General features: G+C 40.4%; 2 protein-coding genes across 11 annotated transcripts in view; one reads left to right on the forward strand and one right to left on the reverse strand.

Moving 5' to 3' along the window:
* Positions 1 to 6,401: 6,401 nt before the first annotated feature.
* Positions 6,402 to 65,881, reverse strand: METTL16 (methyltransferase 16, RNA N6-adenosine). 9 transcript variants are annotated; one of them, XM_027130649.1, is made up of 10 exons: positions 65,760 to 65,881; positions 60,404 to 60,531; positions 47,208 to 47,407; positions 42,330 to 42,470; positions 40,530 to 40,645; positions 38,591 to 38,733; positions 25,418 to 25,487; positions 24,242 to 24,331; positions 13,446 to 13,619; positions 6,402 to 12,931 (listed from the first exon to the last, which is right to left on the reverse strand). In XM_027130649.1, the coding sequence occupies exons 2-10, from the start codon at positions 60,529 to 60,531 to the stop codon at positions 12,308 to 12,310; spliced, it is 1,686 nt and encodes a 561-aa protein (XP_026986450.1). In that variant the 5' UTR covers positions 65,760 to 65,881; the 3' UTR covers positions 6,402 to 12,307. The 9 variants fall into 9 exon arrangements, with proteins under 9 accessions (XP_026986450.1, XP_026986451.1, XP_026986452.1 ...); XM_027130650.1 differs by lacking the exon at positions 65,760 to 65,881 and adding an exon at positions 57,023 to 57,093 and having other exon boundaries at positions 60,404 to 60,511; XM_027130651.1 differs by lacking the exon at positions 65,760 to 65,881 and adding an exon at positions 57,023 to 57,090 and having other exon boundaries at positions 60,404 to 60,506.
* Positions 65,882 to 133,042: 67,161 nt separating this feature from the next.
* Positions 133,043 to 144,179, forward strand: part of PAFAH1B1 (platelet activating factor acetylhydrolase 1b regulatory subunit 1) — a 73,795-nt gene continuing 62,658 nt past the window's right edge. The window contains exon 1 of one of the 2 annotated variants that reach the window (XM_027130660.1): positions 133,043 to 133,420. The gene's annotated coding sequence lies outside the window, so the exon portion shown is untranslated. Of the gene's footprint in view, positions 133,421 to 133,595; positions 134,250 to 144,179 lie in introns of those variants that run through there. The other variant, XM_027130661.1, reaches the window with a different exon arrangement.

Raw genomic sequence — 144,179 nt, forward strand, 5'->3', positions numbered from 1 at the left:
CCCAATGCCCGCAAGCCTAAGGCCCCTGGATCTTGGCCCCAGATTCCTTTCTTTGCTAATCAGTTCTAATTAGAGTGGGACAGTGCCAGTTGCGTTCAGGACCTTGTGGCCTGGGCTTCACCATCATACAAAGCCAGAAAGCAAACCTTTATGAGGTTGGCTAAGTGGCAGATCAATCCATCCCATTCTATCCCCACTTTGCCGTTAGGGGGGTACAGTCCTATCTGGGGAACTAGAGGAGAGCTAGACACATATAAAAGGTGTACAAATGATGCTTGCTGGCTTTGTGCCTTTCCTTTGAGGTCATAATGCATGCCAGGGAAAGAAAATTTGCACAGATTCTGGAAATCAAGAACCTAGTGAACAGGAGGAAGGGGGTTGTTTGCCAGAACCAGTCTACAGGGGCCTCTGATCTTTGCACACTTAATGCCCCACCATCTGTAGCTGAGCAGAGAGGGGCCATTACACACAAATGACAGGGTGACACTGGCTTTATGATGAAGCTGGAAAGCAACAGGGGATCAGAGCAGTAACTAACAGCCAAGTTCTTCTTTGCAGGATGAATGCTTTTCTCCTTGGAAGGCTAGATCTGTGCTGGTCCCAACATTGCTTCCTTTAAGGTGTCTGATACCTGCTGTGTGTGTGTATATGTGTGTGTGTATACACACACACACATAAACAGTCTAATATATATGTAAGTGACTTGAGATAATGTTGCTGACCAAGTTCTCATTTTGTTAGGGGTCAGCACTGTACCATTTTGCCCAGTGGCCCAGGATGCTCAGAGAGCGACCTCCAGCTGTACCCTTCTGCCTTCCTCAAGTGGTCATGGCACTCGTACAGCCCTGAAGTCTCTTCTAGAGGCTGAAGTCCAATTTTTCTGACTCGTCAGGGACCAGCTCTGTCACATCACAAAGGCACCCCTCTGAAAAGTAGTGCTCTGAAGACAGCTTTTCCTTCAGGGGTGGGGAAGCAGGAGATAAAAGTGGGGTGAACACAGAATTCAAATGCCAACCTCTCCCTTGTCCCCAATAACCCATCTGCTCCAGAGCTTAGTGGAGATGCTCGTTATTTAAAACAAACAGCCTTCCTGGCTTCACATGATCATCTGTTTATTTGGGTCATGTGGGGACAGCAGCCAGGGTATGTTAGGCAAAAAGCAAGGGTTTAGAAAGGAGGCTTTTCCTGGGCCTGTTGCTGCCAACAGGAGCCTGAAAATGACCAGAGTTTCTCATGAACCAAGGTTATTCTTGTTGGGGAATGGACTGTGGGGATGGGAGACAGATACCTATTAGGTGGCAAGGGGGAGGATAAAGGAGAGGAGTGAATAGGAGGGCTGTTGCATTTTAGCCGGCTTCCGGTTGCAAGGGGGTGGAGCTCAGGTAGAAGCTGGCCATTTATTCAGTCAAGGGAAAGTCTTTTTGATGTTTCAGCAGAAAGGTTAGCATGTTTGGGGAATAATCCAAAGCCCAGCCATTTCCAAAAAGTTGTTCCTAAAGTTTCTTTATGGCTTCTAGTGCTTAGTACCTTTGGGGAGGGAGGAAACCTGGCCCATCCATCATTGTGTAATTCTCATGGGAGGATTTTCTATTTCCACTCTTCCTCCTCAAGTCTTTTGTACCCCAAGGCCCAGTTCAACCCCCTGAATGTTTTGTTTTTGGTTTTTTTTGGCATCATGGCTTGTGAGATCTTAGTTCCCCGAACAGGGATCAAACCTCGGCCCACAGCAGTGAAAGTGCTGAGTCCTAACCACTGGACCACCAGGGAGTTCCCAACCCCCTCAGTTGTTTAATATGCTGAGCTAGTGACATTCCCTAATGAGGCTGTCTCCGATCCCCCCACCATTCACCCCAACAAAACTCTACATATATACATAACCCTAAGAGCTATGCAGATCAATTCCCTGACCCTCCAAAACATAAAAATAATAAGATGAAGGAAAGAGTGTGAAGCCATAGTACAAGTATACCAGATCCCAAATGTCCTAACCCTGTAGGCCTGACTTCTCAAATTATGCAAGTTGTCTTGGAGAGCTTTTCACCTATTATAGTTAAAACAAGACCAAAGGGAGAAAGCTGAGAGATGAAGAGGGAAAGACAGAAGACTAGTACACCCAGGGACACAGTACAACAGTACACGACGTTCTTTTCACAAATATTTACTGTGTGCCTAACATGTGCCAGACACTGGGCTATCTTCATAGCCAAGGCCAGGGGAACTTTGGTAAGCCAGAGTGGGGTAAAAGATCACAGAGCTGAACTCAATTCCACAGCGATACCCGGAAAAGGTAAAGCTTTGCTCTCTCCCACCATGCTGGATGTAGCACAAGAGATCAGAGGACTATATAAAGATCTGTAAGGAAGGGTACTGATATACTCTTTTCACTGAAGTCTTCACCCACCTTCCTCTACTCCTGGTGAGTTGTCAAAGGACCTCTCCTGAACCTATGAAACTGATACAGTCAAGTCCAGCCTTCCCGTTCACCTACTTCCTCTTCATTGGCTCACACAATGTCAGAACTGGAAGAGTTTCAATCACCTAGACCCATCTCCCAAGAGGTGTTTTATCCAAGGTCACAAAGCTGCTTAGTGTTAGCTGGGATGAGAAGTGGCCTGGTTCTCTTTGGAGTGTGTGGGACAGCTCAGCCTGGGAGGAGGGTCCAGGGTCCTTGAAAACCTCACAGAAATGGCTGATGATGGGGAGCTGGCTGAAGACAGAAATACTCATTGACTTTGCTTAGTGGTGCCCGATAAACAAGCTTAGCAGGTGACTGAGAAGGCAAGGAAAGAGAATCAAACTTAGGATCCAGGGACTCAGAGGACACTGTACTGCCTCAGGCCACTCTGAGGAATGAAGATCAGGCCCAGGTAGACAGCCATTCTTCACTGGCGCTTATGTCTGGCTTGAAAAGGTGACTGGGGGAAAGGGGCAGATTTTTATCCAGGCAACCGCCCTGGGTGTGGATACTGAGTAGTAAGGAAAGAAATGCAGTTCAGAAGCAAAAAGGGAGGAGACACACACTCTGAGCTTTTCTGAGAAACCAAGGCGGCTAGCAAGCAAGCAGTACAGCTAGAGAGATGGGGTCCATGGATGACTTGGGAAGGAGGAAGCTGATCAAAGGGGAAAGGCACAAGGGAAAGGATGAGGACTTCAGTTACTCCTTTGAAGACAAACAAGAGGTGGCTTTATGAGAGTAAGTTAATTCAGGTCATGGGAGTGAGACTGGGCAAAGTTATTAGTAGAGGGAGGCGGAGTCTTGCAATCAGAGTCAAGAGCCAGCTGGATCAGTGGGGGTGGTGGATGTCAAAAGACAGGGAAGGCCCCTCCCAGGGCAGAGGGGCTGGAATGCAATCAGTGCCCCACACAAAGGACTCTGGTCCTCGGTCACAGCCAATCCAAGCTCACACGTAAAAGCAAGCCTGCAGATCAAGTCTTTAAAACTCAAGATATCAGCTACCTGCGCTAGTGACTGATGCTCTCTCAGAAGAGTACGTAGGGCCTGGACCAGTGGCCTCTTACTGGCTGGACTGCCTCCATCCAGGGCTCAGCTCCATGCCCACAACCAGATTTCTTACCAAGGGACCGGGGCCCATTGGGAGAGTCTATACTGGGCAGTGCTGGGGACACTCTAGGACTCTCGAGGAACCACATTCCAGCCAGTGCCTCTCCTCCCACTTCCAGGCTGGGGGCTGGGACAGTACATACCCCTGTTCCCGAGCCCCCAGCCCCCAGCCCACTTGAGTCCCTGTTCCCATCACAGACACCTCACACAGCAGTGCTAGAGTTCACCAGTCATCTCTCTGAAGAGTTTACTCTGTGATAAGTCTGAACCATTCACTAAACACAATTAATTCCTTATAACTTACAACACACACCAACATAAATGCAAGTGTTAAATGTAAAAAATAATGTCAAAAAGAGCCATAATAAAATACAGGCAAACATTTTTCCGCTCCAAGGGTGGTGAAAGAGGTTTCTACCCATAAAGGCAAACAAAGAAAATATAAAGGAACAGTTTTGGCAGATGTGATTATATAAGCCCTCTAAAAGCTCCTTGACTGTAAAAACAAAATAATTATCACCCACCATAAACAAGAACAAAAGGTAAATGACAAAATGGAGGGAAATATTGTTGGCAAGATGTGCCCTTGCAATTTCAATAACAAAAAGAATACTTGGATAGAAAAGTGAACGTAGAACATAATTTAAAATTCACAAAACAATAAATATATGAAGTAACATAATATATATATGAAAATGTTTGGCCTTGCAATACCATGATAAAATTAAAACAGTGAAAATATTCTTTATCAGTTGATAAAGGACTTTTTAAAACTGGCCTTCTAGTGCTATCAAATGTGTGGTAAAAACAGACACTTGTGGAAATGTAAAGTAGCACAACTTTTTCAGTGAACAAATTGGCAATATATATGGAAAGCCTTTAAAAGAGCATTATCCCTTCTGCTTCAGTAATCCTTACATAAATTTATCCTAAAGCAATAAGAAAACACATAAACACTTCTGTACAAACATATTCACTAAGCATTATTTACAGAAGTGAAAACCAGAAAACCTGAATTTCCAACAAGGAACAACTGGTTTCGTGAAGTGATGCTCACAATACGGCACGTGAAGAAAACCGGGTTGTTAATAAACGAAAATGTTAACAGTGGTTGTTTTTGGGCAGTGCAATTACCGGTAATTTTTATTTTCACAAGTTTTCCCACACATGGATTAATTTTATAATCAGAAAAAGGTTATCACAATATATTGCTAAATGAAAACGTTTATAAAATAGTAACACAGAACGTGACTCCACATTTGCTGTTTAAAAATATATATGCCTATAAAAATACTAAGATAACAAAATGTAAAATAACTCCATTTGAGTAGTGGAATTATAAACTTTTATTATTTTCTAAAGTTCTTACAATGAAAACATTACTTTCGTAAAATGAAATTATGTTAAAGGGGAAAAGTTCTCCCGTGCTTCCTCAGGAAGGGCCTCATACCTAGTTTTTCTTTCTGTTTCTTCACCCCCTCCCCCTAACGCATCTAAACCTGCTCTTTGTGCTGCTTAGCCCTGAAACCTCCCAAAGACAGTTCAGGCTTCCCTCACAGTCCAGGTGAGAGGTGTGGAACAGCACTAAGGCACTGGCACCAGGGCTGGAGAGGCTGGGCTGGATTCCGGGGCTCTTTCGAAGGTGGTGAGGAGAGGGAGACGCGGAGATTTCTAACGTGGACGGCTGGGTGCGTGGTGGCCGAGAACACAGGAGAGAAGCAGGGGCAGACAAGCTGAGTTTGCACAGCCACAGACCCGGGGAAGGTGTCCACTGGGTGGCTAGCTACGTGGGTGTTGGAAGTTGAGGAAAGGCCTAGACTTGGGCGTGATGAATGTAAGAGTGAGCAGGACTGAAGTCACGGAGTGGACACGGTCAGCCACAAGTGAGAGAAAAAAGCGAGGCCCATGGATAGAATCTTTGGGATTCTCCCTTTAAGAGGTGAGGAGAACTCTTAAAATGGGAGGGTAGGCAGCAACCAGACTTCAGTAGCTGAAATAAAGAGTGAGGAAAGTGGAGGCAGCAAACATGTAGACACTTCTACCACTTGGTGGTAGAAGAGGCCACAAACTGGTGGTCTACCAGGTCTCTATAAAATACTGAATTCGCTGTTAGGGTTTACATATTTCTCCTAAATCTGGATTTCTGGATTTCCTCAAGAAAGAAGAGGAAGACCCAACAACCCTGGGCAGCCATTTCTGCATGGCAATAACAACCGGAATTGAAAAAAAGCTACTTCATAGCAGGAGTACTCCATTAGTGGGAGCTCCAGCCCTTCTCGCCTGGCCCCTGGTATAGAAGATGAGGAAATACTTCCCTTTGTGAATGAAAGTCCTCATTAGTGCTCATCTAGACTTCGCTGAAATAGAGGCCAGCGTTTGACCCATAAGCCCCACATTTGGCCCCCGAAGGCAGATCCTGGGACAAACATACGTGAATTAGGGATCCTGACCAGACTGCGAATGCCCATTTCCCAGCAAGAGACACCGTATCAAAAGCCTCTGGAGGGCTTCCCTGGTGGCACAGTGGTTAAGAATCCGCCTGCCAATGCAGGGGACACGGGTTCGAGCCCTGGTCTGGGAAGATCCCACATGCTGCAGAGCAACTAAGCCCGTGCACCACAACTACTGAGCCTGCGCTCTAGAGCCTCTGAGCCACAACTACTGAAGCCCGCATACCTAGAGCCTGTGCTCCGCAACAAGAGAAGCCACCACAAGGAGAAGCCTGCGCACCTCAACGAAGAGTAGCCCCCGCTCTCCACAACTAGAGAAAGACCGCGAGCAGCAACGAAGACCCAACTCAGCCAAAAATATATAAATAAAATAAATTTTTTAAAAAAACAAAAAAGCAAAAGAGAACAAAACCCAAGAGCGCCTGGAATTACAAACGTAGGGGAGCAAGCCCGCTCTCACCCACTGCCCCAGGCTCAGCGGCGCTCCCTGGGCAGCCTTCTTTTGGGCAGAAGCAGCACAGGCTTCCCTGCATGGCTGCCAGGGCCCGCCCCCAGCTGGGGACTTCCCGGCTCTGCTCCCAGACGCTCAGCCACACTCCCTGAATGGGCCCACCCGATGGTAGGCAGCCTTTCCTTCTCTCCAGATTTACACAGTCCATTCCTCTACCTGGGGAAGAAGACTTGCTATTTTTATAACAATTGTTACCTTCTCCAGCAAGATCAGAAAATACGTCAGTTTTGCATTCTGTAAGTGAAATATTTGATGCTGCCTAAAAAAAAAAAAAAACTTTCTTCTGTTATTATACAATTACATATTGTCAAAAGAGTCGTTACCTAATTATCGGTTATTTTACGTTGATTCTGATGCAACATGTGCTTGCATTAGACATTTTATTTTGTGGTTTTGCTATCTACTTAATTATCTGTACTACTGCCAAATACAAAATTCTATAAAGATTTGGTAGCATAAGTTAAGAACTAATTATAAGCAATTTCACTTATTACATCTTGTTCACTGATCATAGGCTGGAAAATTACCTTCAAATGCTACATTGTGAAGGTGGGTAAGAGATGCTTTTCTATTCCCTGTGTCATATAATTGAAGTCTCCTTCCCTAGAGATGGGTCAAATAAGCCCAGAAGTCTATTTCCACCCTCAGTGTAGCACTTGTTATGAATCTTGAGATTTGGTATGAAATCTCAGTCTCTTATCTCTGGACCTGAGTTCAAGTCCCACCTCTGTGACTTAGCTCTGTGAACAACCTTAGGGCAAGTCACTTAAGTTCTCTGAGCTGCCACTTCTTTAACTGATCACACAGGGACTCCATACTTCTTTGAAGGGTTACTAAGTCAGACAATTTACATAGAGGACGGACAATAAGTACTGGTTCCCTGTTCATCCTCCCAGTACACAGGAGCTTGGATTTTGCTCTCAGTCAGAGAGTGGCAGTCTACACCCGCAGTTATACACTTGAGGTCTCAGCCTTTTCACCTGAGTCTCCTGGTAGAAGATTTTCTGACCAGAGATTGAAAACTCAAAGGAGACTAAAAAGAGGTGAGCAAGTTGAGACGCCTACTCTTTGTTCATGGACTCTCCCAGGTGCTTTAGTATTTTTCTCACTTAACTGCTGCTACAACTCTGGGAAGCAAGAATTCTTCAACGTTTGTATGAGGAATCCAAGCTTTAGTGAGAATGACTGACCCTGTAAGTAGAACTGGAAAGCAGACCCAGGTCTGATGAACTGTGAAGGCTGTGCTCTTCTCTGTTTTCCGCTCCCCTGCACTTTCTGGTCCACTCCGTCTTATCTCCGTTCCCTGGCTCCTAATAAGCACCTGTGGTCCCTCACTTCCCTGAAGAGAGCCGGAGCCCCCCATGTCTCTGCTGGGGCTGAGAGAGGCAGAGAGGCTGCACCTCAAAGGGCATGCAGAGCTGCAAGGCCTTCAGTCACAACACAGTCCCCTGGGGTAAAAGCAAAGCCTCCGAAAGGCAGCATTAGCTGTTCCAACCAGCAATTGAAAAACATAAACCGCTGTTTTAGTCATTTGGGTGAGTCACAGCAGAGGATCTGAATGTCTTTACAGAGCAGAGCAGGAACTCTCTGGTATGTGTGTGAGGCCCTGCTGCTCGTGGGTGAGCCTCACGCAGGGCTTTCTAATACTGTACTGGCACGAGCACCAAGAGGTTTGTACTTGGGAGCATTAGGAAGTTCAAGACCATCAATGCCCTGCTCCAAGAGGCAGAGGCCAATCCATTCTCACCAGTAAAGCCTCTTCTGGGTTTTCCTGGGGTTAGTGCCCATTCAGCAAACTGATTCTCCTGAGCATTAACTTCTCCAAAAAAGTTGTGGTCACATCCCTTTCCCAGGGCACCTCCTGGCTGGCTGTAAAACTGCTGCACCTTTGAGACCTTCCTTCTCTCAGAGGGTTCCTTAGTTTCCCAAACTGGACCTTCTTCCTCCTCATGTACAGGTCTGTTGCATGGCCACCTAGGACATCTGTTCCTCCTCGGCCATAAAAATAAGGGCAGATGGAGTTTCCCCTTGAGCCCACACAGACCCAGGGTTAGTGACAGACATGTTCCACACAGAGACACCTCTTGTGGAAAAGAAGGCCCAGCTAACCTGTATAATATACCTAACACAGAACCAACTGTGACAATGTTTTATGTAAATAACACAGCACATGCATGCTCTCCAGCAGCCAGATAAACCAAAACAAGAATTAAAAGACAAAAGAAGATTGAAAGCAGCTTCTTTCTTAAGGCTCTCTATATTACTCTTCCTGCAACATAAAGCTTTTGAAAAGTTACTATTTAAAATCACTAAACATCCCCCTCTGGTACCCCCATTAACTAGAGACCAATAAAAAGTTGATCCAAGGGACTGACCCAACCTGGATATATTTTAGAGTAGCAGGACAAGTCAACTGGTACCATAAAGAAACATTAAAAGGTTGAAAGCTTATGCCCAGACTGCAGGGTGGTGGGGTTTTCTTTATTTCTACTTTTATCTCTCTAATTTTTTTATGTTAAAATATACTTGCTTCCATAAAAATGTTTATCTGAGTAGCAACTGGATATTTCAAGACAATACCAAGGACACTATTTTATCCACTGCACAGTGAAGTTGATAAAAGGGCCAAATACGCCCCCATGTGGCTACAGAGGAAAATGCCTCGGTTTAAGTAAGAAGGAGGGGCTTACAGAAGGCCTCGAATTTTCTACAGGCCTTTGCATCTTTTTCACACCCTGCAGTTTTATTACTTGTCAGAGCTTAGAAGTTGCTGTGCTCACATGGTAAGCTTTGATTTCTATCAAGAGAAGAGAGGTTTCATGTTTTTAAAAATATATACTAAAGTTTTAAGTAATCCACATGCACCCTTAAGATCAGCTGAAACTCTAACACAGAGACACTAACCCTACTAGGACAAGCAGCGATGCTCTGGCGTGTGAATACCTGGGCAACGATGTGGGGTGAAGGGACCAAACTGCTGGAAGCAAAGCAGATTCCAAAGAACAAAAGCAGCTTATTCCCCTCCTTGGAAAACAAGTTCAGCTTCTGTTCCCACTTTGGTTATCAAGAGATCAGAAGCCAATGCAAGGGACCAGAATAGAATTTAAGATAATACCACAAAGATCGTATTCCACACCAATCCATCAACATGAACTTGACCTCTAGACACTTCGGCAAGTATCACTCAACATTATGATACCTGGGTCAATAACCTATTTCTTCTAAAAAAATTCCTCTTCCCCATATCAGAGGTGTAGGCTACCACATATCACACGCGTTGTAAGTATATGCGTAAGTGAAAGAATTTTTAGATGTTTTTTCAAAAGCTTCAATGTTCTCTCATTAAATAGAAATAGCTATTCAGAGAAGGAAACGAAGACACACAAATGCAAAAATGGCACTCACAGCTCTGGCACTGGAAGCTTCTGTTGTCACATACTTTTTAAATTCTAAGAGCATTACCTTAACACCTACAAAACGTCCTCCATGACACCAGGCCTTAAACCTGGGGCACCAAACACATATAGACACAAGACACATCTCCTGGGCCTGCAGGTCCACAGAGGATTCTTTGGAGACCTCTAAGTATCAGACTTAAACAAAGGCTAATACTGCACCTGAAGCACAGTCTGAACAGGCGAGGAGCATAAATAATGCACTCCTGTGACAACATGGAAAAATACAAGACATCAGATGAGAAAAGAGCATAATATAAAACTGCAGCATGAACACAACCAAAGTTGAACCCACACACTCACACACCCCATCTACAGAAAGAGATTAGAGACTAGAAGGAAACACTGAGATACCAATAGTGGCTGTGCTTCAGAAGGTTGAGACTAGGGGTGATTTTGAAGCTGTTTTCTCCTTTCATCTTTCCAGATCTTTAATAATGAGCATACACTACTCTTTTATAGTGAAACAAACAAGCAAATACTTAATGATCACTTATCGAGTGAATGGTTGTCATCTAACTCACTTATCCTAAAATTTTATGAAGATATAAACTAGGTTTGGGTCCAGCATATGATTCCAATGTGTCCTAAGAGGTAAGCAGAGCAGGATGGTGTGGGTGAGTACAGGAGATGAGCACAGGAATCTAGGGCCCTGCAATGAATCTTGGCTCTGTGGGACCCTGGGTGTTGGTTTCCTTATCCTGTCAAAGAAGAAGCTGGACTAGCATAGTGGTTCCTAATCCTCAGTGAGTTACTAATTGCTCTCTCTAAGTCAGGGACCCTTCTCTCCAGAAGAAAACCCCAAATATGTCCAGAGCTTTCGGAAATAATCCAGGTGGCTATGGGTTCTCCAGAGGTTCACGGACCAGGTTAAGAACACTGGTTGGTTAATATGTTCTCTTCTGCAGCTCTGTCTCCACGGCCATAGGGAGGTATAATATGGTCCTATTTCCATTTCCTGTATCTTTGCTGAGGGACTGGTCTAGCTGCTGCTAAAGTATGCCAAGGTCACCAGTTTTCTGCCCCAACCAATGTCACCTTTTAAAAGTGTGGCTTAACTACGCAGTCTTCTTCGCAGATAGCAAGGAGCTCTGGCACCATACTCAGAAATTTCAGGCTAAATAGAACCCTAGGCTGCTGGTGTAAAATCAAGCCATGAAAAGTCAAGCACAGCAGAGGATGACTGAGACACCAAGAGAATAAAAGAGAGACTCCTTTTCCAGAGACATTCCTGCCAAGCCCTGACACTACAATTAGAAACATGTTTTAAGAACATGGTTACCTCGGCCTTAGAATTCTCCAATGGTAACAGGTAAACAAAGAAGGGATTACAAGGGAACCCCAAAAAACCGTCTTTGATCAGCAACAACTTATCTGCCAATAGATGAGACTTTCTTAAGCAACTTACTACATATAACTATCTTACTCCATTTTTATTTCTATCATCAATCACCTATCCATTCAAAGCCAAGAAAATATTTTCCCCAACCCCAGGATTCAAACAGGATTGACAGTTTTCAATTGTGAATACTCTTATATTAGCTCCACTTCAAATGTCGAAACAAATTAAAAAATATCACACACCAGTAAAACTGCTACAAAATAGTACTTTAAACAGGTTGGAGGTAGGGGTATGGCTTCATTCTGCTGTATCTCAGTCACATCTGGCAGTTTTGATTCCCTAATTCTGTTTCTGAAATAACCAACATCAAAACAGACAAGAGTCAGGAATATGCCGATGTTTCCGACGTTTCCAGGCGCTTCCTGATTGGCCCTTCTTCCTGGCATTACTGAGCTTTCTCTCCCTGACTCTCCCGCCACCTACCATTAGGCCAGTTCCCTTCTCAGGACTGACACAGGGGTCACCAACTATATGTACCCAAAGTCTTCAGTCTTGAAGGTGACTTTAGAAGAAGGTACAGGGCTATCTGGTATACCACCTCCACCAGGGGGTTGAGAAAGTAACCCCTTCTCAGGAAGCAACCAGGGGTGACAGAGTGTGATGCTCTGTAAGTTCTGACCAGGATCAGACTGCAAAAATAATCCTTTTGGCCTCAGAAAACCAGTCTAAAGCTAAGGTGATCAGCTTAAGTCAGGTTTAAATCCCTTGTGAGTTTACTGATGGCTTTTTGTTGATGCAAATAATCACAATTCTTCCTCTGAACTACCATACTACAGGGCCCTGTTAACTTAAAAAAAAAGGGAGGGGGATGTTTAAAATGGATTAATTTGTTTCAGATAATTCCAGCAGGCCAATGGTGGGATTCAGCTTGCCACCCCACAGGCCACACTCCAAAGCAAGCTGCTTTACTGTGCAAGGAGTTTGGAGTTAACTAGCAACAAGCCTGAAAATTTGGTTACGTATATAAGTACAAAGCTGGTTCATCAAATCCCTGTTCTGGCCCTCAACCCAATGCATTTCAACTAAGGCATCATCTACCTCCTTCTTAACGTTTATCAAACACTTGAATAGGTAACATCCAGCCACTCTTTGGAGATGGTTCCCTTTTTCAGATACTGGGTTGCTGAATTGCTCAGAAGCCTCTTGGTCCTGGGCTCCATTACTGGAGCCTTTACAACTTTCCCAAACCTCCATCTCTCCCTTTTCCTCACTCCTTTCATCCTCCATGGGTTCTGGGTTTTCCTCCTGGGAAAGCGAGTCCTGGTTTGGGCCATGGCCCTCCACAGTAGCAGACTCGCCTTCCTGTAGAGCAGGCCCACACAGAGCACTCTCCTGGGGACCCTGAGCCAAGTCTTGGTTCTTGCCAGACTCTTTAGCGGGGGACCTTTTCTCTTCCAAGGCTTGGATGACGTTCTTGGGAGCTCGGGGAACTTCTCTCAGTTGTCTCACTCGGTCCCTTTTCTTCCTCCTTAAGTGAATCCAGGAGTTTTCTATGGCTGTTAGGAAAAGGCTAATTTCCTCCTTTCCACAGGGAACTCGTTTATGCTGGACCTGTTCGGAGGAAAAACAGAATTTTATAGGAAATCACTTTTCCCCTCTGAAAACTCCTTAGAACTTTCTTTTTTAAAAAAGAAAAGAGGGCTTCCCTGGTGGCACAGTGGTTAAGAATCTGCCTGCCAATGCGGGGGACACGGGTTTGAGCCCTGGTCCAGGAAGGTCCCACATGCCGTGGAGCAACTAAGCCCGTGCGCCACAACTGCTGAGCCTGTGCTCTAGAGCCCAACGAGCCACAACTACTGAGCCTGCGTGCCACAACTACTGAAGTCCGCACACCTAGAGCCCATGCTCCGCAACAAGAGAAGCCACTGTAATGAGAAGTCCGCACACCGCAGCAAAGAGTAGGCCCTGCTTCCCGCAACTAGAAAGAGCCCCGCGCACAGCAATGAAGACCGAACGCAGCCAAAGATAAATAAACTTTTTAAAAAATTAAAAAACAGAAGAAAAAATAAAAGGAAAAAGAGAAATTATTATAAGTACTTCTTCAATGTGCTTATTAACCAGGTACCTTCAGATCGGTGAGAATTTTTTCAATCCATGTTGTCACAACTACTATGCCTTCCACTGTCTCAGAGCCCAAAGACGATGCTTTGAGGGATAATTCTTTCATCACAGATTCCAATACTACAAACGTAATGGGTTTCCTTGGCTTCTCTAATTTTCTTCGCTTACTTGGTGGTGACTGAAAGAAAAAGAAGGCATGGGAGAAGAGGGAAGGTTATCCAAATAACTAAATCTCATGCCTTATAATGAATTCAGCTTGGGAAATATCCATGACCTCTGCTACCAATCACAGAGCACTAAAAACACAAAGGCGTTTGCATCTTTATTTTTAATACTCAAAACAACCCTGCAAAATGGGTTTATCATCTCCCCATTTTACAGAAGGGAAAAACTAAGATACAGAGAGCCTATGTAATCAGCTCCAGGTCGCAGAGTTAGTATTTGTCAAGTTAGGATTTGAACCCCAAAGCCAGGTCTTTTCTGCCATACCATGCTGCCTGTGTTCTGGCTATCAGTACGTAACTCCTCCACTTACTAAAGGTCCTTAATCTACCTGTTGTGCCCAAAACAGGCCTGTGCAAGTATAATTTCATGGCACCTCAAGGACCCCAAGGGCATTGTGTTATTTTCTATAAAGAAATGCATGGCTTAAAATCACCACCTTGTAGCCTGAGTTTATACTTGCCAAGGCTTGAAAGAAAGCAGCTGGTGAGCCACAGTTTGTGAGATCACATGCTAGGAATGACCAGGGCCATCAGAATTACATCGGCGGAAAAGGACACTGAATCTTGGTTAACATTAGGGCCAAGCCAGTGGCTAGCTAAGCACTGCCTCTCAGCTGGGGAGAGGGGACACCAGTACCGAAGAGAACAGCGGATTTGAAAGCTGGTTCCACATAACTCAAGGTTGTCGTCTTTCTTTAAATTTCAAGCTTGGAAAGTGATTTACACTCTAACCACTAGAGGGACTCAAGTTCCATTTTAAAAACCAAGTGACACTGCTGTATTTAAAGTTTATTTCTTTAAAGTAAAAACTTGCTAAATTTTTTTAAATGACTCAGCTAAGACCAGATGTATTATGGATACTTTAAGAGACAGACTTGTAGACAACTTTTATCAAAACTTAAAAAAAATTAAGCTAATTCTAAGGTTAAATGGGTCAAAATGAGCAGGATTATAAGAAGGCTCAAAAAAAGAAAACACCTAGTCAGCTTTGAAGATCTTCTCCTAAAGAAAGGCCTCTGATAATTGTGCTGCTAACTCCAATTCTGCCTGGAAACAGTGACAGAGCACGTCCATATACACACATAGTCAGGTCCAGTTACTGGGTGAGGCCTTATAGGAACTAACCAGCTACTCCCTACCCCACACATACACAACAAAATATCCAGTTTATTCTATGCTAGAAAACTTTTAGATGGTATTTCTTAGAAACAATCTACATTTTCTCTTTATACCAGATATTAACCAATAAAGAATGGAAATTAAAGAACAATAGAAAACAAGCTTAGAAGAAAAGGACCAAAAACAAAGGGTGTGTGTATGAGTCAGAAACCTGCCCTTGAGAAATGAATGGTGGACTCTAAGCCCTGAGTCTGAACTTGCTCAGTGAATGTTTCAGACAAGATGAGACAAATTCATGTTGACATTAAGATAGTAGTATTGTTATTACTCAATCACCCAGCATAAGAAACATAATTTCTACAATTACGGACAGCCTAACACTTTGCACTAAGGAGCTTAAGATATGATTATTAAGCTGGGGGTGAAAAAAGATGGTGGTGTTGTAGGAGGAGGATGGGGGAGAAGAATCAGATTCCCTTTCCACTTCCTGACATCCAAAGGCTGTTAACATGGTAAGGTCACCGTCACAGGGCCATCCCTGACAGCACACCAAAGGTCATCTACAAATATGGCTAAAAGGATAACGCCCCATCTCTCTTCTGACAGAGGTGGTAATCATTTGTGCTCACAAATTCCAACCAGCAAAGTGAAGATATTGCTGTGTTTCTCATTTCCTGCACTATTCTTCTCCAAAAGTAAGAATGGACTCATCATCATTTCTAGAACTAAAGGAGAAAAATGCATCCTCACCAAACTTAACAAGAGCTCTATCAAGGATCCACTTTACAAGTTCCAAGGGAGTCAGAAACAACAAAGCAGTTTATTGCCCTCTTACACCAGTACTAAAATGAAACCTCCTCTATCTCATATATTGCTCCTTTACCTTGCATCCTGGCTCCAGTGTTCCATATACAATGGTCAATCAACAAATCTGGTATTTCTGAAGATTTTTAGTGAATTGTTTTAATACACACACATATTCTCAGGATTGTTTTAGTTTTACTCTACTATAGAAACTAGGTAGGCACTCAAAGAGACAGATAATTTATACTTTAGAAATTCTCAAAGTTTTTAAATGATTAGAGATTAACTTAAGCCTGGCTTACAGCAATCATTCCTCTCCCTTTCTCGTTCGTACTGTAAATTCTTAGTAGGCAGGGCCAGAGTAAAATACAGGAGCAGGTCTTAAAGAAATTAATAGTTAAATTCAACCCCACAGGTTCAACAGCAGGTAACTGTATATATACCCTGTTACAACACCAGTAAATAGAAGCTATCTGTTTTTCCCCAACTGAGATGATCTTAATTTGCCAATATGCTTTTAAATCTCAAACCACAAATATTTTCAATGAAGAGTTCTACACTCAAACTGTCATAATATAGTTTAGAAGACAAAGTAACATAAATAATTCAACATTTTAAAGCATAAATTTAAAAATCAATAATTTACAATGGTTAATTCAGTTTAGTGCAAAGAATCAGAAGGTGAATTTACAACTGGTTTTGGATTAGAAGATGAACTACTGTATTACCCAGCTGAAATTACAATGTGAAAGAAGTTTGGTGGGGAGCTGTAAATCCCGCAGGGGATACAGGTTTTGTATTGCTTGAACTGCAAGGATTCAATGAATAAAAATCAACGGGGAGGAGCGTCAAGTGTTACTATACTGAAACCATAAATTGGACAAAAACAGTTCTTAAATTTTTAAAATATGCTTTACTTAGCAGAGCTGTCTTTAAATTTCTTAAATCATCACTCTTATATTAATTTCTAGATCTCAGTGGTACAATTAGTCAGGAGACTTTCAAATTAGGTGTAACCTGACGCAATCCCGTGTAGCATCTGCTATGCTGCTGAAGCTCTGCTGTTAACTACAGCTAAGGCAGAAACTCCCAATGAAGCCACAGGCTGCATGAAAGCTTTAAGAGCTCCCTCATATCTGCAGGAAAAGGGAGTCATTCACTAAGATCTGCTGAGCAAGAAGCCACAGCCTCCTCGTTTAGACAAAGCAGCTTCTAGAATGGTCTGGAGGGGAAAGGAGTGCTCTTGGCTACTGCACTTGGGTCCTCCCTGCTCTACCATACTCTGAATGGCTACTGCCCCAGGTCCTCCAGGAACAAGCAGAATGTCTGTAAGCTGCTATTCAGCACAGGCTGTCATTTATGGAGAAACAAAGCCAAGCAGCCAACACTGACACCTGGCTGGAATACACACAGGAGGTGCGCTGGGAAGGACAGTCAGACCATCTTGCCTTATTCAAATGTGTATCAGCTCTGCTGCCATGAAGTGGACAAAATATTTTGTTGTCTAAAAGTGCGGCTTCCTTATTAACAGCCCAGGGGCATTTCTGTTGTTACCTAATCTGCCAGGTTACTGTTTCTAAAATGTCCCTGTAATCATTCCTAGATATATTCAAAAACAATAAAAAGTAAAAAATCAAGGGGAAGAAAAGTTTATGTAGAATGCTACCTATCTAAGAAGGGGTGGCTATAACTACATGTGTATTTCTTTATATTAAAACAACCAAACAAAAAACAATGGAAGGATAAATTATAAAATCGTTTAAATAGTAATCCAAGGAGAAGAGGGATTGATTGGGGTGAAAGAGACAACAGAAAGAAGCTAGACTTCTAACTATATCCTTTTCAATATTTGATTTTGAAACCATGGGTAAATATCTTTTACAATTACAAAACAAAATTAAATAGTACAAAAAGAGGCAATCCCTAAAAATATAAAGTAGAATGAAACAAATGAACGTAACTGTGTACGGACTGGTGGCATAAACCCACAAAAAGGAAACATTCCAAATGACTTTAAAATCCATCATGAGACAGTACCCAAGGACAAAAGAATGAAAAAAAAAAAAGCTATTTTCACAAATCATTTGGTGATGTTAACTTTGAGACTGCCGTGGTATATCATGGGCCAAAACAAATGAGTAATTAATTATGGTCAAGGACTGAGATTTTTGGCATGGAATTTTTGAACAGGAGATATAGACAATTGGTGAAGTTAAGTAGAAACTAAATAGAAAGTCGGAACTAGGATGTATTTTATCTTTAAAAACAAAATCGAAAAATAGTTGCTGCCAGCTCTGGGGAAGAAAAAAAAACGTATTTTTGGGGGGGGCAACCTGTCATACTAGACAGCAAGGGAGCTACTACCCAAGACTCTAGTATGATAAGACGACTCAGCATCCAACTTGAATAAACACTCCATGGTTAAAGATGGGACATAATCTGTGCATCAATAAAGATAATAAGTGTAACAGACTGAAAAATACTGAAAGTGTAAATCCATGAGTTCATAATAGTCTAAAAACAAAACGTAAACCACCCTCTTTGGTCACTTCTGGGAGATGCTAGGGAACCACTAACTCATTATTCTTAAAACTGAAAAGTAAAGCAAAATAATCAAGCATTTATCCTGCCTTTACCAGATGAACTGTACCTCAACGTAACCAAATAGTTGATATGGGGAAGTTTCTCTTTATAAGTACTTTAGCAATGAAGAAGGAATAATAGAATCGGAATATCAACATTCTGCAACGCTAAATGAATTAATGGATCCAGGCAATGATCATCAATGACTGCTCACATTGTAAGAAGACAAAAGCAAACATTATGTGCCTCCTGATGGAAGTTCTGAAGCATACCACACACCACCTAGAAAGCAGTCTCTCCCCCACCCCCCATCAAAACTGTACAATATCTGATCATGCCTCTGGCTCTAACTGCCAATTTATAGGAAAGACAGGGTCTGAGGAACATATTAACACCACGGAGATGCACTCAGAAAAATCCAGATATAAAAAACTCTATAGGACAAATATCCCATTTTCTTTAACAAATTACAAGGGAGTGGGTGACAGAAGGGGGAAAGAGGGGGTGGACAACCATACTAAAAGCAATTCAAAGGATATATCTATCAACTGCAACACATAAAACTTAGTAAGACTCTAGTTTGACAAACTTTAAAACATCTGAGACAGTAAGAAAAATTTGATCAACTATACAGCCAACATGAAGGAATTATAAATTATTGTGGTTATGTTTTTTTTTTAAAGAATCTTTACCTTTTACAGATAAATATGAAAATGGTTATGGATAATATACTGTCTGAGATTTGCTTCAGAATCGTCAGGGCAGGGGGAAGGAGTATATGGAATACAGATGAAACAAGAATAGCCATGAGCTGTCAACAGTCAACGTAGGTGATTGATAGGTAAACACTAGGTGTCTTCCTAGACTGTCAATCGACTCAATATTAAAATTATTTAACTTCAAAAACTAAAAACAAAGATATATATTATGGAATACAATACAAAATTCAAATGCATATTAAAGAGAAAAGAAGAGACTTCAAGAGTACAGAGTGCTTCCTGGGAAATTCTTTATTGTCACCTTGATGCCCAGGGATTTGTCAGAAAACATTTCCTCCTATAGCTGATACTTCAGTGGAAAAGTCTGAGAATCACTGTACCACATCATTTATTCCTTCATTTTCATTTATTTAATAATTATTATTTGAGGACCAGACACTATACTAGGTTGATGCCATGTAGAAGACACAATATGGACAAAGAGTGAACACAGGAGCAGGATCCCAATATCAATTTAGGAAGAGTGAGGGCAAACTTCACAGGTGGCAGTATCTGAACTAACTTCATAGATGAGAGTCTGATGGTCAGAGAGGAATCTCCTGGAGAGGGATCAGAGAGCAGAAGCTCAACATTACTGGGGCATCAAATATGGAGGTGGGTGAGAAGGAATGGTGGGGAATGACAATACAATATATTTTACTGAGCATTTACTATATACCAGGCACTGTGTTAATTATATTTAATCCTCAAAACCCTATGTGGTAGGTACTATTATTACCCCCATCTTATAGATGAGGAAACTGAAACTTAGAAAAGTAACCTGCTCAACATAAAGCTAGACAGGGCCCAGCACACAAAAGGCTTTTTCTATACACTATGCAATAGTTTTGGTGTTATCCACCATGCCACAGTTAAACAGAATACCAATACAAACTACTAGGTCACAAGGAAGTTCATGCAGAATACAAATGACTGAAAGAGATTAAGTCCAGAGAGATTTCTATGGGCTGCATGGTTAAGAAGGCTTTATGCAGAAGCTGGAATTGAGCTGGGCTGCAGTGGAGGGAAGTTCACAGGAAGGATCAGAGAAAGGGCTGTGAGCAAAGGCTGTACAAAGTCAGTTATGACTCTGGCATCGTGAAAAGACTGTGGAACTTCTAATATCGTAGAAGACAGTACAGTCAGGAAAACAGGGAGCAATTAGGATGGAAGCGAAAGTCAAAGACAGATTTGGGAGGCCCAAGGAGCCACTGAGGAGCTATACATTCTTTGAATGGTGAGTTTAGGATGAATCCAAGTGACTGTTACATGGTAGGCTGTTGGGATGGCCTATAAGCAAGGTGATGAAGGGTTGCCTAAGTAGGTTAATACATGGCTAGGCTGGAATAAAAGGCAGTCCTCTGGCAGTACAGTGAGTAGGAGCTTAGGCTGTGAAATCAGACTAATCTGGGTTCCAACCTGACTTTTTAGAGCCTCCAATTTCCTCATCTAGGAAGTGGGGATAATACCACATATTTGACTTGTCAGGTTTAAATAAAATAACATAATGCGTGTGAAGCATTCACATCACAATTTGAAGCACTATATCCACTGCTTTAAATCTACTATACCTATTAACGTCCTGCTTGCAATGCTGCTCCTTAGTAGAAGTCCTACATCATTCCTTTTAACATTCAACAAATACTTACCAAGCACCAACTATGAGTCAGACACTGACAATTCCTCCTCCGTGAAGTCCTCTCACACTAGCCCAGCCTGAACCATTTCCTTTTCTGAACGCCCTAATTCCACACCATTCTGGTCCCTACCATTCATTTCATTACTTACTCATATATAAAATTTTGTATCAATACTTCACATGTTCTTCTCTCCCATAAAACTGATCATCATAAGGTACAGAAAATGGTATCTTATTTCTTCGGTATTATCACAATGAACATCACACTTAATAAGAAAAGGAATTAAGAGGAGGAGCCTTAGCTTTGGTTTTGTTCAAGAGCTCAGCTCCCTAACCATCACATCTGTTTTACAGCATAATATACAGTCTGGTAGAGTACTGGTTTTCTAACCATGTCTTAAAAGCAGAATCCTTTCAATAAATAAAATTAATACATAATACTGACAAAAGCAGATCAGCTCTGGTTAAAATGAGAGACAGACCTGAAGTACGAGCCTTACATCTGCCCCCAACTGTCATCCCCTGGGCACCAACACGGAATCCCTCCTCTACCTAGAATTAGTTTGAGAACCTGTGGAATAGTAAGTGGAGCACTATCAGAGGACCCCCACTCTGACACTAACAAGGTTACATAATTAATTTGACCCCTTCCCTCCATTTGTTCTCCAAAAAGTCCTCTAGTTATTACTCCCTAGACAGGAAAGACCCAGGCTCAAAGGAAATGTCTTGAACCCAGGGAGGTCATTTTTTAAAACCAGAGTTCCTGGGCAATGCTCAGACCAAGAGTGCACAATTTACTATGGCTACATTATTTTCTCTTTTTCTTTTAACAAGTGTCAAACTTCTGAAAGCAAAGCAAAGCAAACCTAAAATAATGCCTTGAGCAATTAGAGGAGAAGCTCGGACAAAGAGGCATTATAAGTGGCTTGTTAAAATTCTGTAAAGAACCGTCCTTACAATATGTTTCCTTATATTTGTCATCAGTCAAAAATGAATGTACAAAGTTCTATCAACACTAGGACTCGTCTTTTTGCTGTTAAAATAAATCCAGACAAGAGCAATGGGCTTAGTGTGGGCACCTGAATCAGAAGTGAATTGGAATTTTTCAGCATTCAGCACCAACAGAAACGAGTCAGTAGGCCCAAGATAAGTGAAAACAGAAGTTGCCATAGTAACTTGCACACTTACCCTAAAAAGGCGGGAGTGGGGGTGGGATGCGGAAGTAGGTCAATACTTCTGCTTAACTAGCTCTAGTCCTTGGCTTCCTCTCCTCACCTAAAGCAGCATATCCTCCTCCCTCCCCACCACCGGCAGGAGCAAGGGGAGGAAATGAGGTGACCATTTCAGAAAGCAAGGAGTGGCTCTCGAGAGGTCCAGGTAGAGGGAAGGTGAACCAAGAGGACAGTCCACTAAAAACGTCCCGAGTGCCTTGGGACTACCCCTGGGAAAGCAGATGCTGATCAAGGGCACCAGTGCTAAGAAACTGTTGCTGGGTTACCACAAATCAGAAATTGCCATTTCCCCTGCAGCAGTTTAAGTGTACCTAATGGAACACTTGGGAGTGCATTATTAACAACTTTGGGTTGGGGGTAGTCGTGGGGAGGGATGAGTACTCTGGCATGGGAGAAACCTGAAGCCCTTAGCAAGGGGCATCCTTTGATGGCTGAAACTATGAACAGGGCTCAAGGACGGCCTAAAAGACAGGGAGGGAGGGAGCAAATAAAGTAAGCTGATTTTGCTACACAGAAATATAGTACTCTTTGATACTCTGATCTGAAATAGCTACTAATCCAAGAGGGCAAGGGTGACGCTGGTCCCTGAGATGGCCTGAAGAGTGCCAGAGCTCATTATCAGCTCTTCTGCCTGTGGTACCAACAAGTGCAGAAAGCAGGTTAAACAGGAAGCATTTGGAAACAGGTGCAGTTCCATTTTCCTGCAGCTGTTAGTGTCTGCACAGGGATAAGCTAGGACATTACTAATGATTTTAACCATTTGGTGGGAAAGCCCTAGTGTTCTAGAAGACAACAGAAAGGATAATCCCTCAGGGAGGTCAAAAAAGCAGAACCAAAAAAAAAAAAAAAAAAGCAGAACCATCTTTTTTAACCAGTGAGAATTTCAAACACAAACCTCTAGATACCCTACTGCATGGCACAGAGGCAAGTCTAGGCTTCCATCAGGCAGGCCAATCAGACTTGACTGGGAAACTTATTTCAATCCAGCAGCACACCTAGCTGCAGAGCACAGGAAGGAAAGGCTGTTTCAAATCTGAGCTCACGTATTCAGAAACATCTGCAAATCATCCCCTTGTACTTCTGCACATGTCTCTACTCCTCTGCCCTATGGGAGAAGGAAAGAGCCTCATAGACACAGCAACATTTAAGAGAGGCTCTGGAGACCAAGCGTGGCCAAGACCTTGGGAGAGGAGCACCCAGAACAAGCCTGTGGTGTGGACAGGGGATTAGAGACGGCAAGGACCAGGTACTAGGCCTCCGTAAACACTGTGGGAAGAAGCAGCCCACGCTGAGCAACGTGTGCATGAACATTAAGGCGGACAGCTCCAGGCAACAGTAAGTCAATCATTCTTCCAAGGGAAATGTGAGAACAAACAGATGCTATTCTATTACCACCTCTTAGCACGGCCCAGAAAAATTGTTCGGTCTAACTAGTTCAGAACCGTTTTTCTTTTGCATATAGCAACACAGAGGGCAAAGAGAATTTTGTGGAACAAATCATGTTTTAAAACGTTCTATTACGGAAGAATGTTCAAGCTCAAGCACATGCAAAGTAGACAAAATAGGGTAATGAACTATCACCCAGCTTCAAAACTCATTAGTATTCCAGGGCTAACCTTAAAGCCGAGACAGAACCCTTCATTGGAATGATCTCTAAGTTTTACACACCAAAAGCCTGCAACCCCAAATGGTAATTTCTACATCCACCAGGAACCCCAGGAGATAGCTACTCTAGGAAAACAGCAGTGTTAATAGAAAATAAACAGACTTCAATTTCAGTGCTTGAGGAATATCTAACAAAATAATCATACCCACAAAGTTTTTGTACCTGAATTTTTTAATTCCTAAAAGATGCATTTCCAACTCATTTATGTCTGCTGAGTAAGCATCAATGAGGTGCACAAACTCACAGAGAAAGGTTCCACAGTCACCACAGTCAGGTTTCCAGGACTATGCCTGGTTTACAACCACTTTCCATTCTTTTTTTTTTTTCTCCAGCTTCATTGAGGTACAAATGGCATGTATCATTGTGTAAGTTTAAGGTGTACAACTGTGATGATTTGTTGCACAAATATTGTGAAATGACTACCAAATAAGATTAGTTAACACCTCAATCACCTCACATAATTACTTTTTTGTGGTGAGAATGCAAGATCTATTCTGTTCGCAACTTTAAGGTATATAATACAGTATTGCTAACTATAGTCACCATGCCGTACATTAGATCCTAAGAACTTATTCATCTTACAACTGGAAGTATATCCTTTGACCAACATCTCCTCATTTCCCCATTGCAGCCCCTCCACTTTCCATTCTGACATAAGTAAGCATTTGGGGCAAACTTCAGGAAAACAGGACAGTACAGATTTAGTTCATTTATGACCTACTAAAACCCACCATGTGCTGGAATTCAGAGAAGCTAAAGGAAGGTCTCTACTTACTGGTACTGTTACATCATCATAAAAACTCCAAGCCAAAGCCCACCTCATTGTCCGACCTTGGCAGAATTCAGTGTAGGTGACTTTAGGAACCTGAAACCAGCAAACACAGCATCTCATCATTCTAGTAATTCTACTATGTTTCTGGCTCCTGCCTCATGTTAAATTATATGTTGGTCGTACTTTTTATCAGTTAACAAACACTACCATCCCCAAACAGTTATGCACAGCTGCCTAATAATCAATGAATAAATTACCTCTCGACAAAGTTGTGGGCTTTCTTCCTGCCATAAAACACGAGAGAATTTATAGCTCTGGCCTGAAGGTCCAATATATGAAACACTCAAAACACAGTCCTTCAGAGAACCACTGGTAAAATGATTCAAATGTTCTTTTGTTTTCTTTTGTTTAGGAAAGAGAGCCTCTAAGGCCTAGCTAGACACAGCTATGTAGTCTCCCTTTTGTCTACCAGATTTTAGGAAAGAAAACAGAACTACTTTCTAGCTGTTACAATCTTAACAAAGAAAAGGTGTTGTGGGGAAAGTAGGATGAGTAGAATGTCAGAAAGAAAACTGAAATCAGAAACTTGGTTCTACCGCTGAACCCACATCTGACCCCCTTCTCTGAAAAGTCATCCTGCTCCTGCCTATTCACGCCCAAACACCATCAACTGGGAGGGGAGTTGGGGAAGTATGTATTTGTCACCTGCTTTTCAAAACAAAAGCAAGGGGCTGAACTTGTGTGGGTCACACCATAGTGGGGTGAAGATCGCACACCGGACTTAAAATTGTTCTGGTTTCAGCTGTTCGTTGATAACTAGACGTGTGAACTAGACGTGTGACCTGGAACAAGCCCCTTAGCTTCAGTTTCTGCAGTTATAATGGAGTCAGATGTGGGGTCAGTGGCAGGCAGACACCAGGTTTTTCGATGTCTGGTTTCTCTCTGACATTCTACTCATCCTGTTTTCTCCATCTTTTCTTATTGGTCAAAGGCGGCCTTATTTTAATAATTTATAAACAGTTCCCTTTAGCCCCCAAATTACAACATTAAAAAATAAACAAGCAAAAATAAAACAAACAAAAAACACATTTAGAGCTTCTAGATATAAAGGAAAGTTCTATCTATACTCCAAGTACCATCAAAAGTGGATACACCAAAATAGTAAAGACAAAGCCTTACCCCTTGTATTCGAAGTTCTTCCTTCAGAGGAGCCAGGCTGCATTTCTTTCCCAGCATACAGCTATACCACCTGTAGGGGGTGGGAAATCAGGCAAGTCAAACACTGTTTATGTGGTTACACATTTTTACATTAGCATTACTCAAGTGAAAAAGATAAGAGTAGCAAACAAATATTGAGTTAAGTTACAAATGACAATAACAAGAATTGTATCAATAGCCCAAAGCAACTTAAACAAAAAGCCACTTAGCCTTTCCAATGATTTTAGGGCTGTATGTATGTGGAAAGACAGTAAGAGAGAGAGGTCTCACCTGCAATGCTCAGAATGAAGATCATTTAGCTTTGGGACAGAAATTAGTTAATAAACAACAGAAAAAACATGCCTACACACACCCCCCACCATATTAAGAGAAATTGTAAAATCTAGCATGAACCTGTATTTTGAGATGCACTCACTTGCAAATAACTTAAGAATATATATTGCATTAAAGTTTCAACAGAACATGAAATCAATTTCTTCTATAGCAAATACAAATCCAGAAGAGGGAGTATGAAGATGGAGTGAACCGGTTAAAAGGTAAAAGGACATACTTTATTTCTTCTGATTATTCTAAAAAGTTTGCAAAGTATAAAATTTATACAGGACTTCTGCTTCAGCATATGAAGGATTAACTAGTAAGGAAATTGCCCTTCCACCATAAACTAGGAAACTGGACAAAATATATGAAACAATTTTTCAGACACTGGACAACGGCAGTGAAGACCTATGAGCTCAGAGAGAAAAACAAGGTGAGCCCTATAACTGCCAGAGTTTACTGCCTAAAGGAAATCCCCAAGCTGCAAAGCAGGGAAAGGAAACTAAAACAGAACCCAATAATCTTGCTGAATTGATGAGACAGAGACTGGAGTTCAGAGAGGCTGAGGTAGTAAGAATTTGAAGAGCAAAATATAAGAGGAAGGAGCCGCATACGGAGAGAATTCTGGGCATCTGCAGAGGAGGTCACTGGAATATTCTGCAGAATGATCTACATGTGTGGGGTGGAGGCTAGGGAAAGAACTCTCAGAAAGCAGTAAGCTGAACAATTCCTGGATTTCAGACATCTGGGACTAGTTTGTGGATCTACTAGCCAGAGCAGAAAGACCCTGTTAATAAAAGGGGCATCTATTAGAGTCCTGGAAAGGATACTGCTTTGTAATGGGGCTACAGCCTATTCTATATCTACCCTAATAAAGCTTAAAAGCAAGATTTGAAAGGATCCAACTGATCACAAGTAACTGAAGTAAGCATCAAAACAAAGTTTAACACCCTTTAAAAGAATAGAATGAAACGCAGCACCCCCAAACATAAGATATGCAATGTCCAGCATCCAGTCAAAAACTACCAGACATTGAAAGAAGCAGGAGGGCTTCCCTGGTGGCACAGTGGTGAAGAATCCACCTGCCAATGCAGGGGACACGGATTCGAGCCCTGGTCTGGGAAGATCCCATGTGCCGCAGAGCAACTAAGCCCGTGTGCCACAACTACTGAAGCCCGTGAGCCTAGAGCCCACGGTCTGCAACAAGAGAAGCCACCACGATGAGAAGCCCACGCACCGCAATGAGAAGCCTACGCACCGCAATGAAGAGAAGCTCCTGCTCGCCGCAACTAGAGAAAGCCCGCGCGTAGCAACAAGGACCCAATGCAGCCAAAAATAATAAATAAATAAAATAAAAAATAAAAAAAGCAGGAAAATGACTCACAACCAGGATTTAAAAATCAATCATTAGAAACAGACCAAGAAATAAGAGAGATGATGGAATTAGATGAGGACATCAAAACAGCTATTAGAAATATGCTCCATAACAAAACATGGACATGATGAAGAGCAAGAGGGAAGATATAAAAACTAACCAAATGTAACTTCTAGACATGAAAATTATAATATCTAAAATAAAAAATTCACAGATGGGATTAACAGCATATTAGACCCTGCAAAAGAAAAGATGTGTGAACTTGAAGACACAGCAAAACAACTACCTGAAATAAAGCACACAGGGGGAAAAAAAAAGAGAAAAAGACCAAAAAAATAAAACGCAGCACCAGTGACCAATGGGACAATATCAAGCAGTACACATAACTGGGGTTTCAGAAAAGGGGCAAAAGGAGGACAAAAATATTTGAAAAAAAAGGTCAAAAATTTTCCAAAACTGATAAAAACTATAAACACATATACAAGAAGTTCAATGAACTCCACACAGAAGAAACATAAAGAAAACCATACTATATATTTAAAACAGATAGCCAACAAGGACCTACTGTATAGCACAAGGGAACTCTGCTCAATTCTCTGCAATAACCTAAATGGGAAAAGAGTTTGAAAAAGAATAGATATATGTATAACTGAATCACGTCGCTGTACACCTGAAACTAACACAACATTGTTAATCAACTCTACTCCAATATAAAATAAAAATTAAAACAAAAAACATACTAAGGCACCTTATAATCAAATTACAGAAAATTAGAGATAAAAAGAAAATCTTAAAAGCAGGGAGAGGGTAGAGACACTTTTTGTTCAAAAGAATAAAGATAAATATTTAATATCAGACTTCTCATCAGAAATAATGCAAGCCAGCGCTTCTCTGGTGGCACAGTGGTTAAGAGTCTGCCTGCCAATGCAGGGGGCCCAGATTCAATCCCTGTTCAGGGAACTAGATCCCACATGCATGCTGCAACTAAGGAGCCCAAGTGCCGCAACTAAAGAGCCGGTGAGCCGCAACTAAGGAGCCCGCCTGCCTCAACTAAGACCCAGCTCAACCAAATAAATAAATACATTTTTTTTAAATGTTGATTTAAAAAAAAAGGAAAACAACCAGAATACAATACCCAGGAACTGTGGGACAACTACAAAAGGTATAAAATATGTGTAATGGAAATCTAGAAGGAAAAGAAAGAGAAAAGAACCGAAGAATCTGAAACAATGACTGAGAATTTCCCCCAAATTAATGTCAGACACAAACCACAGATCCAGGAAGCTAAGAGAACACTGAGCAGAAAAAATGCCCAGAAAACTACACCTAGGCGTGTGATTTTTAAAACACAGAAAATCAAAAAGATAAAGAAAAAATCCTCAAAGAAGCTAGAAAAAGATACACCTTACCTATTGATAAGAATTACATCCAACTTGTCTTAAGAAACCAAGCAAGCAAGAAGAGAGAGGAGTGAAATACTTATCTCAGACACGGCTGACTTCAAACCAAGGCAAGTTATCAGGAATAATTACACAATGCTAAAGATGACAATCTTTCAAGAAGACTTAACAATCCTTAATGTGTTTGTACCTAACAACAGAGCATCAAACTACATAAGGCAAAAACTGATAGAGCTGCTGGAGAAATGGATGAATCCTCTACTAGAGATGGAAACTTCAACAACCCTCTGTCAGAATGGACAGATCCAGCTGGCAGAAAATCAGTAAAGACATAGTTGAACTCACAGCACCATCAATCAACTGGCTCTAATTGACATCTATTAACTATTCATCCAACAACAGCAGAATACACATTCTTCTCAAGCTCACATGGAATATTCACCAAGACAGACCGTGTTCTGGGCCGTAAAATACATCTTAACAAATTTTAAAGAATAAAACTCATACAACATCTGCTCTTACACCATAGGGAATTAAACTTGAAATCAGTAACAGAAAGAGAGCTGGAAAATCCCCAAATACTTGGATATTAAACAATACATTTCTAAATAACACATGGGTCAAAGAAGAAATCTCAAGAGAAATTAAGCAATATTTAAAAAAATATATTTATTTCTTTTTGGCTGCATTGGGTCTTCGTTGCTGCGTGCGGGCTTTTCGCTAGTTGTGGCGAGTGGGGGCTACTCTTTGTTGAGGTGCGCGGGCTTCTCATTGCGGTGGCTTCTCTTGCTGCAGAGCACGGGCTCTAGGCGTGTGGGCTTCAGTAGCTGTGGCACCCAAGCTCAGCAGTTGTGGCTCGTGGGCTCTAGAGCACAGGCTCAGTAGTTGTGGCACGTGGGTTTAGTTGCTCCACGGCATGTGGGATCTTCCCAGGCCAGGGTTTGAACCCATGTCCCCTGCATTGGCAGGCGGATTCTCTTTTTTTTTTTTTTTAACATCTTTATTGGAGTATAATTGCTTTACAATGGTGTGTTAGTTTCTGCTTTATAACAAAGTGAATCAGTTATACATATACATATGTTCCCATATCTCTTCCCTCTTGCGTCTCCCTCCCTCCCACCCTCCCTATCCCACCCCTCTAGGTGGTCACAAAGCACCGAGCTGATCTCCCTGTGCTATGTGGCTGCTTCCCACTAGCTATCTATTTTACGTTTGGTAGTGTATGTATGTCCATGCCACTCTCTCACTTTGTCACAGCTTACCCTTCCCCCTCCCCATATCCTCAAGTCCATTCTCTAGTAGGTCTGTGTCTTTATTCCCATCTTGCCCCTAGGTTCTTCATGACCTTTTTTTTTTTTCTTAGATTCCATATATATGTGTTAGCATATGGTATTTCTTTTCCTCTTTCTGACTTACTTCACTCTGTATGACAGATTCTAGGTCCATCCACCTCACTACAAATAACTCATTTCGTTTCTTTTTATGGCTGAGTAACATTCCATTGTATATATGTGCCACATCTTCTTTACCCATTCACTTGCTGATGGACACTTAGGTTGCTTCCATGTCCTGGATACTGTAAATAGAGCTGCAATGAACACTGGGGTACATGACTCTTTTTTTTTTTTTGCAGTACGCGGGCCTCTCACTGCTGTGGCCTCTCCCGTTGCAGAGCACAGGCTCCGGACGCGCAAGCTCAGTGGCCATGGCTCACGGACCCAGCCACTCCGCGGCATGTGGGATCCTCCCGGACCAGGGCACGAATCCACGTCCCCTGCATCGGCAGGCAGACTCTCAACCACTGCGCCACCAGGGAAGCCCAAGGAAACTTTTTTTTTTTTTTTTTTGCGGTACACGAGCCTCCCACCATCGCGGCCTCTCCCGTTGTGGGGCACAGACTCCGGATGCGCGGGCCCAGCCGCTCTGCAGCATGCGGGATCCCCCCAGACCGGGGCACGAACCCGCGTCCGCTAGCATTGGCAGGCGGACCCTCAACCACTGCGCCACCAAGGGAACTTTTTTACAGTGATGGAAATGTTCTATATCTTGATTGTGGTGGTGGTAATGTACACATTTGTCAAAATGCATCAAATCATACACTTAAATTGGAGAATGTAACTGTATGCAAGTTATATACCTCAATAGAACTGGTTTAAATATATAAATTTCTAAATAATGATATACCTTATATCTTCAAATATACATAAAGAATAGTTAACAATACAGTAATGTTTTGCATATTTCTTTCTGTATAACATAGCTTAGTTATACTAGCAATACATAATCTGTATCCTGCTTTTTTCACCAAGCATCATAATTACTCCTGTCATTTGAAATTCATCTAACTGCATATTAGTTTTAAAGAGAAATTTCAGATTAAGGGGCTATACATTCAATATGTATTTGTCTGTATGCAAAATAGCTACGATGAAGGTGAATTTTTTTTTTTTTTTTTTTGCAGTACGCGGGCCCCTCACTGCCACGGCCCCTCCCTTTGCGGAGCACAGGCTCCGGACATGCAGGCTCAGCGGCCATGGCTCACAGGCCCAGCCGCTCCGCAGCATGTGGGATCCTCCCGGACCGGGGCACGAACCCATGTCCCCTGCATCGGCAGGTGGACTCTCAACCACTGTGCCACCAGGGAAGCCCCTGAAGGTGAATTTTAAAGTGACAAAAACTGTAAGTGAATTTAAGAGCCTCTAAAATCACATGCTAAGTTAAAACTACAAAAATTTTCCGTTTTTATAAGTTGGACTGGCAATTTTATATGGTTCAACCTAATACATTAAATAATACAGATGAAAATCTTATTAATTATAAAAGTATGACAAATACTATTATACTGCTTTAGAAGTAGTGTGCATTAACCAATATTTTATTTGTTTTTATTGTTTGTGGGTTCAACAACGGATGAGAATCCTTATTTTTGTTTAATCAATCCTTTTTCTGATTTGAAATAAATAATTGTCCTACCTAAATTACTTTAAACAAACCTGGGTAAATTTACTCAGCGCATAATCTATTTCATTTGGCGGCTTTACAAGGTTTGGAAGAAAAAGAATATGCTCCCTTTAAGAAGGCAGTGGAGAAATCATTAACCAGGAATTAAAAGCCTTTGGTATGTTAGGAACAAGATGAAGGATAAGAAATTAAGAGCAATTAGTGCTCACAAAGTAACAGTATAAAATAGGTTAATTAACACCTTTCTTTTAAAATTAGCATTCCTGAACAGATTTTTTAAAAATTTTTTTCATTGAAATATAGTTGATTTACAATGTGTTAATTTCTGCTGTACAGCAAAGTGACTCAGTTATACACATACAGACATTCTTTTTTATATTCTTTTCCATTATGGTTTATCCCAGGATACTGAATATAGTTCCCTGTACTATACAGTAGGACCTTGTTGTTTATCCATTCTATATGTAATAGTTTTCACCTACTAACTTCAAACTCCCACTTCATCCCTCCATCATCCCCTCTCCCCCTTCGCAACCAAAAGTCTGTTCTCTATGTCAGTGAGTCTGTTTCTGTTTCGTAGATAGGTTCATTTGTGCCATATTTTAGATTCCACATATAAGTGATACCATATGGTATTTGTCTTTCTCTCTCTGACTTCTTCACTTAGTATGATAATCTGCAGTTGCATCCATGTCCTGAACAGATTAGATCAGAGTCACCAGAAGCCAAGAAAAGGCCCAGAACAGAGACAAAAGAAAGATGCTACAAATTTCCTCAGGAAATGAAGGGAAGCAAATATTTAAATAACTCAGGCTTGTAATATGTCATTGGTACTTAACATGGGCTTGGCAGAGTTCATTTCTTTTAACTCTTACTGTAAGCTAAATAGTATATCGTGAATCTTTTCTGTTTTTTTTTCTTTTTTTTTTTTTTGGCCACACGGCTTGCAGGATCGTAGTTCCCCAACCAGGGATTGAACCCACGCCCTTGATGGTGAAAGCGCAGAGTCCTAACCACTGGACCACCAGGGAATTCCTTATCTTTTAAGATTGAATCTCATCAATATAGCAACTGTTTTCTGCAAGTTATATTTCTTATAGAAAAAGCAGAAGTAATTGCGTGTATTAAGAACTGTTTTAGCTTCACTTTAAAAAAAAAATGCCTACTGAGGGACTTCCCTCGTGGTCCAGTGGTAAAGAATCCACCTTCCAATGCAGGGGACACAGATTCAATCCCTGGTCAGGGAACTAAGATCCCACGTGCCACGGGGCAACTAAGCCCGTGCGCCACAACTACTGAGCTCGCATGCCTCAGCTAGAGCCCACGTGCCGCAAACTACAGAGCCCACTCGCCCTAGAGCCCGCGCGCCACAACTAGATAAAAGCCCACGCACCACAACGAAAGATCCCGCAGGCCTCAACGAAGATCCTGTGTGCCGCAGGCAACTAAGACCTGACGCAGCCAGAAAAAAAAAAAAACCTACCCATTAGATCCTAGCTACTCTCAACAGGCATCTTGTGACAACTAATCAAAACGCATGTAGAAAAAAAAATGAAAAGGAAGATCAGTTACCCAAGAGATTTTGAACCCATTATACTATTTTAATGATGAAAGTAGCACTCCACTCATTACAGCATTTAGTAATTCCTTAGAGACAGCAGGTTTCAAGAAAAATTATTTTGAAATTATTTCAAACGTATAGAAATTGCAAGGTTAGTACAAATGATTCCAGTACACTCTTCACCCAGATTCCCTGTACTTTGCCCCATTTGCTTCCTCTGTTTTTTTCTAAACCATTTGAGAGTTAGCTACAGACATCATCATGCCCCTAATGTTAAATATTTTGACATGTACATTTTTAAAAACAAGGACAAAAAAATAAAAAATATAAACAAGGACATTCTCTTTTATAACCACAGAACAATGATCAAATTGAGAAAACTGAACACTCATATGATACTATTATCTGGAATACAGTCCATACTCAAATTTCACCAATTATCCCAATAACGTCCTTCAGGTCAATTTTCTCCCCTGATGCAAGATCCAATCTAGGATCATGCATTTCATTTACGTGTCAAGTCTCTTTAGTCTCTTTCAATCTGGAACAGTTCTGTGGTCGTTTTTTACTTTCACGACCTTAATATTTTTGAAAAATTGTCTTACAAAACCCCTCAAGTTGGTTTCTCTGAAATTTCCTCATAGATTCAGGTAAAACATTTTGGGCATGAAGAGCACAGAGGTGCTACGTGTCCTTCTAGGTGACCCCTGACCCCCATCAGGAGGTGATCACCTGGTCAAGGTGGTATCCCTCAGTCTCTCCACTATAAAGTTACCATATATCCCTTTGTAACTGAAATACTTTTTACAAATACAAAATACAAATACAAATACAAATACAAAATACTTTGTAACTGGGGAAATACTTTGAAACTATGAAAATATCCTGTTCCTCTTCAAACTTTCCATTGTTGATTCCTCCATGAATCAATTATTACTATAATGATTGCAAAATAGTCATTTTTCTAATTTTATTATTCCTTCTACATTTATTAGCTGGCATTCTAGAGGAGCTTTTCCTCTATCCCCTTTGTATTTTATTTGCTTACTTTATTCAGTGGGTTATAATCCATTATTGTCATTATTCATTCTGAGCTTATATTGACCTATATTGTTCTTTTAACAATGTGGGAGATGGCTCCTATGTTCTTTTAACATTTAATACCATAAAAGGTATTATCCCAACCTTACAGACAAGGAAAATGAAGTGGCTTACCCTTTTATAAAGGTAAGTCAAAGTTTGTTGTAGAACTGGACAGTCTTTCAGCTGGAAAGTTAACTAAAAGCTCAGTTATAAAATTTACAATTGTTCCTTTTTGGTTTTTTTAAATTTTATTTTTGGCTATGTTGGGTCTTTGTTGCCGCACGCGGGCTTTCTCTAGTTGCAGTGAGCGGGGGCTACTCTTCATTGCTGTGCCCAGGCTTGCAGAGCACAGGCTCTAGGCATACAGGCTTCAGTATTTGTGGCTCGCAGGCTCTAGAGCGCAGGCTCGGTGGTTGTGGTGCACGGGCTTAGTTACTCCGCGGCATGTGGGATCCTCCTAGACCAGGGCTCGAACCAGTGTCCCCTGCATTAGCAGGCAGATTCTTAACCACTGTGCCACCAGGGAAGCCCTACAATTGTTCCTTGCAACCATCACTTACAGCACCCCATAACTATGCTAGCACCTAGTTTTAAGAAAAAAACAGAAAAGGAGGGGGACTTTGCATTAAAGTAAAATAACAGAGTACTCTTAACATTTCCTTTCAACACAGTAGACCATAGCATTTAAATCTACTGGATTCCTAAAATGGTCAAGAGTTTAAAAGATCCTATTTACTATTCATTATTATTTTTAATTACATCAAATACATATTCATTCAATTCTATGACTACCCTATGAGGTATGAGGAAGCTATTATTATCTCACTTTACCAATGAGAAAAAATTTAAAAGATAAGTCAAAGAGGGACTTCCCTGGCAGTCCATTGGTTAAGACTTCACCTTCCAATGCAGTGGGTGTGGGTTCGATCCCCTGGTCGGGGAGCTAAGATCCCACATGCCTCCTGGCCAGAAAACCAAAACATAAAACAGAAGCGATATTGAAATAAATTCAATAAAGACTTTAAAAATGGTCCACATCAAAAAAAAAAAAGTCAAAGAATCACATTTCAAAAGGCCTAGATTGTTTAATTTATTATCCATCACCAGATATGTGGATTTTACCCAGAACCAAGAAGTCTCCACCATCTGGCAGTGGGTAAGGAATGGAAAGGAAAAAGCAAAAACAGGGAGTAAAACCAGTATTAAGTTGGAACTTGGTAAATCTGGTTCCTGGAAAAATCACAGAATCACTGCCATAAAGGGCATCAGCTATACACCTAATAACCAATGACAAGTGTAAAATCCAGGCCATAAGGGGTTTGATAAAGTCTGCTAATGTATTTAGAAGGTTAGGTGAGTGAGTCTCTAAAAAAAGAAAATGCTATTAGGACAAGCACTTGTAAATCTTCATCAACAGTAGAAAGGCCATCTAATAATGTCATATGTCAATTATACCTCAACAATAAAGAAAAGAAAAAAGAAAAGAAAAGGAGTAGAAAAGAAAAGGCTGTGTACTTAGAAGTCTAACTGCAGTCTGGGCTACAGAGGCTACACAGAATGGTGGAAAGAGCACTGGACCAGAATTAGGAGATCTGGGTCCCAAATTTCTAATCTGTACAACTAAGAGGTTGGATAACTTTCTCTCTCAAGGGCCTCCCAGCTGCAAAATTCCTTAAGATACAAAACTGCACTTGCTGCTGAGCGTGACTTAGGCAAGGCATGAATCATAACAGGGAGGTGAGGCATCTGGAGTGCCATCACTAAGATCAGTCCAACAAATTTAACTTATTTCACTCCATAATGTTACAAATTTGGCTTAATTTCTGCATTTCTTCAGGAACAAGAAGGGGGATAAGAAGCAGATGGTGGGGTTTAAATACTTGTTTTCAATCCCTTATTTTTCATAGCTTCAAAATATGCAGTTTCCACAGCACTTTAAAATTTGAGAGTTGCATAGTGGTATAAACATTATGTCAACTACAAAAATATGCAGGACATGAACTGGTAACATATACAAATGAAAGTCACCAAAGTATAACATGAAATTGTAAACAATATTTGTGAGCAAAACTCTTTCAAAAAACATTGCTCTATTTTCTCTTCAATGAAAATCACTTCATTCTTCCTTTCTTCCTTTTATCTTCCCTCTCAACCTGCCTGAGTCCTAACAGAGCAGACAAGACTGCTGAACCCTTTCTTTGTATGAATCGTAACTGGGTAACTTTTCCTATACGTGACACCAACCTTGAAATGGTTGACTCTTCAGAGACATGATGGGCTCTAGCAATTTACCCTTCCCAGCAAACGTTCACCTTTCATTCAATTTGTGGGCTGCCATAGAGCCAGGTACAGGCGTACTTGGAACGTATTGACCAATTTCTTCTCTCTTAGAATGGTGTTCATTTAAAACATATTTTTTGTAGTTCAAATGGAACTTTGGCAATAATAGAAACTTACTGATTAATAGGCTCCTAAAAACAACCTTCCCCATTTTGTTGAACGACTCCAGTTCCCTCAAAAGCTGACAGATACTGAAATGGCCACATGGCCCTGGTTACCTACTGTCATGAGTCTCAGTGCTCTGTTGCTTTAAGTTTACTTTACTTACTCAGACTCTTCTCAATGCTCAGTATAACTTAAGGCTCTTTCTTCCTCACACCCTAATGTGTTTTTTTTTTTAATTGGGGTATAGTTGCTTTACAATGTTGTGTTAGTTTCTGCTGTACAGTGGAGTGAATCAGCCATATGTATACATATGTCCCCTCTTTTTTGGATTTCCTTCCCATTTAGGTCACCTCAGAGCATTAAGTGAAGTTCCCTGTGCTATACAGCAGGTTCTCATTAGTTATCTATTTTATACATATTAGTGTATATGTGTCGATCCTAATCTCCTAATTCACTCCACCCCTCTCTTCCCCCCTTGGTGTCCATACATTTGTTCTCTATGTCTGTGTCTCTATTTCTGCCTTGCAAACAGGTTCATCTGCACCATTTTTCGTTGAAGAAATCAATTTAAGGCAAAAATTTATTAACCTTTGGCTTTAATATTGTGTAAATTTTCTGAGGCAGATCATCCAAGAATCCAGTTGCTTTCCATATTTAAATAAACTCACATTTAACAAATCAGGATATTTGCTGATTTTGGAACTGGCCTACTAAAATAAGCGGCTTTAAACACGTATAAATCCAAAAGGGGGGGAAAAAAAAGGCTTCCCTACTTAGCAATTCCAGTTCTGGGTATTCACCCAGAATAATTCGAAGCAGGGTCTTAAGAAATATTTGTACATCCACGTTCCTAGCCACGTTATCCACAATAGCCAAAACGTGGAAGTAACCCAAGTGTCCACCAACAGATAAACGGATAAACAAAATGTAGTATATACATACAATGTAATATTAATATTATGCAGCCCTAGAAAGGAAGGAAATTCTGAAACATGCTATAACGTGGATGAATACTGAGGACTTGACGCTAAGGGAAAGAAGCCAGTCATAAAGGGACAAATATGATTCCACTTACATAAGGTACCTCAAATAGTCAAATTCACAGAGATGGAAAGAAGAATGGTGGTTGCCAGGGGTTATGGGAAGAGAGGGAATGGGGACTAGTTGTTTAATGGGTACAGAGTTTTAGTTTTACAAGAAGAAAGAGTTCTGGAGGTTAGCTGCACAACAATATGAATGTACTTAATGCTACTGAACTGTACACTTTAAAAATGGTTAAGATGGTAAATTTTATGTTATGCATATTTTACCACAATTTTTAAAAATTCTTCTCTATGTCACAAAGCTAAATCCTAGGGTTGAAAGCCCTTCTAGTCTGAACTACCACATTATCCATCATTTTACCGACACTCGGCAGGGTGAGAAGTCAAGTGAGACAAATAGCTCTTTCTGAGTACCTTATGCTGCTTAATGACAGGTGTGTTGTCCGAAATAATTAGCTTTTAAAAAGGAATAGCCTTAACTCTCCTCTGGAGCTGGTTAGTGACTTCAGTTTCCCTTCATGAAGTTCTTGACAGCTCAATGTCCTCACATCTGTCATCGTTTGAGAGACTGATTCCAAGAACATAAATTGCTTCAAGGACTAGGCAACAAATTTATTCTGGTTCATGGGGCAGATCTGAACCCATCTGTTTTCTAATCAAAAGCCATATTTGAACCAGTTTTGTTCCATCACAGGACCATACTAATGGGAGCAACACAATAACATGGTATCTTCCTCCTTTCTATCCATGCACTGTAGATGATTACAGGAAACACAAATCAATTAAAGGCATGAGAGCATCCTCAGAAACAAGGTCTTTGCAGACCGTAGGACCTTCTACCTTTTCAGGTTTTATCTGTTTATTCTTCAGACCACAGTGATTTTGTTTCCTCTCATTGACATGGTTTCTTCCTGAATTACATAGTCGATAATACTCTTATTACCAACTTACCTTAATCTTTTTTGAAGCTGTAAACTGTCATGGATGATCCTTTTAACAAACTCTAATTCGCCTCCTTCTGCCATGATCTCTGTGATCCCTCCTGTATTTACTGAGCTAGGTGGGGGTCTTCGAGGGTTTCGAGAGTTTACTCCCTGAACAACACAACAACAACAACAACAAACCCTGGTGAAAAACCTTTACACCTTAAGGCCAGCTCTTTGACTGTAACCTAGTTTTACACAAGAATGCTTAGACATAATTTCCGTTTCCAGGTATCATGCTAGATTTGGGATTTAAAAATCGTATAATCTTGGCATTTGAAACAATGGCATTCATGCAAATACTCCCTCCCAGGGTCTTTACCTTCCATCTTTGTGATTAAACATACTAACATTTTACCTTTTTTTTTTTTTTTTTTTTGCGGTACGCGGGCCTCTCACTGCTGTGGCCTCTCCCGTTGCGGAGCGCAGGCTCAGCGGCCATGGCTCAAAGGCCCAGCCGCTCCGCGGCATGTGGGATCTTCCCGGACCGGGGCACGAACCCGTGTCCCCCACATTGGCAGGCAAACTCTCAACCACTGTGCCACCAGGGAAGCCCCATTTTACCTTTTTATCTAGCCAATTCTGTCACTTTTTCTTTATGTTTTCTCTCTTGGTATCATACACTGAAAATATTCCAACCAAAGATTATATAAATATTTTTTTGTTTTCTTCTAGTATTTTATGGTGTCACTTTTTTTTTTTTTTTGCAGTACGCGGGCCTCTCACTGTTGTGGCCTCTCCCATTGCGGAGCACAGGCTCCGGACACACAGGCTCAGCGGCCATGGCTCACAGGCCTAGCCACTCCACGGCATGTGGGATCCTCCCGGACCGGGGCACGAACCCGCGTCCCCTGCATCAGCAGGCGGACTCTCAACCACTGTGCCACCAGGGAAGCCCATGTATCTCAACATTTTTTAAAAGAAATGTACACCAGGATGTGGCTATTTTATCAATAGTTCTCAAATTTATCTGCACTGAAGGCTAAAATTTAGATTTCTTAAATCCTGCTTCACTTCATGTTCCAATCTAGAATGTTGGTATTGCTAATAAATTTCTGTCCACTTCCCCTCCCTGCCCGCAACCAAATTTAATCCATCTGGAATTTATTTTGTTATGAGGTATGTAAATGGTACTTAAGAGTATCTGAGTGATTCTAAAAACAATTTATTCTCTCAAAGTTTTAAGCATACACACCCCCTCGTTTCCTTCTGATTAATATTATTCACTTTCTATTAATTCTTCTCTAGATGAAGGAAAACTTAGGTTAAATCAATAATATTTTATTGATTTTTAATAGGTTAGTTTTCTTAGCCAATGCATCTCTTTCCATATTCATAAGCAAATATATTTTATTTCATGAAATGAATATATTCATTTCAAGTTGGAAAGACTAAATAAGACATTTGCTTGCTATCAAATGACAGCTGGCAGTAAAAACAGTGACCCTCTCCTTAAGCCAATAAGCCCAATGCAGTAGAGTAGACTGTAACCTAAGTTGGTCCAATCAGAAGAAATCCAAATGTTAAATGGTTTGGCGAAGAAAAGAGCTCTCTTCTCACCCTCTCCCACTCCCCAAATATTACTCTGCCACAAGTAAACCAGCCTGAGAACAAAAACAACCAAGGGCCCGATAAGAGCCAAGGGGAACCTGAAAAAACAGAGTCTCAGCCTTGATATTATTATGAACTCCTCGATCAAACTGTTCCTGAAGTCCATGCTATTGCTGGATTTCTCAGATATGTAAACCAATAAACTTTCTTGTTAAGTCAATCTGAATTGGGTTTTCAGGTGTTTGATACCAGAAGCATCCTAACTGATACAGCTTCCAAAATAAAAGTTGCTCTTATCTTACAACAAGGAAAACTTAACTAAATATTCCACTACTTTAAAGCAGAAGATATCTTACCTTGGCTTCCAACTGATTGGCAAAAAAGGGAGGGTTGCACATGCAAAAGTCATAGATTATCTCAGATTCTTCTTTAAGAGCATCCATCAGGAGCGTCTTCTGTGGTACTTTTACCACTAGGAGAAAAAACAGAGACTGTTAACTACGATTACGACTGTGGTCGTTTTCAAATATGTCCACAAATTCTTTGCTACTAGTTCCTTCAAGAAGTAGAGTTCGATTTCCCGCTCCTTGAGTGTAGCTTCACTCAATGACTCGCTTTTACTGAAGAGAATGTGATGAGCGTGATAGGGTATCACTTCTGACGCTAGGTCATAAAAAGCAATCCGGCTTCCTCCTTGCCTTATCTCTTAAACTACTTGCTCTAGGAGAGGCCAGCTGACACGCTGTAATGATGCTCAAGTAGCCCTGAGGAGAGATCCACATGGCAATGAACTAAAGCTTGCTGCCAAAAGCAATGTAAGTGAGCCATCTGGAAAGCACATCTCTACCCCCAGGCTTTCAGAGGGCAGCCTCATGAAAGACTCTGAACCAGAACCACCCAGCTAGGCCACACCCAAACTCCTGACCCACAGGAACCACGAGATTATTAATAAATGTTTATTGTTTAATAACCATGTCTCCGCCAGATTTTGGAGTAATGCCGTCAGATTTTGGAGTAATTTGTAACACAGGAATGGATAACTAAAAAACTCATTAATAATATACTAATATCTCCCCTTGCGATATGTTTAACACTAGTAAGAAAAGCCTATTTCTTCCAAAGAGAGATATAAAGTCTCTTTAATGACAAAAAACTAAAACAAAAACAAAAAACCCAGCCCTTTATATATATACAATAAGCACAGACGTAAAAATTAACTAAGCATTAAGGAGATTTGACTATTTGTAGCACAGTTCCATGTACTAAAATAAAAAAGACAGCATAGTTTAATCAAAAGCAGGATTTTCTTCCTTTTAAAAATCTTGGTGACTAGGTTACTTTATACACAATTGATTCTCATCTTTGGTGGTAGCTGTGTTCTATAGTCACCACGAACACTGAATTAGTGAATACTGAACCACTAGCTCCTAAGAGAAATACATGATTAGGTAAGTTTGAGCCTCTGGTCCCAACATTTTCATCAACCGATCAATACATATCCTTACTCATTCATCAACATTGAACTCATGGCCGACAGTACTATAACATGTCTGAACGAAACTTATCTGGCACATGTATTTTCTCTGTAAGGCACATCATGGCCTTCTTGCACTTAGGTACGCTAGGCAGTACTTAAGCACTGTTTTAGGGGACATTATAAACAGCAACATCACCAATAAAAGCACAAAACTGCAAAAAAAAAAAGAAAAAGTGGTACTAAACAGACCATGAAAAGGACACTTGTTTACAGTATGAGAGCTGAAACAAGACAGCAGGGCATTGCCTTGTCCAACTTCAGCTGGGAACATGCATGCTGGGTGACTCAAATTTTTTGCTGCTTTGCACGTGTCTGTGAATGATCACAAAAGTACCATGAGTATTGATGTGGAGGCTAAAAATAGCCCCTAGTAGGCACACTTTAGCAAGTAGGCAAATTCACAAACACAGAATTCACAAATTATGAGGATCGACTGTATTTACTCTGTTTCCTTCTGAGTTAATTCTGGTAACAAAGGAGCAAACCAAATTACAATGTACCAGATTGTTTTAAATTACCAAAGTTTGTATATTAAAGCAGAAGACAATGAGATGTGTTAAATTAGAAAGACAGGTTAATAAACAAAGCTTGAAAGGAGTATTTATTCTACAGAGCTAACCTTTTATAAGATCCGATAAGTTATTCTGTTCCACATTCTTCTTTGCATAGTTGAAGCACATGTCATCTACTTCTGTTGCAAGGAAATACCAGCCATTTAAGGTTGTTCCAAGTAAAGGATAGATGCAGGATGCCCCAGTACCTAGTACGGTAGGAATTCAAAACACATTGCACACACCTGAGAGGAAGGTGAGCCCAACAAGCAAAAACACCATTCTTAACTTCTTAGAATTTCTTACAGCCTTAACAGCTTAAACCACAAGCTGGTACTGATTACACACATACTGTGGCTACTGGCTTCATGTATGTTAGTCTTAACTCATAATTAGATTCAAATTTCCTAGAGGGTAGAAACCTTGCTGTCTTCTTTGTATGCTGTATGTAAAATGAAGTTTGCATAATTGGCTGGTGATCAAGAAATACATGACTGACTAACTGAAAATTGTCAAAGCAATTTAATTTACTTTATAAAAAGTCTTCATTTTAAATCTCTCCCAAACTTGATTTTCTTGAAAGAAATCAGTGTTATTTGTTAAAACACCACAGTAATATCTTAAAATAGATCAATGTATACATCCCATTCTACAAAAGCAGAAAAAAATACATAGGGTATAAAATTTTTATAATATTAAACCACCCAATTCCCCTCATATCTATCTGTAAGTTGTTACCTGAAGGAAACCAGAAGTTAAACAAAACGAAAAAAACCTAAAACTAAAGAGAGGATTCATTTCTTAGATGTGGAGACATGGAAAAACATTTGATCCAGATCCAAAACATCAGTCATTGGCTTGCCCCACCATAGTTTCAAGGGAGACATTCAAAGGCAAATGGTCCAGGCAAAAATCTCTCTGACAGCTAGGGTTTGGTTCTAAACTTGCATGTAGAACCTCTAACCATAGACTGGACAAGTATACGTTTGAGTATATACTAACCACAAATAATTGCTTTTACAACCTTTAACTGATCTTGGCCAATAAGATCCTAAAGAGCACACTCAAGAGAAGAAAAGCTGGTATTCTTGGAGGCCCACAGTAGCCAGCCCATACTAGCCATTCCACGCCCACTTTCCACTGACCACATCATGGTGCCAGTCTAGCCTTCTAAGGATTTGGCAGGAAGAGCTGGAGGCCAGAGACACTCCTAATCCAGAGGAAAGCCAGTCTCATCTTACTGCTTCCTCATTAAGTACTCAGAACAGACTAGTAAAAGACATGACAACAAGTGATAGCCAGAACATTTAAGCTCTAACAGTCACAGTGATTGCTACACTCCCTATCATGTTCACCTAACAGCATCCTGGCCCTGATGCTACTGGGCAAACATCTCCTTGGGGATGTGGGAGGTGGTGCAGGAAGGAGTGGTAAAGGGTACTCAAGCTCCTCTCAGAGTTCACAATTATTTAGCCCCTGCTAGCCACTCAGAATAAGGAAATTAAGGAAATTTAAGTAGCACTTCCAGCTCTGTAGAAAAAAAAATCCAAACCAGATCCCAAGCCCTTGATTCTCATACAACTACCTCTCTCTTCGTACTTCAATTTCATTTAAAAGGAAAAAGAAAAAAGGACACCTTCCCTCAGCTGCCCTAATATCAGGTGCCAAGAGGGTAATAAACGCAGGTAAAAGACCTGTCCTTCGCCAAAAAAAATCAGGTTTCTCAATTCTTAAGACCAGAAGACTTGCATTCTAACATCCTGATCCCCTCTGAAAGGTGAATGACATTTTAAAAAATATTTATTTATTTATTTTTGGCTGTGCTGGGTCTTTGTTACCGCACGCGGGCCATCTCTAGTTGCAGCGAGCAGGGGCTACTCTTCATTGCGGTGTGCAGGCTTCTCATTGCGGTGGCTTCTCTTGTTGCGGAGCACGGGCTCTAGGCACGTGGGCTTCAGTAGTTGCAGCACGTGGGCTCAGTAGTTGTGGCTTGCGGGCTCTAGAGCGCAGGGTCAGTAGTTGTGGTGCACAGGCTTAGTTACTCCACGGCATGTGGGATCTTCCTGGACCACGGCTCGAACCCGTGTCCCCTGCATTGGCAGGCGGATTCTTAACCACTGTGCCACCAGGGAAGCCCATGAATGACATTTTTAAATGGGTAATAATCCTTGTAATGATAAATAAAAATGAAAAGTTTATAACCATAGTATTAGAGCAAACTAATGGAGTCTGGGGGAAGAATTTATATAAAACCCTAATTAGAATGAATGTGATTTCAGCAAGAGTGCCCCTTGTGAAGAGCTAAAATCCATTAACCTCCTATATCCCCAAGTGTTATTTTAGAGGGTTTGGGGCATAATTAAAATAAATTAGTACTAAATAGGCTCTCAAGCTTTTAAAGCTTTTTATAACCCATCAGCCAATCTTCTGCCATGAACATAAAAGAAAAAAAACTTTTGTTAAACCCCATTATTTTTACATAGTGCTTAGTTCATATTGGATGTTCAGAATTTTGAATGTTGAAAGAATGATGTATTTATACATCAACATTCAACAAATCATTTACTGAACACCTACTGTGTGCCAGAAACTTTGCTAGGCTTTTGGATATTATAGTAAGCAAAAAAGTAATAGGCTCTGTACTTTGTAATCTAGTGGCAGAGAAAGACATTAATCAATCAGACAAGTGAATGTGTAGTTTAAAACTAAAAAAAATGCCATGAAGGAAAAAACATGGTTTTCTAAAGCTCATATTCAAGGAACCTATCTTATGCTGGAAGGTCAGAGAAGGTTTTCTTGAGAAAATAAGGCTTGAGTTGACAACTACAGTACAAATAAGAATTAATGAGGTGAAGGTGGGAAGTTCCAGGCAGAAGGAACAACATGTACAAAGGCCTGGAATCATGATATCTTATTAGAACAAGTGCCAAAAACAAAAAAGAGAAGAATATAAGATGAGGCTTAGAGGGACTTCCCTGGTGGCGTAGTGGTTAAGAATCCGCCTGCGGGGACTTCCCTGGTGGCACAGTGGTTGAGAGTCTGCCTGCTAATGCAGGGGACACAGGTTCGCGCCTTGGTCTGGGAGGATCCCACATGCTGCGGAGCAACTAGGCCCGTGAGCCACAACTACTGAACCTGAGCTCTACAGCCCGTGCGCCACAACTATTGAGACTGCGTGCCACAACTACTAAAGCCCACGCACCTAGAGCCCATGTTCTGCAACAAGAGAAGCCACCACAACGAGAAGCCCATGCACCACAACAAAGAGTAGCCCCTGCTCGCCGCAACTAGAGAAAGCCTGTGCGCAGCAATGAAGACCCAATGCAGCCAAAAATAAATAATTAAAATAAATAAATTTATTAAAAAAGAGAAATCTATGAGGCTTAGAGAAACCTACAGAGAGACCTAGAGGGCAGGAATCAGACAATGAAAATTCTAATAGGCCTAATAAAGGTTTCAGGTGTTTATCACAGAAGCAATAGGAAGCCATTAAAGTGGTAAAGATGTGCTCAGATATGGTTTATACATACTTTCTGGAGAATGGAATGGAGGGGCAACAGAGTGGACAAGAACAGAATAGTTGAGAAGCTATTCTGTAGACAGGGAGAAATGATGGTGACTTGGACTGGGATGGTGGCAGCTGAGAAGGAGAAAAATAGACAATTTAAGAAATATTTAAGAGAGAAAAACAGGAAACGGTGATAGACATTGTTAGTGAGAATGGAGAGAAGTCAATATCAAGGACGACAAGATTAGGAAGAAAGAATATGAGTTTGGTCTTGGATGTCACGAAGTCTGAGAAGTTTTTGAGATATCCAAGTTTCTCATATATTTGGGACTAGAGTTCAAGAAAAGTAATCTGAGTTGGAGGAATAAACAGTTTGTAGGTTATCTGCATGGAAGCAGAAAATAAAGTCATAGATATGGATGAAATTGCCTAGAGGTAGAGTGCTGAATAAGAAAAGGGTTGAAGACTGAGCTTTAGGGATTCTCAACATTTAATACAAGAAAGTAAGCCTGAAAAGGGGAGAAGAGTGACTAGAAACGAAAACAGAAAACCAGAGGAGTCTGGTGTCATGGAAGAAAATGGAGGAGAGTGCATAAAGGAGAAAGGAGGGGGTCAATAAATGCTGCTGAAAAGCTCATGTACGATGAGCACTGAAAACACACACAAATGCTGAACATTTACTACTATCTAGAAACTGTGTTTCCTATTAACTATGTTTAGAAATAGGGTCCACAGTTTTTAACTTAATTCTTCACACTTTCTATAAAGGATTAGTAAAGGCCAAAAGATTAACAAATTTCAAACCCTATCAAATGAAAATACTGGCTATGACAAAACATATAATGCATTTATAATCGCAAAACATACCATGGCTTCATTTCCTTCTGCTTCTCTACTTACATTCCCAAATGAATCAAACAGGACAGTCTTCCCCATTGCAGAAGATTACAATTAAGAGAACATCTTCTTTTAACTCGATGTCTTTTTTCTTCCCTTTAATTTTGGATTAAATACTCGCTATAAATAATCACCTAAGAGATTCCTAAAAGTATTCAGTCCCACATGATCTTTTATTAAGTGACCATCACCACAAAATCCCAATATAGGGACTACTGTACTAACACCAAATAATTCAGAGTAAAAATAATGCCCAACTGACACAGACATCAACGTGCTAATCTGAAAAGCTAAGAAAACAAGGGCCTCACTTTCATTCTGCACTTCTCTTACCCCCTTGCTCCATCTGGTGCTGACAATCCCTTCTCTTCTCAAGAGAAAGTGACAGCAGAAAAGCCTAGGTATCCCAAATAAGAACAGTGATATCTGTAGCCAGCTTCCTTCACACAACGAATACCCAGAAGTTTTCAAAGAATTTGCAAAGACCTCGCAAAATTTATAAAACTTATATTTAGCCAAAACATAATTGAAAACCATGTACCTATGTCAATTCCTCTTCGGAGAGTACTTTTGTCAGAGTCCTGATGACCGATCAGATCTTCTACCCAATGAATATAGTTGAGTCTCAAGGGAACTGTGGGAATTAGTCTCTCCAGTGGAATATCAATAGAAAGTCCAAAATCTTCTCTTAGGAGAGTACAAGTCAGAGCTCTGACTGCTTCAGGGTCTTTAAAATTAAGACTGAGGGGTGGAGAAAAAGAAGTAAAACTGATTAGTAAGACTCACTGCGCTCTACAAGCTTTAATGCAACCAGGTAGGACCAAACACCCACCTGTTTCTTAAGAGATCACACATATAAATAGTTACGTAGCACATTCAGTGCAGTGGCATACACATATGGGCGTTTAACAGTCACAGTATGTGAAAGACAGCATAAATTTCCACCAAAAATACTGCATCTTCATACATGAAGCACAGAGGACAAGAGTACCTCTGTTCCAATTCCTGCCTAATTGTCTCCTTACTTAGTTATGTGACTTTGGACAAGTTATTTAGCCTCTATGAGACCGTTTCCTCAGCTGTAAAATGGGGATAATAATACCTATATGTAGAGTTGCTGTGAGATCATCTGTGAAAAGTACTAGCATAATGCCTACTACATAGTAACTGTTTTACAAGTGCTGGCTATTTTTACTATTATCAAATAACATAATTTGATGGTAGCATTCTTTGAAAATCATACTTAAAAGTGGAAAGGAAGCAGTATAAAATGTGTAATAATGAAAACAGGTTAACATACTTAAATATAACAAATACTACAAGCACCAAATTTTTAAATGTGACTATTTTTAGCAGGTTTCCTGAGGAATAATTTACATACTATAAATTCACCTGTAAGTACACAATAGTTTTTCGTATATTCCCAGAGTTGTGCAACCATCACCACAATCCAATTTTAGAACACTTCTATCACCCCCAAAAAGAAACCTCGTGCCCATCTGCAAGTCATTCCTCATTTCCACCCTCAGCTCTACGCAACCACTAATGTACTTTCTGTCTCCAGAGATTTGCCTTTTGTGAACATCTCATACAAATGAATCATATAATATGTGATCTCTGCATCTGGATTCTTTCACTTAGCATAATATTTGTGAGGTTCATCCATGGTGTAGCATGTGTCAGTACTTCATTTTTTTTTTTTTTTTTTTCGGTACGCGGGCCTGTTGTGGCCTCTCCCATTGCGGAGCACAGGCTCCGGACGCACAGGCTCAGCGGCCATGGCTCATGGGCCCAGTCGCTCCACGGCACGTGGGATCTTCCCAGACCGGGGCACGCACCCGTGTCCCCTGCATCGGCAGGCGGACTCTCAACCACTGCGCCACCAGGGAAGCCCGATAGTCAATTTTTACACATGGAACGAAATTCACATCTGAGTACCACACTAAAGCGTTCAAACAAGTTCACATTCTTTATTCTATAGTGGTAGCCCAATCTATTACTAAGCTTCATTGCTAGACGCACAAAAGGAATATAATCAATTCTGATGTCTATGTTCAAAGCCTTAAAACCTGAAATGTGAAATTTCAGAATTTTTCTATCAAAGAAACTTAATAACGTAGATACCTTATAAAATAAACGATGAGCAGTGTCATCTAAGAGCAGTACCTATTTACAGCTTTGTTAACCTAAAATTTCTGAATGTTATTTTGCACTGACATTTTGAATAAAATTGTGAAATTCAGGAATTGCAAACTCAAATATTTACAACATACTACTCAAAATGCCAGTCCCTGACAAGATACAGAACTTGTGCCAGAACGTAAATCAACACACTGAGAGTCATAACCAAAGACATGTCTGCTGAACTAAGCGTGTGGCACAAGGTCCTCGCCTCTGTGGACAGTAATAAATGGTTTGTGGCCGAGCGGGCAGACCAATGGCCACACTTCCGGTAGCACTATGCCAGATGACACAAGTGACCATTTCAAAGGGGATGGTCACTACTCAGTTCTAGGTAATTAATGTCAAGTGGGTTTGCTGGCCCAGTTCTGCTAGATCTCTAAAATTTCCAAATGAAACCAGCAACCCATATTTTTATATGAAATTTCTATGATTCTTAAAATATATGTGGACAATAAATAACTGCAAGCCCTATATAATTCACAGGCCGACAGGTGGCAACCTCTATCGTAAATAACAGAATTATAAAGAAAGTTGGGGTACTTGGCTACTCCACACTTCTAAAGAAGTATAAAAGTGTTTCACTCTCTTTGGGCACTACTTTGCTCAACTGAGTTATATGGAATAGGTTAGAATTTTTAAGAGGTTGTGATTGCTGGCGTTCATTCCTTTACTCATTCAACAGGTATTACATGTCAGCTACATGCCAGGCATTGTGCAAAATGCTGGAGATATTGTAGTAAAAGCAAATACAGACATAATCTCTCCCTTCATGAAGCTGACAGTCTGGTAGAGGGTAGGTATTAATTTAAGAATCATTCGAATATATGTAAAATTGTCACTGTGATGAATGCTATAAAAGATAGATACGAGGTGCTAGGAAACCTACATAATAAGTGGGACTGCCTTAGGAATGTCAGAGAAGGCTTCCCTGAGGACTGAAATAAAAACTAACAAAGAACAGGGGGAAGGGAACATGGTATTCTATGGTCCTAGGTAAAGAGAAGAGCAAGTACAAAGACCCTGAGGCAGGAGACTTCATGGGGCATACTGAGAAACAGCTGTTTCTAACAACTGTGTCTAAAATGCAGATAGCAATGTAAGCATGCATGGTTTAAAATGAGGCTGGAGAGGAAGATAGAGGCCAGATTATATAGGACCTTATAATTAGGGTAACCATATAATTTTATCAATTAATTCGGGACACTTCTGAAAGTGAAAGTATCACACCAGGATAATTATAATCTATGTTAAGGATTTATGTCTGGTATGGAATAAGGATGGACCAAGTGGAAGCAGAGACACCAATGAGAAAGCTACTGCTGTCATCTGAGTTAAGAAGCTGGACAAAGGTGGCAGTGGCAAAGACAGGGAAAAGTGAAAGGAATTTAGAGACATTTAGGAGGGAAAATTGACAAGATCCGTTGATGGACTGATATGTGAGGTGAGGGAGGATGCGTTTACAGACATCTCCTAGGGCTCTGGCTTGTTCAACAAGATAGACAGTGCCATTCACTGAAATTGGGAACTCAGGCAGAGAACCATTTTTGAGGAGAAATATCATAAATTTGAGCTGTATTTGAGATATCCAAGTAGAGATATTGAGTAAGTATGATCTCTAGGTATAGAGCCCAGAAAATCTGGAAAAAGAGATTTGGAAATCTGGAAAAAATGTATAAGTGATTTGCAAACAAACAAATGAGGGCCTGGCACAGATGAGAGTGTGTCTAAGGAGAAAACACAAAGTGAGAGGAAAAGACAACTTAACACTAAGCCTCAAAGAATCCTTTAATGGTTGTACTTACAATCATTACAGAGGAAGCTACACCAGGAGACAGGGTGGAAGAAGGAAAACCAGGAGAGTGTGATGTGGTGCCAAGGAGCCCAAGGGAAGAGGGTGTCCGTGAAGGGTAAGAGTGTCAGTTACCCCAGTGCTTCTCAGGAGTCAACTGGAAATTGAAACTGGATTTAGTGATGTGAGACCACGGAGACCTTTTCAGGAGCTGCTTTCGTAGTGGTAGAATTCAGAATCCACCCTGGAATGTGCTAAAGATTAAGTATGGTATGAAAAAATGGAGACAGTAAAAATAGATAATTCTTCAAGAAGCTGAGTTATGCAAGGGAGAGATGGGGCAGAAGTGGTAGGGTTGACGGAGAGGTTTCTTTACTAATTTTTTAATGGAAGATTTAAACACGTTTAAAAGTCAATGGAGGGCTTCCCTGGTGGCGCAGTGGTTGAGAGTCCGCCTGCCGATGCAGGGGACACGGGTTCGTGCCCCGGTCCGGGAAGATCCCACATGCCGCGGAGCGGCTGGGCCCGTGAGCCATGGCCGCTGAGCCTGCACGTCCGGAGCCTGTGCTCCGCAACAGGAGAGGCCACAACAGTGTGGGGCCCGCGTAACGCAAAAAAAAAAAAAAAAAAAAAAGTCAATGGAAAGTCACAAAGGCCACATATTATGATTCAATTTACATGAAATATCCAAAACATGCAAAGCTGTAGAGACAGAAAGCGGATGAGTGGTTTCCAGGGGTTGATGAGACACAGCAGGGGGGAGTGACTGCTTAATGGGTATAGGGTTTCTTTTGGGGTAATGAAAATGTTCTGGAATTAGATAGTGGTGATACTTGCACAACCTTGTGAACATACTAAGAACAACTGAATTGTACACTTTAAAATGGTGATTTTATGATATATGAGTTGTATCTAAATTTTTTAATAAGTCAAAAAGAAGAAACTAGTTGACAGACATTAAATATTTAACTAAAGGAATACTGGACTATGTAAGGTTCTTGAGATGGGGGAGGGTATGGAATCCAAAGTACAGATGGAGAATTTAATTGAATTCGAGTATCATACTACTACTACTACTACTACTACTACTACTACTAATTAATAATAATAATAGGTTGTCAAACAGAACCAAAAGCCAAACCTATGGTGTTTTGTGTTTTCCACCAACTCATACCTACCCACAACTGAGTTTAAGGATTTTTTGTTTTTTAACTTTATCACACCTATGGTCAAATAAGCAATGAGATAGTAGTATCATATAAAAATAAAGATCCTGGAACAGTTGTAAATGACCATTACTGTTAGCCCTATATTAGCCAAAGAACCCAAAATCCTACATGCAAAATAGTAAGAAACTACCTTGATCAATCAAGTTGGTCTCTTAAATGTGGATTGCTATGCTAGCTAAAGAGCAAATGACAGGGAAGAAAAACTTAGTCATCCAAACACTTCTTTGCTCTTTCCAATTACAGTTAAGAGTACTCCAGTTTTTCTAGCTAAGCCCAGTGACTTGCCCTAAATTCAGTGAAACTCAAAAAAAAAAAAAAAAAAAGAAGTCCAAGAGTATGGGAAACAGTTAAATATATTTAAGTTTTGCATTACAGAAAATTTAGGAACAATCTAAAAGTAGTCATTAGGGAGTTGACTGAATAAGCTATACCACATCCACACAAGAGAATACTCTGCAGTCAGGAAAAGGAGTAAGACTGGGCTGATTCACACGGTCTTGTATGAAGAGGGTTCCTTGAAAAATTAACAGCAACAACAACAAAAAACTCCCACAAGTTTGGGTAAAAGCATATATGTACATTATGATCACATTCTTGTAAAAATAAAAACAAGACAAAAAAGACCCTATATGTGAACATGCAGAGAAAACAATCTGGAAGGGTCAGAACCACCTCTGGATGTGGAAATTCTCATATTTTTGTATTATCTGAACACATGTTACATAATACCTTCATAACAACAATAAGTGTTTTATAACTATATGGAAAATGCTATGTCAAGTGTGGGTAAAAAAAAGTCCTTTGATTGTACCTATAGCAAAATTACAACCACAAAAATTACTATATATGCATAAGGACAGGGCTTAGAAAGGAACACAAGTAATTTGATCTCTGGGGTGGAAGAACTGTGACCTTTTTTCTTTTACGTATGCAACATTCCCATTATAAATGTAGGTAGGAAGGATATATTTCTATAATTTTCCCATTAAGGACTCTATAAATGTTTGTAGAATAATAAAAAAAAAAAACACTTCCTTTTTCAAAAAAGGAAAACAGATCCTTGGTTCCAGAGTACTTGTTTTCCATGAAAGGGGGCCAATTCTGTTGGAGACCAAACCAGCATATTTCCCACAATGACAGCAATCCCCAAAAGACAGTAGTGCAGCTTGAGCATTGATTACATGGCTTCACGAAACATTTGGAGCAAGAGAAACAGCGATATAATTAATATATTTTCTTAGTGCCTTCAAACAGAGTTGTTTATATAAACAATTCTCACTATTTTAAAAAATGTGCTTACTTTGATGGAATAGAGCATACAACTCATTACTAAGGAACTACATCCTAATCACCAAAAAGTATAAGACATCGAGCAGAAGCTAGTCTAATTGAAGAAAATACACAAAAATCAATGAAGAGCTGATTCTTAGACTTTGTTATTAGCAAAATGAGTGTTTGTTTTCATACTTTTAAGAAAATACAGACACTAATCTGAGGGTTGGAGATCTTTTTGTAGGACAAAAGTGAAGTCATCTGACTTCACTAGTTAAATATCTAGGTCACTTTAGCACCCTGGGACATTCAAAATTCCTGAACACAGGCAAGATCTTTTTTCATTTTCATTTCTGAGAGCACAGAGAGGCACAGGGACTAAAATTAGCTCTCACGTGGAAATTAGCAATTTATACCATCAGTCTTTGTTGTTTGTTTAACACATCCAGCTTCGTAAAACAAAACAGCCTATTGTCAACAGGCTCAGGTCTGATTTCCCCATGATGACTCTTGCTCTGCTATTGATGAATACAGTATTACCATTATTAGATGGAGTTTGGAAAGATACATTCTGTAACCATGGTTAAAGAAACAATCATTCTAATACTGTAGAGGCTGAACCTTATGTAACAATAAAGGCTGAAGCCTCCCCACCCTACTCCAACATTGGTTTCTATTCATTAGATCTTCACTGAGGTGCTAAAAATGGTACAGTCACAAACTATGACACAGCCCTTCAATGCCAGGTCTTTGATTTAAAAACAAATCAGTTAAGTGTCATACTCTATTCAAACTGAACTGACAGGGCTCAAGTAAATTGCAGGATGTTCCTATGGGGCTGGTTTCTGTGAAAAAGCACAAACTAAAATTTAATTGAAACAGTCAGATATGATTACAACAAAGCAGTGAGGGATGCAGGGAAGAGAGAGAGAGAAAAGAGAGAGAGAGAGAGAGAGATCACACCAGCAATCCTCAGTACCTTATCAAGTGTACCAGGCTTAATAACAGTATCTATCCTTTACTAAGTGTCTACAATGTGTCAGTCACTTTGCACACATCATTGCTAACCTTTATGACAATCATCCAAAGTATGTCCTTTTATCCCTCCTTTTTAGATGAGGAAATTCAGTCTCAGTAAAGCTAAGAAAATTATCTAAAACCTCACAGCTGGTAAGTGGCACTCTCAAGACTGGTCCTTAGGATGATTCACTCAGAAGTGCCCCTCTTTCCATATCACACCCTGCTTCCCTTAAGAGAGCACTTAAGGGCTGAGCAAATAAATGACACTTCAATCCATCTCAGGTCTAATGTTCTGCCTGGTATTCCTTTTCCATCATTACCTGGGTTTACATTTTGACCATTCTTTTTCACATATCTTCTTGAGTTAAATAAAAAGCCACTATAAAAATAAAGAACATTCTACTGACGCATATAATCATCAACAACTCTTACCTAAGTAAGCAACAAGGAGGATGATGTCCAGGAGCAGGTAGGTTGTTTACATTAAAAAAAAAAGTACATATCTTCTCTTCTTCCTCTATCATAGATCGCTTCTAAATATGCTGTACTACCAACCATAGGGAAGCTCATACTGCTCCCATTATTAAAGAAGAGGAGCTCTCCTCAAGCTTGCCTCATCCTCTTGCCATCCCTTCACAGACAAATTTGCTTTTCCTTGCAAGAAATTTAAAAATTACTTTTGCCTATCACAAAACCACCACTTTGAACATCAAGTTCATAACTTTTAGTCCTTTTCTATGCACAGCATATCAGCACAGATATTTTGGTTTCAGTCTGAAACAAAATGATGATGTTTTATAATCTGCAACACCCATTCCATAGGCTACGTGGTATTCCACTGTATGGAACTGCACTGTAAGAACCTACAATTTTGGAAATTTAAATTATTTCCAATTTTCCTTGTTACAAACAGCCTTGGGATAAACATCCTCAAACATACATTATTTCATTTAAGTATGCTTTTAGAACTTTCAAAGCTGCAATTCTACCAGCATTTTATCACTATGCCTATTTGACTACATTTTTGCCATTGATGGATACTGCATATTTTTTCTTTGCTAATTTGGTCCATTTGTCTTTCTTCGTTTGTAAATTGCCTGTTTTTATCCTTAACCTATATATTAAGGTTTTTTTCCTTTTTCTTATTGTCTTCTAAGAGTTCTTTATATTAAGGGAGCTAAATATTTATACTGTGTTGTCACCTTTTACTATTTCCTGATATGTAAAAGTTTTTACTTCTTAGGTAGTTGAATCCATAAAATTTCCTTTATGAATTCTACCCTTGGAGTTTACTCAGAAAGACCATCCCTACACCGAAAGTTAAACAGTTCACCTATATATTTTTTTCTAGTACTTCAATAGAATAAATATATTGAAATCATCAAACCATCAGGAATTTATTTTGCATAATATATAGGAAAGGGAATCTAATGCACTTTCCCCACAGCTGTTCCAATGCATCTATTAAAAATCCATTGGTGTCTGCCTCCACCCTTAACAACCTGAAATGTCCTTATTCTATGTTACAGTCTTTACATGGTGGGGTGGTATCTTACTTAGGAGTCAGCTTCCAAAGTAAGCATATAAAGTGAAAATCCAAGAGAACACTGAAAAAGCTCTTTAATCATTCATAGCACTGTAAGATATTCACATTATGAGAAACACACAGGAGTCAAGACTGATCAAGAAAGGAAGATTCACCCTGTCCACTCTACACTCCCACTCTATACTCCCTCTGGGAGGTATACTACTGAGTAGAAAGCAGGCTGGAATCACCCTATTTAATGTGCACATGCTGTTGAGACTTGAATGCCACTTTGTGCCAGACAACTGATGGCCCATTCTTGTGGCACTACTGGGCTAATGTTTTAATTACTCGAACTTCACAATATATTTAAATACCCATCTGGGAAAGTTTACACCCCTTCACCTTGCCATCACCCACTTATAACATTTGTTTTGAGTACCTTTTCTTTGAACAGAAGAAACATTATGTCGGTTTCTCTCCCAAAAACCTTAGAAGGATTTTGATTTGGGGAAGAATCGACATATTAACTATACTGAGCCTCCCCATCCAGAAACACACGGTGTCTCTAGATTCACTGTCTCCCCTAGACCCCTGAGGGTAATTCTATTGCTTTACCCACATAGATCTTAACATATTTCTTTGCCAAGTTTCTGCCTATTCCTCTTTGTTATTGTGGATGGGATCTTTTATTGCAACTATATTTTCCAACTAATATCTGGAAACCTATCAATTTTCTATTTATTTATATACATTTTAAAATATTTATATGTATGTTTTATTCAGCAATCATCTGAATATTTTTAGGTAATTCTCAAATGTTTTTTCAGGTAGACAATAATCAAGCCATCTGTAAAATTGTAATTCTTTTTCCTTCTAATCTTAACTCTAAATAAATAAGGGAAGCAACAGACTGAGCCAGAGAGTTCCAACTCAGTCACTTCTTAGCGTTATAAGCCTGTGCAAGCTATTTAAAAAGAATGTGTGGGACTTCCCTGGAGGTCCAGTGGTTAAGACTCTGTGCTTCAAACGCAGGGGGCGCAAATTTGATCCCTAGTTGCGAAACCAAGATCCCACGTGCTGCGTAGCAGCCAAAAAATAAAGGAAATAATAAAATAATGCAGTATCAATTAAAAAAAAAAGAATGTGCATTTATAGATTAAAAGTTCAAAACATATCACTAAATCAAATTCATTGATTATATTATTTAGGCTCTCTATCAGCAGTACTTAACCTTTTTTGGGTCAACTACTCTTAAAACTGAAGTTCAAATTATAGGTTAAAGCTTTAAACCCTATCTCCCCAAGAAAAAGAACATACACAAAGAGTATTTTTACCTAATTGTCTTTGAAGCATTCATTGATCCTCTGAAAGTCCCTGAGGCCATTGTTCTGTTTATTTTTCTCTACTTGGTTGGAAAGACAAAGAAAAAATGTCTCTGAATTATATCAAACACTTTTTAAAAGCCATTTCTTATGTTACATTTTTCAACATGCTAAAAGTCTTTATTTAAGTCTTCATTGAACGTTATTTCTTTTGTCAATACAAACTAGTCTTCTTTTTCTAATTTGAGGTTTTTTCTACCTTCTATCTTACTTTTTTTTAATTTGGAGGGAACTCTCATTTGTTTAGTATATTTTTGCCCATCCCTTTATTTTTTATTTATCTGCAATTTTGTTTTAGGTATGCCATCTGTAAATGGCATACAGTTAGATTTTATAGAAGAATTATTCTCATGCATTTAACAAATATTTATTGAATGTCTATTACTTGTCAGACACCCTTAAGCCATTCAGATATGTTTTAATAACAGATCTGTTTGGTCTGCTCTGACTGATTTTTCTTAAAATATATAAATCTTAAGCCATCTTAAAAATCCTAACCATCCTAAAAATCTTCCTCTGGTTCCTCAAAGTCTGAGCAATCAAGTCCATTCTACTTTGCATGAGCTAAGAGCTATGAAAGGCTCTTTGTGACCTGTTCTTTGTTTTCCTTTCAGTCTCATCTCCTAGTATTCCCTAAGCTGTTATTCTATACCCACTTCATCCCCATCTACATGCAGTTCTGCAAACTTACCAGGCCTTTCAAAAAATTCTGTTCTCTATACTTGGAACTCTTTCCCCCCTTCTATTCATCTTTCAGTATTCAAAGACCCAAGGCCTTCACTAATACCACTCCCACACCACTGCTGTGTCCTTCTCTTCTGACTTCCATTTTCAACTGCACATAGACTTCTCAGATTCAATATGCCCCAAACTGAAAATATATCATCTCTCCCCCAACCAGCTCATTCCCCCTTGTTCCTTACTGCAGAAATGGCACTACCACCTAATCTCTTGCTAAGTTGGAATACCAAGCACCATACTTGGTTCATACTTAATTTCTACTGTGTCCTGCTAATTATATTCATGAATTTCTCTCAAATTCATCCAGTGATCTCTGTCCTTCCCCCCTCTACCTAGTTAGGCCACCAATATGTCTAATGTAGATTACTAAAACCATTTCCCACTTACTTGCCTATACTTTCAGTCTTAATTCCCCCTGCAATCCATCTTCTACTATGCTCCTAGAATACACCTGTCACCTGTCTAAACACAATTCTGAATGTTATTTCCCTGCTTTAAAACTTTAGTGCATAAAACTGGGGATGAGTAATTCTTTTTTTTTTTGCGGTACGCGGGCCTCTCACTGTTGTGGCCTCTCCCGTTGCGGAGCACAGGCTCCGGACGCGCATGCTCAGTGGCCATGGCTCACAGCCTAGCTGCTCCGGGGCATGTGGGATCTTCCCGGACCGGGGCACAAACCCGTGTCCCCTGCATCGGCAGGCAAACTCTCAACCACTGTGCCACCAGGGAAGCCCGGGATGAGTAATTCTGAAGACACAAGAACTCTCTGTACATGTCCCTAAGATAAATTCCAAACTCCTCACTGGCCCTTATAAAGTACTGCAAGCATCATCCTCCCAGCCTCATCTTCTGTCATTTGTCCACCACACCCTAGGCATGCTCAACTTTTCCAGTCCCCCACTACTCCGTGCTCTTTGCACACGCTACTCCCTCTGCCTGTAACACTCTTCTTTCTACCTGGCTAACTCAGACTCATTCTTCAGAACACAACTAAGACACTGTATCTGTTTCAAATCATTCTCTAAATCCCAAAGCTGGGGTCAGGTCTCCCTTCTGTGTGATTCCACTGTATACTCCACAGGTTCTGCCACACTGAAAGGCTAACTGCTTGTTTGTTTGTCCATTTCCTCCACTAGTGCGTTTACTCCAAATATGGCAGTGACTAAGTCTTGCTTGTTTATTATGGCTCTCCCGGAACTTAGAGCAAAATGGTTAATCAACAGATATTTGTTAAATAATTAAGTACAAAAATAAGTGTAGAGAGGAAACAAAGAATAACAAAACTGTATCTGCTCTAAAGTTACTAGGATAAATAACATCCACATACATAACTATGAAACAAAGATTTAAGAAAAATGGTAGAGATGATCTAAACAAAGAGAAACACCAATTCTGTATCTCTGGGGTGATCTCCAAAGTAAGGTGCCAAAGATGAACCTTTAGAGTATGCAAAGAAAATATTAGAACTCTTATTTAAATATATTTTTAATTTCCAGTTTGAAGTATGTTTTCTAATGTGTTTAATATAGTAACATGGTAAGTAACACAAGCATTCATATATGGAGCTGTGCTCAACTTTTTACTGAGTGGAATAGACAATAAAGCTTGGAAATCACAGTTCTAGGGCATTTGACTTAACCTTTGTGTATTGGTGGGGGTCACAAATCTCTCTGAGAATCTGGTGAAAACCAAGGATTATCTCCCAGAAAAATGAATGTAAATAAATATGTATTATATATATATTTTTTAAGTTTTAGGATTTCTAGAGTAACTTGGCCCCCAGGTTAAGTCCTGGCCTAGGGCCTCCAGTTCTACAAGTCTGCCAGGAGGAAGGATGAGGTCAGCAAAATGCCTCAAGCCCTCTGATCCTATTATTCCCAACCTTCCCAGTGCTCCACAAATCCTGCTCTTCCTCCTTCCCACAGGTGAAGCACCACATTTTCCCAAGGCAGGCTTGAAATTTCCAATCCCCTCTGTAACTCACATAGAGTTTAGGATGGCAGTCAAAGATCTCCTTCTCAAGGGTATAACACAAACATCAGTTCCTACCATACCACTATCATAATCCTTGCCATTTCCTGAAGCGTCATACTATTATTTTCTTAATTTTTAATAATTAACTTTTAAACTTAAATTTAGTGACATTCTATGTAATAATGAAGTGAAATCAGTTTTGATATCCTGGTTATTATTTTCCTACCTCACATCAAAATAAACACACCTTAAAATAAGGACTTTAGACCCTCACCAGTCACCAAGTTTTAGAGTACAATCCTAAGGTTTCTGCAGGCACTCTGGGATCTCTGTTGGGTAAGCAATAATTTGGACATCAAGAAATTTTATTTTGGTTTTTGGTTTTTTTAGCCAGAAGGAAACTTAAAAGCATTTGGTCCAATCTTCTGATTTTATACGTTAAAATGCTAAAACCGAGAGAGGTTAAGTGATTTGTCCAAGGTCAGATGAGAAGTTTAAGGAAATGTCTAGAATTAGTATTCAGGTCTACTATCAGTCCAGTACGCTTTCCACTATGCTGTGTCCATTCAAATTACACTAGAATAATACTGTATCAAGAATTCTTCATCTGTTACCTACCTCACTCTTCCATTCAGATTTATCTGAACATGCTGCTGAAAATCTGGATATTTGGAAGCCAGATATGCAAAGTCAGGAGGTTTGTCCTTGTATCTATTTCTTGCATGCATTGATTTACTCAGAGCCATCTTTAAAAAGAAAAAAAGGGTGGGGGGGGGATCGCATATTTAGTTAAAAAAAGTCAACAGGAAAAGCTGTGGTTGCCAAGTCAACAGCTACAGCCAATACATCTTTGCCAACCAAGTGAGAAAAAAGAAGTTATATTTTGAAAATATGCAACAACAAATAAGCACATGAAAAGATGCTCAACATCAGTCATTACGGAAATGCAAGTCAAAACCACAATAAGATATTACTTCATACCCATTAGGATGGCTATTATAAAAGAAAGAAAGAAAGAAAGGAAAGAAAGGAAAGAAAGGAAAGAAAGAAAGAAAGAAAAAAAGAAAGAAAGAAAGAAAATAACAAGTATTGGCAAGTATGTAAAGAAACTGGAGCCCTCAGGCATTGCAGGTGGGAATGAAGATGGTATGACTGCTGTGGAAAAGTTTGGTGGCTCTTTAAAAAGTTAAACATTACCATATGACCCAGCAATTCCACTCCTAGGTATAGATCCAAAAGAACTGAAAGCAGAGATTCAAACAGATACTTACAATGTTCACAGCAGCATTATTCACAATAGTCAAAAGGCAGAAGCAACCCCAAGTGTCCACAAGCAGATAAATAAACAAAATGTGGGATATATATACAATGGAATATCATTCAGCCCTAAAAAGGGATGAAATTCTGACACATGCTACAACATGTATGAACCTTAAAAACATTATGCTAAGGGAAATAAGCCACACACTAAAGCACAAATACTATATTATTCCACTTATACGAAGTGCCAACAATAGGCAAATTCATACAGACAGAGAGTAAACAAGAAGTTAGTAGAGGTTGGGAGGAGGGTAGAATGGTGAATTACTGTTTAATGGTACATGGCTTCTGTTTAGGATGATGAAAAACTTCTGGAAATGGACAGTAGTGATGGTTGCACAACACTGTGAATATACCTAAAGCCACCGAATGGTATACTTAAAAATGGTTAAAATTTTAAATGTTATATGTATTTTACCACAATTTTTAAAAATGTATGCAACATATGATGAATCTTTTTCTTTTAAACCAAGGGAAGAAAATTGGAAACTATTCCTTTAAATGCATCAAAGTGACAGAAGGCAACATAATCTACAGCCAAGAATATTGGAGTCAGAGGTTAGCTTTTACAGTGGTCTTGCATGGATTGACTCTTTGGTAGTGCACCATAAAGTCACTAAAGTTTCAAAAAACATCTTTTTTTTTTAACTTCCTGATTTCAAACTCTACCAAAAAAATCCTCTATTCCAACTTCTTTTATAAATTTCAGTCTTGTCATTTCCAGGTAGCTAAAACCAAATGAAAACAAACATAGCAATTTTGTTTTCCTCAAGAATACACAGAGGAAAAAAGTGAACACATTTATAGCAAGAAATAAAAACCGGAAAAATCCCATTGCAGTGGTTGAGTAAATCTCTAAGCAGTTGGTAATTTAAAAAATATTTTAGTGTGTATCTCTGGATGGTAGGTGATTTTTATTTTCTTCTTTATATCATTCTGCATTTTCCATTTTTTTCATAATGCACATTCATCTAAATGGTATTGTGTAAGTCAGAATCCTAAGAGTCACCTGATAGTTCTCTATCCCTCTCGTATTCCAAGAAATCAAGCTATGTGGATTTTACCAGCTAAATACCTCTCAAATCCATCTATTTTTCCCTATGTCCACCAATAGCAGCCCAGTACAAGTTGCCTAGACTGCTACAACAGCCTCTTTTTTTAAAAAATTTATTTATTTTATTTATTTTTGGCTGCACTGCCTGTTCATTGCTGCACGTGGGCTTTCTCTAGGTGCGGCGAGCGGGGGCTACTCTTCATTGCGGTGCGCAGGCTTCTCATTGCGGTGGCTTCTCTTGTTGTGGAGCACGGGCGCTAGAGCACGTGGGCTTCAGTAGTTGTGGCACACGGGCTCAGCAGTTGTGGCTCATGGGCTCTAGAGCACAGGCTCAGTAGTTGTGGTGCACAGGCTTAGTTGCTCCGCGGCATGTGGGATCTTCCCGGACCAGGGCTCAAACCCGTGTCCCTTGCATTGGCAGGTGGATTCTTAACCACTGCACCACCAGGGAAGCCCAGACAGCCTCTTATTTGGTCTCCATGACCCCACGCTTTTTCTCTCCATTCCTTTTTCCACCTTGCAGTGATCATTTCTAAACGTAAATTTCACTGTGTCCTCCTCCCATGCCCACTTGCTCAAAACTTTACATTACTTCAGCATACATATAAGACCCAGCATGGTGTGGCCTTACCTATTTTTTCACCATCAGCTTAAGTCTCACCCATTGCTCTTCTTTCTTTCCCTCCACTCCGGCAATAGGGTCTTTACCCAGGTTACTCCTTTTGTCTATAATGTTCTTTCCTCCCCCTCTTCACCTGATGAATTCCTACTCATCCTTACTACCACAGTTCAAGCATTTCTTCTTCAGGAAGGTCTTTCCTTCCCTAATCTCCCCAGTTCAGTCATATCCGCTATTGTAAAGTCTCTTAGCAGTAAGTACCGTTCCTTTGCAGGCTTTGTTAGAGATGTAACTTTACATGGTAATAAATATGTTAATACTCGGAAGGTTTTTGACAGCTTTCCACACTGGAAGTTTAACAACCATGTCCAAAAGAGAATTATCGAGATGTTCCAAATCATGCACATAACTGCCCACCAGACTACTCACTTGAAAGGCTCAAAAGTACTTCATGCACAACATGTCCAAAATTAAATCATTTCTACCCACCGTAAACTGGTCCTCTTCTAATCTTCACTATTTTGCTGAATGATACCACTATCTTCCTTGTGGCACAAAAGCGAGAAACCTTTAGAACCTTTTCCACCCTGCCTCCCTCATTCCAAACACACCATGTCCTGAATATTCTCTATCTCCTAATTATTTCTTGACCCTATCCATTTTTCGCCCATCATAACTCCATATCTTTAGGCCACAGACCATAATCATCTCTTTCTTGGATGACTACAATAGCCTCTAACTGATGTCTCTCTGACCACTCTGTTTTTTGGCTGTGTTGGGTCTTTGTTGCTGCACGTGGGCTTTATCTAGTTGTGGTGAGTGGGGGCCACTCTTCGTTGTGGTGCGCGGGCTTCTCATTGCAGTGGCTTCTCTTCTTGCGGAGCTCAGGCTCTAGGCACACGGACTTCAGTAGTTGTGGCTTACGGGCTCTAGAGCGCAGGCTCGATAGTTGTGGCGCACGGGGTTAGTTGCCCCGCGGCATGTGGGATCTTCCCGGACCAGGGCTCGAACCCATGTCCCCTGCATTGGCAGGCGGATTCTTAACCACTGCGCCACCAGGGAAGCCCTCTCTAACCACTCTTGCCCCAGCAATCCACTTCACCCCAGCAACAACATCCCCCTCCTCCTGCCCCAATACAAAACTGAACATTCCTTGGTAAATCCCTTCAGTGCCTTCCTAAAGCTCTTAGGCTGATAAAGTCCAAAATAATTAACAAGGCACACATAATCTACCCCTCCAAACTCATTTGTTGCCACTTTCTCCTCCCTGTTCAGAGTGTCATGCGTGTACCCTGATGTCAGTGCACACACATAACACTCTGAACACACATGGACAAATTAAATTACAAATATGATAGATTCATTTCCTTCATTATTCAACCCTTCTGGTCAGAACAGATGCACAATGAGTCAATAAAGCCACTTCTCTGCTAACCAAGCTCCCAATCCAGGCGATGGGTTCTTAGCTAAATCTATCCCATTCCTCAGAGTTTAACTGAGTATCAGCACTTACCTGGCATCAGCATTGTCACTCCCCACTTCTCTCTAACCTAATCTACTTTTCTCTTCCTGGCTCACTCTGCCCTAGCCACATTGGCCTCCTTGCTGTTTCTCTAGCAAGTCTGGCACACTCCTATCTCACGGCTTTTGTACTTGCTGTCTGGTCTGCATAAACTGTTATTCCCTCAGAAATACATACATACAAGGTACCCTCACACCTTATTCAGATCTTTGATCAAACGTCTCTTACTCATTGAAGCCTTTCCTGAGTACCTCCGTTTAAATAACCAGTGAGTGGGGCTTCCCTGGTGGCGCAGTGGTTGGGAGTGCGCCTGCTGATGCAGGGGACGCGAGTTCGTGCCCCGGTCCGGGAGGATCCCACATGCCGCGGAGCAGCTGGGCCCGTGGGCCATGGCCGCTGGGCCTGCGTGTCCGGAGCCTGTGCTCCGCAGCGGGAGAGGCCACAGCGGTGAGAGGCCCGCATACCGCAAAAAAATAAAAAATAAAAAAAATAAATAAGCAGTGAGTGAACACACTCCTTGTCTCACTTAGTAGCTTCAGTCTTCTACATAAAACTTACCCATCTGACATTCCATGTATTTTTTTTAAAATCTGCCCTGCCAGTAAGCTTCATGAGGGAAAATATTTTGTCTATCTTATTATTCACTGCGATATCCCAGAGCCTAAAGTAGGCCCTGGAGAGCAGGCACGCAATAAGTGTTTTTTGATTGAAAGCACGATGGAACTCTTTACACTGTCCAGGACACTGAAACACAGCACCCTCATTCTTGATAAGCAGTCCCCATCTTAAAGTCTCTCAAAGGCTCAGGCCTAGGGCTGGACCTTTTTCTTCCGGTTACCCGAGTCTGTCCAGAAAGCCAAAGTAGTAGACCTTCACTTAAGCTTCCACTTCGACTTTCTTTTATCTTTCCCATCTCCACGTTCCTGTTTCCTTGGTTTCTCCTGACCCTTAATAATCCTCTTCAACTACCATGTGTCTTAATACATAAGTCTGTAAAATAATCTAAATTCCACTTTCAGAACTTTAAATTCCTTCTGCACAGATCCCTACCACTTCAATCCTAATCTCCGTTTTCTCTCGTCTCCTTCCCTCATAAATCCGACTTTTTCCACTAGTTCGACCACTGCCAGCTCTCCATCTCTTCCACTCCTTCCACGCCTTCATATTACCCCCTCAGACTATCTTCCCGCCTCAGTTTTGGATCTCTGTAAACCTCCTCCGCCCCGCCGGTCTTTCCTACTTCAGCACCAGTCGCCACTCCATTTGCCAACTCCTCCTACCCACCCCAACACACATATACCCCCGCACGCGCACGCAAATGTACACACACATCATCCGGTCTCTCTCCCTAGACCCCGAAACCAACACCTCACAGGCCCAGAACAGGAGAATGTGGAACCTAGGTGATACACAGGTTAAGTGAACTCGCACCCCGCGTGAGAGATATTAAGTGACTCACCTCTGAGGTCTAAGTTGCTTCCAGACGACTAGTCTAGTGTGGGCCTCTACAACCCCAGAGTCTTAAGCCACGAGCAGCCCGAAGATCCTAGAAACGCAAATGTTACGCTGTCAGTGCGCCGCCATCTTGGGCCTCCATTCAGCCTCGTGATTGGACGAGCCATTCTCGCGCGACCTACAGCAGATTCTGGAGAAAGAAGAAACTGTCGCGAGATCTGGACTTCGCGGCTCCTTCAGTCAGAGGGAGGGGGCGTGGTAGCAAGCAGAGTCCTTTGGGTTAGGACGCCTAGTTTTAAATCTGCTAGGGATATTGTTTTTTAAAAATGTAGATTAAAAAAAAATATGTAGCCTTCTGTGCCCCACTCCAGATTTACTAAATCACATTCTCTGGGTTTGGGCGAAGAATATAAGGATGGCTGCGCGGGGAAGGGGGGGAGGGGTGTTTTTGGATTACACGGCGGCAATTACCGTTTATTCTGCAATAGGTCTCTCCTCGTGCGATGTCTCACTTGATCATCACAGATAAACCTGTGAGGTGAGGAAGGGTAGTCTCATTTACAGAGAAAGAACTGGGGATCAGAAATATGAAGTCGTTTGTTCAATATCTTACATCCAGATGACATCAAATCCACGTATTTCCTCACCTGCCTCTTCAGCTGGAAGCAATGTTAAATGCTTTCCATTTTTCTTCTCAACTCGGTTATACTAATTTTTACCCTCTTCTGGTAAGTAGTGTGAATATTAGTCTCCCCGTTGTACAATTGAAACCAAAAGGTAAATGACTTTCAAAAGGCATACAATAAGTAAAAAAAAACTAGGGCCAAAGGCTGAACCTCTGGACCCCTACCTAGTACCTCTTTCCTTTAAAAGAGCTTCCCGGGCTTCCCTGGTGGCGCAGTGGTTGAGAGTCCGCCTGCCGATTCAGGGGACGCGGGTTCGTGCCCCGGTCCGGGAGAATCCCACATGCCGCGGAGCGGCTGGGCCCGTGAGCCATGGCCGCTGAGACTGCGCGTCCGGAGCCTGTGCTCCGCAACGGGAGAGGCCACGACAGTGAGAGGCCCGCGTACCGCAAAAAAAAAAAAAAAAAAAAAGCTTCCCTATGTCCTAGCAATTAATGTGAAAGCTTCTGGCAAACTGTTGTAATACAGTTAAGAGATAGGGATGGAGACTTCAGCTTTATGCAGAACTGAGTGTACCAGTTGTCACTCCAGAAGAGGTGAGGAGGTGTTTTAATTATCTGTTGTTTAACCACCACCCCAAATGTATAGCTTAAAACAACAACCATGTTATTTGCTCACTGTGAAATCTGGGCTGGGATTAGCCCAGCCATTCTGCTAGCCTTGCTGTAGGTCGTAGCATCAGCTGGGGGCTGGTTCCGCAGGAATGACTGGGCCTCTCTCTTCGTGTTGTCTCAAATTCTCTCCCTCTCCATATGACCTTTCTACATAATTCTTCAGCAGAGAAGCCATATCTCTTACATGTTGGATTAGGACTCCCAAAAAGACAAAAGTGGAAGTTGGTAGGGCTTCTTAAGCCTTAGCCTCAGGACTGGTGCTTTCACCATATTCTGTCGGTTAAAGCAAGTCAAAGGGCCAGCCCAAATTCAAGAGTAGAGGCCTGTGCCAGGGTACCTTCTAGTACTGGAAGGCATGGTTTGCTCGGTCCCCCAATGTAACAGAATACTACAGAAAGTTTTATGTCTTTAATTGGTAGTGTCTTTTTATTTTTACAGTATTTAGTGCTTACTTCTGGAAAGGTAAAAAGAGAAAATGGCCTTGAAGTTAAGGCTGGTAAAGTTGAAAGTGGATTATATGTAAAATGCTGGTGAATTTCTCTGTTAGCTACAAACAGCTCCATTTCGTCTGTGGGTCAAACCAGAGAGACCATAGCTCTGCAGCCAGGGAATTTGGGCTTTAATCCTGCTCCCACCACTTTCTAACCCTTTGATTATGGGCAATTTACTTAAACTATTCAAGCCTTGCTTTGTTCAATATGCAAATCTCTCTCGTAGGGTTGCTGTGAGAAGTAAATCAGATAATACGTGTAAAACACTTGTAATTTCTGGCTCATAGTAAGCTATTATTATTATTATTATTCCTGATGACTTCTGTGGTCAGTTTCCATTTTTAGAAAATTATTTCATAAAGATAAAACATATTCATTATAGAAAATTTGTAAGAAATTTAAATAATATAGGAAAATATGAAAAAGAAAGCAAAAATTATCTAAACTCTCACCCCCTAGAGTCAATCACCATCAAAGTTTGATAACCTTACTTCTAGACCTGTATATATTCATAAGGATATAACTAAATAATTTTTGTAGTAATAGCATTTTATATATATTTATATATATATACACAAAATGCAAGTCTTGGGGGTTCTCCTACTTCAGTTAATATAGTTCTATACCATTCTTTGTAATAAGTGCATAGTATTCCATTGCATGGATGTGCCACAAATTTTTTAAACTCATTTCCCTCTGGGTGGACATAGGTTGGCCTGCTCTCAAAACTGTGGTATAATTATAAATACATCTCCTTAAAAAAAAATTTTTTTTTACATAAAATGAAATTGTCTAGAGACTCCACAAAATAGATTAATAAGATATTCAACATCTGCCTTTTAGGGCTTATATCTCTGACATACTGTCAAATCCCTAAGGATTTAATCTGGTAGAAGTCTGTCCAACTTCCACACTCAGCAAGGACAGTATAGGTGTCCAATTAGTCCGTTACAAACTTTGCTTCTTGCTGCCTCTTTGTAGTAGGAAATTGATACTGCACATTCAGCAGGTAATGCTGCTAATTCTGATATGTTGCATAGCTCCTACCAGAGCTGCTTTTAGCATCAGCCACCTATTGTGCTGAACTCAACTCTTGAGGGCCTGGATTCCCACTTTACTGAAGTTAATTATTTCAAAGACCATGTTGCTCTTCCCTGCTACTGTTCTGGCCAGGGCCAGGCAGTCAACATCCACAGGTCTCTCTAGCTTCATGTCTCAGGGAGCAATGATGGAGTACCAGTTCCTTCTAGCCCAGAAGATGCTGGCCTCCTTATGTAAATTCATCCAGCTCCTGCTTAAGGACCAAGTTAATATATCAGAGTTCTAATGGCTCCCTTAATTAAGTCACAAAAGCTACACCTTAATCTCAGAAAAATGACTATTTCTCAGCCTACATTTATATAACTGAGAGCTACTCAAGTGATGTTTACACTTAGGACACCATATTTTTCATTATTAGAAATAATGCTGAATTCTTTCAAGAATCTGAAAAGTAAATTTCAAAATTGAATAGCTGGTGGAAGAGCTGGATCTGAATGTACCTATGACTACTTTCCCTCCTTTTCCAGGTCCCACAAAACAGAAGACATTAATTAAAAAAATAAAAATATAAACTCCAAATAGGACTGAAAATCCAGAAATAGTGCCATTGACAGACCAGAAAATTTGAAGACATTCTGAGAAAATAGGAAACAAATAGAAATAACAACTAAAATGCCAAGAGATTTTTATATGGAAATGCATATGATTTTGAAATTTATCTGGAAAACAAAGTGTGCGAGGATAGCTAGTAATTATGTTTTCCCCTTGGAAAAAAATTAAGATGACATCACATATAAAATAAATCTTATATGGATAATAAACAGAACAATTATTAAAAACCAATGAAATCAGCTATAGAAGTGTTAGAAGAATATAGGAGAATGCTTTTATAAGCTTAGAATAAGGAGGGCCTTCTGAAGACACAAAACTCCAAAACCATAAAGGAAATATTTGCTAAATTTGATTATATAAAAATTTCAAACTTCAATATAATAAAAGATGCTACAGGGCTTCCCTGGTGGCGCAGTGGTTGAGAGTCCGCCTGCCGATGCAGGGGACACGGGTTTGTGCCCCAGTCCGGGAAGATCCCGCATGCCACAGAGCGGCTGGGCCCGTGAACCATGGCCACTGAGCCAACACGTCCGGAGCCTGTGCTCCTCAACGGGAGAGGCCACAACAGTGAGAAGCCCCCGTACCTAAAAAAAAAAAAAAAAAAAAAAAGATGCTACAATAATAGACAACAAACAGGGAGAAAAAATATTTTCAATAAATATAGCAGACAAAGTGTTAAAATCCAAGATATATTCTCAGAAAATGACAAATCAACAAGAAAATAATTCAGTGTTAAAATGAGCACTGGATATGAAGAAAATTCATAAAAGAGCATATATAGTTGATCAATGAACATATATGAAAAAATGCTCAAATGCATTCATAACCATAGAAAAGCATAGTAAAATAACTATAATATATCATTTTTAATATATCAGATTAATAAAAATATTAATAGTATCCAATAATGGCAAAGTGTGTTGGTTAGTGTGTTGGTTAGCTTTTGCTGTGTAACAAACCACCCTAAAAATGGTTTTAAGAGTCTCATGCTCTACCAACTGAGCTAGCCAGGGGCTACTTAATGGTTTTAAACATCAGACATTATTACAGTTCTGTGCTGGACAGGTATTCTGGTCTGGGCTGGTTCAGCTGATGTCTGCAATTTGCTGGAGGTTGTGCTGGGGTTTGGATGGTCTAGGATGACCTTACTCACATGCCTGGCAGTTGGCAGGCTGGTTGGTTTAGGTTAAGGATCAGCAAAGAGCTGCAGGTGGGCCAAGTCTTTTCCCACCTTAGTATTCATATATTGTTTTATGGCTGCTTTCACAATACAACAGCAGAGTTGAATAGTTGCAACAGAGACCATATAGCATGCAAATCTAAAAATACGTACTATATGGTCCTTTACAGAAAATGTTTGCCAACCCTGGTCTAGGGAACCTAATCTGGAGTATTTATCTCTACTTCACATTGTTTCTCACCCTCCAGTAAGATAGACTGGGTTTATTCACTTGGCAGCAGCATTCCAAGAGAGTGAGAAAGTAAGCTATTGATACAATAGCTCTTAAGGCCTAGGGCAACCCAATGCAAGGAGTGGGGAAATAGACTTCACCTTTGGATGAAGGGAACAGAAAAAATAAATTGCCTTTTTTGAAGGATCATGTGGCAATATATATTAAAATCTAAAATGTACAATCGGGCTTCCCTGGTGGCGCAGTGGTTGAGAATCTGCCTGCCAATGCAGAGGACACGGGTTTGAGCCCTGGTCTGAGAAGGTCCCACATGCCACAGAGCAGCTAGGCCCGTGAGCCACACTACTGAGCCTGCATGTTTGGAGCTTGTGCTCCGCAACGAGAGGCCGCGACAGTGAGAGGCCCGCGCACCACGATGAAGAGTGGCCCCCGCTCGCCGCAACTAGAGAAAGCCCTCGCACAGAAACAAAGACCCAACACAGCCAAAAAATGAATAAATAAATAAATAATTAAAAATAAATAAATAAATAGACTTGTTTAAAAAAAATAAATAAATAAAATAAAATGTACAATCTTAGAATATCCGTGAAAGGAAGAAACTGATAACAGTGATTGCTTCTGGAATGAAGAACTGATGATTGGGAGACAGGAGCTGGAAGGAGACTTACTTTTCAATATGATTGATTTTGTACCTTTTGAATCTTGTACTAAGGGTATACTGAAAAATAAATAAATGTGTACATATTCTTCTAACCAGCAATTCCATTTTTAAGTTATGTCCCAGAGAAATACATATTTACAGTGAGGTTGAGGTAGGTATAAAGATGTTCACTGTTCAAAAAAAAAAAACAAAAAACGATGTTCATTGTACATTATAAAATAGAAAAAAAGAGGAACAATGTAAATACTCCTCAGTACAGGAATGAGCAAATAAGTTATGGTACATCTGTATTATGAAATGCTATGTAGGTGTTAAAAATAAATAAATATCTGCTGACATGGAAAATCTCCAAGATACAGAATAAGGTAAAAGGAACTTGTGAGACAGTAGTTTCAGTTTGAAACCATTTATATAAAGCAAAAACAAAACACATATTTCAATATGAAAATGTAAACATGTAAATGTAGCCATAGGACAAGATCTGAAGGGAAAAACCCTAAACTGAAAACAGTGGTTACTCTGGGGAAACTGAGTTGGAATGATAGAGGTAGGATGTGAGAGTTTAAATTTTTTTCTGCATTAAGTGTTTTACAATGATAATGAATCGATATACATTTGTATAATTTAAAAATAGATTCTAAATAATAAAAATAACCTGAAAAGAAGACAAAATCAGGCTTGTCAAAACAACCACATCCTAAAAAAAAAAAAATAAAACGCATCCTGAAAGCTCATGCAGGAAAAGACAGTTTGGAGGGGAAGCAAAGTTGGATAATATGGGGCTTCCCTGGTGGCGCTGTGGTTGGGAATCTGCCTGCCGGTGCAGAGGACACAGGTTCGAGCCCTGGCCTGGGAGGATCCCACGTGCCACGGAGCAGACAAGCCACAACTGCTGAGCCCGCATGCCACAACTACTGAAGCCTGCTCGCCTGGAGCCTGTGCTCTGCAGCAGGAGAGGCCATGACAATGAGAGGCCTGCACATCGCAAAAAAGAGTAGCTCCTGCTCGCCCCAGCTAGAGAGGGCCCGAGCACAGCAACAAAGACCCAATAGCCAAAATAAATAAATAATTTTTATTTTAAATAAATAAATAAATTTTTAAATAAAAATAAATAAATAAATAAATATTTAAATATTTAAATATATAAATAAATAATTTTTTTTTTTAAGTTGGATAATATGAGATAAAAGAGATTTTGAAGCTATATCCGGAAGCTCCAACTCTGTTTAGTAGGAGTTCCAGAAGGTGATAACAGAATAAAAGAATAATGGAAGAAAATGTCCTAAATCTGAGAAAGATACAAGCCTTCATATTGAAAGAGTTTACTGTGTACCAAACTGAATGAATTTTAAAAGGCCACACCAGGGAATTCCCTGGCAGTCCAGTGGTTAGGACTCAGTGCTTTCACTGCCGTGACCCTGGGTTCAATCCCTGGTCGGGGAACTAAGATCCCGCAAGCCACGCAGTGCAGCCAAAATAAAAATTAAAAAAAAAAAAAGCCACACCAAGTCAAGTTGTTAGGGTAGACCCTAATCCAATGTGACTGGTGTCCTTATAAGGAGAGGAGATTAGGTCACAGATAATGCCGACAGAGGGACTATGAAAGGACATAGCAAGAACGCCATCTGTGAGCAAAAGAAAGAGGCCTCAGAAGAAACCAAAACGGCTGACAGCTTGATCTTGGACTTCTAGCCTCCAGAAGTGTGAAAAAATAAATCTCTGTTGTTTAAGCCACCTAGTCAATGGTTTTTTGTGTGTTTTTTTTGCGGTATGCGGGCCTCTCACCGTTGTGGCCTCTCCCGCTGCGGACGCGCAGCCTCAGCGGCCATGGCTCACGGGCCCAGCCGCTCCGCGGCATGCAGGACCGGACACGAACCGGGATCCCCCGCATCGGCAGGCAGACTTTCAACCATTGCGCCACCAGGGAAGCCCTCAATGGCAGCCTTAGCAAACGAATAGAGCCTCCTTATTAATAAGTATTTTATTCTCTTTGATACTATTGTAAATGGAGGGGTTTTTTTAAATTGTTTTTTTTTTTTTGGCTGTGTTGGGTCTTCATTTCTGTGCGAGGGCTTTCTCTAGTTGTGGCAAGCGTGGGGGGGCCCACTCTTCATCGCGGTGCGCGGGCCTCTCACTCTCGCGGCCTCTCTTGTTGCGGAGCGCAGGCTCAGTAGTTGTGGCTCACGGGCCCAGCCACTCTGCGGCATGTGGGATCTTCCCAGACCAGGGCTCAAACCCGTGTCCCCTGCATTAGCAGGCAGATTCTCAACCACTGCGCCGCCAGGGAAGCCCTAAAATTGTTTTTTTTTAATTAATTAATTTATTTGGCTACCTTAGGTCTTAGTTGCGGCATGCGGGATCTTTCGTTGTGGCGAGCAGACTCTTCATTGCCCCAAGTGGGCTTCTCTCTAGTTGTGGCGGGTGGGCTTCAGAGTGCGCGGGCTCAGAAGTTGCAGCGCTTGAGCTTAGTTGCCCCATGGCATGTGGGATCTTAGTTCCCCGACCAGGGATCGAATCCAAGTCCCCTGCATTGGAAGACGGATTCATAACCACTGGACCACCAGGGAAGTCCCTGGAGTTTTTTCTAAATTTCCTTTTTGGATTGTTCATTGTTAGTCTCTGGAAATGCAACTGATTTTTGTGGATTGATTTTGCATCCTGTAACTGCTGAATTTTTTAGTTTTTTACAGTTTTTTTGTGGGTTTGTGTGTGTGTATGTGTGTTTTATGGATTCTTTAGGGTTTTCTACATATAAGATCATGTCATCTGTAAACAGAGATCATTTTACATTTTCTTTCCAATGTGGATGCTTTTTATTTATTTTTCTTGCCTAATGGTTCTAGCTAGAACTTCCAATATGATGTTGAATAGAAGTGGCAAAAGCAAGCATCCTTGTCTTGTTGCTAATCTTAAAGAAAAAGCTTTTGGTCTTTCACCACTGAAAATGACATTAGCTGTGGGTTTTTCATATATAGCCCTTATTATGTTGAGGTAATTTGCTTCTGTTCCTAGTATGTTGAATGTTTTCATCAAGAAATTGTGCTAAACCTTGTCAAATACTTTTTCCTCATCAATTGAGAAGATCATGCATTTTTTCCCTTCATTCTGTTAATGTGGAGTATTATTTGATTGACTTTTTATGTTAAACCATCCTTGCATTCCAAGAATAGACCCACTTGGTCATGGTGTATAATCTTTTTAATATACTATTGAATTCAGTTTGCTAGTATTTTGTTGAAGATTTTTACATCAGTGTTCGTAAGGGATCTGTACTTTTCTTTTATTACGGTATCTTTGTCTTGTTGTGGTATTAGGGTAATGCTGGCCTCATAGAATGAGTTTGGAAGTATTCCCTCCCCTTCAATTTTTTGGAAGAGTTGGAAGAGGATTGGTGTTAATTTTTCTTTAAATATTCACAATTGCTTTTTTCTTTTGGCCATGCTGTGCCACATGTGGGATCTTAGTTCCCCAGTTAGGTATCGGACCCGTTCCCCCTGCAGTGGAAGCGCAGTCTTCACCACTGGGCCACCGGGGAAGTCCACACAATTGCTGTCATTAATCTATCTAGAATCTAGTGTGGTATGGATCTTTTCCAAATGGCTAGCTGGATGTTATGTATCTAACCACACACATAAAAATTTGTGTGTGTGTGGTTAAATACACATAACATAAAATTTGCCATCTTAACTATTTTTTTTTCCATCTTAACTATTTAAAGTGTACAGTTCAGCAGTGTTAACATTGAGCATTGTTGTGAAACAGATCTTTGGAACTTTTTCAACTTACAAAATGAAAAACTATATCCATTAAACAGCATCTCCTTTTCCCCTCCCCCAGGCCCTGGTAGCCACCATTCTACTTTCTGTTTCTATGAATTTGACTATTTCAGATAGCTTATATAAGTGGACTCATACAGTATATCTTTTTGTGACTTAAATTCATTCACAATATTTCATCTGAATACAATTTTTAACTCACTGATTTGAATTGTCCTCTTGGACAATTATGCAGTTCCCACATATGCTTGGGCTTACTTCTAGACTTGTCACGTTGATCTGTCTGCCTATTTCTACACATGTACACATTTGTTTTAACTATTGTAGCTTTCTGTTGCCTGACTCTTCTTACATGTTTATGCTTCCAACTAAACTCCAGAACCATTTTATTAAGTTTTCTACAAAAATCATTTTAGGATTTTTTTATTGGTATTGCATTAAATCAATTTTGAGAGGATTGGCATCTCTACAATATTGACTCTTCCATTTATATTTAATAAGGCTTCACCTCAGCATACAAGAATTCACAACAGAGTCCCACTCTTCCTTTTCCTCCCATGTTTACCCACCCTCCAGCTGAATTCACTATGACCTGGACCCTGAACCCACTTCATGTTCTTTTCTTCCTTTCTTTTGCTCAAGCTGAAATATCCTCCCTCTTCCTGAAATGTCCTCCTCTTCTCCTTCCCACAATTTCTGCTGGTCCATATCCTACACATACTTTACATCCCATTGCAGATTGCCCCTTTACCCTGCTTCCTCCATGCAGATGTGACTTCTCCCTCCTTTTAAACTCCATAGTACTTGGTTTGTCACTTTATGAAGTGCTCACCTCAATTTTTCCTGTTACAGCTATTTGTGTGCTTCTCTTACTGATCCACACTTAACAACAATTTTGTTTATGTTTTTTTCTCTGGTTAAGAGAGTTCTTTTCTCTCTTTTTTATTTTTTATTGAAGTACAGTTGATTTACAATGTTGTGCTAGTTTCAAATGTACAGCAAAGTGATTCAGTTATACATACATCTATATATATATTCTTTTTCAGATTCTTCTCCCTTACAGGTTATTACAAAACATTGAGTACAGTTCTCTGTGCTATACAGTAGGTCCCTGTGGATTATAAATTTTACATATAGTAGTGTGTATATGTTAATCCCAAACTACTAATTTATCGCTCCCTCTTCTTTCCCCCTTGGTAACCATAAGTTTGTTTTCCGTGTCTGTGGGTCTATTTGTTTTGTACATAAGTTCATTTGTATCTTTTATTATTATTATTATTTTTGGCCGCAATGCAAGACTTGCAGGATTTTGGTTCCCCCACCAGGGATTGAACCCAGGCCCCCTGCAGTGGAAATACAGAGTCCTAACCACTGGACCGCCAGGGAATTCCCTGTATCTTTTTTTTTTTTAACAACAATTTTGAATTAGAGCAACAGGTCTAAATGAGGAGTACACATCAGAATCCAGGGAAAGCTTTTTTAAAAATCTACATGCTTTGATCCCACTCCAGGAAATTCTAACCCAGTAGGTCTGAGGTGGGGTTCTGATATCAATATTTTGCATAGGTATTCTTAAAAATCTCCACAGGTATACTGTGTACATCTGGTTGAGAATCGCTGTTTTTAGATAAACCTCATGAACTCCTGAATATCCTATATATATAAAGCTAATGTCCTACCAAGTTTTGGCTCCCCGAGTGCAAGTCCTGTGTCTCATTCATCGGCCTGCACTCCTCCCCAAGTACATAGTCCCGTAAAGGGCTGGCATTGAATCAAACTTGGACTGGTATTAAACAGCATTGCTCTTTCTATTTCAATACCTTTACCAACATTTCACCTACCATTGACTATAATCACCAGTCCAGGGCGCTCCCTTTGCACCCCGTAGCTGTGAATACTGCAGCGGGCAAAAGGAGAAGCAGGAGAAATGCCAGCCCTCCTGCCATCAGTAGCTACAGGCCTGGTGCAGGAGTTCCAGGAAGGCTGGCCTCAGAAATCAGGCAAGGCTGGGTTCTACATAACATCTAGCTCTGAACCTATTTTCTCACCTGTAAAATGAGAACAGCATTAGCCACATCTACTTCCCAAGGATAGTGTGAGGCTCAGAAGAGGGAAGAACAATGAGCGTGTTCTGACATTGTCCACCAATACATTCACAGAAGGGACTGTAGTAAATATTAGCATTCCTGAGCCAGCCTCCACCCCACCCCCACACCATCCCTCCACTTCTGCTTCTAGAGTCCCAGGGGTGCGATCTGGGTCCCAAGAAAGGCAGTTCAATCACACAGCCATTCATTATGTATTCACCCACTATCTACCGAGAGGCTACCATGTGCCAGGAACTGGGGATGTAGAGATAAAAGACCAGCCCTGCTCTCAAGGAGCCCAGAGGTCTCTGCTGGAGCCCAGGAGAGGGACACAGTTTGGATCCTGTGTCCACTGTTTAAAACAAAATAAAAGCAACTTCGAGAACAAGCTCAGAGTAGTGGAGGATACAAAGTGAGTAACCACAGCCCTGTGAACAGGGAGGGTTAGCGCGGAGCCCAGAATGTGGGCTGGAAGGGGAAGGGCGCAGAGCACGGTCAAGGGCGTTTCGTGGGGGCGGCGCCGGGCGGATTCCGATGCCCCTTTGGTTCCCGCGACCCCCTAGCCCACCCCCGCCTTCCTTCAGGTCCCAGGTTCCTCACGCCCCCCGCCTCCCGCGCCCCTGGGTCCCTGCACCCTTCGCCCCCGCACCTTCCCATCCCCTGATTCCCGCCCCCTCAGCCCCTGGTCCTTTCGGTCCCCGCCTCCCTCGGGCCCTTCAGGGCGGCCTTCCTCGCCGGCAGCTCCGAGCTGCTCCGGCCGCGGGCTGCTACTTCTCCCCGGGCCGGGATCCGGCTGAAGCCGCAGACCACTGCCCCAACTCTCAGCCCCGCGCCAGCCTCCTTCCTGCAGCTGGGACGGGGCCGCGGCCGCCTGCATCCCTGGTCCCCGGCTCATCTCTTCCTGGGACGGGGCCGGGGCACAGGCGAGGTGGGTAGGGAGCCGAGCTCACGCGCGGAAGGGCCTTAGAACCTGCAACCGAGTGAGCGCTCAAAAAAGATGCGCTAATAATGCTTTTCCCTGAAATCATCTCCTACCCGCTCTGCTTCATTAGGCTTAATAATAGCGCTCACTCTGGGAGCTGGAGGGGCGTTCCCAAACATCGTGTTCAGGGGGTTGTCCAATACTAATATTAAACGGCTGATCTAAGTGTTTATTATGGGCCAGGCACTGTGCCTGGGGCTTCAAAGACGTTCTCTCCTCTAATCTTCACAACCACCGGATAAGATGGAGACTGTTATTACCCCACTGTAGTGATGAAGAAACTAAGACTTAGATTAAGAATTCTTCAGAAGGTCCTGCAGTAAGTTAGTGGTGGAACCAGAGCTCAAACCCCAACTGTTTGGCTCTCAGGCATCTATTTACCTCTACCATGTGCTGTCCTCCCCAGCACCTCTGCAGGGCTTGTGATCAAGGGTCTTGGAGCAAAGTGGATTTTAGACCCTGGACGAGTGGAAGGAAAACATGCACATTGGGTTGTATTTGTTTTTAAATACTTTCAACTCAAAACACATCTCTTTTAATTGTTTAAGGCAGTTCGAGTTGTGTGTTCTAAGTGAATGTATCCTTATTGAAGTAGAATTTACATAACAAAAACTATTTGACCTTTTTAAAGTATGCAGTTCAGTTTTTAGTATATTCACAATGTTGTGTAGCCATTACCAGAACATTTTCATCACCCCCAAAAGAAACCCCATAGCCCTTAAGCAGACACTCCTCATCTCCCTCTCTCCCTTCCCCCAGGCAACCACTAATCTACTTTCTGTCTCTATGATTTGCCTATTCTGGACATTTCATATAAATGGAATCATACAATATGTGACCTTTTGTGTCGGACACCTTTCACTTAGGGTTATGTTTACAAGGTTTATCCATGTTGTAGCAGGTATCAATACTTCTTTCCTTTTTATGGCTGAATAATATTCCACTATATGGATATACCACATTTTACTTATCCATTCATCAGCTGATGGACATTTGGGTTGTTTCCATGTTTTGGCTATTGTGAGTAGTACTGAACTATTCCTGTACACGTTTTTGTTTGAACACCTCTTTTCAATTCTCTGGAATTGGAGTGGAATTGCTGGGTCATATGGTAACTCTCTGTTTAACTTTTTAAAGTTAATGGCTCATCATTTTATGTTCAGTCAGCAGTGTATGAGTGTTCCAGTCAAAGTAATGTACATAGTTTTTAAAAAATAGTGCTACAAGGCTTATGGCAAAATAAAACTGTCCTTTACGCATACCTCTGTCCCATTCCCAAGAGGCAACTACTTTCAACTCTTTTAACTGTTTTTTCACTTGCTTTTCTCCATACTTCTAAATAATATGCATTTGCTACAGTTTCATAGTGTATCAATTTTAGGCATTCTTCTGACTTCCAGTACTCTAATTATGTTTTCTTTCTTGTACAAATTTTTGGTTTTCCTGAAATTATCAGTTGTCATATTTTCATTGACTTAGTAGTCCATGGCCTGTCTCTATTTCACTACCTTTTCCCATATGCTCCAAAAGATGTGTCACATGACTTTCAATAGTTTTTCCATACACTTAAACAGAGTTTGAACCCTTTGTTGGTCCCATTTGCATTTTTGAATCCGGAGGCATCCCCCTCCTCCTGCCCCAGTCTGAACTAGCTGCACCCACCTGGGGCCTGTGCACACATGGGTCCTGCTGGGCCTGCCCTCACAAGTGCCCTGGATTGATCTCCTGTTTCCAGTATCTATGAGCTCCTCTTTAATGTTGCACATCTTCAACTTGCTAAAATACATCCTTCAGGAGTATTCTAAGATTGAGTGCTTGGGAAATTAAATATTTGGAGCGTTTGTATGTCTCAGTCGTTTCCATTCTACCATCACACATAAAATAATTTTAGATATACAAATCATTTTTCCTCACTATTTTGAAAGCAAAGCTTGATGGTCTTCTAATATCCAATGACTCTGGTAGGAGCCCAAATGTCACTCTGATTCTTAAGGCTGTGTCTTTGACCTGTTTTTCCTTTTTTCTCTTTGGAAGCTCTTTAGGATCTTCTCTTTATTCCTGGACTTCTGAAATGTGATGAGAAATATCTGCATTTTTTGTTTGCTTGTTGTGCTAGCCTTTTGGTGATCTCTTTCAATCTGGAACACTCAGGCCCTTCAGATCTGGGAAATTTTCCTATAGTATTTCCTTTGATCATTTAAAGAGATTTTTGTTTTCAGGGCTGGTAGAAAAATCTAAACCAGCTCCTTTAAAAATAGTCAGCAAACACTTCTGGATGTTTCTGTCTTTTATTGTGTTTTTCTGATCATAAAGATAATGCTCACTTATGTAGAAAACTCAAACAAAACTGGAAACATGTAAACATGCTTTTTAAAGATTCCATGAAAGTGGAGATGCAATAATAAACACATAAAGTCATTTTTAATAGTTGTATAGCATTCCATTGGAAAGATGTACCATAATGAATTTGACCAGGTCTCTATCAGCAGGCAGCCATTTTCAGTTCCTCTTTACTGTAAACAGTGGTGGGATGCACATCTGGTACACACAGATGCTATCATTTAAGTGGACTTATCCCTGCTGCCCTAGGGTACAGTGGAAGTAGGGGAAGGGTCATGAGAAGATGGGATTCAACTCATTCTTTATGGAGGAGCTGTTGGGAGAGCTTCTGAACTTGCCGGGAGATGACCTTGGCTTAAACTCCCTGATGGTGGTGCTTAGAGCAACAGCTCTCAAACCTCAATGTGCACATGGAGCACCAGGTAAACTTGTTAGACTGTAGGTTCCTGAGCTGAACCCCAGAAAGTCTGCTTCAGTATGAGGAAGGGTCTGAGGATCTGCTTTTTTTTTCATTTTTTTTAAATTTTATTTTAATTTTTAAATTTTTATTGGGGTATAAAATACCCCAAGGTTGTAAATCATAGTTGATTTACAATGTTGTATTAGTTTCAGGTGTACAACAATGTGAATCAGTTATACATGTACATATATCCACTCTTTTTTAGATTCTGAGAATCTGCATTTTTAACAAGCACCCCAGCTGATTCTGATGTAGGTGGCTGGTGGACCACTAGGAGAAATACTGCCTTGAAGAAATACTGACTTAGAGAGTGGAGGAGAAAGTGGAAGGAGGTAAATAGTGTTCACTTGAGAAACAGGAGAGGCTGTGGGGGGCAGATAGGGAAGGAAATTAATTAGGCATCTTTTGTCACCCCAGGGGACCAGACTCCAGTGTGCTTTGGGTTCGGATAGAACTAACAAATCTACCTGCTGACCTTCATTCTCCAAAAGGATCCAGTGATTCTGATGTTCACACAGACCCCCCTAAGATCCCTAGTCTATCCGTAAACTGTTACTTCCTCTCTTGTACTCGATGTTACTCAGTTAGGAATATAGGGATACATAGAAACATCTCACCACATTCACTAAGGCATTAAAAGACCATGGGCTTGGGCTGGGAAAGATGGGAGCCGCCCCAGGATTGCCAGCAGAGATAACCGAGGTTAGGGATGGTGCTGGAATGTGGGAGAACAACACCGAGACTTGGTGAGGTTGTAGTGCAACAGGAGCTCTAGTGAGTGAAATGTAAATTGTTCTAACCACTCAGAAAAAAATTTGACCCAATAATTCCACTCCAGGGTGTATACTCCAGAGAAAGTTGTATACTTGTATACAACTGTTGTATACTGGGCTCCAGGAAACATAAACATCCAGGATGTTCTTAGCAGCATTTTCAAAACAGCAAAAAATAGAAAGAATCCAAATGCCCTTGGACAAAAGAATGGATAAATTAATTGTGGTATATTCACACAATTGAACACTATGCATATTACAAATGACTGAACTATACACACATCAGCATGGATGAATCTTAGAAACATAATGAGTGAAAATAGTAATCCTAGAAAAAATACATTCTTGTTAAATTAAAAAATAAGCAAAACTAAACAATTTATTATTTGCACATTTATATGTAGGAAAATATAAAGAAAAACAGAAGATTGTGGGACAAATTCAGAATAGTGGTCCCCTCTGGGTAAGGCAGAGGATGAGAGCTTTGAGCAATGGTAGTGTTTTCTAGTTCTTAAGTTGGGCCATGAGTTCATAGGTGTTTGTTTTATTATTATGCATATGACCATATATACATAACATATATTCTTTTGGCTATATCAAACATCTCAAAACTTAAAAAATAAGAGAGAAAGATGAAATCCTCTAGCCACTACTGTGTTCTCTCAAGGTTATTTAATCCTTGGGTCCCCATCTCTCCTCCAACAGGCACTATGGACCAGGAAGCAAGACATCAGGCCTAAAGAGACCAATGGAAGCTTGTTAAAATCCACCTCCATCTCACCATTCAGAGACTGGGTTCTTCCCAATCTGTTTCTCATAGACTGTATCTGTCACTAAGTAATGGTCTCTTTTAGAGACCATGTTTAGCTAATATGGCATTTTTCTCTGCCGACAGCAAGACTATACTTGGGACATTGTTTTCTGAACAAGCAAGCCATCCTACCACCTACTTTTTCTTATCCGGTAGCACCCCTGGCACCCACTCTATTCTGTCTGCTGGTCTCACATCTGGCTGGGTCTCCAGGCTTCCTTTCGAATCCCTGATGATGAGCTTTTCCTGTTCCCTTCCTCACTGCCCATGGACTCAGCAGGTCTGGAGTTCTCCTGGGCCTTGAATGTTCTCTCTCTGCCATATTTCCTAATTCAAAGACCACCCAACGTTTGGAAGAGGGCAGAGTTCCTGAGGTGAGGTTTTGCCTTGGCCAATGCCCCCTCTTTCTCCCACCTGACTGTGTGGCTTGGGGTAGGCCCCTTATCTTCACGGACCCTATTGGCTTGCCTGTAAGATAGAGAGTATTGTCTTTGGGGATGTTAATAATGTGTAAGGACATTAAAAGATGGAAAGGATGTTAAAGTTCATCTAGTTTCACCCACTTGTCTTAAAGATGGAAAAACTAAGACGAGGATGAGGTGGAGACTTGGAAGGACCAGGGATGCTTTATTAGCAGATAATGGGCTAGAACTCAGGTCTCCTGTTTCTCCATCATCTTGCCTCCCTGATGCTTGCTGAGGCATAGAGGTGTGGGAGGAGGAACCTGCAGCCACTCAGCCCTGCCCAGCTCCATCCAAGGCCAAGGCATTCAACCTTAGAAGATGTTTTTCAAACTGCTGACATTACCTGGGGGCGGGAAGAGCCCGCCTCACCTTTCAGCTCGTCCATTGCACAATCTGGCGAGCTGAGGCCTGAGACTCTTCTTCCCATACCAGGCTCGGCTATAGAAGGGAAAGGTCAGGATGTAGGGAATAACAAAAAAGTTGGACAGTAGCTCTACCTTTCCCTCAGACCCTACTCCCCCTCCCCGCAGGGGTTGGGGTGCATTGAGGGTAAGAGAGGCCTGAGGAGAGGAAACAGGGGTGGGAAAGCAAGCTTTCTGCACGAGCTGAAGGGGCAGGGCTGGTACTCCTCACCCCTAAAGGAGTCTTCTATTTGGGGGAGGGAATTTGTGGCCAAGGTAGAAAGAAACAGGAAGAAGCTTTTGGCCTGGTCCTGCTTTCAGTCTATGAGTTGATAATTTATTTTTGAAATGGAGAAATGGGAAGAGGTGAGAGAGAGAGCTGAGTTCGTCCGTGAGGCTGCCAGTGTAGACTCTGATGGAGGCAGTGGAGACTGGGCTCAGTGCAAAGATGTCCGGGGTCCCAGTTTGATCCCCTGACCTGTGAGGCAGCAAAGAGAGAGGCCAGGGCTATACACGGCCTCTCCCAGCTCTGGACTCATGCAGGCTGCCATACTTCAGCTCCTATCTGAAACAGAGCCCCTATTCAGGAATTCCATCAAAGGCCCTCAGCAATCCAATTAGAGGTTGTTTTTTCTTTCTTTCTTTCTTTCTTTTTTTTTTTTTTAATTATTCAACTGTCATATATGAGACCAAATGACTATAACACAAAAGGGAGTTCTTTTTTCATTTAATATAACAATATACACAGCAAGCCTGGGCTAGATCTTACAATCTGAATGCAGGTATTTAACCTTTTCCGGGCTGTTTGTGTTTACAGTGCATAGAAGTCTTGTAATTGAAGCCATGCCTTTCAGTCACTAGAAAAACCTTTGTAGCTGTCACATACTTCAGCTCCCAAACTCAGTTTTATAAGAACTAGAGTTTGGTTTTTTAGGGGTTCCCCATTCTCACAGGTTATGTACAGTTTGGGGAGGGTTTTTTTTTGGGGGGGTCCATCAGGCCCTCAGGCATTGGTCCCCGCAGGTTGCAGTGGCTCTGTCAACTGTTTGCATTCCAATCTGGTGACCTGGAACTCTGTCCCTAGATGCAGTGAGCGGCTGTACCCTCCCCAAGGACCCAGCCTTCCTGCTCTCAGTATCACAGCCCTCTCTGCTCTTTCTTTCTTTCCTTCCACCAGCCTGAGGGGAAATGCTGATGCACGATTATTAAAATATTTTAAAAAACAGACTTATGATAAAGTAACACATGGGTTTTCTAAAAAAGCACATTAAATACCGAGATCTAGTGATGGTCTAATAACTTCATACTTTTTAGGTAGTGATATATGTAAACAATATTTCAACATGTTGCAACAACCATAAAAGGATATGAAAATAGCTAATTTCTGCTGATGACAAAGGCACAGATACTGTTCATACAACAGGAATTTGTTGCCTACACTCAAAATTGAAGGAAATGCTATTTTTCAGATGCAGGTTAGAGAAAAGAAAAAAAAAATGTAATTTTTTCCCGTCCAAGTTCAAGGGCCCCAGGTCATAAGAAACCCTGATCAGAAGAAATTCATCTCTTCTCAATCCGTATTTCTTCAGTAGGAGCCACAAACTCTCCCTGAGACTAGTAGCACAAGGTCTATTATCTGCTTGAATGAAGGGGGAGAAAGTACGTGCATAGGTTAATATCTCAGTAAAACTTTTCCATCTTAGTTTCATCGGGGTTTATTTACTCCTAGTTTACACACAATCCAAACATACCTGATAGTCTCTTTTCTTAACTCACGGAAAAATAGGAGCACATTTGAAAAAGGGAAATGTTCCTGCTAAGAAAACACATTTGTAATACCCAAGGTGAATGCAAACAGCCTGAAATGTAGGAAGAAGATTTTTTTTTAAGGCAGACAAGAATTCAAAAATCACAGAAGATTGGAAAGATTTAGTTGGTATAGAATCAAATAACTGTATGTATTTTAATTTCCCTGATTGCTTCTCTGAGATTACAATGTCTAATATTCATCACTATGACCCTGTATTCTGAAGAAAAAGCTAAAGAAAGTAAACTTGTTCATCTATACTTAGGAAAGAAAGGATGGATAAAATATATTTAGCATAATGTCCAATCAAGATGGTTAAAATAGAGTTTTAATGCTTAAAGGGTATATATGAAGATTCTGGCTAACTGAGGTTTTGAAATTAATATTACACCCACGACCCTCTGCCCGCTTCATCCTGTGGTTCTTCTTACAGGACACTATTCAGCTTCCTATGCTTCCCTGGGAGTAAAAGACAGTGGTGGGGATTATGGGACCACTGGAGGGGAACCTATCTCAGTTCAGATGGCAACATCCATACCACATTATAGAGCATGGAGAACAGGGCCCAGGTGACTTCCATTCACCCAATGCTGGTCAGCGTGTACTATAAAGCAGAATTCTGAAATCTTTTCCCACCAAAGACAAATGTCCTCAACTTCACCTTTGGACAGGGGTCTCCCAGAGGGGGCACCAAGAGAGATATCAAGGGCAGACACTGGAAGACACTTTTTTTTTTTTTTTGGAAGACACTTTTGAGCTTCGCTAGTCCAACCTGCTTTTTACCAGTGAGGAAACTGAGGCTCAGAAGTGAAGTTAATGTAAAATTATCATGATTTCTTCCTTTAATATTTTGGCAGGATTCAATGACAAAGCCACCTGGGCCTGGAATGATTTTGTGGAATGTTTTTAAGTATTGATTTAATTTTATTCATAAGTATAGAACTGTTCAGATTTTTCCATTTCTTCTTGTGTTCTTGTTGTTGTTTAATTTTTCTCTTAATTTGCCCATTTCACCAAAGTGTAGAAATTATTGGAATAAAACTGTCTGTAATATCATTTTTAAAATATTGGTAGACTCTCTAGTGATATATTTTTTTCATTCCTGATAATAGTTATTTAAACCTTTTCTCCTCTTTTTTTTTTTATCAGTTTTGCCAAGGGTTTAACAATTAGTCTTTTCAAAATATCAACATTTGTCTTTATTAATAGTCTCCACTTTATGTTTGCATTCTACTTCATTGAAGTATGTTCTTATCTTAATTATTTCTTCTTTCATTATCTTTGGGTTTAATCTGTCATTTAAAAATATTTCTTGACATGGCTCCTTTGAACATTAATTCTCAGTCTTTCTTCCTTTCTAATATATGCATTTAAGGCTGTAAACTTTCCTTTAGCCCAGGTACATTCCATAAGCTTTGATATGTCATATTTGTATTATCATTTAATTCCAAATACTTTCTCATGTCCATTGGGAGTTCTTCTTTGACCTGTAGCTCATACAGAAGTATATCAAAAATGTTGCAAACATACAGAGATTTTCTAGCTAACCTTTCTGTTATTCATTTTGAGTTTAATTCCATCGTGGTCAGTGAAAATACTCTATGATTTAAATACTCTAAGATTCATGAAGACTCACAAATATTGTCACTGTACTCAATTTTGGTAAATGTTTCATCTGCCTAATAAATGCTAGTTTGTATTCTGCAATTGTTGAGTGTTCTATACATGTTAAATAGATCAGGTTGGTTGCTGAAATCTTTTATATCATTACTGATTTTTTGTTAAAATCTTTTATATCTTTACTAATTTTTTTTGTTTGCTTTAATAATTTTTTCATTTTTTGTTGAAATCTTTTATATCTTTACCACAGCAGGAGGGTATTAAGACCTCCCATTGTGAGTGCAGATTTGGCTGTTTTCACTTTCAGTTGCATTAATTTTTGCTTGCTCAATTTTGAGACTGTGTTATTAAGAGCATAGAAATTTAGAATTTTTACATTGTTCAGATTGTTGAATATTTTATTACTATGAAATGTCCTTATTTATTTCTAGTGATGCTTTTTGCTTTAACGTCTACCTTGTATGATATTAAGATAGCTACACCAGGTTTTTTGTTGTTATTGTTAGCGTATGCATGGTGAAGCCCTCCTTTTTATTGGAAAATCAGTCAACTCTCACAATACACCAATACTTATTTTCTGTTTGTTGTCGTTGCTTGTTTTTTTTTTTTAAGTAGTAACATCCTAATGAGAGTGAGATGATATCTCCCTGTGGTTGTGATTTGCATTTCACTAGTGGTTATGATGTTGAGCCTATTTTCAATGAGCTTGTTGGTCATTTGTATATTTTATTCGGAAAAATGTGTATTCAAGTCATTTGCCCATTTTTAATTGGGTTGTTTGGGGGTTTTATTGTTGTTTTTTAGGGCATGGTATACCTTTTTGGATTATTTTACAACCATCCTTTCTGCGTCCTTATATTAAAATGTGCCTATTATAGGAAGCATATGCTTCCTTTTTAATCCAGTTTGAGAATCTCAATTTTAGTTGAAGTATTTAGTCTTATTGTAACTACTGATTGTTACCTATTGCTGCACAACAAATTACCCCAAAACTTAACAGCTTAAACGACAACAAACATTTATTGTCTCACACAGCTTCTATAGGGTAGGAATTTGGGAGGAGCTTAGCTGGGTGGCCTCATTAAAGGAAGTCTCAGGGATATTTCATGACATTGAAAGTTCAAAGGATAAAATGTGGGAAGCTGATCTGAACTTAGAAAGGGGTATAACAATTGGCCAAGTCATAGAAAAGGTGCTTGCTCTGTATCATAAATCATATGAGAAGGTAAGCACTGATAACTTTTACAAGGAAATAAAACATTTTAATTTTCAATGTTTCTAGTGTTTTAAATAACAGTGTACTAAGTAAATGTTAACTTTCTTTTCTTCTTTTCATTTTCCTAAACACTTATAACTGACAGTAGAGCTTTTAATGTTTTGACCGAACTATTTAAAAGTCACAGAACAATCATACTTTTTCTCATTGATTTTTTTTTCTCATTGATTATTAAGATTGCTATGCATGGGTTTCAGCTTGCACAGTATTTTTCTTTAATTTTTAATTTTTAAAATTTATTTTTGGCTGCGTTGGGTCTTTGTTGTTGCGTGGGCTTTCTCTAGCTGAGGCGAGCGGGGGCTACTCTTCCTTGCAGTGTGCGGGCTTCTCACTGCAGTGGCTTCTCTTGTTGCAGAGCACAGGTTCTAGGCATTCAGGCTTCAGTAGTTGTGGCTTGAGGGCTCTACAGCACAGACTCAGTAGCTGTGGTGCACGGGCTTAGTTGCTCCACGACATGTGGGATCTTCCTGGACCAGGGCTCGAACCCGTGTCCCCTGCATTGGCAGGTGGATTCTTAATCACTGCTCCACCAGGGAAGTCCCAGGACATACATTTTTATATCCTACTTTTTCACTTAACATCATATCATAAACATCTTTTTTTTTTTATAAACATCTTTATATTATTGTACAGTATTTGTCAACATTAAATGATTGCATAACACTGCAATTGTTCCCCCTTTATTGGATACTCCAGGTTTTGCAATTTTTCACTATTGTAAAAAAAGGAGGTTCAAATTTCACAGTTGCATGACCTCAAGTGCAGAAAAATATAACTTTTTATTTTCCTATAATTGAACTAAATCTCTTTCTTAAGCCCCAGGTTTCTAGAACAAAAAGCATAATCAATAATCACTTCTAGGTAAACTCAGTCATAATCAGAATCTTTCTGCTCTTTCTAGCTCTTCACCTCTCTGTTTCTGAGGGAGTTATACAAATGTCACCAAGGAGTAAATGGGGAAGGGACAACCTCTCCTTGACCTTCATCTGCTTTGTCCCATGGTGGCCTCCTATTCCAGTGTAACAGGTGAGCCATACCTGTCTGGCCTATAGAAAGGGGGCAGGGCTGGTGGTGTGTCAGTGGGAGTTGGGAAGGGTTCCCCCTCTATCCTGACAACCTGTTGATGTGTAGCCACATCCTATCTTTCCATGTGGCCTCTCCGAACCCAGACAGGAGTCCCCACCCACTACCCCTACCAGGAGTAGGGTGTAGAAGCTGGGAGAAACTGTTTCTGGTCCCAAGCCTAGACGTGCAAAGCTGTCATTTCTACTCCATAGTGTCTTCACATAATGGTGGGAGATTTGCCTATAAAGCTTATTTGTTGCCTGCCTAAGCCTTGCCTAGGAATCAATAAAGGGTGTTTACTGAACTTCAGATGGGGTCAGATACACAGTTCCTGCTGTTTTGTTTCCTCTTCAAACTCTCCACCTGTCCTCCCTCTCTAATAAGGTCTTATTTTAAAATAATAAATTTATTTATTTATCTATTTATTTTTGGCTGCATTGGGTCTTCATTGCTGTGTGCGGGCTTTCTCTATTTGTGGCCAGCGGGGGCTACTCTTCCTTGTGGTGTGTGCGCTTCTTATTGCGGTGGCTTCTCTTGTTGTGGAGCACAGGCTCTAGGCATGCAGCCTTCAGTAGTTGTGGCACATGGGCTCTGTAGTTGTGGCACACAGGCTCTGTAGTTGTGGCGCACAGGCTTAGTTGCTCTGCGGCATGTGGGACCAGGGCTCGAACCTGTGTCCCCTGCATGGGCAGGCAGATTCTTAATCACTGTGCCACCAGAGAAGTTCCTAAAAGCCTATTTTTCTTTTTTTTTTTTTTTTGCTGCACCACACGGCATGAAGGATCTTAGTTCCCGGACCAGAGATTGAACCTGGGCACACGGCAGTGAAAGTGCTGAGTCCTAACCACTGGACCGCCAGGGAATTCCCAAAAGCCGACGTTTTGTTGACTCTTTTTCTCTAGGTGCCTTCAAGTCTCACAACCCCAAAGGAGGGATGGTGGTCTTAGACTAAATGGGATTTTGAGGAAGGGAAAGAACATACCAGTTATCATCTTAAATTATCATTCTGCCTCATGACAATGCTGAAAAAATACTTGAGTGCATATCACTGGTGACCTTTGACAGATGGGGTGGGGCAGGTGTGTATGAACCAAGGCCTGATGTCATTAAGGAAGGTGAGGGGAGGTTCTGGAGGCTGAGGGTAGAGAGAGCGGTATAAGCAGGTGGTCCACCCTTGGCACAATGGTGGCACCATCCAAGGAACTAGGAGTAATTGCCGGCCCCTCCTCCCTCAGTGAGCAAAGATGGGGAGAAGGCTTTGACACACTTAAGGTTGCCCTTTCCAGTCCACAGGGACAATGATGATTGCCCAAAACAACTACTTTATTCAGACAGCCCCTGCTCAGAAGTGAAATTTTCTGAGAAGTGAAATTATGGGGTCAAAGGATAAAACTTGTGTAATTCTGATGTTAAAGAATTCATGGTCTTAATACAAAAAGTGCAAAGCTGTTAACTCAAAGGTGATCAAGCGTGGGGACTTCCCTGGTGTTCCAGTGGCTAAGACTCTGTGCTCCCAAAGCAGGGGGCCCAGGTTCGATCCCTGGTCAAGGAACTAGGTCCCACATGCCGCAACTAAAAGAGCCCACGTGCCACAACTAAAAGAGCCCGCGTGCCGCAACTAAAGATCCCGCACGAGGCAACGAAGATTCCGAGTGCCACAGCAGGTTGTGCAGCCAAATAAATAAATAAATCCTGGCCCTCCCTAAAAAAGGTGATCAAGCATCGGACACTGGTGGTAAAGGAATTTGTCAACATGTCAATATGTATAGCACACTTTGACCTAGCACCTCCACTTTTGGGAATTTACCTGAAGGAAATAATTGGACAGATATGCAAGGATGTATGTGCCAGGAGGTTCAAAGAAGTATGTGTTTAATAGTTAAAAATAGACATGATTTAAATATCTAATGATAAAGGATTGTTAAATAAAAAATAGTACATCTGTATGGTCAAACATCATGCAGTCATTAAAAATGATGGCAAGAATCAGTATTGACTGAGAAGAAAAAAAATTCATGATATGGTGCCCAGTAAAAAAAGCAGGTTAGAAAAAATCTTATATAGTATCATCCCTTTAAAATTTATATTGTGTACATACACATAAAAGACCAGAAGGAAACACACCAACATATTAATCGTGGTTATCTCTAGGTGGTGAGATTATTTTCCTTTCTTGGTTACTCTTTTCTGTATTTTTTACCTTAAATTACATTACTTTTAAAATCAGGGGAAACAAACAGTGAAAGGTAGCGTATGTAATTAGGCTACTTGGAATGCTATTTTACACATTTTAATCTGTTTTTCACATAAAGATCTACCTGCACTGGAATCGATTTCTGGGACTTCTTTTCACTTCACTTAGCCCAAGCCCTGCTTTTCCTCTGGCGTTAAATCCAGAATTCCCCACCCTTGTTCCTCCTCCCTTGTAGCCTCTGCTTCCTCCCCCAGGCCCCTGTTCTGTTCCCACCAGGCTTCCTTACTCCATGTTCTTTTCAGAAGTGGTCCTTGCCCCTGTGATACCTCCCTGAAGTGGCTCAGCCTGGAAAATCTCCAAGGATGGTTGCCCTTTACTGACCTTCACTGCAGCCAGACTTGGAGGTCACAAATTCCCTGTGGTGTGGGGCCTGGCCTAGATGCAGGTGCCAGCCAAAGTGGCACTTCTGGGGCACTTAATAGACCAACCAAAGTTCACTGCCAAGTAGCCACTTGGGCCGGGCCACTAATGGGCCCTGATAAGTGGCTGAGAAAGTCAGGTCTTCAACCCTTGGACTCTAGCCATGGGAGGACTCAGCAGAACTCAAGGTCCTGCTCATTTAGCTGGCTTCGGGACTCAGATGTGCCGGATCCGCCCTTAAATCTGGACATGGGGAGTGAGGCAGGGAGAAACAGCAGGGAAGCCTCCCGTGTATGCAGGAGGCCATCAAGCCTCTTCCCCCAGCTGAGGGCATTCACTTTCCCTTCTGATTTACTTCTCAGTGAAACATTAAAGCTGATACCTTCTTGATGACTTTTCGATCATGGGCTCGTATAGGACCTCAGAGCTATAAAGGCCATTAGATACCACCTGCTCCAAGCCTCTCCCTTTACAGCACAGAGGAGCCCGGTGACTTGCCCAGTGATATTCAGTTTATGATGCAGCCCAGGTTTCCTGACTCCTAACTCAGATCTCTTGCTTTTCTCTAATACTATTTGTCTTCTTTACAAATGGGGTATTTCTAAAGCAAACTGTCATGCCTTGTGTGATCTTACCCTGAAATCAAACACTGACTCAATATGTGACTGTAAACCATCAAAATGAGAAAATAAATGAGTCCAACCTATTCATTTTGTAAGTGAGAAACAGAGACCCACAGAGATTACCCAGGGTCCCTTGGCTGTGCAGGTTTTGAGCCAGACGTCTGGTGTCATTCACAGCTGTTTCCACTACAGACTGCCCAGGCCCTCAGCCAAACAGGACTGGACCTTATGGAAAGCGGGTTTGTGTCTCCAGGTACACATAGTGACCAGGAACTTCTTAAACAGATCACTCTTCTCTGCCTCTCCTTCCTGCTTTTAGTTTTGTGTCCTTGTGTTTAATTCCTGGAAAGATAAGTGACCCAGCTTGTGTGGACGTTGGTGCTGAGGAATGCAGATCCCAACCTAGGAAGAATGAAGTATGAGAAAGTGAGAGGTAGAGCTAGAATAAGTGTGTGTGTGTGTGTGTGTGTGTGTGTGTGTGTGTGTGTTGGGGGGAAAATTAGGCCGAGTCTGAAGGTGTTATGGGGGCAACATTTTTCAAATATTATTGAGGTTGTGATCTAATGCTTCATTTAATTAAAGGGCAGAATATTTAAAATCAGGATTGTTTTCTTTGTAGATAGTTTGAAACTCTGAAAGATATCTGTGAAGCATTTGCTCATCTGTATCACCCAGACCAGACAATTGCCAAATCGTACAGCAGAAAGTGACAATGAGTCAGTATTCTGCTCCCAGCTTCTAGGCTGGTGAATGTCTCAACAGTCCAACATAAATGACTGTCCTTTCTCTTTCTGATGTCTCCAGGGATATGATATCACATCCCTTCAAATATTCTCTGAGTGATTACGCCCTGAACAAGAGCAGGAGATGGAGTACACTAGCTGCCCAGGGTTAGTACATGTACCTCTCCTGGGACTGGGGTCTGGGATCAGCCTCACCCAGCCACAGGGATTGCAAGTGGGAGAGGTGATTCTCCCAAGGAAATCTGAAGTACTATTATTAGAATGGGACGTGGACCCCAGGGAGGGCAAAAATAGCTCTGCCCATAACAGAGACGATTTCTTGAGGTGACGTACTGGAATCTCTATGCTGGATGTGGTTGATGGGCCCACAGCATTTACACCAGCGGTCCTTCCTCTGCTACAGACGCTGAGAAAATAGAGATCACTTACTTCCCAGATTGCACACAGCTAGGATTCTGGGTACAAATTAGGTCCTGCCACTTAGATGTATTTCTACGAGATTTGAAAAGTGGAAGTGAGGTGGAGGTCATGCCATATTCTTGTTGCTTTGGGCTGTTTGCTTCTGGCAAACAAAGCCATGAGATGCCAACATCCATTCTCCAGGTTCAAGGATGTTGAGAGGAAATTGTAGAGGCAACAATGGCAGAATTCCACATTCCAGTGTCCAGGTTAGTGTGGTGGCAGCAGCCCTGTGGTCCCAGCTTTCTGGTCCCTTGCTACCTGGATTGTAGCAAGACAAGTATGTCCTAGAACTCAAGCTTCTTAAGGGTGACAGAGGGAATGGCCCCCCTTGAGCCTTCTCCTCCCACCCACCCAGGGATTTGGTTATCGCTCACTAATTTTTGTACTGAATCCATTCTGATCTAAACACTGGAAGTGGTTGTGTTTCCTCACCCAATCCCTGACTGATACACCTGTGTGGCTTGAAGAAGCACCTGTATGGTTTGATTCTTTTTTTTTTTTTCTATGGTTTGATTCTGATATGACTTCTCCCCTCGTTGAGAATTACTGAGGTAAAAGAATAATGACATGCTTCAGGATACACTGAGATAACAGGAAATTACAAAGTTGCCAATACTGTAGTCTGATTTTCTGCTCTTCTTCCTTAATGTGCATGAGTCTATAACCCAAAAGTCTGCAGAGATTGCCACTATTTCCAGCCTTAGAGAGTCATGCTTTCCTGATTATTCAGATAGAATGACTCTAGCCTCTATTCCACATTCTCTGGTGACCACCCTCAAAAAAGCTCCTAAGATTTTTCAAGAGGCTCATTGGTCCTCTGGACACTTAAAAAAATTTCTGTCTTCACTCTGTTTTCACCACTAATTTTTTTTTTTTTTTTTTTTTTTTTTGTGGTACGCGGGCCTCTCACTGTTGTGGCCTCTCCCGTTGCGGAGCACAGGCTCCGGACGCACAGGCTCAGCGGCCATGGCTCACGGGCCCAGCCTCTCCGCGGCATGTGGGATCTTCCCGGACCGGGGCACGAACCCGCATCCCCTGCATCGGCAGGCAGACTCTCAACCACTGCGCCACCAGGGAAGCCCTAAAATCTTTTTTAAAATTATTTTTTGGCCACGCCCTGCGGCATATGGGATCTTAGTTTCCCCAACCAGGGATCAAACCTGCACCCTCTGCAGTGGAAGCACGGAGTCTTAACCACTGGACTGCCAGGGAAGTCCCTCAAAGATAAAAATTTTAATGGAATTAAAAAAAAAATTCCCTTCAATGATCAGAAAACAGCTGTGGCACTGCCTTGGCTCTCTCTCCTCCCAGTGATGTCAAGTGGATCCCTGCTTCCTCCTCTCATCCTGGTTGGGCCACATTTTTGTTGGGCACAGTGACCAAGATGGCACATCTCACCCACGCAGGCTGAATGACTAAGAGGGCGAGAAAGGACTCCCCCGCACATCCCTGTGGCTCTGACAGCCACATGGCAAAGGCCTCTTCCACAAAAAAATCTAAGGGCTGAGGCTGACACAGCAGCAAAACAGTCACTCTTGGGAGGAACCCTAAGGCCAGAGGACAGTGCCAGGAGAGGAGAGGAGGGAAAGAACCCAGGGTGTGGTTCTGTCAATTAATTACTTTGACCCTGCACGTCCCACTGGGGCCCAGTGGTGAGCGAGCTGCAGCTGGAGGTGGGAGAGCTTCAGGTGGACAGATAGGACTTAGTGTTCGCTGGGCTTTCTGCTAAAGAACCCGGGGACCAGGACAAATTAACAACATCCATCCAGCCCTTCTCCCCCACCCCCTGCCCCACCCCCACTGGAAGCAGACCACCTAAGGAAGACAGAACCAGGTGCTTGGGCAAAGCTCCCCTTCTGCTTCTCCGGTTTCTTCCCTCTAGAAGCCCAGCCCGGGAGTTCTACTGGGAAACACTGATTTTGTGTGTGTGTGTTAAAATATACATAACATAAAGTTTACCATTTTAACCATTTTTAAGTGTGCAGTTCAATGGCATTAAGTACATTGATAGGGTTGTACAACTATCACACAATCTATATCCAGAGCTTCTTCATCTTCCCCAACTGAAGTTCTGTGTCCATTAAACCCTAATTCCCATTCTCTGGTAACCATCATTCTACTTTGTCTCTATGAATTTGACTATTCTAGGAACCTCATATAAGTGGACTCATACAATATGTGTCCTTTTGTGACTGACTTCTTTCATTTAGCATAATGTCCTCAAATGTTCATCCATGTTGTAGCATATTGCAGAATTTCCTTCCTTTTTAATACTGAATGATATTCCATTGTACATATATACCACATTCAGTTTATCCATTCATCTGTCAACAGACCCTTGGGTTGCTTCCACCTTTTAGCTACTGTGAATAGTGCTGCTATGAACATTGATGTGCAAATATCTGTTCCACTTTCACTTTTTTTGAGTATACACCAGAAATGGAATTGCTAGATGATATGGTAATTCTATGTTTAATTTTTTGAGGAATTGCCACACCATTTTCCATAGCAGGTACATCATTTTCCATTCCTACCAGCAATAACAAGAGTCCCAATTTCTCCACACCCATCCAATGCATGTTATTTCTTATTTTTCTCTCTCTCTCTCTCTCTCTTTTTTTTTTTTTTTTTTTTTTTTTACTAATAGCCATTCTGGTGGGTGTGAACACTGACTTTTTCCCCTCTTCTCTCCTAGTCTTTCTCCATATGGCAGTGGTTAGTTATAATGGAAGATTATGTGTTGAATTAGGCTGAGCTGGCCGGAGATGCCAAGGCTGCACTGGGAGATACTGAGCTAGCCTGTGACTGGTAGGCAGGACTAAGGGAGATGGGGTTTACCACCTTGCAGCCTCGTCCTGAAACAGACTTGAGGGATGGTTAATGGCACTGACATCAGAGCCAGAGCCTGGTTCAAAGTCCTCACCCTGATTCTTCCCAGCCATGTGACCTTGAGCAAAACATTAGCCTCTCTAAATCACAGCTTCTTCCTCCAAACAAATGGAATAACACTGAAACCTCCCTTCTAGGGCAGTTCTGAGGATTAGGTGACAATGCCCAGAATATAGTAGGTACTCAATAAATGTTATCTATTTTTATTTACTCTTGCCAGGAAATTTTATAGCTTTTAGGCCCACCCTAATGGCACCAGGGCCTCTGCTATGGACTTAGGGATGGTGTCCCCCCACCCCAAATTCATATGTTGAATCCTAACCCCCAATGTGATGGTATTAGGAGGTGGGGCCTTTGGGCCTTTGGGAGGTGACTGGGTCATGAGGGTGGAGCCCTCATGAATGAAACTAGTGCCCTGATAAGAATAGAATCCAGAGAGATACCTCACCATGTGATTAGAGTGAGAAGATGGCTGTCGCTGAACCAGGAAGCATGTTCTCACCAGACACTGGATCTGCTGGTGACTTAATCTTGGATTTCTCAGCCTCCAGAACTGTGAGAAATAAATTTCTGTTGTTTATAAGCTGCCCAGTTTATGGTATTTTGTTACAGCAGCCCAAGCTAAGACAGCCTCCTTTCCACATTTGGTTTACAAATATTTATGGAATGCCTGCTGTGCACCAAGCACCATGCTAGGCACAGAGAATACGATGATAAACAAGAGCAGACAAGGCCCAGCTGTCATGGAGTTTATAATCTAGTGAAGGAGAAAGACTTTTGTTAAATAATCACCTTATTTATAAATAAATTTATTATAAATAAATAAGTGAATGTATGGTTACAAAATAAGATAAGTGCTGTTGTGGCAGAGTCTAGTGGTCCCCCAGTGCCCATTCTCTCCTCCTTTATGAGTAACAGAATCCTCCACTTCCAAGTGAATGTACGCTTACCTAGAATAAACATTTTATTTACCATTCTTGCAACTAGAAGTTGTCATGTGGCTAAATTCTGCCCAATGGGATGTAAGCAGAAGTGGTATGCACAACTTCCAGGAAATGTCTTTAAAGGGAGGAGAATTGCCTGTTCCCCCTCTTTCTTCTTTCCACTTGAGGGAATGTGGAAAAGATGGCTGGAGCTCCAGCTGCTCCTTTGGACCATGAGGTAACTTTGGGAATGGAAGTGGAACAATAAGATAAGCCTGTGTCCCTGGCACCATAGACCCAGGACTTCAGAACACAAGAGAGAAATGAGCTTTGATTTTGTTTAAGTCACTGTTATTTGGAGTTTTCCTGTGATCTGCAGCTATAACAGGAAGATATGTAGTTCTGGAAACATATATAACATGGAATCTGACCCATACTGGGGGGCTTCCTTGAGGAAGAGATGCTTGGATTGAGTTAGCCAAGAATATAGTGGGATGAAAAAGATTTTCAAGCAAAGGTAAAATCCCATGCAAAGGCCCTAAAGTGGAAAGGAACTTGGTATGTTGAAAAGAAGAGAAGGAAGGTCAGGGTGGCTGGAACAGAAAAAGCAAGGAGGGAAGTGGCACAAAATGAGGTCAGAAAGATGACCACCAAGTGCTTCATAAGCCTGTTAAGGCTTTTGGTCTTTATCCCAAGAGTAATAAGGAGCCATTGAAGGGGTTTCAGTGAGAGGTTATCAGATTAGATTTGCTCTCCCCATGGCTGGTAGTTCCATCTGCTTGGAACATAGTTACCATCCCCACAACCCCAGAATATCCTTGAGGCCGGAACCGAATATTGTTTACTTGTGGATAAGTTTAGGGTTTTTTGTTTTATTTTGTTTTGTTTTACTATTTTATTGTTGTGGGAAAATATATAACATAAAATTTGCCATTTTAACTATTTTTAGGTATGCAATTCAGCAACTTTAATTACATTCACAAAAGTTGTGCAACAATTACCACTATATAATTCCTTTTTTTTTTTTTTGAGGATAATTTTTGTGCTTATTAATCATTTAACAACCAAGTGTTGGATTGCACTGCACTGGATTGCAGCAGTCATTGTGGGTGAATTCCTAGAAAGTGGGCTGTGGTCTGTGAGGAGGGGTTGACCAAGTCTGAGACAGCTGGGGCCAGCCTGAGGAATCTCACATCTAGGCCAGCAGGTTTGCCAATCTGTCAGCTGTCACCAGACAGGTCATCTGGTGTGTCTTTACTTACGAGGAAGAATTTATGCCCTGAACTAGGAAGAATCCAGAGTTAACTGATGTTTGATCACTTCCAGGATTTTAGGAAAACATTCTGCTCTCATTGATCTACCAGAGAGTGCCAGAGATACAGAGAACCGATTTTGTCCGTGTTTATCAACCTGGGGCAAACAGTTCTCTCAATATACACAGTAGGGTGTCCAGGACACATGAAGCTCTGGGACAGACAAGGGGCATCTGCCTGGAGCATCTACTTGACTTGATGGGAAATAATTTGTATGCTTTTATTATTTATTTATTTATTTTGGCTTCGCCGGGTCTTAGTTGCGGCACATGGGATTTCGTTGCAGTACACGGGGATCTTTAGTTGCGGCCTGCGGGCTGATAGTTGCAGCATGCATGCGGGATCTAGTTCCCCAACCAGGGCTAGAACCCTGGCTCCCTGCATTGGGAGCATGGAGTCTCACCCACTGGACCACCAGGGAAGTCCCTGTATGCTTTTATTTTTAAATAAATTTCATGTATTATGAGACAGAAAGAAACTTATGGTGAAGTTTAAGGGTAAAATGGGAAGCTTTGAAGAAGTCATACTTGCTGCTTTGGGCCTTACTCTCCAATTTCCAGGAATGTTTGTCCCTTTCCCTGCTGATACTGGTATTTTGGTATAGCACAGTACTTATGAATAGACTCTCAAGCCAAACGGCCCAGAGTCAGACTCTTCTCTGATACTTCTTAGGTATGTCATCTTGGGGAAATTATGAGTCTCTGTTTCCTAATCCATAAAACAAGAAGAATGATTGTACCTAATTCACAGAGTTATTTATATGTTTAATACTTGGAAAATGCTTGGCACATACCAATGATTCATTTAAAGCATTATTATTGGTATTAATAGTAGTATCAGAGGGCTTCCCTGGTGGCGCAGTGGTTGAGAGTCCGCCTGCCGGTGCAGGGGACACGGGTTTGTGCCCCGGTCTGGGAAGATCCCACATGCCGCGGAGCAGCTGGGCCCGTGAGCCATGGCCGCTGAGCCCGCGCGTCCGGAGCCTGTGCTCCGCAATGGGAGAGGCCACAACAGTGAGAGGCCCACGTACCACAAAAATAAATAAATAAATAAATCAAAAATAGCGGTATCAGTTGGAAATGTTTCAGACTTTTGGCTTTTTTCAAAGTTTTTAAAATTAGATCGGAATTCCCTGGTGATCCGGTGGTTAGGACTCTGCGCTTCCACTGCTAGGGGCCCAGGTTTGACCCCTGGCTGGGGAACTAAGATCCCTCAAGCCATGAGGTGCAGCCAAAAAAAAAATTTTTTTTAAACTTAGAGTACTAGCAGTACTCTCTGCTGATTGTAAAATATTCAAATATAGAAGCAGATATAGGAAATAACGAAGTTTCCTGTTCCCCCTAAATTCCAATGACTAGACCAGAGGTAAACACAGATAACTATTAGGTATATATTCCTCCTCTGAACGTTTTTTTAAAATTATACAATCATTTATTGAGCACCAGCCATGTACTTTGTACCACTGTTACATTTTCAGCCTCATTCTTCTGTTGTGCTTTAGGGCATCTTGGCTGTGTTGCTGATGGTGTCTTTTTAAAAAAAAAAAAAATTTATTTTCTTTATTATTAGTTGTTTCTTTTTGGCTGCGTCGGGACTTTGTTGCAGCTCAGGGGCTTCTCTCTAGTTGTGGCAAGCAGGCTTAGTTGCTCTGAGGCATGCGGGATCTTAGTTCCCCGACCAGGGATCAAACCCGAGTCCCCTGCATTGGAAGACAGATTCTTTACCACTAGACCACCAGGGAAGTCCCTGATGGTGCCTTCTCCCAGAAACTTGTGACAAGTGGCATCGCTGAGAATGAGTGGCAAAGACTGTCTCCAGACCCAAAGCTGTAAGCAGCGGCCACTCTGCCTACAACGTGGTCTAGGAAAGTCACCTTGACAAAGGATCTTTTATGGAGAACGTAATCTGATGAAACTTTGAGAGACTGGGGTGCTCCAGGAAAAAATGGTCTCGGTGTACTTCTTTGGTTCTGCTTGACTTCAGGCTTCCGTCTTCACTTCATGATTTCATACTTATGTGCAAAAGTAGGATGATTGAAGGTTGAAGGCTGACTGAAGCTGCTAGTTCATTTTTTAATTTATTTTTTATTGAAGTATAGTTGATTTACAATGTTGTCTTAATTTCTGCTATACAGCAAAGTGACTCAGTTATACACATACATACATTCTTTTTTATATTCTTTTCCATTATGGTTTATCCCAGGATATTGAATATAGTTCCTTGTGCTACAGTGTAAGGCTGCTAGTTCTTTAACTTCATTTCCCCTGTTCCATCCTCTCTCTCTACTTACTGAGAAGGCAAAGTAGACAGGGTCTCCAGACTCTCCTCACCAGTCACTTTCTCCAGGCAGCCTTCCTATGCCTTCCACCCAGGGTGGATCATGTGGCCTCCCACCTACTTGCATGGTATCCTCTAAACTTTGTTGTGACTCCAGTTGCACTGGATTATGATGCTGGTTTGTCTGTGTTCTTCACTAAATCACATCTTCTTGAGGACAGAAAATATTCCTGTTTTCTTTTTATACATGGGTCCTAGCATATGGCACATAATATTTACTAAATGAAAATATATTGAATAGATGGTAGGAGTGGTCATTTGTTTACAAAGATGGCTGCAATAATTTTCCCCATCCCTATATGCAAGTCCCTTTGCAAAGTGACTTTGTACCTCCCATCAAGGAATGGGAATTATTCCTTCACTCCTTGAATCTGGGCTTGGTCAATGAGACATTAGAAAATACCAATGTAAGCAGAAACCTGCAAAGTGCTTGTGCAAAAGGGCTTACCCCCTTTTGGCTGTGGCTGTAACCCTGAGGTCAAAATGTCAACAAGCCTGAGCTGTCTCAATGGAGAGGCCATAGGTAGGAGAACTGAAGACGCCCAGCCAGCAGCCTGCCTATGTCCCACTGGCCAACTGCCAGACATGTGAGTGAGGCCATCTTAGACCATTCAGTCCCAGTTAAGACCCCAGATGACTACAAATAGATGAATGACTCCAGGCAAGGTCAGCAGAAGAACCAAGCATCAGAATGTTCATCACATAGAGTCCCCGTGAAAACATCCCTGGATGAAGCATTCCAGCAACAACAGCAAATACCTCTAGCAGCTTTGAGATACATGGGAAGTAAGGTGACTTAAAACTTAGGTTTGATGATAGTAATGTTTTCACAGATATATACATATGTCAAAGCTTATAAATTTTTATACTTTAAATATGTGCATCTTATCATATGTCAATTATACCTCAATAAAACTGTCAAAAATTTGATAGAGAAAGTAAATGTAAACTTGGATTTTACTAATTTAGGGACAGTGGTGTGCTGGAACTGGCTCACGCAGCTTGTGAGAGCTGATGGTTATATTTTCAGTGAGCCAGTTGTTAAACGCAGACATCATTAACAATTAATTTATATATACTTATTATTATATTTTAAAAAAAGTAAAAACTGCTAAAACTCATTTTACTATTATCTATGTTTGTAAGGTTATTTACATCTATTTTATTGCATTTTATTTATTTATTTTTTAATTAATTAATTTATTTATTTTGGGGGCTGTGTTGGGTCTTCGTTGCCACATGCGGGCTTTCTCCAGTTGTGGAGAGCGGGGGCTACTCTTTGTTGCGGTGCATAGTCTTCTCATTGTAGTGGCTTCTCTTGTTGTGGAGCATGGGCTCTAGGCGCACAGGCTCAGTAGTTGTGGCCCTTGGGGTCTAGAGTGCAGGCTCAGCAGCTGTGGTGCAAGGGCTTAGCTGCTCTGTGGCATGTGGGATCTTCCCGGCCCAGGGCTCGAACCCGTGTCCCCTGCATTGGCAGGTGGATTCTTAACCACTGCGCCACCAGGGAAGTCCCTACATCTATTTTATATGCATGGTAAAAATATTATATAATGGTGTGCTGTTGCCCCTCTCTTGCCTACTCTACGTCCAGTGATGTCATGTTGGAAGCTTCGAATTGGCCATGATGGAAGTATTTACACCATGGAAATTGTAAAACACTACAAATAAGGGCCTTTTTTTCTCCACAGAGAACCAGTTGTTAAACATTTATCAGCACTGAGCTATTTAGGGATAACCCAAAGGAGAATAAAAATAGATGTATCTTTTAAATCAACAATAGAGAATTTATATATCAATATATTTAGAACAGAGTTAAATAAATAATTAGAGGAAAATGTGTAGTTTTGTAATAAGATAATAAATTTGGTTGCTTCAAGCCACGAAATTTGTGGTAATTTGTTATAGCAGCAATAGGAAACTAATACACAACAGAAGAGACAAAATTATTATTTATAGATGGTATAATCATCTGTATATAAACCCAGCAGAATCAAGTCCTTAGAGATAAACAGAATTTAGCAATAAGGCCAGATAAAAGATCAACATACGAAACAATAATAAGGACTTCTCTGGCGGTCCAGTGGTTAAGACTCTGCGCTCCCAATGCAGGGGCACGGATTTGATCCCTGGTTGGGGAACTAAGATCCCGCATGCCTCATGGTGCAGCCAATACATTTTTTTAAAAAGACTCAATAATAATAAACAGATGACTGGATAAACAAAATGTGGTGCTTACATCCAGTGGAATATTAATTAGCCTTTAAGAGGAGTGAAATTCTTTTTTTTAAAATTTTATTGAAGTATAGTTGATTTACAATGTTGTGTTAATCTCTGCTGTACAGCAAAGTGACTCATTTATACATACTTATATTCTTTTTCATATTCTTTTCCATTATGGTTTATCACAGAATATTGAATATAGTTCCCTGTGCTATACAGTAGGACCTTGTTGTTTATCCATTCTATATGTAATAGTTGGTATCTGCTAATCCCAAACTCCCAATCCGTCCCTCCCCACCCACCCGCTTGGCAACCACAAATTTGTTCTCTATGTCTGTGAGTCTGTTTCCTTACAGAGTTTCTAATGACCTTTTGTCTGCCTCACTCTTAGAAATAAACGGATAGATAAGGATCAGACATTTGATGGAGCTCAGGTGAAATAGAGACAATGCAGAGAAGATACTTTACAAAAAACCCAACTATGATTAATATTCCCAGAGTGCTTGGAGAGACATCGCATTTATGAAATAAGAACAGGATGATTTTTTTTTTTTTTTCCGGTACGCAGGCCTCTCACCGCTGTGGCCTCTCCCGTCGCGGAGCACAGGCTCAGGACGCGCAGGCTCAGCGGCCATGGCCCACAGGCCCAGCCGCTCTGCGGCATGTGGGATCCTCCCGGACCGGGGCACGAACCCGTGTCCCCTGCATTGGCAGGCGGACTCTCAACCACTGCGCCACCAGGGAAGCCCCAGGATGATTTTTTAAAGGAACATTTAGCAAGTAAGAAGTTTTTCTTTAAAAGTTTTTCTTTAAAGCAAAAATATGTAAACAAAATGCATTGGAAGGTAAGGCTAAAGAAATCTAAAATGGAGAGAGAGGGTGGGGAGAGTGGAGAGGAGAGAGACAAGATTACTTATTTAGAGAGTCCAACAACTAAATAATAGAAGTTTCAGGAAGTAAGAAAACAGAGAAATCTAATCGGGAGGAAATATTAAAGCACAAGGTAATTTCCTAGAATTAAAGGATGAGTTTTCAAATGGAAAGGACTGACCAATTACCCGGCATGATTATTGAGGAAAGACCCACACCCAAGCCAATCTTCATGAAATTTCAGAGCATTGGAGACAATGGAACTGTTAAGAGAAATAAAACAGGTCTCATACAAAGTGTCAGGAATCAGAATGATACTGAATATATCATTATAAATATTGGCAGCTAGAAAACAATGGAGAAATGTCTTCAAAATTCTGAGGAAAAGTTTATTTCCAACCTAAAAGTCTAGTCAAACCATAATTCAAATGTGAAAGGTTAATAAATACATGTTTGAACATGCGTGGTCTCCAAAAATGTATCTCCCATGCAAGTAAATTTCTCAGGAAGCTCCAGGAGGATATCTCCACCACAATGAGGATACCATGGGCCCATGTAACAGGAGCTCCAACATAAAGTAGAGACCAAGGATGTACATGTAAGGAAGTCCAGTTTTTCAGTGGATGCTAGGAGTCACAAATATATTTTGGAGCAGGAGGATGGAAAGCTTCAGAGGCAATATCACCAAGACAGCTGTGTTTGACTGTGCTGAGAGCAGTTTTAGACTCTCTCTAAACTGCTCTCTGAGAGCAGTTTTAGAGCTGCTGCAGACTTTGAGCATGTGATAGGTACGTAGAAAACCAACCAGCAGAACAAAGCAAGGTCATTTTAATGTCAGGGAAAACAGAAAGTTGTTGTTAAAGAAAGGATATTTAAACATGGCATCTTACTATATGACTCAGCTGTAAACGATGTTACACAGTTATAACAAGTTAAGGACTTGAGCATCAATTTTTTTAAATTGTAAAACTATATTGGGAGGATGAGGAAGGATGTATTTATGTGTCTACATCTGCTGTAAAATAGAGCAAAATCCTATTTCTATGGTAAAAAGTCAGTAGATAATATATAAAATAGGAACATTTTAAAATGACAGAGTAAATATCTTAATATCCAGAAGAAAGAGCTAAGAGGGTGCAAGTGGTGGCTTGTGGGGAATGGGGCTTGAGGTCAGAGAAGGATAGAGCTAGGGATTGCTGAACCTTATTATAAACCTTATAGTTTTATTTTATTTTAAAATTTATGCACTTATATTACTTTAAAAAGTCAATTCTCCCTAAAATCTATCCATAAATTAAATGCAATTCCAGCCAAACTGCCATCAGGATTTTTTGAGAAACTGCACAAACTTACTCTTTTTAGAATAACTAAATTTATTTTGGAAACAGAGCAACAGAGGGGACTAGCTCAATCAGATTTTACGCTATAATATAAAGCCATAGGCATAAAACCAGAATGGTGATGCTGTGGGAATAGATATATGAACCAGAGGAACAGAATAGAGCTCAGAAATAGACCCACAAACCTATGGGAATTTGATATAAGGTGAAAATGACGCCACAAGTCAATATGCAAAAGCCAAATTATTCCATAGATGATGTCAGGGAAACTCTCTCACTGTTTGGAGAAAAATAAAGTATGATTCCTATCATTCCTACACTAATCTGCACTCCAGGGGAATTAAATACCTAATACGTGAAAGATGAAAAACCACAGGAAAAAAAAAAAGAGGGAAGGAAATGAACTAGAAAAATGGGCAAATGCTGTCAATAGGTAATTCACAGAAGCGGAAATGCAGGTGACTCAGAAGCGTAAGAAGAGATGTTCAAACTCACTGGTATCAATGAAATGCAAATTAAAGCAATGAGATATCATTTGGTATCTACAGAGGGACAAAATGAGAGTTAGAAAATCTCAGGTGATTAGGAGAATCAGAGAAATGAAAATCCTTTTGTCATTCTGGAAGTGCAAACTGGTACAGATGTTCTGGAAAGAAATCTGGCAGAATTGGGGACCTCAAGGATGCAAAGACTCAACAGCCAGCAATCCCAACCTGGGGTATGTACTCCAGAGAGCTTTCAGGTCCATAAAGAACCATGTACAAGAGGGCTTCCTTGGTGGCGCAGTGGTTGAGAGTCCGCCTGCCGATGCAGGGGACACGGGTTCGCGCCCCGGTCTGGGAGGATCCCACATGCCGCGGAGCGGCTGGGCCCGTGAGCCATGGCCGCTGAGTCTGCATGTCCGGAGCCTGTGCTCCGCAACGGGAGAGGCCAGTGAAAGGCCCGCGTACCGCAAAAAAAAAACGAACCATGTACAAGGATGTTCACTGCACCTCTGTTGTGAAAATGAGTTGGGAACATCCGTGGTGCCATCACTCGTGGAATATTTGGGTGCATCCTGTGTAAAATTCTTCAGTAGGAGGATCTATGAGCTAGATGTACGTGCAGCAGCATGTGTTGAGTACAGAAACAAAGGAAACCAAAAAAGATCCTTAGACCAATACAATTATGTAAATTTAAGACACATGCACAGAGCAGCAGTATGTGCTTTATAAGAATACATACATATCCAAGGGTGCATTTCAAACACGTAATGGTGGGTGTTTCTGTGGAAGGGGATGGAGAATGTATACCAAGGATAAGGGAGGGGTTAAAATAAGCAAAGGGCCTTACTTACAGAGCCATGTTCTCTCTGAACTGAGGAAGCTGATGAACTCAACTCAGCATGCAAGGCATCCCTAGCCCCCAACATTTTCAGCAAAAGTCTCAGTGGAAAGTCTTGAGAATTTCACAACATAATTCTAAAGTTTTTCTGGAAGGAGAAATAATGAAGAAAAGTTAAGAAAACTTTGAAAAAGAAGAACATTTAGGGATGACTTGGCCTACCAGATAATAGAATGTATAAATAATGCAGCAGTCACTAGAACAGTATGTTACTGGCACAGGAATAGACAGAAGAATCAATAGAACAGAAAAGAAAGGGCAGAAATAGACTGAAGAACTTAGCAAAACCTACTAGGTGGTTAGAGTGGCATTTCAATCAGTGAGAGAAATGCTGGATTTTACAACAAATGACTAATGACTTTTGGAGGAAATGAGAAAATATACACAGCAATAATTAAGTAGATATACAGGGTTTGAATGCCACTTTTGCCACTGATTAGCTGTGTAATTGCAGGCGAGATGCTTAACCTCCTCAAGCCTCATTTCTCCCATATTTAAAAATGGGGTAATAAAAGTGACAACCTCATGTGATTATGAGGATTAAAAGAGATAATGGGTGTTGAAAAATAAAAACATGGTGCCTATCACACAAAACGTGCTTCATAAATGTTAGCTATTATTATTTCTGCCCTATACCACATGCAAAGTAATGTCCAAAATGAGACCATAAACATTCCAGGAAGAAAATAAATGAGCATTATTATAAATTTGGGGAGCAGAAGGACTTTCTAAATATTACCCTAAGGGTGGAAAACATGAAGGAAAAGATAGCAATTCTGACTACCAAAAAAAACAACAAAAACTTCTTTATGCCAAATCCCACCACAAAGTTAAAACACAAATGGCATACTGGGGGAAATATTTGCAATATGTACAGTAGACAAATGATTAATAGTCTTACTAATCAACAAGGGAAAGATGGGAACAGCAATAGAAAAATACACTAAGAACATTAAAATTAAACAAGCAAAAAGAGATTACAAATACATAAATAGAGGGGGAAATGTTCAATCTTCCTAATAAAAAATGCAAATTAAAGTGGAATCATTTTTCATATATCAAATTAATGTGATAGATTTCTATGATAATATTCACTTCTACTAATCAAGAAGTGTGAAGGACTGAAGCTGATTGGTCAAAGAACAAACACCTTATCTGAAGGGAGCCAATCCACCAACAGGTGAGCTATTTGTGGTTTATGTGGCCAAGTTAGAAAAGATGAGCTTGACCTAACATAGTCCTCTCTTGGGAAATAACACAGAGGGAAGTTGTTCATCAAAGGTAGCCAATGGGATGGAAGCACCATGTGTAATCAAGGATGGTGCAGCATGTTTGCAGGCACGTGTGAGCCAGAGTTGGGAAGAAATAAGATCGGGGAAGACAGTTCCGAGGGAGCTAGGAGAAGACTGAGCAGATGTCCCTATTGCAGCAGATAAACCATCACAGAGGGATTGAGAGGATCACTGGTCCCAAAATGACTGGCTCCTGCCCTTCTTTGAGGCTGCTGGCTCAATTTTGCTTTTCTCCAAGCTATATTTACACTAAACTTTCATTTACCTTGAGCTATTTCAGTGTGAGGTTTTGTTTGTTTTTTGGCTGCTCTGCGTGGCTTGTGGGATCCTAGTTCCCTGACCAGGGATCAAACCCAGGCCCTTGGCAGTGAAAGCGTGGAATCCTAACCACTGGACTGCCAGGGAACTCACAACATTGAGCTATTTCTTTTTCTTACAACCAGAGGACCTCTGACTAGAACATAACACCACTGAGACAGAGACAAAATGGTTGCTTTCATAGATGTGGAGTCCAATATCAGACACCTTAAAAAACAGATCCAGTAATTCCACATCTTGCTCTTGATCCTCAGGATAAAATCATGGATGAACTGTAACACTTTCTTTAAGAAGTGAAGATATAATCAACATATAATATTGTGTAAGTTTAAGGTGTACAACATGTTGATTTTATACATTTGTATTGCAATACAATTGCCATCGTTAGCTAACAACTCTACTGCCTCACATAATTATCATTTCTTCTAGTGACGGGAACAATTAAGATCTAGTCTCTCAGCAAGTTTAAGTTTACAGTACAGTTTTGTTGCCTATAGTCCCTATACTGTGTATTAGTTCTCCAGGACTTATTTATCTACTAGTTACAGGTATGTACCTTTAAACAACATCTCTCCCATTCCCCCATCTCCCAGCCTTTGGTAACTATCATTCCACTCTCTGTTTTTTCAAGTTTGTTTTTGTTTTTTTAAGATTCCACATATAAGGGATAGTATACAGTATTTGCCTTTCACTGTCTGACTTATCTCACTTAGCATAACATTCTCAAGGTCCATCCTTGTTTCACAAATAGCAGGAATTCCTTTTTTCTCATGACTGCATATTATTCTGTTATATATATATATACACACATATATGTATCACATCTTCTTTATCCATCCATCTCTTGATGGAAACTTAGGTTGTTTCCTTATCTTGGTTACTGTGAATAATGCAGCAAGAAACATGGGAGTGCAGATGTCTCTTCAATAACTTGTTTTCATTTCCTTTGGATGTATACCCAGAAATGGGATTGCTGGATCATATGGTAGTTCTATTTTTAATTTTTGGAAACATAACACTTTATTGAGCATTCACTATGTGTACTAAGTGCTTTACTTACATCATACCATTTTATCCACACAACAACCTGAGATTAAAAATTTCCTATGCTTGTTTTATAGATGAAGAAATTGAATCATGGAGAAGTATGGCAGAGACAATGTTGCTCCCCCAACGTTCCGCCTGCTCCCCACATTTCCCAGCCCCTTGCAGTTGGGTGGGGCCGGATATGCAGGCAGAATAAAGCCTGTGCATGACTCTCCAGCTCTACTCTCCCCCTGCATGATGCCCAGAAGGACAGTGTCCAGATGGGGTGGTGGAGCCAGCATCAACCAGGTACTTTTTTTTTTTTTTTTGCGGTACGCGGGCCTCTCACTGCTGTGGCCTCTCCCGTTGCGGAGCACAGGCTCCGGATGCACAGGCTCAGCGGCCATGGCTCACGGGCCCAGCCGCTCCGCGGCATGTGGGATCTTCCCAGACCGGGGCACGAACCCATGTCCCCTGCATCGGCAGGCGGACTCTCAACCACTGCACCACCAGGGAAGCCCCAACCAGGTACTTTGAGTGTCTTTTGGAGCAGACTCCCCCACTTCCCCCACTGACCCATACTGCATGTCAGATATACACTATAAATGAGAAATAAATCTTTGTTTGTTGTGGTAACAAGATTTCAGGGTTGTTTTGGTTTGGTTTTAACTGCAACACAACCTGGCCACTGTATCATATCCAAGAGGGTCTGGGTAACTTACCCAAGGGGACACAGCTAGTACACAGCAGAGTCAGGATTCAAACCCATGTCCACCTGTGTTCTTTTTTAAAAATTGTGGTAAAATATACATAACATAAAATTTACCATTTAAAGCGTTTTTAGGTGTATAATTTTAAATGGCATTAAGTACAATATTGTGCAATCATCAACCATTTTCCATTTCCAGAACTTTTTTATCATTCCAAAGAGAAACTCTACCCAGTAAATAGTAATTCCCCATTCCTTTCTCCTTTGGCCCCTGGTGACCATTATTCTACTTTCTGTCTCTATGAATTTGCCTATTCTAGGTACCTCATATAAGTGGAATCATACAATATTTGTCCTTTGGTATGTGGCTTTTTTCACTTAGCATAATGTTTTCAAGGTTCATCCATGTTGTAACATGGAAAAGAATTTCATTCCTTTTTAGTGGTTTTCCCTTATAATACAAACAATTTCCATTGTCTGTATATACCACATTTTGTTTATCTGTTCATCTCTTGATGGACATTTGGGCTGTTTCCACTTTTTAGCTATTGTGAATCATGCTGCTATGTTTGTTTTAGTCCCTACTTTCTTTCTTTTCGGTATATACTTAGGGGTGAAATTGCTGGATCATATGCTAATTCTACTTTTTGAGGAACTGACAAACTGTGTTCTTTTTTTTAAAGTCAGGTTTATTAAGGAATAATTTACATACAGTAAACTTCACTTTTTAGGTGTACAGTTCTATGAGCTTTCTCCAACACACGCAGTCATGTAACTATCACCACAAGCAAGATAGAGCAGTTCCATGACCCCAAAAGTCCCCTTGTGCTCCTTTGCAGTCTAGCCCAGACCCTTACCCCTATCCCATGGCAACTGATGATCCAATTTCTGTCCTTATAGTTCTGACTTTTCCAGAATGTCATACAAATGGAATCATGGAGCCTGGTTTCTTTTAGTCAGCACAATTTATTCAAAATTCATCCATCCGTGACAGTGTATAAAGAATTTGCTCCTTTTTGTTGCTGAATAGTATTCCATCGATTGGCTATACCACATGTATTTATCCATTCACAGTTGACAGCCACTTGGTTTGTTTTCAGTTTTTGGCATTTATGAATAATGCTGCAGTAGGCATTTGCATACAGGTCTTTGTGCAGACCCGTGTTTTTATTTCTCTGGGTAAATACCTAGGAGTGCAGTTTCTGGGTTAAACAGTAAATGTATGTTTAACTACTTTAAATTGTTTATCTGTTTTTCAAAGAAACTATACCATTTTTGCATTTCCACCAGCATGCATGAGAGTTCAAGTTGTTCTGTATACTCTATAACATTTGGTATTGTCAATGTATTTTTATTTTTATTTTTTTAACATCTTTATTGGAGTATAATTGCTTTACAATGTTGTGTTAGTTTCTGCTGTATAAAAAATTGAATCAGCTATATGTATACATATATCCCCATATCCCCTCCCTCTTGCATCTCCCTCCCACCCTCCCTGTCCCATCCTGTCAATGTATTTTGTTGTTGTTGTTGTTGCGGTACGCGGGCCTCTCACTGTTGTGGCCTCTGCCTTTGCGGAGCACAGGCTCCGGACGCACAGGCTCAGCGGCCATGGCTCACGGGCCTAGCCGCTCCGCAGCATGTGGGATCTTCCCGGACCGGGTCTCAGAACCTGTGTCCCCTGCATCGGCAGGCGAACTCTCAACCACTGTGCCACCAGGGAAGCCCCTGTCAATGTGTTTTTATTTTAGCTATTCTGGTAGGTATGTGGTGTGGTATCTCATTATAGTTTTATTTATTTATTTATTTATTTATTTATTTATTTATGGCTGCATTGGGTCTTAACCACTGCACCACCAGGGAAGTCCCCACAAAGTACTTTTGATTATATACTCTCTCTGACCCACAATCGACCCTGAGAGGTAGGAATAAAAAAATTATTACTCCTATTTTACAGAAGAAGGGACCCGGAGAAGCTAAACATTCAGCCAAGATGACAAAGCTTTCGGTGGTATTTTCAATACATTATCGACCTTCAGTAAACACTGAGCTGCCTTTTTCAAGATCCAGGTTATTCCCATAAATCTGCCCAGTACTCAGGAACACTGGAAGCAAAAGTCAGTACTCACTACTTAATTTGGAGCTACTGGTCTTTGACAACTGGAAAAGCTAAGAGATTTGGTGCAACTGGGATCCAGGAGGACTGCCATTTGCACTACCCATGAGAAGTGGTCATGTGTCTCAACCCTGCTATGTGAACTGGCCATGGTCATGAAAACCTCATTGCATAGAAATGTAATTAGAGGGGGCTTCCCTGGTGGCGCAGTGGTTAAGAATCCACCCGCCAATGCAGGGGACACGGGTTCGAGCCCTGGTCCAGGAAGATCCCACATGCCGCAGAGCAACTAAGCCCTTGAGCCACAACTACTGAGCCTGCGTGCCTAGAGCCCGTGCTCTGCAACAAGAGAAGCCACCTCCGTGAGAAGCCCACGCACCGCAACGAAGAGCAGCCCCCACTCGCCGCAACTAGAGAAAGCCCACGCACCACAATGAAGCCCCAACGCAGACAAAAATAAATAAATTTATTTTAAAAAATGTAATTAGAAATATTTTTAGAAGGATATTCCTGAGCTTCAACAAGAAAAAATAATCTGTTAATAAATAATTCAGTATCAAAGCAATAAATGGATTTGACTTAGGTTTTCAGTCATTTCCTCAGCCCACTAGCCACCCCCTTTTCCCTGGGAAGCACACCCACATATCACATCATTGGAGTGGGCCCTTAGGAACCGTTTTGCTACCACCTGACTCTGCCTCCTTGGCCCTGGCTGTTTGTGCCAGAGGGGGACAAGCCACCCTTTTTGATGATTAGATTTCTTCTTTGGGGAATTCAGGATTGAACTGAAACAGATAATCATTCTGCAGTTGGCTGGAATTTTAACATGTGAACTGGGAGCTATACAGCAGCCACATTCTGCATGTCAAGTGGATCAGAGGAGAAAGAAAAGCAGATATGCAGAGAGAAAAGGAATAAAGCAGGGAGGGAAAAGGTAGGGGCTCAAGACTGCTTAACTGTTCCTGGTTCCAGACCCTTCAGTGGCCTCTCTGCTACCTGTCCTTTGGTGCTATGAAAGCACCTCTCTATCCTTTAAAAGTTGTCCCCGCCCCCTTTTTTTTCCTTAAACTAGCTCAAAAGGGTTTCTGTTACTTACAACCAAAAAGTCCTAACTAATACAGTGGAGGTAAATTGAATTATCATGGAGTAGAAAGACACGGCCTTGAACTGGCTTATGGTAATTTTAAAAGAGAGCTGATTTTTTGGGCAATGGGTGCTATAACCAGGAGACAAAAATTTTTCCCCTTTTATTCTTTATAAAGTAAATTGCATGAAAGGGTCAGGCCAGCTGAGTGAACATCAGCTTGTACAATGAGAACAAGAGAGAGTATTACCCAGCTTGAACTATCATTTGTTTACAACTGGGATGGAACAGGGAGGAGGAGTGAGGAGAGAAACTGGGGTAGAACGGAAGCCAGTGGAGGAGGAAAGGAAAAGTCTGACGTGGTGTGGTGCCCAGAACACCTTTATACATTCACATTTGGAAACACCTCCACCTTTGGATGAAAAATGCTGGTCAAATGCCAAGTATTATTTTGTAAATTAGATACTCTCCGTGAAATTAGCCTTTTGACACATTTCCAGCTATTTCTCTGAAGCAGAGTGAAATCCTGACTCTCTCTTTACAAGCAGAATTAAATACTGGGGTCTCGTGTTCTCTTTCTTTGCCGTGTTCCTGCTTTTGCCATTAGCTGTGATGAACAGAATGAATGATACACAGAGGCGGGTGGGACAATGGGGCTGATTCATGGTTTGGGAAAACAGGGAATTGTCACAGAGCAAACAGTGGCCCTCCTTTTTGCTGGGGCCATTGCAATGTTGAGCTGAAAGCATCTTGTTTGGATTCTTCCAACCAAGGGATAAGCTTCTAAATGACAGGCGCAATGTGGGGTCCCCAGGGGTACTTAGAACAATCCTGAGATAGGCTGGCAGACCTTGTGTTCTTTGTAAACAAACAGAGAGAGGTCATTCAAACAGCTGTTAATTTCATTAAGAGGCCTCATTTTCAGGTCCCAGAACAGACATTTCTTTTTATGTCAGGATTATCTCTGAGTTTTATATTTACATCCACTCCTGGTACCTTAACTGGGATGTCAGGAAGCTCAGCTCACATTTGGACTGGGGTTTTGGCCTGGGCTTCAAAATGAATTTACCTTTAGAGCAGATTACATTTGACCAAAATTAATTTGATGGATGATACAGTACTATATATATATACACGTTTATTGGCATCGTATTGTACGTGTTGTTTTGTGATTTTTTCATTGAGCACTGTAACATGAAAATATTAATTTGTCAACATATTTTAATCTACAATATCACTTCTAATGGGTGTGTCGTGTGTGACTGTATGAACAAACCCTCATTTATTTAACTTGTCTCTTTGTTGGACATTTAGGTTGTTTTCAGTTTTTCATAGCTATAAACCATGCGTCAGTAAAAATTATTGTAGCTAAATCTTTGCACATTTCCTTATTTCCCTAGGGAAAAACATCCTGGATTTTGATTATTGGATCAGAAGAGATGCATATTTTTAATATTTTTTACTCATGCTGAGAAATTGCCATCCAGAGTACAATTCATACTTCCTCCAGGTATGAAGTGCTTTCCTTCACACATACCCGGCTCTCTAGTCTAAACTTTATTTAGTTTATTTTCTTGGTTTTTCCAGGAAAATGACCATATAATCTACAAATAATGACTTTAGGGGGGATTTCATTTACCAGATAGGCAAAGTGGCAAGGATTATAATATTTCATTGTTGGTGGAAATATGGATAAGCGGATGTTCTCAAACGCTCTGCCTGTAACTTGTTTAGTATTTTTGAAGGATAATTTGAGAGTTTCTGTGAAAAATTTTAAATTGTGTATCCTCTGACCTAGCAATTTCAATTCTAAAAGACTATCCTGCACAAGTGAACAAAGATATATGCATACAGCTATTCATCAAAGCATTGTTTTAATAGCAAAAAATTTTCAAACAACTTACAGTTCATCAGTAGGGTATGGTTAAATAAATTATAGTACATTTATGCTATGAAATACTGTGAAGCCATTAAAGAGAATAAGATAAACCTCTAGTACCAACCTGGAAATCAGTCCATGCTATTTTGTTATGTTTAAAAAATATTTAGCAAGGTATTAATATATTATTATTTTTTTAATAAATTTATTTTTTGGCTGCGTTGGGTCTTTGTTGCTGTGTGTGGGCTTTCTCTAGTTACCATGAGCAGGGGGCCACTCTTCGTTGTGGTGTGCCGGCTCCTCACTGCGGTGGCTTCTCTTGTTGCAGAGCATGATCTCTAGGCACATGGGCTTCAGTAGTTGTGGCACGTGGGCTCGGTAGTTGTGGCTTGCGGGCCTGGAGCACAGGCACAGTAGTTGTGGTGCACAGGCTTAGTTGCTCTGTGGCATGTGGGATCTTCCCGGACCAGGGCTCGAACCCGTGACCCCTGCATTGGCAGGCAGATTCTTAACCACTGCGCGTCCTAAGATATTAATAGATCATGATCCCAATTTTATTTTTCAAAATCCAAGTATATACCTCAGAAATATACACAGAAAAGGGTCTGTTGAAGGTGATTACCTCTAAATAACAAAATTGACAGAATAATGAGTAATGTTTACTTTTTTACCTTACACGTTGTTTAAATATTTTAATGAGCATTTGTTCTTCTAAAAAAGGGGGGAAAAATTAAAAAAGGGGGAAATTAATTTGTCTCCTCTTTCTCTGTTTGTGTACATCTTACCTTATTAAATTAGCTTATTTTTAATTAATTTATTTATTTTGGAACTTTAATTTTTATTTATTTATTTTTTGGCTGCACTGCATGGCATATGGGATCTTAGTTCCCCGACCAGGGATCGAACCCACGCCCCCTGCAATGGAAATACAGAGTCTTAACCACTGGGCTGCCAGGGAAGTCCCTGCATTAGCTTAGAATTTTAAGAACAATTGTAACTAAAGTAGTAACAAATGACATCTTTGTCTTGTTCCTGACTTTAACAGTAATTTCTTTAATATTTTTCAATTAATATTGGCTGTTGTTTTCTGACATTCTTATTCAATTGGATATTTTTATTGTGTTTGTTGAATTTTATTAAAGGCACCCACTGGGATGATCATATAGTTTTTCGTTTTAGTTCAATTAGTGTGATGAATTATATTAATACATTTTCAAATGTCAAAAAGTCTAACATCCCTAGAATAAATCATTCTTGGTCATAGTGTTATTATTTTAATGAGCTTTCTAGATTTGATATGCTAATGTTTTTATTGTGGTAAAAAACATATAACAAAATTTCCATGTTAACCATTTTTAAGTATATAGTTCAAAAGTGTTAAGTATATTTACATTGTTGTGAAACAGACCTTCAGAACTTTTTTATTTTGCAAAACTTAAATTCTATATACCCATTAAGGTACTATTCCCCTTTTCTCCTTCCCCCTAGACCCTGGTAAACACCATTCTACTTTCCGTTTTTATGAATTTGACTGTTTTAGGATGTTTGACAGTACTTGTGTTCTTGTGATTGGCTTATTTCACTTAGCACAATGTCCTCATGCTTCATCCATACTGTAGCATGTGACAGTATTTCCTTCCTTTATTAAGCCTGAATAATACATCATTGTATGTATATATCACATATTCTTTATTCATTCATCCTGCCATGGACATCTTGGTTGCTTCCACCTCTTGGCTATTGTGAATAGTGCTGCTGTGAACATGGGTGTGCAAATATCTCTTCGAGACCCTGTTTTCAATTTTTCTGGATACCCAGAAGTGGGATTTCTGGATCATATGGAACTTTTGCTTTTAATTTTTCGAGGAACCACTATACTGTTTTCTATAGTGGTTGCACCATACAATCCCACCAACAGTGCGCAATTTCCAGGTTCCAATTTTCCACAGCCTTGACAACACTTATTATTTCCTATTTTTTTTTGTTTTGATAGCAGCCATTCTAATAGGTGTGAGGTGATATCTCATTGGGGTTTTGATTTGCATTTCTCTCATGATTAGTGATGTTGCCCATTTTTTCGTATGCTTCTTGGCCATTTGTATATCATCTTTGGAGAATGTTTACGCAAGTCCTTTGTCCATTTTTAAATCAAGTTATCTGATTTTGTATTGCTGAGTTGTAGGAGTTCTTTATATATTTTGGATGTCAAACCCTTATCAAATATATGATTTGTAGATATTTTCTCCCATTTCATAGGTTAACTTTTCACTGTATATTTACAATTTTTAACTATATGGTATTGGCCTGGTTTTTTTTAATGTTATTTTTGACAAGCTTATTTGCTACTGTGGTTATACAAATAGCACTGATACCTTTCCTTACTCCCACTTGCAATTCTTTCAATTGCAAGTCAAATTCAAACTAATTTAAGAAAAAATGGGGTGGGGAGGATTTAGTGGCTCACACTTCTAAATCTTAAAAAGGGAAGGGATGGAAGTGCCCTCAAGCATGACTGGACCCAGGGTATAGAGCCCATCAGGTTCTTTCTTCTCTTTATTTCTTGGCTCTGCCATTTTTCCTGTGTGAGGCTCATTGTCTAATATTGGCATTTGTCATGGACTGGAGCCACAGGCAGCTTTGGCCCCAGTCAGCACAGAGAGCACAAGAATACATTCTCCTTGTAACAAAATTCAGATAACATAGAAACTCAAAAGTAACTATTGTAAATCTGCTTTCCACAGCCGCTGAATTGCACAAATCCAGGGGGTGCCATTTCATCAGAGTTTATGTGAAAGGCTATGCACTCCCCAGAGAAAAGTGTGTATTTGTATACCAAAGAGATCATCTCGTTTTTGCCTGTACAAATAGCCCTCGAATTTTACCATCCATATTAGATATAGTCTCTTGGGTTGTCTGCCAAAGGGTGGGCATGTGCATGACCCCAAGCTAGGCCGATCAAAACTGTCTTTCCCTGTAATTTGAATATTGGTTTGGAAAATGAAAACGTTATATGAGTGTGTTCTTCTAAGAGTGGTAACATGAGGAGCCTACCACAGGTTTGCTTCTTGCCGGCTCTCTAGGGCTGTTTCTGTTTTTTCTGAGACCTGATTCTTCACATTTTCCTTAAGTCTCTGGGGGATCCCTAATTACTCAATAAACTCTTCCCATTATTGTTTTCTTAAATTAGCCAATCAGTTTGTGTTGCTTGGCAGCAAAGAATCCTGACACACAAAACTGTATATTTATATACAGTATATTTTTTTGTTTTTGTTTTGCCATAAATGGGATTATACTATATGTACTGTCCTGCAACTTGATTTTTTTTTTCACTTAATTATATGTCTTGTAGATTTCTCCATGTCAATATTTCTATTTATCTACCTCAATCTTCTAGATCTCTTTCTTGGTGTGTGTGTGTATATGTTTAAAAACTGGGGTCACTCTACGCATATGGTTTGTTACCTTCTTTTTAACTTGGTAAGCTATCTTAATCATATTTCTATGCTCATATATGGACATAAGTTATGAGTTTTAATGGCCGACTACTATGCCATTGCCTGAGTATAAATTAATCTATTTACCACTTCCTTAATGGTGGCTATTTGGGTTGTTTATAATTTTTTTTGATAGTATTAAAAAAAAAAAGCAACAATGAACATCCTTGAATAGACACATGCTTGTGCATTTGTCCTGTTTTTCCTTAGGGTAAATGCCCAGAACTAGCCCTACTCATTTACAGTTGTATACATTAAAATTTTTTAAGTGATTAATTTTTAATAAATATATACGCACATGGTAAAAAGTTCAAAGAAAACAAAATATTTAGAGTATCAAGTGGAGTTCATACTAGGAATGCAACACTGGTTTAACATTTAAAAAAGTAATCAATGTAATTCACCTCATTAGCAAAATAAAGGAGAAAATATGATCATCTCAATAGATTAAAATAAAGCATTGACAAAATTCGAAACTATATATTTATAATTTTGAAAAACCTCAGAAAATCAGAAATGGAAGGGAACTTTTTCAATCTGCTACAGAGAATCTAAAGCAAACCTCAGTTGGGACTTCCCTGGTGCCACAGTGGTTAAGAATCCACCTGCCAATGCGGGGGACACGGGTTCGAGCCCTGGTCCGTGAAGATCCCACATGCCGCGAAGCAACTAAGCCCGTGCGCCACAACTGCTGAGCCTGGGCTCTAGAGCCCGCGAGCCACAGCTACTGAAGCCTGTGCACCTAGAAGCCTGTGCTCTACAACAAGAGAAGCCCATGCACCGCAACTAGAGAAAGCCCGTGTGCAGCAATGAAGACCCAACGCAGCCAAAAATAAATAAATAAATAAATCTAAAGCAAACTTCAGCTGACATTGTACTTAATGGTGAACTATTTTCTCCTAATAGTGGAAACAAGGCATAATGATTAGACAGAAGAAGTAAAACTATTATTATTTGCAGATGACATGATTGTGCATGTAGAAAACACTATGGAATCTACCCAAAAAAGCCCTATTAGAGCTAATACATGAATTAGCTAAATGAATGAACTAATAAATGAAGATCATAAAATACAAGGTCAATATACACAAATCAATTCTATTTCTGTATACTCACATTAAGCAATTGCAAAACAAAAACATCCTTTATAACAGCATCAAAAACACCATATGGAGGAAGAAATCTAATGAAAGATATGTAATTTCTTCTGCATCAAAAACACCATATGGAGGAAGAAATCTAATGAAAGATATGTAATTTCTTCTAACTGAAAACTACTGAGAGAAGTTAAAGAAGATACAAATATATAGAGAGATATGTACCATTTTTAATAGATTGGAAGGCTAAAATTAAGATATCAATTCTTCCAAATTTTAGGTATACATTTGATGAAATCCCAGTCAAAATCCCAGCTAAGATTTATTTTATTTTTTTTTAATTTATTTATTTTATTTTTGGCTGCGTTGGGTTTTCGTTGCTGTGCGTGGGCTTTCTCTAGTTGCAGCGAGCGGGGGCCACCCTTCGTTGCGGTGCGCCGGCTTCTCATTGCGGTGGCTTCTCTTGTTGCGGAGCATGGGCTCTAGGCACACGGACTTCAGTAGTTGCAGCACACGGGCTCGGTAGCTGTGGCTCACAGGCTCTAGGGCACAGGCTTAGCAGCTGTGGCACACGGGCCCAGTTGTTCCATGGCATGTGGGATCCTTCTGGACCAGGGCTCGAACCCGTGTCCCCCGCATTGGCAGGCAGATTCCCAACCACTGTGCCACCAGGGAAGTCCCTAAGATTTATTTTAAATATGAGTCTACTCTATATAATTCTATGTCAAAATTTTGAAAACCTGATGAAGAGAGAAAAGTATTATTTACCAAAAGAAAAAAAGACTCTAGGAAAAGATGAAAACCTAAAATACTGGGAATTCCCTGATGGTCCAGTGGTTAGGACTCCATATTTTCATTGCCAAGGGTACAGGTTCAATCCCTGGTCAGCGAACTAAGATCCCACAAGCCGTGCAGCACAACCAAAAAACAAAACAAAACAAAATCAAAAAAATCTAAAACACCAATGATCACAGGAGAAATTGAGGACCTTGTCAAAGAACTACTCAAAAAAGTGCTATGTACAGATAACTTCATGAAAAAACTCTTTCTAACTTTCAAGGAATCAATCATTCCTGTGCTATGTTTAAATTTTTTCAACTATAAAAATGTATGAGTGGGCTTCCCTGGTGGCGCAGTGGTTGAGAGTCTGCCTGCCGATGCAGGGGACGCGGGTTCGTGCCCCGGTCCGGGAGGATCCCACATGCCGCGGAGCGGCTAGGCCCGTGAGCCATGGCCGCTGAGCCTGCGTGTCCGGAGCCTGTGCTCCGCAACGGGAGAGGCCACAACAGTGAGAGGCCCGCGTACCGCAAAAAAAAAAAAAGAAAAAAGTATGAGTTGGGTTGTCTCTTTATTGTTGGTTTGTAGAAGTTCTTAATATATTACTGGATATCCATGTATTAAAGCACAATCATGGGCCTCCCTGGTGGTGCAGTGGTTAAGAATCTGCCTGCCAATTCAGGACACGGGTTCGAGCCCTGGTCCAGGAAGATCGCACATGCGGTGGAGCAACTAAGCCCGTGTGCCACTAGTGACCTGCACTCAAGAGCCCGTGAGCCACAGCTACTGAAGCCTGCAGGCCACAACTGCTGAAGCCTGTGCGCCTAGAATCCATGCTCCGCAACAAGAGAAGCCACTGCAATGAGAAGCCCACGCACCACAACGAAGAGTAGCCCCGGCTCGCCGCGACTAGAGAAAGCCTGTGTGTAGCAACAAAGACCCTACGCAGCCAAAAATAAAATAAATTAAATGAATTAAAAAAAAAAAGTACAATCATGTAGTGGAACGTTTGCAATGGGTGTGAGCATAGGCACTATGGGTTGCCATTTCTCCAAATGTTTTGAAGAAGCCAATCTGAGAGAATGGACTGGACACACAGAAAGAGGCACTGACAAGAGGCTGAAGAGTGAATTCTGGAAAAACTCACATCTATCGTTCTAGTCCTTCATTCCTACCTTTTCTATGGTTGGTTATGCGAGCCAATACATCCCTCTTTTTGCTTCAGTTATTTCAATTTGTATTTGTCCCTTGCAACCAGAAGAGTACTAGTACAACAGTTATTTGAAATGGTGCTGTATGGTCCCAGCTGACATTTTGATTGCAGCCTTTTGAGAGACCCCAAGCCAGAACTGCCCAGTCAACCTGCTTTCAAATTCCTGATTCACAGGAACTATAAGATAGTAATGTTTGTTTTAAAAAGATAATGTTGGGAAAAAAGAAAGAAAGAAAGAAAGATAATGTTTGGAGTTTCCTGGTGGCCTAGTGGTTAGGATTCCAGGCTTTTACTGCCGCGGCCCAGGTTCAATCCCTGGTCCTGGAACTGAGATCCCGCAAGCTATGCAGCACAGCCAAAAATATATATATATATATGTTGTAGAAATTTGTCTATTGACATAGAAAGATAGTTATGATACATTGCTGAATTGAAAAAGCAGGCTACAAAACAGCATATGTGACATGATTAAATTTTTTAAAAATAAAATATATATGCAAATGTAACTGTATAACTATAATGAAAAGCTCATGGGTGGTGCAGTGGTTAAGAATACGCCTGCCAATGCAGGGGTCACGGGTACGATCCCTGGTCCAGGAAGATCCCACATGCCGCAGAGCAACTAAGCCCGTGCGCCACAACTACTGAGCCCACGTGCTGCAGCTCCTGAAGCCTGCATGCCTAGAGCCTGTGCTCTGCAACAAGAGAAGCCACCGCAATAAGAAGCCCACGCACCACAACAAAGAGTAGCCCCCACTCGCCGCAACTAGAGAAAGCCTGTGCACAGCAACGAAGACCCAACGCAGCCAAAAACAAAAACAAACAAACAAAAAAGTTTATGGAAAGATAGATACCAAGACAGAAAAAGGGGTTGTCCCTGTGTGAGAGGATTTATTTTCATGTTGCTTGTCTTTTTATTTGTTTACATGTTTGTTTCCTGATTATTCTGTAATGAATGAAAGAGAATCTTTTTTTCAGAAAATAATTGATAATGCTCAGTGTTTTAAGGGGGAGTGAAGCCACTGGCACTGCCTTTCTAAAAAGTAACTTTACATGTGCATTAAGAGTCTCAAAAAAAAGTATGCACTTTTTGGCCTAGTAATCCTAATCTTTGGATTAGAATAAGATATTTCCTGTCATAAGGAAATGACTGGTGCAATGCAGCAAAGATTTATGTTCAAGAATTTTCATCATATTCTATGTTTTAATGAAATATTAGAAATAACCTGAAATAACCTGCACAATGAAAGAATAATTGTAATTCCAATCAGAGCGTCTTGGGCTACAATGACTGAGGAGTACTGGGCATTAATGCCCAGAGACCAGGGACATGACACATCCTTCATAAAAAAGGATTGTCCCAACTTTCATTTCTGGAAAAATGGAGTAGGCGTACTTTTCCCTGTTGTTCTTTCTAAGTACAACTGGAAACCCTGAACACTGTGAACAAACATAAGAAACACTTCCAAACTCATTGTATGTAGTCAGCATTACTCTGATAACAAAGCCAAAGACGTTACAATAGATATAAAACTACTAATATCCCTTATGAATATTGATGTAAAAATCCTTGATAAGATACTAGCAAATAAATCCTTGATAAGATACTAGCAAATAAAATTCAGAAAAATTAACACCAAATTAACATCTAGATAATCTCTTCCAGCAAATACAAGAGGAGAAAACACTTCCCAATTCGTTTTATGAAGCTAGTATTACCCTATACCAAAACCAGAAAAGACAGTATAAAAAAGAAAACTATAGACCAATATCCCTCATGAATACATACACAAAAGTCCTTAACAAAATATTAGCAAATAGAATTCAGCAATATGTAAAAATAATTATACATCATGACCCAGTGGAATTTATTCCAGGCATGCAAGGCTGATTCAATATGTGAAAATCAATCAACGTACCATATTAACAGGTTAAAGAAGAAAAATCACATGATCATAAAAATTGCTACAGAAAATCAATGAAGAAATACTATACTCTGTCATGATAAAAACTCACAAAAATAGGAATAGAGGAGAACTTCTTCAACCTGAAAAAGTATCTGCGAAAACTCTACAGCTAACATTGAAAGTCTAAATGGGGAATTGCCTGGTGGTCCAGTGGTTAGGACATAGTGCTTTCACTGCCAGGTCCCAGGTTCAATCTCTGGTCAGGGAACTAAGATCCTGCAAGCCACATGGTGCAGCCAAGACAGACAGAAAGCAAGCAGGCAGCAAGTCTGAACGTTTTCCTCCAAATACTGGGAACAGATTAAGAATGTCTGCTCTTATCACTCTTATTCAACATAGGGTTGGAAGGGCAACAGGCAAGAAAAAGAAATAAAAGGCACATAGATTGTAAAAGAAGAAATAAAAATGTCCTGATTTCAGATGACATGATTGTCTGCACAGAAAATACCAAGGATTCTCCAAAGAAAACCTCCTGGAACTGATCAGTGACTTTAGCAAAATTTCAGGATAAACGATAAACATACAAAAATCAGTTGTATTTCCATATACTAAAAATGAACATGTGGTAACGAAAATAAAAAGTACAGTGCATGTATAATCACTCAAAAAACATGAAATACTTAGATGTAAATCTAACAAAACGTGTACAGAACTTATGTACTGAAAACTACAAACTGTTGATAGAAGGAAGACCTAAAGAGGAGAGACATATGGTATTCATTAATTGGAAGATTCAATGTAGTAAAGGTGTCTATTCTCTTCAACTGATATACAGGCTTGATGCAACTATTGATACTATTAAATTCCAACAAGTTTTTGTTTAGTTATACACAAGATTTTTCTACAAGTTATATGGAAAGGCAGAGGAACTAGAAGAGCTAAAACAATCTTGAAAAAGTAGAATCAAGTAGGAGGAATCACTCTTCTCAATGCTATGTTTTATCATATAACTGCAGTAATCAAGACTATACTGTTGATGGATTGGTGAAGAGATAGACACATAGATCAATGGGATAGAATAAAGAACCCAGAAATAGACTCACACAAATATGCCCAACTGATTACTGACAAAGGTGTAAAAAACAATTCAGTGGAGGAAAAATAACCTTTTCAATAAATGGTACTGGAGAAATTGGACATCCATAGTCAAAAAAAAAAAAAGATTCTCAACCTAAGTCTCACACAAAAATTAACTTGAAATGGATCGCAGATTTAAATGTAAAACTTCAGAAAAGAAAAATGTAAAAATGTAAAATGTAAAAAGAAAAATTTCAGAAAAGAAAAAACCAGGGGAAAATCTTTGAGATCTAGGGGTAAGCAGAGGTCTTGGATTTGACACCAAATGCTCAGTTTATAAAAGGGAACATTGATAAATTGAACTTCATCAGAATTGAAAACTTTTTTTTCTGTGAAAGATCCTGTTAAGAGCATGATAATATAAGCTATGGACTGTGAGAAAATATTTGCAAACCACATGTCCAACAAAGGACTAGTATCTAGAATACAGGAAGAAATCTTAACACTCAACAATAAAAAACAAACCAATTAGAAAGTAGGCAAAAGACACAAGGAACCATTTTACTAAAAAGGATATACAGATGGCAAATAAGCACATGAAAAAGATGTTCAACATCATTAGCCATTAGGTAATTGCAAATTATAACCACAATGAGATATCACAAAAACTTATAAAAATGGGCTTCCCTGGTGGCGCAGTGGTTGAGAATCCGCCTGCCAATGCAGGGGACACGGGTTCGAACCCCAGTCTGGGAAGATCCCACATGCCGCGGAGCGGCTGGGCCCGTGAGCCCTGGCCGCTGAGCCTGCGCGTCCGGAGCCTGTGCTCCGCAATGGGAGAGGCCACAGCAGTGAGAGGCCTGCGCACCGCGATGAGGAGTGGCCCCTGCTCGCCGCAACTAGAGAAAGCCCTTGCACAGAAATGAAGACCCAACACAGCCAAAAATAAATAATTAAAGAAAAAACTTATAAAAATGGCTAAAATAAAAACTAGTGACAACACCAAATGCTGGCAAGGATTTGGAAAAATGGATTGCTCATACATTGCTAGTAGGAATATAAAATAGTAGAGCCACTCTGGAAAACAATCTGGCAGTTTTTTTGGAAACTAAACATGCAACTACCATGTGATATAGCAATTGCACTCCTAGCGAAATGAAAACAATGAAAATTGAGAGAAATGAAAACATGTTCACAGGAATACATAGACACAAATGTTCATAGCAGCTTAATTAGTAATCACACCAAACTGGAAACAACCAGATGCCCTTTGACAGGTGAATAGTTCAACTATGTTACCTCCATACCATGGAGTAGTACTCAGAAATAAAAAGGAATGAATTATTGAATACATACAATTATTATTGAATACAATACAATTTAGATCAATCTCCAGAGAATTATTCTGAGTTAGAAAAAACCCCAATCTCAAAAGGACTGGATTATATACTACTTGATTCCATTTATATAACATTCTTAAATTGACAGTTAAGGGAAGTAGCTGTGGGTAAAAAAGAGCAACGTGGAGGATCCTCCCATTGATGGAAATATATCAATGTCAATATCCTAGTTGTGATATTGTACTATAGTTTTGCAAGATGTTACCATTGGGGTAGGGGGTAATGGTGTAAGGGATCTCTCTATTACTTCTTACAACTATATGTCAATCTACAGTTATCTCAAGATAAAAAATATAATAAAACTTTTAAAAAAAAGTATTGTTCCAACCAAAATGCGGAGCATGGCCTTGGGAGAAACACTAAAACAATAGACTATTTAGCAACCATTGAAAATTGTGTTTCTGAAGACTACTTAATGACATGGGAAATTGTTGATTTTTAACCTTCAACTAAAAACTATTAAGATTCAAAACTTCATTTAAACTAAGATCTTGATTTTGTGAAAAGTATTGACAATATCTGCAAAAAAAATGAAAGGTACATGTGATTTTTTTCACTGTGGTTATATCTGAATTATGGGATTACTTGAGACTTCATTTTCTTTTCATGGTTTCTGAATTTTCCAAAATTTTTGCTAGAGCATGAGTCATAAATAAATGAAATAAGGAAACAAACATATATCTAGTGAGACGGAAAAGGCATTCTCTAAAATAAGCAGGTGGTAATTTGTGGGCCAAACGGGCCTTCTGTCCTATATTAATTTCCTATCTCACCTGTCAGAGTGCTCCCACTAAAATGTCTGCAGTCCTAGAAGATGCGTAGGTGTTTAAAACGAACCCCAATTTTATAAGGAAGAAGTTTGGAACAAAATTTTACATACTTTTATATATACATGTATCAAAAGTGATTGTAGAGAAAAGAATATTATTTTGTTTATCTAAGTACTGTGCACTGTAGTCCGGGAAGAAATAGAAAATTTTAGATATGCAGCCATAATCTATTCACCTTTAAAGAAGGAAAGAGTTAGTGTACTAAATTTTTTTAAAATGAAGAAATGAATCTGTTGTGAGTTCTGAATGCTGTCAAAGATGCACAGTGAGATGCTGGGATAGTATGGCAGAGGGGGTGTCAGTTTGTGCCCCAAACTCTCTTTCAAACAGGGATGTTCTGTGTTTGTTTATATGCACATGGGCATTCTGTACAGTATATTGTCTGAAAAAAAAAGGCTTTGGAGAAAAAGAAAGTAAAAAAGCCATGATTTAGGTTATGTCTTGATGTAACCTAGCATTAGTGGTTTTTCCTGGACCTTCATTTGGAGACCTGGAATTCAGTCCTTCCTTTCTCTGAACAGTCAATAGGGGAAGAAGGGACAGTAGAAACAGCAACTGGGAGGGGGAAAGAGGACACTACTGAAGAGAGTCAGAAAAGCTCTCTTTGGAAAATGGTTTATGGTCTTGCACAAAGACAAATATAAGCAGCCCTTTAGCAAACAGGACAGACTAGTGATCAAGATACTCAAAACCTTCCAGTCCAGATTATCTTTCCCGTCTTAGAGTCTGTACATTTCTCCCTTCTTCCCTCTCCAACCCTTCACTCTCCCCACATCCCTCTCTCACATACATATACACTCCTTTTCATCTACCCTGGAATCACTTCTTGTTTCCAGAACTTGCCTTCCACACTTACAATGTTACGCCTTTGCTTAAACCACTCTTTCCACTTGGATCACCTTTCTTCTAGACCTGTACTGTCCAGTAGGATAGCCACTAGCCACATGGGCTACTAGAAATAGGGTTAGTGTGGATTGAGATACGCTGTAAATGTAAAATACACACTGGATTTCAAAGAGTACAAAGAAAAGATAGAAATTAATTTCATCTCTTTTAACTTTTTAAAATGTGGTCACCACAAAATTTTTAAAATATATATATTGATATATGTAAATGTATAAGGACATGTTACCTCAGCATTTGTGAATCCTAGTGTTGTAATGATAATTATACCAACTTCAGTGAATTTTTAAGGCAAATGTGTTTATTAGAACAGACTCTAGTCAAATCAATTATTTGATCAATTCTCTATTTTGCAGAGTAAAACCATTTCCAATTTTTCTATTTTCATTTTTATTTTAATGAAATTATTTTCACTGGGGAAACGTTCTTTCCTCTAATACTTTTACAAAGGAAGTTTGATTTACTTATCAGGGTTTTTCTTTCAGTCTCTCTTTTATTTTTTCTATTGCTGTGAGAACCCTTTCATGGCCATGATTTTCACCACATGCAATTTTCCTCGGTCAAATTTCACTGTGTGCAGTTTTAGCCATTGCTGCTTATATGCTATGCAAATCATTTCTACCAGTAATGTTCATTTTAATTGGATAAAAAACCAATTGTTTATATTAATTTTTAGACTTATTCATGAGAAAATAGTGGGGAGATCTCAAATAACCCAGGATAGTTCTGTTGTCCAAGCTTGCTTAACTGCATTGCTTATCCAATTTCTCCAGAACTTCTGATCACTCCATGTCTTTGGTGAGGCAAAAATCAAAGGGCAGGGTCAAAATATCCTAAGGAATTATTGTTATTCTTTTAGGTGTAGTAATGGTTTTGTGATTATGTTTTTTAGAAAAGGCTTTTTTTTCTTTTAGAGATACTAAACTGTTAATGAATGAAATAGTGTGATATTTAGAAGTACTTCAAAATAAGAAGGGGGAAATGAGTGAGAATATAAACGAAACAAGATTAGCCATAAGTTTATAATTGTCAAACCTGGTGATGAGTATATAAGCGTTCATTATATCACTCTGTCTTTTATATATTTGAAATTTTACACATTAAAAAGGTAAGATAATAGCATAATTATCTGTTTAAAGTCCTTAAGATCAAGACATAGTCAAAATGTGCTCTTTTTTTGGTCCTTACCTTTATCCACAGCTACTAAAATGAAATCCAAACTCCCTACTATGGTCTCAAGGTCCTGTACTATCTGATTCCAAACTGTCTCTCTGATGTTCTCTTCTTCTTTCTTCTCTGAGCTATTCAGGGAATAAAATGTGAAGGGTGTCCCCTGGACCAGTGCAGTCAAAAGGCCTCCTTTCTCACCATCATTTCATTACACCTGCCTGGACTTTCTTTAATTTCCTGGGACACAGCAATCATTTTCCTGCTTCAGGGTCTTTGCACTTGTTCCTTAATCTAGAATCTCTTGGCTACTCAAGTCTCAGCTTAAATGTCACTCATTCCTCAGAAATGTCTTCTTCTACCACACTCACTCATGTGGTCCTTCCTATTTTTCTCCATCAAACTGTTTATTGCCTTCATAGCTTTGTCATCTTTTTTCTGTCTTTCACCAGAATATAAACTCTATGAGCTCAGGGATTCTGTTTGTTTTATTCATTGTGTATACTGAGCACTCAGCACAGGGTCTGGTACATAGAAGATACTCAATTAAATATTTGTTGAATGAATGAATGAAAACTCTAGCCGTTTTTTTCGTTGTTTTTTTTTTGCGGTACGCGGGCCTCTCACTGTTGTGGTCTCTCCCGTTGCGGAGCACAGGCTCCGGACGCGCAGGCTCAGTGGCCATGGCTCACGGGCCCAGCCGCTCCGCGGCATGTGGGATCTTCCCGGACCGGGGCACGAACCTGTGTCCCCTGCATTGGTAAGCAGACTCTCAACCACTGCGCCACCAGGGAAGCCCTCTAGTCGTTTTTAAAAAGTCTGCTTTAAATCACCTCCTTCATAAAGCTTTGAGTCCTCTAGGTGAGAATTAATCTTTTACTTTACTGGGCGTACAGGCATGAAGGGGAAAAAAGCTTGTTTTACCCTTTGCCTGGTCTACTGAGGTGACATCTAGAATGAATCTGATACATCCTTTTGTATTGTTTCTTTATGTTAGCACTTTAAAAAATTATTTTCTATGCGCGTGTGTGTATATATATATATATATATGTATGTATTTTTTTTTAAGGTTTCAGATTACCAGGTGCTGCTTCTAAATATTTCTCCTATGTCCAGGCTGTGCGTTTCACCTCCTTTAATAGTCTGTCATTTATTTCTATGGCCTCCCGACGTTCATGACACATGAGGGTGTCATGATGCTGAGATGAAGAATGACTGGTTTAGTTGCACTTGCCCTCACTGACATGTCCATGCTTTGGGGAAATGCAGGTACACAAATTATTTAGCCAAAATCTCCTAGAGTGAGTCTTGCCAGTTGGTTCATGGTTTTCTTTCAAATGGGACATTGATACACATAACTTGTATGCCTGAAAGCTACCTTCTCACCATTTGCTAATTGCTTTCTATCAGGTACACACATACAGTGATGTATGTTTGCCTATAAACAGAGGACAGTTTCATTCTCAAAATAATGTGTTAACATTTGTGCTCATTGTTAACAGATTTTTGCTTTGGAGCTACTTTTAGAAGATATTTTGTCCACTCCCCAATAGCAATATTTTTAGAGTGCTTCTTCCAGTCAGCTTATTTGCAGAATTGTTTAAACTAACACTAATTTTACTGCAGCAACTGAAACAAATGTTTCCATTTTGAAAATGTCTGCTGGAAAAATAAAGATTTGCAATTCAAATGAATGGGGAGATTGTAAGATTGTGTTAAGTAAAATCGATGTTTATACTTATTTTTTCAAGAAACATCACCCAAAATATTCATTATTAAATGTTTCCTGGATGGATGTAGTAGGTTCTGTATAAGTCCTTATGAATTATGGTTAATAGCATAGATGTCCTAATTCTCCATTCTCAATAGACAAGTGTTTATTAAGATGCATCTATCATTTTAGCAATTGAAAAGAAAGTGCACAGAACCAGAACACATCGCTCCATATCAAGTTAAGCACATAACACAGTTTTATTTCTTTTCAGAAAAATTATAATCCAGGGAGAAAGCTTTTATGCATTCCTCCCAAGGGAGTCCGTTGTTTTTTGAAGAATTGCTATACAAATAAAACCTGATCTCAGTTTAATTCATAATTACCTAATACACATTTTAAAGTATTCTGAATACCTGAGTCTATGAGCTCAAGGTTTAGGGGGGTTAGTGCTGTTTGTATTAAATCAGTGTTTATCAATGTGATTCTGATTTCTGGGCAATTTTGTTGGCTTTTAGAACATTGATTTAAGAAATAAGAACTGATATACTCAGCTGATTAAATCTTAATAGCGTGATGTCAGGCAATAATAAATATTTTAAAAGGTAAAAATGAACCAGCTCTTAGAACAGGGGATGTTAATTTATTCCATGTTTATTGACTGTTATGGACGTGGCACAGACCAAACTTCTGTTCCTCTCTTGCTGTCCTTACCCAGCTAGAGAATCCCAGAACTGTAAACCTGGAAAAAACATTCCAGAGACCTTCTGATTTCCTTCCCTGCCTTCATAAAGGAGAGAACCCAAACCCTCCAGGCAATTCACTCATATTCTTCTTGAACACCTGCAGGGTTAGAGATACAATCTTTCTTGATAAAAGGAAACTTCTTTGGGTATTAAGTAACAGTAATTGCTACATGAGTTACCTGTGAGTTACCAGTATATGGTAACCATTAATTACCATATACTGTACACATGCAGCATCTCCTAATTCTCACAAAAGCCTTACAAGTTACTTATTAGGTCTATTTTATAGAGAAACTGGGGCCAGAGAAAGTAATTTACCCAAGGTCACAGTTACACATACCCAAGTTCTCTCTCTCATTAACCCAGCTGCTTCTCAAAAGCAGTGTATGTATTTACCTAAATAAAGGAAAGCAATAAAATCAATAAACACAAGCCTAAACCTATGTTTTAGTAAAAGAGTTTCCTTGGACAATACAAATTAGTGATGAGATAATCACACTAAACAACTCTTACTAAAAGGATATTCCACATTGGATAATTCAGAACCTCAAACCTGGCCGCTTTTAAATCAAATGTCTGTGTGCAAAACACTGACTACAAATCCCCAAGACCTGTCCTCAGTATTTCAACCCATAAATTAGCAAACACACCCACGCGCGCGGCCGCGCGCGCGCGCGCTCAAGCCTTGTAGGGATAAAGTTCCAGGTCTTTCTTTGGGCATCAGTTTCGAGACTTCCAGAGTCGCAGATGTGTGTGTGCGTGCGTGTGTGTGACTAAGGAAAAGAATAGCTGAATCACATCTAAAAGCGAATTCTCCCAATTAGAAATCTATAATAAAAATGAAGATAATTAGGCATTCCATCAGCCTTTCAACCTCAACAGCTCTTCTCCCCAAGCCAAGCCAACCTTCTCCCTTCTCCTCCCCCCCGCCCCCGGCCCCTGGGAAATAAAACCCAAAGGCCGGAGGTAGAAGGGGCGACATCCTGGTCCGGGCTCCGCTTTCTGAAGCCTATCGCGGCCCGGAATCCACCGGGGCCAGCTTGTCTCTTCTGTTGGCCGGGGGGAAGAGGGGAGAGCGCCGTTCGTGGCCAAGACCAGGGCGGGGACGTGAAGAGAGCCGGAGTTCGTGAGGGGCCGCAGCAGTCAGACGAGGGTCTAGGAAAAGGGAGCCGAGAGCCTTTTTCCAGGTTACAGAGGCGTGCTGAGGGCGAGAAGAAGCGCCTCGCGCGCAAACTCGTCCGTCTACGCCTAGGTACCGCCAAGCCGCACCGACAACCCGCCGCCTAAGCGGAAGGCTGCGCGGCTGAGGGCCCGGCCAAGGCCGGCGCATGCGCCGCAGCCCCTCCTCCGCTCCGGGACCCCTCCCTTCCCCTCCCCTCCCTTCCCCTCCCCTCCCTCTTCCCCGCGGGTCTGGGGCGGCGGCGGCGGCGGCGCGGTGACGTCAGGGCGTTGGGGCAGCTCCTGTGACAGACGGAGCTGGAGCGGCGGGGCGGCGGCGGAGTCCGGCGGCCGAGATAGCGAGTGAGCGAGCGAACGAGCAGCGACGCCGGGGTCCAGGGAGCGAGAAGGAGAAGGAGGGGAGCGCTCGGGTGCGAGCGGGAGAAACCGCGAGCGCCAGGCGTGGGCTCGAGCCCCGGAACGGCTGAGGAGCCCGCCCGCTCCCCTCCCCTCCCCCTCCCCGGGACAGGGCCCAGCGCGCCATCCTCCCCCTCCCTCCTTCCCTCCCTCCCTCCTTCCTCCCTTCCCTCTCCCTCTCCCCCTCCCCCGCCGGTGGATGGGAGTGAAGGACGGAAGAGGCCCTGCGGAGGCGGCGGTGCAGCGCTCCGGTAAGGCGGCAAGGGTCTGCGTCCTCCCCTCTGTCTTCTCCACCGCGCTCCGGCGGCTGCGGGCCGGGCCCGGCGGCCTGACGATGTGGCTGCGCCGGTCCCCTCCCTCCCATACTCCCCTCCCCCTGCCGCCGCCTCCTCCTTCTTCTTCTCTTCTCGCTCTCAAAATGGCGGCCGCGACGGCCGTTGAGTGAGAGACACGGGAGGAGGGGGGACAGGCCGGGGAGGGCGCTGCCCTCGCTCCCCTCCTCCCTGGCTCGGGTTCGGGGGCTGCCAGGGCCGCCGCGGCTCCACCCGCGGCCCTCCCTGGGAAGGGATCGCCCTCCTCCCTTGGTGACTTAGCAAGAAAAGTATTCTTGGGTAGGAAGGGCGTGGAGAGCAGGTCTCTCTCTGATCTTGGGGAAAGGGTTCGGCCCTCCTCTCCCCCGCCGCGGAAGGCGAGCTCCGCAGTCCCCACCCCACCCGCGGCTGGCGCTCAGGGACTGGGCTCAGCCCCAAGCCGCCTCGGCACCCACAGGCCTTCAGGCGTTCTGTCCCCCACCTGTCCTTAGGATGGGGTTGACCTGAGAATGATGGTCCAGCCCTTCCCTGGTCCCCCTGTGCAGTGGTCCAGCCTCTGCACCCACTGAGGAGGAGCGGCACGACCCACCGAACCATCCGCAGCACCCACCCACCAAATGAGGCAGGATTTTCTTTTCTGCCGCCGGCTCCTTCAACGGGAGTTGCCTTTTGACGTTATAGCACTGAGCTTCGAGGCCCTCAGCCATTCTCCTTCTAATCTAATCTCCCCACTCATTTAGGAAACGCAGTGCCTTCCGTAGCCTCCCAGGTGAGAAAATGCCTTTGAGGTGGTGGGCAAATTTTCACTCTCTCTCTCTAGACAGAAGAGTGGAGAGGAGGAGGAGGTTTTCAATATCGTGAGACAAGACAGAAAGGTGCCTTGGCTTTATTTGTGATTCTGCCTTTCTTCGGTGACTTAGCAAGAAACTCCTTGGGAGCAGGGCAGGAGATTTTCTTTTGGGGTTGGGGTTTGGGTCCAATTTATATCAATCCTTTGGTTAAGAAATTGTGCTTTGGAAGCGAAGAACCAGATTTGTGGTTTCGTTCTCAATGGGCGATGTCATGCGAAGGTCCCCCCCTCCCCCTTTCCTTAAGAGGCAGTCGGGAGAGAATAAAGATATTACCGATGTTCCGACCTTTACTTTAACACACAATCCTTGAGATTTATAACGTTTTAAAGGCTAAACAAAAAATTTGTGCCATTTTTGGTAATTCTGTTTTTGTTGGGAGGTGGGATCGTTTTGTGTGAATTTCATTTTGAGGCTAGGGCGGAGGAGACAGTGCTTGGGCCTTTCATACCAGTAATGTCATCCCTCCCCTTTTGCCACAGTAGTATTTGCTTGAAATTTTTTTTTTTCTTTTTTTCTGCAGCAAGCTTGATTGCTGCAGGGTCCAGTCTTTTAATCGGGAAAATTTCCTGGTTGGGTATGTCGGTAGTGATATAATGTTGAATATATTAAAAGCTGTTACTTAAAAAATTCTGATTTGGGTCTAAGGCATTAAGCTAGCTTTTAATCTCTCATGGGTATCTTTCAGGACACAGTTTTGCAAAATAATTGGCAGTTGCAAATTGCAGTTTTTATTAAAGCAGAAGAGTAATCTGTGTTTAGGGTGATTTATTCTTTCATGTTCTATTATAAATGATCATTGTTTGGATTGTTCACAAGGGGAGGATCTCCTAAATGAAACAAAGCTGTTATTTTTATAAATCAGAATGGAACTTAATTTTTCACAGAATATTTCTGTATATCTTGATTTTGATGGAGTTAGCCCTATTTCGGTGCCTCTCCCACACCTTTTTTAAAAATGGGCTAATATTTGTGGTTGCTGTGAACAGCCATTGAGCCGAGGAGACTGGGTGGAGTAAGAGAGCAGAAGCTGTGAAATGCTAGATTGCCCTTTCATAGCATTTTTCTCTTGCTTATGTTTTGTAAGGTTATTTGATGCTAATTGGTACTACAACAAAGGCGTTTCTCTGTAGTAAATCTTAAAATCTCGTGTTTTTAGTTTCCACCTTTTTTGCAAGGTGGGTATTGAATGATTGGGGTAAAAAGCAATGTCCCTGCTCTAAAGCAAATACTTATTGTCTCTATGTATCTGTACGTATACATACACACACATATTTATACACACTTCTTAATGTTTTTTATTGTTTTAGTTAAGTAAGTGTAGATCAACGAATGCCAGAAATATTTGGCAAAAAATAGTAGTAGGAATATTGCAAAAATCTAATGAGAACATTGCAGATGTTTTCTTTAACTTTAGTTTGCATTAAAACAGTAAATCTGTGATTTCTAAATAATGAACATCAAAGTGAGTAAGAAAGGATAAGATAATTTGTGTTAAATGCTCTTTATATAGACCCTTTCTCTTGTGTTGTCCTTTGGAAGAGACCTTTCAGTAAGGTACTACCGTAAGAGAGGGTAGGTCATTTTAATGTCTTGTATCAAGCATTCATGTGAATAGATGGTCTCAGAAGAATGTCAAATTCATGTTGTAAATGTGATTTTGATGGGCCTTATGACTTTGTCAGTGTATGATATATTTTTACATTTTTGTTATTTTTAATGTGATTAGAAAGTAGAAGGGTTCATGTGGTGAGGAATGAGGTTAGTATGATAATTCACTGTTATGTGTCTAACATATCCCCACCCCTAGTATTTCTAGCTCTAAAAGCATACTAAGAGCTGAGATTTTTCAGTAGATTATTAGTTGATTAGGAGTTTAAAATAATTTTACTTAAGTAAGAGAGCTTTTACTTACAAATGTGTATCTATGTGTGCTTCTGGTACATGTGGCAGAATCTTTTGCTTAATTTGGAGAGCAGTTTTTAAAATTCTTCATAATTCTATACTTATAAAACTTATAATGAGATTGGGATGGGTTAATTTTTTAGTAGACTTACTTGGTATCTTTTTTTCCAGATACAATTACTCTGGTATATAAAAGATTTAGAGATGTTTTCTGGAAGGGAAAAATAAGTATCTGATAATTTTTGGTTTTCCAGCTAGAATATCCGTGTTTCATTGTCTATATTTTTTCAGTGTAAGTGTTGCTCTCTCTTATGCAATAAATAATACTGTATATATGACTTTACCTTATGGCTCATATTTTCAGTGTCCAAGAAAATATAGGACCTTACTTTTTGTTTACCTGTGGTTCATATTATTCAGAATTTGTCATCTTAATCTCAATAGGTAAGCCATAGAAACTGTGGCAGTTGTCAGCATTAGGATGGAGATATCTTAAAAAACAAATCCAAAACAAAATCTTAGGGCAATCAGAGTGAATTTTCCAGTTCTTCCCATTGAGTTCTAAAGCAGTGAGTCATGCACTCTTTTGCCAAAGGGACTTGAGGCTCAGTTGGTTTTAAACCACGCCTGTCATGTCCGCTGTGGTCCTAAAAGAGATTTTTTTACTTGGTTGTAAGTTTCTGTTGTGAAAATATTTCATTATGATGGGTAATCTGTTTTTATGCACTTTAGAGAGAGAGAAATAGTTAAAGTGGGAATTCTTTGCCACTTTTACTATACAACTTTTTTTTACTTTAAAAATTGCTCTATTTAAAATAAAACTAAACAAAAACAAACAAAAAAACTGATGATATAGGGACTTCTGAAAAGAAAAAGTAAACCTATTCTCCTGAAGATGCTTAGCTGTAGAGTGAATCTTAGTTGCTGAAGTCCAAGTGTTTTGAGAAATCTGTATTTCATGAAGAAAGATGCTATATTACATAAGCGTAACAGGTAACTGCAGTGAAGGCTTTTTGAATTCTTTTAGCTTTGTTGCTGGTTTGATATGGCATGTTGGCTAGTCATTTAAGTGGAACCTTAGTTTAACTTCTGCTGTGTGTATAATTTTTAACCTTGCCACGGCAGTTACAAATTTTAATTGATATTGGTGAAATGCTTTATAGTCATTGGATGCAGGTATCATAAGGGCTTATTATTTTGATTTATTGTTTTCTCTTTAAAAGTTGGTGGCTTTTAGTTGAAACTTACCTATTTAGGATTGATTTGTGGATTTGTCAAGGATACTTCTGGAAAAGTATCCTCTAAAGTTATTGTCATCTAACATTGTTGTAAACCTTTTCCTAGAACTTTGTAAATATATTGAACATGGCATTTGTTCTGTCAGCTGCTTTTTGAGATAGAATAGTATTTTTTATGGATGAGAGAACTAAAATTCAGAGAATTTCTTTTCCCAAGGTCACATGTTGGGTTAGTAGCTAGAATGAGGTAAATATTGTAGTCAGTGAATCACTTGGGTATTGCCTTGCATGATCAAACAAACATTCCGTTTTCTTTTGACAGAATGGACTCTTTTCAAAACTATTTTTATGTTTGTTAATTTCTTTTCTAAAATGGTGAAAACTGGTGGCATTTATTGCCTGCATCATTTAAATTGGCATTTATTAACATGGTCTATATTGTAACTATTTTGCTTGCATAAGGCATTTGAATAGGGACTTGCAGAAAATGCCTAATACTGCTTTATAGTAATATTAATAAGTAAATAAGTACTTGCTGCATACATACAAGTAGTAGTAATAATATCAGTAAATCAATATTAAATCTATTTAAATACATACAAGTGGTATTAATAAGTAAATAAATACTTTTTGCATTTGATTGAATATGGGGTTATGTGAAAGGAAATGAGATATCCTATAGTTCTTTGTAGTGGCTAACTTCCAGTGATCTCTCTGGAATTAAGGTGAAGGAGGGAAAAGTGTTCATACTTCCTTTACAGAGATTTTATGTTGTCCCAGGAACAGGGTCATACTTATGACATAGTTGTTTCAGGGCCACAAAACTCTCACCTATAAGAAATGAATTAACCCAACTGGATAAATTACATTTGCGTTTCTGTTCTTTGCATTTTGATTAGCTGGTCCTTGAGCGCTTATGTGCTGACAAGAATTACTGACAGTTAACTGAGGCTGTTAAGAAATTTTCTGAGAGACTGTCTTTTGATAACAGTGAAATTAAGAATCTGGGAAATTTTTAAGGAATTTAATTGAAAGCTTATGTTATTAAGGATTTGCATGTTGTGGATTAAATTCACTTTTAATCTGCGGCAAAGAATAAAAGGATATGATTTTAGTATTTTGTATGCATAAGGCATATATTTTATCTTTTCATCTTCCCTTCCATAGTTGTTTTTATTTTATCAAAAATGTGCTGACTGCAGAAGAAGGGAAAGTGAAGATAAAAGAGTCAATTGTATTGGGAATTCCTTGGCGGTCCAGTGGTTAGGACTCTGCGCTTTCACTACTGGGGACCGACCTGGGTTTGATCCCTGGTGGGGGAACTAAGATCCAACAAGCCATGTGATGTGGCCAATAAAAAAAGAGTCAATTGTATTGATTATTATTATTATTTTTGGTTAACTTATTTCTTAAGGGTGGGAAAAAGCTATACATTTAACATTATCAGAGAAAATTAAATAAAGCTGTTGACTAAAACCAAAAATGAATATTTTAGATTATAATCCTAACTCAACAATTTATCAGCTATGAGCCTTGAGCAATAAGCCTCAGTTTCCTAATCTATAAATGGATAACATTGACAGAATGTAACTCATAGGGTGGTTGCTATTATTGGATAAAAGGCCTGTAAACCCTTCAGTAGATATTTTTCATTGTTAGAGACTTTTTTTAAGGAAGAGAATTAACATACAATTTAATCATAAATAAGCAGTTATTAATACATTAATATAGCTCTTATAGTTTTAAATGTATTTCTTAAGAATTAGTATTAGGGATTCTTTCCCCTTTATCCATTATGTGTATCTGAAACCAGAGATGACTTCAGAGTTTCTTAGTAGGGCAAGAAGTGCTATGTAAATCAATGCCAAATGGACTAATTCCTTTTTTTAATATAAAATTATATTGCTCATAAGCATGTTATTTAAACTGCAGAGTACATTTATATCTTTATTTTTTTATTTTTATTTTTTTGTGGTACGCGGGCCTCTCACTGTAGTGGCCTCTCCCGCCGCGGAGCACAGGCTCCGGACGCGCAGGCTCAGCGGCCATGGCTCACGGCCCCAGCCGCTCCGCGGCACGCGGGATCCTCCCAGACCGGGGCACGAACCCGCGTCCCCTGAATCGGCAGGCGGACTCTCAACCACTGTGCCACCAGGGAAGCCCTATATCTTTATTTTAAGAAAAATTTTGTTTGTACTTTTAAATATTATTTAAATAATCCCAAACAGTTTTTTCTGTTTTTCTTTCTAAAGAAACCTTTTTATTTTGGAATAGTTTTCGATTTGTAGTCAAGTTGTAAAGATAGTGCAGAGAGTTCTTGTGTATACCCTGCATCCAATTTCCTCCATTGTTAACATCTTACATTTCTGTGCTACATTTGTGAATCTTGGTATTTACTATTAGCTAAACTCCAGACTTTATTTGGATTTCACTGTTTTTCCATTAATGGCCTCTTTCTGTTGCAGATTTAATCCAGGGTACCACGTTGCATTTGGTTGTCTTTTATCCTCACTCTCCTCTGGTCTGTGATAGTTTCTCAGTCTTTCCTTGTTTTTCGTGACTTTTACAGTCTTGAGGAGTCCTGGTCAGGTATTCTGTAAAATGTCCTCCACACTGGGTTTGTCTGGTGTTTTTTCATGATTAGATGGGTTATGGGTTTTTGGAAAAAATACCACAGAGGTGGAGTGCACTTGTCATCACATCATGTCAGAGGCTACATGATATTTCATCACTTGGTTAACGTAGTGTTTGCCAGTTTTCTCATAAAGTTATTATTTTACCTTTCTCTTACTTTATCCTTTGGAAGTGACTCCAGTTCCATGTCGGCGGTGGGGGTGTGTGTGGGGGAGTGTCTGTTTACATATGTTATTTGGAATTCTTCTGTAAGGTGGATTCACCTCCTCTTCCCCATTTATTAAAACAATTTACATCTTTATTTTAACTATCAGGAAAATTTTGTTTAGAATTTTAAATATTATTAATTTAAATAACCCCCAATTTTTTCTAGCTTTTTAAAAATATAAAATATTTTAACAGTGGTTTGGAGAATAAAGATCCGAGAAAGCCTTTGAAGGAGCTATGTTTAAGTGAATTATATATCCGTCTAGAAATTACTCTGAGAGTAAAGTTCAGTGTTGGGATTTTAGAGAAGAGCTCCACATTTGGGGGCTTGTTTGGAGGGAGACTGCTGTAATCTGAGAAGCAAAGCAAATAGGGTATCTTATTCATTGGTGCTGTGCTAGTATTTGAATCCTCCTTGTTCTTCCCTTTCCCTCAAAAAGCTTGTAAATACTGCAGCAGAAAAGACGGTATTTTTGACCAATTGGACTCTTATTTTAAAAACAGAACTGGTAGATCTGTGTCCTGAAAGATATTTATTTTACCCTAAGGAGAATTTATAACTTGAGTGCAAGGTAATTCTTGAGAATTGCAGTTATTACAGTTCTTTCAGTTGTTTTTATATCTTGCCCTTCCATTGTATCACTTGTACAGAAAATATCATTGGGCTTCTACTTTAAAAAGGAACTTATTCAGTACCATTACATATTTTTGTTTCTCTTTTAAATTTTCATCAATTTTTCTGTCCAGCAAACATTTATTTAGATATATTATATTCTAAGCATTGGGGATACAAACATGATTGTCAGCCCTTGCCCTCAAAGATCTTAAAATTTATGAACACATATTTAACATGCAAAGGTAGCATAATAGTGCTATAATCAAAATATGTACTTGGTGAGATGAGGGCCCAAAGTTTTCTCTTTCTTTAAAATATTTATTTATTAATTTTGGTTGCACCAGGTCTTAGTTGCAGCACGCAGGATCTTTAGTCGCGTTGTGCGGACTTCTTAGTTGCAGCATGCCTGTGAGATCTAGTTCCCCAACCAGGGATCGAGCCCCGGCCCTCTGCATTGGGAGTGAGGAGTCTTACCCATTGGATCACCAGGGAAGTCCTGAGGGCCCAAAGTTTTCAAGGAGGTCTTCACGAAGATGTTGGTTAAACATTTTTGAAGAAATCTTGTCATGTTGTTTGGGGAGTAATTTGTACCTAGTCTCATAAGTACACCTTGGTTAGTGAGGGAAGTTACATGTAGCTGTAGTTCAGTATGGCTGGAGTGATTGGTGAGTATAGAGGAGTGAGAGCATTACCCTGATCTGGCCTGTGAAGTGGGTTGGCACATGGACCATCTTCGTTTGCAGACTTCATCTTAGACTCATACAATAAAAAGCAATAAAAATTCCGTGGTGGGGAGCACCTGGGATATCTGCATTGTCAGTAAGCTTCCTAGTTGAGAAGCTTACTGAAACCAGTTTTTACCCTTGAGGTGCCAGAGGATGATTTTAAGTTATGATAAGTGACATCATTAGATTTCCCTTTTAAAAAGCCTACTGTCAGCATTGTGGAAGATGCAGCTGTGGAGTGGATGGAGGTAGATAGACTTGTGGAGACTACTTAAGAGGCAGTGCAGGTTGAAAGAATGGATTTGAAAGGGATTGAGTATGTATAAATTAGTAACCAGTTTGATATGGGAAGTAAGAGAAACAAGGAATGAGGAAGGTGAAGAATTGAGGTGTTTTTTGTTTTGGGCTGTTGAGCAGATATGGGTGTTCGGAAGGAGCAAGAAAGAGTTGAGGAGAACCAAGGTCGGGGGAGGTTTTTTTGGTTGTTGTTTGTGTGTGTTTTAACAGGATAACCATTAGGTGTATTGGAGACTTGAATTCTAAGATATTTGGTGTTTTCATGTTTTATATGTCTACCAGTGTAATTAATAGTAGAACATTTTTGTTTATTATTTCTTATGACGCATTAAAAATTCATTCTTTCATCAGAGTGTGTTCAGTGCACTCTGTTATAAGAACTGTGCTGAGGTGCTAGAAAGTACTCCAGACGGGACAGCAGCAGTAAAATCATAAAGGTCACAAAATGAGGAGAGGGAAGGCATGCATTACAAGGTGCTCAGTGTTACTGGAGTTTGAGCAAAGTGGGGCTTGGTTAGAAATAAGACTTGAAATGTGGGAAGGGACCAGATACTAATCAAAGACCTTATAAACTGTGTTAAAGCATGTGGACTTCAGGAAATAGGGAGGCAGCATAGTGCAGTGAATAAAGGCCCCAATTGTGGAGCCCAGATGCCTGTGTTCAACTCTGCTGCTTACATAGCTGTGTTACATTACACACACACACACAAACACACACAAACAATATAAAAGCTCGTTATTTAAATTCTCATAGGTAGTTGTGAGGAGTAAATGAACACTTCTAAAACATTTAAAGCAGTGACTAGCATATAGTAAGTGCTATTTAAATATTTGTTAAATAAAAAATAGGGAGCCAATGAAGGGTTGTTTTTAAGTAAGGAAGAGATATGGTCGGATTGTATTTTAAATAGATGATTCTGGGGCTGAGTAGAAGATAGATGTTAATAGGCCAAGGCTAGGTTTAAGAAGACCTGTTGAAATTGGTCCAGTCCAGGTGAGAGATGATGGTGTGAACTGTGGTAGTACTGTTAAGGGTAGACAGAGAATAATTCAACAAATATTGAGGCGGTAAACTTGGCAGATCCAGGTAATTGATTGAATATAGAATAAGAAAGAAAAGAGTCAAGGTTGATTCCCACATAAGATATTATTTCTAACATTTTTAAAGCAGTATTCATTTCAAGCACTTTGGATCTTAGATGTCCTCTATGCTAGTTATATTTGAGGCTTTGGTGTATGTTATGATGCTTCCATAAAAATGAGAAATAATGGCCTGAGATAGTTTTTAATTTCTCTTAATGTATAGGCCTTTGCTGTTTTTCTCAGTATGTGGAGAGAAGTGTCTCTTTAAAGATCCACTATTATGTGGAAAACTCTCATTTAGCCCATGTCCAAAGAGCTAGAAAGCTTAAATACTGATTTTTTATGTTTTTATATTATAACTTTATATTAAGATTTGTGATTATAAAAATATAGCACCATAGTAATGCTGTAAAAATTTGAAGTGACTGCTGAATCATTAAAGAGGTTAAAATTTGTTATTTCTATTATATCTAATTTTTCATTGTTTATTCATATATGGTAAATAACTTTGATAGGCAGAACATTCATCACCTGTTCATTCCTTTGATAAATCTTAACTCCCCAAATCTAGATTTGTCAAATTTTAAGAATATTTTTTCTTGCCATTCAGTTTTATAAAAAGGGGAAAACTTGGTTGAAGTTAGAACTTTCTTGAATTTGAATTTTCTCTAGATTCTTAATGAAATTATTAAATGGATAGGAAATTCAGTGTCCTTATATAGTATTTTAAATCTGGGTCCTGGGTTGTAGTGGTGTACGTAGTGTATGATGTCTGTCAATTACGCTATTGCAGGGCTCATCAAATCTCCCCACTAAAGACAGTTGAGAGGGATGATATTTAAACTGAATCTTGAATGAATAATTGGAGTGGACATGGGAGAAGGTCATTTGAGGTAGAGGGAAGAGCAACATATACAGGTACAAAAGCATGAAAAACTATTATGTGTATGCTGGAAAGTAGTTTGCAGAGGGCATTGTAGGGTACATGTGAATATGAGGCTGGAAAGGTACATATGAGCCAGATTGATAGAATTTACCAATTCTGTGTGGTTTGTAGGCAATTTGGAAGACACAATTTTAAGCAAAGGTGAGCATTATGATCAGGTGTATTTAGGTAGTTTATGTAGGTGGCAGTGAGGAATACAG

The sequence above is a fragment of the Aethalodelphis obliquidens genome, unplaced genomic scaffold (genome assembly GCF_003676395.1).
Source record: "Aethalodelphis obliquidens isolate GAN/ISIS:26980383/991018 unplaced genomic scaffold, ASM367639v1 scaffold38, whole genome shotgun sequence".
In the NCBI taxonomy this organism is placed as follows: Eukaryota; Metazoa; Chordata; class Mammalia; order Artiodactyla; family Delphinidae; genus Aethalodelphis; species Aethalodelphis obliquidens.

Coding starts and splice junctions, on each gene's coding strand:
- METTL16 (XM_027130649.1), bottom strand. CDS start 60,531: ATGGCTCTGAGTAAATCAATGCATGCAAGAAATAGATACAAGGACAAA. Junction 47,408..60,403: donor AATCTGAATGGAAGAGTGAG/GTAGGTAACAGA, acceptor TCCACCCCTCAG/TCTTAATTTTAAAGACCCTG. Junction 25,488..38,590: donor CAGCTTCAAAAAAGATTAAG/GTAAGTTGGTAA, acceptor CACCCCCTACAG/GTGGTATAGCTGTATGCTGG.